Source organism: Ovis canadensis, chromosome 1, assembly GCF_042477335.2.
Source record: "Ovis canadensis isolate MfBH-ARS-UI-01 breed Bighorn chromosome 1, ARS-UI_OviCan_v2, whole genome shotgun sequence".
In the NCBI taxonomy this organism is placed as follows: Eukaryota; Metazoa; Chordata; class Mammalia; order Artiodactyla; family Bovidae; genus Ovis; species Ovis canadensis.
This window is the reverse complement of record NC_091245.1, coordinates 146,259,879-146,404,057: the sequence shown is the minus strand read 5'-3', so window position 1 is coordinate 146,404,057 and position 144,179 is coordinate 146,259,879.

The following is a 144,179-nucleotide window of genomic DNA, read 5'->3' as shown; positions in this document are numbered from 1 at the left end:
GGAAGCCCCATCAAACTGGGTAGGAAACAATGTATTCAGTGAGGGTCTTCCTTTCTGACAAATAATTTCTCTATTAATTGACTCAGTGAGAGACAGAGAGAGGGGGAGGGAGGACTGACATTCAGGTTTGGAGTAGGGTTTATCTCCTTGCCCTTTTGGATGGAGAAAAGAAAGATATTGCAAAGTGGATTTACATGAAGGGTTTTCTTAGGACATAAGATGACTTAAAGCTTTTAAGTTTTGAAAAGTGCAACATGTTTTCAAAAGGGGCTTTTCCTGTTCTGAACATCTATTCCAGGCAGTGGCATATGATTATAATGGACAGAAATAGAAAGCCCACATGTGGAATAGATTCTAAGTCTAGCTGGCTGGCATGTGATCAAGACACTCTTTCTCTATGAATGGGATGATGCTGGGTATAATAGGGGCTTCCCTGAGGGCTCAGATGGTAAAGAATCTGCCAGCAATGCAAGAGACCTGGGTTCAATCCCAGGGTTGGGAAGATTCCCTGGAGAAGGGAACGGCTACCCACTCACTGGCTAAAATAGCTTCCTCAGGCTGCCCTAACAAAGTGCCATACTTTGGATGGCTTGATATAATAGAAATGTATACTCTCACGATTCTGAAGGCTAGAGGTCCAAAACCAGGGTGTCAGCAAAGCCATGCTCCTCTGAGAGTCTGGGTAGAGTCCTTTCTCGCCTCCTCCTAGCTTCTGGTGGTGGCCATCAATGCCTGGTATCTTCGTTTACAGCTGTCTCACTGCAGTCTCGTTCTCCGTCGTCACAGCGTTCGCCCTGAGCAGTGTGTCTTCACGTTGCTGTCCGCCATCTGACTTCTCTGACTTTTCTCTCTCTCTCTCTCTTTTTTTCTTATTGTGTAATGAGATAATCACACTGGATTAAGGGCCCAGCCTATTTCAATGTGATCTCATCTTAGCCACTACATCCTCAATGACCCCGTTTCCAAATAAGGTCACATTCTGATGTGAAAGTGAAAGTCACTCAGTCATGTCCGACTCTTTGTGACCCCGTGGACTATACAGTCCATGGAATTCTCCAGGCCAGAATACTGGAGCGGATAGCCTTTCCCTTCTCCAGGGCATCTTCCCAACCCAGGAATTAAAGCCAGATCTCCCACATTACAGGTGAATTCTTTACCAGCTGAACCACAAGGGACGCCCACATTCTGATATACTAGGGGTTAAAAATATCAATATATCATTTTGGAAGGCACAGTTCAACATAACACCAGGTAAACCAAATTTTGGCAAATAAACAAAAAACGGTCTCCATGTTTAGATCAGAGTTTGCTTGGTTAGAAGACTGTATCTTATTCAGAACTGCTAAAACAGAACCATCATAGACTTGATGGCTTAAACAACAGAGCTTGTTTCCCACAATTGTGGAAGCCAGGAAGTCCAAGATCAACGAGCTGGCTGATTCAGTTCCTGATGAGGGTCCTCTTCCTGGCAAGTCCTTACATAGTGGAGAGAGAAAGGAAACAGGCTGTCTCGTATCTTTTCAAGTAAGGGTATAAACCCCATCACAAAAGCTCCACAATCTAGACACAAAGGCCCCACACCAAACATCACGACACTGGGGATTAGGGTCTCAACCTATGAATTCTGAGAAACAGAAACATTTCAGTTCATAGCAGATCAGGTTCAAAATGAAATTATTATTTAGTTAAGTATAAAAAGCCATAAAAAATGTTACTGTAGCCCACAGGCTCCTCTGTCCATGGGATTCTCCAGGCAAGAATACTGGAGTGAGTCGCCATTTCCTCCTCCAATGGATCTTCCTGATCCTGTGATGGAACCTGTGTCTCCTGCAGCTCCTGAATTGCAGGAAGATTCTTTACCTCTTGAGCCACCAGGGAAGCCTAAAACAATGTGAGTTTGTGTTATTTGGCAAAGTGGGCAAGGTTTAAATAGTATTTTTATGATTTAGACTCTTTCAAATCAGGAAAAATGATCAGTTTGTACAAATGCTAATTTTATTTAATTATTTCTTCAGTTTTCTTAAGCATGAAACATTTTGTTAGTCTCATAATTACCTTTTCCATCTATATTTTCAAAGCTTTTCTTTATCCTTTGCTGAGGATATTCTTTATCCTTCCTCATTGCTGAGATATTCAAAAAGGGCTTCAAAGTTTCCACAGTTCTTAAACAGATAACAGATAAAATTTATTTCCTTATTTGACCTGTAATTATAAGACCTCAATATCATTTTTATTTGTATTTTACATTTAATCCATAACATCTTTTTCCACACACAATCATTAGTTTCATTTCAAATCAAAAAATATGTTCAAAGCAACAACCAGATCTTGTATGATGGTTAAGAACGTGGACTCTGTAGTTGAATTGGATTGGCTCAAATCCCTGCTCTGTTCTATCCTTACTTGCAATATTGGTCATGCTATTTAATATTCTGTGTCCAATTTTCTCATCAGGAAAAAGGGAATGATAGTAGTACCTATGTGGAAATGTTATTCTTAAGACTGGGTTACTAAGAACGTTGAGAAGAATGCTTGGTAGCATGAAAGTGTTGTGTAAGTACAGTTGAGCCTTGAGCAATATAGGTTTGAATTGCATGAGTCCCCTCATAGGTGGGTTTGTTCAATAGTAAATACAATTGGACTTCCCTGGTACTCAGACAGTAAAGCATCTGCCTACAGTGTGGGAGACCTGGGTTCAATCCCTGGGTCAGGAAGATCCTCTGGAGAAGGAAATGGAAACCCACTCCAGTACTCTTGCCTGGAAAATCCCATGGATGGAGGAGCGTAGTAGTCTACAGTCCATGGGGTTGCAAAGAGTTAGACACGACTGAGCAACTTCACTTCACTTCACTTCAAGCAATCCACAGTTGTTTGAATTCATAGATGTCGTACTTCAGGCAGATATGGAGTAAACACAGATAGGGAAGGGCAAGTTGTAAATAAGTTATTCACCAAGTTTTGCCTGCCCAGAGGGCCAGTGTCCCTAATTCTTACATTACTCAAAGGTCAATATGTTAACTATTATTATTAAAGTGTACAGTGATATTGAAATATGATGAGCGCAAATCTTTAGGAAGCTTTCTCATCTATCCAATTTGGGATAGATGGAATGGGAACCTGGGAATAGACCTTGTTTCTGACCACTTAGTAGCTACATGAACTTAGACTCGCAATGGAAATTATTCAGTACTCAACTTTATACCCTGTAAATACAGTTCATTTCAGTCATTGAGTTCTGTCAGGTTCTTTGCCACCTCATGGACTGCAGCATGCCAGGCTTCCCTGTCCATCACCAACTCCCAGAGCTAGGTCAAACTCATGCCCATTGAGTTAATGATGCCATCCAACAATCTCATCCTCTGTCGTCCCCTTCTCCACCTGCCTTCAATCTTTCCCAGCATCACGGTCTTTTCTAATCAGTCATTTCTTCACATCGTGTGGCCGAAGTATTGGAGCTTCAGCTTCAGCAATCACCCTGTAAATTAGAACTAGCCTATCTAATGTGGGTTGAGCTCAGAGAAGTATTAGTATTTGGCAACTGACAAGCTTTCAATCCCAACTCCTTTCGCTCTTCAACTGTAGCTTTGGGCCCTGAGGGAAATGAACTGAAGCAACAGAAACCTGGAGGACCGGAGACCAATCAAAAAGTTATAGCACAATCAATAGCAATATGAGAAGAGGGCCAGTAACAAGGAGAAAAGGAAAACTTAAAAGAGTAGGAGGCAACACATTTCAGGTAAATGATTACACATAGTGTTAAGGAGAAATGTATGAATGGATGATTCAAAGGCCTGGGCAAAAGAAGTTCTTTAGGGATACATCATTTTGTTACGGGCTTCCCGGGTGGTTCATTGGTAAAGTCTCTGCCGGCAATGCAGGAACCACGGGAGATGTGTGTTCAACTCCTGGGTTAGGAAGCTTCCCTGGAGGAGGTCATGGAACCCCACTCCAGTATTCTTGCCTGGAGAATCCCATGGACAAAGGAGCTTGGCAGACCACAGTCCATAGGATCGCAAAAAGTTAGACATGACTGAAACGACTTAACACTCACGCACTTTGCTATGAATATTTGCCATACAAGCCACATATGGTATTATTAATAGTGCCTCAAATATTGCATTTCTCTATCCTTTTAAATCATCAGACCATACTGCTATAATTTTTCTTTATTTTCCTTCCATTACTGCCCCCACTTTTGTTCCTGCCAATCAGTCATGATTTCTCTACAACTTGAGAGAAGCATTCTAAAAGAGCTATTAAAAAAGCATTTTCATCTGGGAAGATATTATTATAAAACCCATATTTGAAGCTCTTTGCATCATAGTTTATTATACTGTGAGCTTTATTATGCTGTGAGTTTGACTATGAGTAGTATCAGAGTTCAGTTCAGTTCAGTCGCTCAGTCGTGTCTGACTCTTTGCGACCCCATGAACTGCAACACGCCAGGCCTCCCTGTCCATCACCAACTCCTGGAGTTCACTCAAACTCATGTCCATCAAGTCGGTGATGCCATCCAGTCATCTCATCCTCTGTCGTTCCCTTTTCCTCCTGCCCCCAATCCCTCCCACCATCAGAGTCTTTTCCAATGAGTCACCTCTTCTCATGAGGTGGCCAAAGTACTGGAGTTTCAGCTTTCGCATCATTCCTTCAAAAGAACACCCAGGGCTGATCTCCTTCAGAATGGACTGGTTGGATCTCCTTGCAGTCCAAGGGACTCTCAAGAGTCTTCTTCAACACCACAGTTCAAAAGCATCCATTCTTCGGCGCTCAGCCTTCTTCACAGTCCAACTTTCACATCCATACATGACCACTGGAAAAACCATAGCCTTGACTAGATGGACCTTTGTTGGCAAAGTAATGTCTCTGCTTCTGAATATGCTATCTAGGTTGGTCATAACTTTCCTTCATAACCTCTGACAATAATTTTAATATTGCTGATTATTTAAAAATCAGTATCAGAATTATTAATGGTTTTGGAAAACATTTGTGTTAGCCATTATTTATGAAAGAAGGCACAGGAAATGCTTTGAAAAATATAACACATATAAGTAGCAACAAATATTACTTTATTATCTAATATAGCTAAAATTAATAAATAAATTACATTTGTGTATATGAATTGATCAGACTTCTAACCCTAGTTCACAGACACTTACAGAACATAAATAAAAACAAAATTTCAACCTTGAAATCAGTTAAATTCTACCAGCAGAATTTGATTAGAAACACATAGTAATTTTTATCCAATGAATGGCTTATGTTTCTTTTTTTTTTTTTTTTGGTGAATATTAGTTACTTGGTGTCCCAGATGTCTCTCTCTTTTTTTAATTTTATTTTATTTAATTTTTTAATTTTTTTAATTTTAAAATCTTTAATTCTTACATGTGTTCCCAAACATGAACCCCCCTCCCACCTGCCTCCCCATAACATCTCTCTGGGTCATCCCCATGCACCAGCCCCAAGCATGCTGTATCCTGTGTCAGACAATGTTTTAATATACAAAAATCAATCATTCTGTTTATAACTATACTTATTTTTGAATAAATTAAAATCAAATATTATTTTTAAAAATTTTTATTAGGTTATAGATTATTTGCAGTGTTATTTAGTTTCAGGTGTACAGTAAAGTGAATCAGTTATACATATAACTATGATCACTCTCTTTTAGATTCTTTTCCTATCTAGGCCATTACAGAGCATTGAGTAGAGTTGCCTGTACATACAATGGGTCTTTATGAGTTATTTACTTTATATATAAAAATGTGTATAGGCTTCCCTGGTAAAGAATTCACTTGCAATGCATGATACCTGGGTTTGATCCCTGGGTTGGGAAGATACCGCTGGAGAAGGAAACAGCTACCCACTCCAGTATTCTGGCCTGGAGAATTTCACGGACAGAGGAGCCAGTCAATCCCAATCTCCCAATTCTCCGCCATCCCCCACACTTACTCCCTTGTAATCATAAATTTGTTATCTACATCTACAACTCTTCTGTTTTGTAAGTAAGCTCATTTGTATTCTTTGTTTAGATTGCACATATAAATGATATTAATATAGCTTTCTTTCTCTGACTTACTTCACTCTGAATGACAATCTCTAGGTCCATCGATGTTGCTGCAAATTGCATTATTTCATTCTTTTTTATGGCTGACTTTATTCTACTGCAAACTCTGTAGGAATAATCAGGGCTTCCCTGGTGGTCCAGTAGTAAAGAACCCACCTGACAATACAGGAAAGGTGGGTTAGACCCCTGGGTCTGGAAGATCCCCTGGAGGAGGAAATAGCAACCTGCTCCAGTATTCTTGCCTGGAAAATCCCCTCGGCAAGAGGAGCCTACTGGGCTACAGTCCATGGGGTTGCAAAGAGTCAGACATGACTTAGTGCCTAAACAACAACAAAAATATTCCATTGTATGTATGTATCACGTGCTCTTTATCCAGTCCTCTGGACATTTAGGTTGCCTGCACGCCCTGGCTGTTGTAAATAGTGCTGCAGTGGACAGTGGGGTGTGTGTATCTTTTCTAATTTTACTTTTCTCTGGATATATGCCCAGGAGTGGGATTGCTGGATTATATGGTAGCTCTGTTTTTAGTTTAGTAAGGAATCTCCTTACATAGATCAATGGAACAGCATAGAAAGTCCAGGGATAAACACATGACCTTACGGTCACCTAAATATGACAAAGGAGGCAAGAACACAATGGACAAAAGACAGTCTCTTCAATAACTGTTGCTGGGAAATCTGGACAGCTACACATAAACAAATGAAATTAGAGCATTCCCTAACACTATACACAAAGATAAACTCAAAATGGATAAAAAACCTAAATATAAGGCTTGATGCTGTAAAACTCTTAAAGGAAAATATAGGCAGAACACTCTTTGACACAAACTGCAGCGAGATCTTTTTCAATCCACCTCCAATAATAATGAAAATAAAAAACAAAAAAGAACAAATGGGACCTAATTAAACAACCCTCAGAATGAGAGAAAATATTTTAAAATGTAACCGGCAAGGGATTAATCTCCAAAATATGCAAGCAGCTCATACAGCTCAATATAAAAAACAAAAAAAAAATCCATTTAAATGAATAAGTGAAAGAACTAAATAGATATTTCTCAAAGAAGATATACAGATGGCTAAACACACATGAAAAGATGCTCAACGTCATTAATTATTAGAATAATGCAAATCAAATTTACGATGAAGTATCACATCAGTCAGAATGGCCATCATCAAAAAAATCTACAAATAATAAATGCTGGAGATGGTGTGGAGAAAAGGGAACCCTCCTACACTGTTGGTGGGAATGTAAATTGGTTACAGCAACTATGGAAAATTATATAATTGTTACTTCATTAGCCATGAAGAATTGTTGAAGATTGGGCTAATTTAAGATATTATCTCCCACTTTAACATTTTAAAAATTTTTATTGAAGTGTAGTTGATTTACAATGTTAATTTCTTCTGTATAGCAAAGTGACTCAGTTATACATATACGCATATATTCTATTTTATATCCTTCCCACTTTAAACAAGGGAAGTAACCATGGTATTGTAATTTAAAATACAGAAGAATAAGAAAACCTTGAACAAAACTTTTGAAATCTACGGTTTAAATAAAACATTTTTAAAAATTATTGATAGGAATGAAAGAATCATAGTGATGATACCCAAGGTAACTCAGTCCTGAGATTTGAAATCTTATCAGATAAAATGATAATTTATATTAAATAACAAGTAAACCAGTTTTCCATTCAATTATTTCCAATCTATAATGTAAAGAAAAGTTAAAAGTGAATGAAATCTCAATATCAAGCTGCTCCTGCTGCTGCTGGTAAGTTGCTTCAATCGTGTCCGACTCTGTGCAACCCCATAGACGGCAGCCCACCAGGCTCCGGCGTCCCTGGGATTCTCCAGGCAACAACACCGGAGTGGGTTGCCATTTCCTTCTCCAATGCAGGAAAGTGAAAAGTGAAAGTGAAGTCGCTCAGTTGTGTCCCACTCTTCGCCACCCCATGGACAGCTATCATATTCTATACTCATACAACTTAGTTTTAATTTGGTGATTAACATGACAGTTCTAAGCAGACACCGGCAGATGGCAGTAGACTGTTGTAAAGTTATCAGGCACACATTGCCAATATCACATATGTTCATGGAGAGTCTGATGAACAAGTGACACTTTTTTTTCTAATATACACAGAAACCACATCCCTCAGTTTTATGTCTGTACATATTATAGTTTATACTGTATCCTGTTTGTTTGGTAACAAGCCATACTGTCTTGATTTCTACAAACACATACTTTTCTCATATTAAGTGAGTGAGTGTTAGTTGCTCAGTTGTGTCCGACTCTTTGTGACCCCATGAACTTAACCAGCCAGACTCTTCTGTCCATATTAGATGACAACAAATACTCGAAATTCAATTTCAGTAAAATCCAATCATAATCAACAAATTTAGGGATGGTTCAACATGAGTAAAATGAATGTTAACTTAAGAGTATCTAACTCATTCAGTTGGGAAAAAAAACTAAGGAGGCAGCATTTTATAGTGGACACTGTATTGACCAGGCATTAAAGGTAGGAGTTTTATATATGCTTTCTCCACTTACAATTGTGCAATTGTGAGCCAGTCACTGAGTATTTCTGTGCACCAATTTCCTCATCTGTACAAGGGTAATCACAAAATTTTCCCAACACAGTTCAAGTTGAATATGCATAAAATAAAACCACATACATAAAGGTAACTGTGAAACAGTATGCAAATATAAGATTATTTTCCTCAAAATGGAAGCCAAGGAAAGGATGTTTTAAGAAGAAAGCTGTACAAAGACTTAAGGTGCTTTAGTAAATTAAATAAAGTGAAGCCTGAGGAGAAAAGTCACTATATTTCAGTATTTTAGAGCTATTTGTGAGTATAAGTAAATATAATTTGACTCGAATAAAGAAGTGTGCCTTCCCATTGCTCCTCTCAAACAGAGTAGTGGTTATGAACACTGGTGCTGAAGTCAGACTACTCTGGATCATAACTCACTTTCCATCTGTGTGACCTTGGGTACATCACTTAAATCTCTGAGCCTCAGCTTGTTCATCCCCATAACAGGGATAATAACTGTCAGTAGCTCAACTTGAACAAATCCATGTCAACTCCCTTCTCTGTAAAACTCCCTTCTCCCTTCTCTACTCATTTTATTGTGAGCTTTCAACAAGAGAATGTTTATAAAAACTCTACTGGTATAATGTGGTATGTGTATTAGTTGCTCAGTTGTGTCCAACTCTTTGTGACCCCATGGACTGTAGCACTCCAGGCTCCACTGTCCATGGAATTCTCCAGGCAAGAATACTTTAGAGGGTGGCCATTCCCTTCTCCAGGGGATCCTCCCACCCCAGGTATCAAGTCAGAGTTTCCTGCATTGCAGGCAGGTTCTTTACCATCTGAAACATCAGATAAGCCCATAATAATGTGGTAACTTTTCCTCTGATTGATATTTCAACTTGATTTTTTATTAGTTTCTCTATCTTATCTTATAATGATGAATACATATCCGGGTATATGTACATCTGTGTAGAACTGGAAGATTCCAAGATTCCATACCCAAGAAGAGCCTTCAATAGCATTAACAATTCAGTTTAGGATGGCAAACATGGGATGAATCATACAGGAAACACAGAAATTCCCTTGGTGTTTTCTCCATTCCACAGACAGCAAGGGATTGTCCTATTAACCTTTTACCATAAGAAGTCAAAAATCATCATAAGGCATTCAAAATTCTATTATATTCCTAATATCTGGTTTATAAACTGTGAACGCTGGTATGTTTTTCTCAAATATTTATGGATTTTTTTTTTTGGTCATCTTTCACTGTCTCATTCAATTTATATTTAGAAATAGCTTTTCAAGTTTCAGGTGTTTTTGAGGCTATGGGAGAGGGTAAGTTTCTGGTTTATTTGAAAGTAAATAAGCCATAACTCAAAACCTTTCAGCAACTCAATTAAACAAACTTTCAGTGGTGTGGAAGCAGTGGGAAAGAGAAGAGTTTTTATTCACAACTAAGCAAGTATTCAAAAGCTATGCATGTGGTGGTGGTAAGTTGGGGACATATATTTGTATACATTTTCTTATTTCGAATTAATGTGCAATCTGTGATATATATATATATATATATATATATATATATATATATATGGAGAAAGCGATGGCACCCCACTCCAGTACTCTTGCCTCAAAAATCTCATGGACGGAGGAGCCTGGTAGGCTGTAGTCCATGGAGTCACTAAGAGTTGGACACAACTGAGTGACTTCACTTTCACTTTTCACTTTTCTGCATTGGAGAAGGAAATGGCAACCCACTCCAGTGTTCTTGCCTGGACAATCCCAGGAACGGGGGAGCCTGGTGGGCTGCTGTCTATGGGGTTGCACAGAGTCGGGCATGACTGAAGCGACGCAGCAGCAGCAGCAGCAGCAGAGAGAGAGAGAGAGAGAGAGAGTAAGGGCTTCCCAGGTGGCACCTGCCAATGCAGGAGATGTGAGTTCGATCCCTGGGTAGGGAAGATCCTCTGGAGTAGGAATTGGCAACCCACTCCAGTATTGTTGCCTGGAAAACTACATGGACAGAGGAGCCTGGAGGGTTACAGTTTGCGGGGTCACAAAGAGACAGAGATGACTGAACAATTAAGTGCTCGTGCATATATATAATATATTAATTATTTTTAATTAATGTGCAAATGTGTATTTTCAAACAGATTAAGAGTATAATCTGTTTTGGTTTTAGGTCTGTGGAACTGCTTTTGTCCCAAGGAATAAATATGCTTGACTCTGAGTTATCCGGCCAGATCATGAGACACACTAAGGCAAAAACAAACATGCGGGAGAGCACTATGTGCACAGCACCACAAACGTGCCTTTTCCAAGTTCAGATTGAAGAATCTGTCGCTGCCAGTCAAACCGGGTCCACTCAGTCCACTAATCTACTCACAGAACACTATCTATCTTAAGATATCTGTCAACTTAAAATTTCCTAACGATGAGAAACAATCATTATTAAGCCTATAACCTGAAATGAAATTCTGTCTACTAGAACTTCAAGTTATATATAAATTTGTGCAATAACAAATTATTGAGTTGACCCAATATTCTGTTCAGATTTTCTGTAACACCTTATGGAAAAACCCAACAGACAAATCTAACGTTAAACACTGGGGCTATGAAATCACCTTTCCCTTCGCCTTACTGGAAGTATTGCTATCAACACTTCCAAAGGTGAAAGCCCTTGCTATGAATGAAGCAAGTTGTGACCAACCTAAACAGCATATTAAAAAGCAGAGACATTATTTTGCCAACAAAGTTTCGTCTAGTCAAAGCTATGGTTTTTCCAGTGGTCATGTATGGATGTGAGAGTTGAACTATAAAGAAAGCTGAGCATCGAAGAATTGATGCTTTTGAACTGTGGTGTTGGAGAAGACTCTTGAGAGTCCCTTGGACTGCAAGGAGACCCAACCAGTCCATCTTAAAGGAAATCAGTCCTGTTATTCATTGGAAGGACTGATGGTGAAGCTGAAACGACAATAGTTTGGCCACCTGATGCGAAGAACTGATTCATTTGAAAAGGCCCTCATGCTGGGAAAGATTGAAGGCGGGAGGGGAAGGGGATGACAGAGGATGAGATGGTTGGATGACATCACTGACTCAATGCACATGAGTTTGAGCAAATTCCAGGAGTTGGTGGTGGACAGGGAGGCCTGTGGCATGCTGCCGTCCATGGGGTCGCAAAGAGTCAGACATGACTGAGCAACTGAACTGAATGAACTGAACTGACAGATGAAGAAATTCCCTGGTGATTCCTGTGTTCAGTCCTTGGTTTCTATAGATACTCTCTTCCCCAACTCTTCCTTCTTGGGAGTTAGCTGAATTCACGGAGATGCATTTTGATCTGCTTCTATGGGCAGTAACAATCACTTTCACACAGCAAGGTGTGCAATTGTTCTCCCCTTCTAAGCAACGAGTAGGCAACTGTGGAGGTCAGGACTCAGGAGTTCATTCTGGGGGCACAACTAAGCCTCACTGTCTGCCAGATATCAAATGATCTCTATCTGCCTGACTTCTCGATCTATTAATATCTCTTAACAAATTCTAAATTCAAACAAAGACCAAACATCATTTATGAAGCTCCATCAAATCCCATCAATGAAAAAACAAGCATATGTTGTTTAAGGATTCATGAATATGCAGTAGAAGTATAAATATGTGCTTGAGAATAATATATAAGATGGTTGGATGGCATCACCGATTCAATGGACATGAGTTTGAGCAAGCTCCAGGAGTTGGTGATGGACAGGGAAGCCTGGCATGCTGCAGTCCATGGGGTCACAAAGAGTTGGACATGACTGAGCAACTCGGCTGAACTGAACTGAACTGAGAGTGATATACTCTAGCCTCGGGCATCACCAAGACCTTAATTCTGCTCTTAATATTCCACTTCTTAAGCTGGATATCAGACACACATGTATTTGTTAAATTATTCTTGAAAATACGTCTGGAGTTTTCTTTCTCTTAGCTGAGCACTCTCATTCTCTTCCCTCGGCTGTTGGCAGTTCTGTCAATCTGAGATGAAAGGAGGGTTTATATCCAACACGTTTTGGCAAAGAACAGAGCAGTTTCCTTTTTTGATGTACACAGTGAAAAATGGATTTTCCATTGCTCACTGCCATGAAATTTTCCCCATTAGAAGAGGCATAAGGCTGTTACTGTGCAGCCTTTTAATAACTGATATTGGGTATTTGTGAACTATCTAAAAGCTAGTTTCTTGCTTTTTCTCTCAACGTAACAAACATATCAAAATAACATACACCGTCAATGCCATCATTGTTTCAATGAGTTTGGAAAGTGTTCTCAGTCATGTATCAGTGTTTACTTGGTCCCTGAAAAAAAATTAATCTCTTTAAATCATTCCCATAGAACAGATTCAAATAGCAGCCAAATGTATACGCTAATTATGGCTAGGATTCAAGTGTCATTCCTTATTAAATCAATGTTCTAAAAACCCTTCCTAAGTTTCCTAAGTAGTAGACATGAACAATTAACATCTAATTTGTCATCCATCATCCTTGCTAAAAATGTTTTAAAAGGAAAATTAAAGAGATTTCTCTCATAAAAATTTTACTGCAAGTGTGAGATAGTGTCCTTTTCCACTTACATATTCATCGTTTACTATCTTGTAACCTACTTGCTAAGATGATTATTTTAAACATGAAATCTATTAATTTTCATATTCAAAGAATATTTAAGAGTTCCATCACTTTATGGCTCCAAATGACTTTATTGACGACTAGCCCAGCTGACTGACTTCACAGAGGAAGAGTCTGCAACTAATGGAGGTTTAACTTATTGATGGAGCTACAGTTGCGTAATGGGAAGGTGAGTATTTTAAAGCCAGATCTCAAAGCCATGTTTCATCTACCCACTATTCTTTCTTTTATAGTATGTAATAACATTTTATTGCCTTCAACCTATTTCATAAGATCACTAAGTCCCTGTTTTATGTGACTATAACTACTAAGAGCTTATTTCCATCTGGTTATAGCAAATCTGAAGCATTTAGTATATATAAGTTAGGGAGCTAGAGTCAGAGTTGCTGTTGTCCAGTCACCCAGTCATGTCTGACTCTTTGGGACCCCGTGGACTGCAGCACACCAAGCCCCTGTGTCCCTCACCTTCTTCTGAAGTTTGCCCAAGTTCATGTCCACTGCATTGGTGATGCCATCCACCCATCTCATCCTCTGACACCCTCTTCTCCTTCTGCCCTCAAATCTCCCCCAGCATCAGGGACTTTTCCGATGAGTCAGTTGTACCTGGGCTTAAATTCCAGGTTTAGCTCTTATTAGCTGTGTCACTTTAGATTAGCTGCTTAAAGTTTCTGTGTCTCTCCTTTCTCAATTCTGAAATGAAGATAATGATGCTGCTGCTAATGACAGTAGCGACAGTATTTACCCGCAAACTTGGTTTCAGGATGAAATCCATTATTACTTTAAAATGCTTACATGAGTTTGTGGAAATTAAGTATTAAATTTTTTTTTTCATATATACCATATCTTGAACTTTCTCATAGTTCCTCCCAATTCGGTTTCTAGAAAACGAGTATAATGATCTATAACAAACTGAGGCCACTATTCAGACAACACAGTTTCTGGACTTTGTATGCTTCCATCATGCCTAACACCCCAACAGATAAGACATATTACCAGGAGAAGTGGAACATGCAATCAAGAATGGAAAGAGAAAAATCCAATAATTAAGTCATTCCCTAACAGAAGTCTTTTTCATATTCATGTAGATTTATAGGTAGTTTGGTCCTGGCAGACAACTTTGGCACATACATGGTTTCAATAGCAGCAACTTGACTGGAAGACATTATTAAAATGGGAAGTTACAAGAAGATTTAACCTAGCTAGGACCTAAAATAAAGCCGTGCTAGATATCAAGAACCTTACCAATACCAATTGCCTAGACTTGCAGGATTGCAGAAGGAAAGCAGTTTGGGTTTTGTTCATTTCTTTTCTGTTGACTCTATGACATGACCTACCTCGGTGTGAATAGATTTCTACTAAGCTTCCTAGTTTCCATTGGTTCTAGACATTCATGGGGTCTGGAGATAGAATGCAGATATGAAAACATTATCAGTATATAAATATAAAGATGCCAATGCCCTCCTCTTCTTTCTCCCCATTGCGCATTGCAAATTCCAAGAATTATCTTCTCCTCAATAACAATCTCACTTTTAAGAATATTCATTGTAATCATAATCCACATACCAAATCTACATATATTTAATACTAGAAATTTCTTCAAGTAGTAAATATACCTTGAAGAAACAAATACATTTTGAAACACCTAGATTTCATGATAGGTGTTGAGAATTAGGGAAGAAGATACAATTTATATCTTCTTGGAGCTATAGTCTAATGACAGATAAAGATAAATAAACACATGGTTTTTAAAATGTGATGAGAGACCTTGCAGGAAGTCTGTCTTACTTTGCTTCACAGAATCTATATATTATTCATTACTTACATTTTTTGTTTTCTGCACCTGGAACTTTCCCTGCTTTCCAGGATCACTCCCTTGGGTTTTAAACATGTTCAAGTCTCTTCGTTTTAAAATGTATCTTTTCATCCCACTTCTGCTTTATGACCAAATTTCTAAGATTTCTCTGCCCTCTAATCTTGAAATGTTTATATGCTATCCATTCATGACTTCATCTCATCACTCTCCACCAAAATAAATATCACTACCTTCATAAAAATCTCTAGTCACTAAATCCAGTGAATACTTTTCCTTTTGTATCTTTCTTGACCTCTGAGCAATAACCAATAGTGAACAACATTTTCTCTCAAAAGATACTATTTTCTTTGCTTCTAGGTAAATATTATCTTTTTCTTACACTCTGATTGCTCTTTCGCAATATTTTCTTCAGGTAAGCATTCCCTACCAAGACATTAACTACATATTTGATATTTTTCAAAGCTAAGTATAGGCACTATTATTCAACAGATATTTGAATTATTATTCAACACTTTGAATTATTATTCAAAGCCAAGTATAGGCACTACTTTTCAATAGATATTTCCTGATACTGGGAAAGGCTGAGGGTGGGAGGAGAAGGGGACAACAGAGGATGAGATGGTTGGATGGCATCACCAACCTGATGGGCATGAGTTTGAGTAAGCTCCAGGAGTGCTGATGGACAGGGAAGCCTGGTGCACTGCGGTCCATGGGGGTTGCAAAGAGTTGGACACAACTGAGTGACTGAACTCACTGACTGATTCAACAGAAGTATAATAGAGTCACAAATGGCACATGCGTTGTTTTAAATGTTCTAACAGGCAACAAAAATATAAAGAGAAACTTATGAGGTTAATTTGAATGACTCAATATGTCCAAAATATTATCATCTCAGCATGCAATCAATATAAACAATTATCAGTGAGATATTCTGCATAATTTGTTTCCTGCTAAGGGTTAGAAATCTGGCATAATTTCAGGTTCATACTAACCATATGTCACATGCTAAATAGCCCCCATGCAGTTGGCAGTTTCTATATCAACTAGTACAGCTCTAGTCTTTACAGAGCAACATGATATATCACACATCTCCCTGGATTTTAATTAAGTATTCAAAACCAGGACTTCAAAATGTCTACTTGTAACCTAAGTCTCAGCTGAGTCATCTATATTTTACTGCATATTTGACATCTCTCCTATGGTGTCTCAAATTCCCCTCAAATTCAATGTGCCTACATTCAAAAGCACAATCCTCCGATCTCAACTTGAACTTGTTCTAATTTCACTTATCTCCAATTAGTACTACTAACTATATAGTTTTATAAGGTAAAAAACCTTTTGATATTTCCTTGCATATCTATGATGATGATGATATTATTGTTATATCTATATTCAATTTAATAGGAAGCCTTGATAATTTTATCTCCTTTGAGAAGCAACCTCATCATATCTTTCTTCTATACTTAATTTATTAGTCCAAATTAACATTATCTCTAGGATAATGACTCTATGGACAAGATCTGGTTCCCTCTTATACACTTACTTGATTCTGTATTCTTTTTAATACAGCACTAATCACAATTTATAATTAAAATTTGTTTGCTTATCTTGTCAATTTACTGACAAATTGCTAAATTATAAAGTTAATGAGCAAGAAGCATGCTTGTTTTGCTCATGGCTGTATCCCATAATACTTAACAGATCCACTGTGTATCAAAGACACTTCATATATACTTGTTAGATAAAAAGCACCTAACCCAGTATTAGAGGGTCAGAAAAAGTCAGAATGTGTTTTCTTTTATTCTGGGATGTATTTCTCACGAATCAATTTGTTTCTGTACATCCTAGAAATACTTGTGCTTGTATAGCATAGTAATGATTTACATTGCTGAAAATCCCATGGATGGAGGAGCCTGGTAGGCTGCAGTCCATGGGGTCTCTAGGAGTTGGACAGAACTCAGCGACTTCACTTTCACGCATTGGAGAAGGAAATGGCAACCTACTCCAGTGTACTTGCCTGGAGAATCCCAGGGACGGGGGAGCCTGGTGGGCTGCCGTCTATGGGGTCGCACAGAGTTGGACACAACTGAAGCGACTTAGCAGCAGCAGCAATGTATATTTTATGTCAGGATAACAATTTTACCTCTGTTTTACTTAATCCTGCAATGACCCTGTGAGATAGATATTATTTATCCACAAATTTTAAAAAAAAAACATGAAGTTCAAAGAGGTCAAAGAACTGATTTAGTCCACATACTAACTAAAGTACAATTTAGTTAGTATAAACAACATACAGTTGTACTCATTTCACATGTTAGCAAGGTTATGCTCAAAATTCTTCAACCTAGGCTTCAGCAGTGAATCAAGAGCTTTCAGTTGTACAAGCTGGGTTTTGAGAGGCAGAGGAACCAGAGATCAAATTGCAAACATACATTGGAATATGAAGTTCCAGAAAAACATCTACTTCTGTTCATTGACTAGGATAAAGCCTTTGACTATGTCGATCATAACAAAGTATGGAAAATTCTTCCAAAGATGAGAATAGCAGATCGCCTCCTGAGTACCTGTTTGCAGGTCAAGACGCAACAATTAGAATTGGACATAGAACAACAGACTGGTTCAAAATTTGGAAAAGAGTATGTCAAGGCTATATAGTGTTACTCTGCTTATTTAAACTTATATGCAGAGTACATGATGCGAAATGCCAGGCTGGATGAATCACAAGCTGGAATCAAGATTGCTGGGAGAAATACCAACAAGCTCAGATACGCAGACAATATCACTCTAATGGCAGAAAGTGAAGAAGAACTAAAGAGCCTCTTTTTTTTTTTTTTTTTAGTTTTTTATTTTTTAAATTTTAAAATCTTTAATTCTTACATGCATTCCCAAACATGAACCCCCCTCCCACCTCCCTCCCCATAACATCTTTCTGGGTCATCCCCATGCACCAGCCCCAAGCATGCTGCATCCTGCGTCAGACATAGACTGGGGATTCAATTCACATGATAGTATACATGTTAGAATGTCATTCTCCCAAATCATCCCACCCTCTCCCTCTCCCTCTGAGTCCAAAAGTCCGTTATACACATCTGTGTCTCTTTCCCTGTCTTGCATACAGGGTCGTCATTGCCATCTTCCTAAATTCCATATATAAAGAGCCTCTTAATGAGGATCAAAGAGGAGAGTGAAAAAGCTGGCTTAGAAATCAACATGAAAAAAGCTAAGGTCATGATACCCAGTCCCATTACTTCATGGCAAATAGAAGAGGAAAAAGCGGAAGTAGTGACAGATTTTATTTTCTTGGGTTCCAAAATCACTACAGATGGTGACCACAACTGTGAAATTAAAAGATGTTTGCTACTTGGAAGGAAAGCTATGACAAACTTAGACAGTGTATACAAAAAAGTAGAGACATCACTTTGCTGACAAAGATCCATACAGTCAAAGATATGGTTTTTCCAGTAGTCATATACGGATGTGACAATTTGTCCATAAATAAGGCTGAGCACCAAAGAATTGATGGTTTTGAATTATGGTGCCGGAGAAGACTCTTGAGAGTCCCCTGGACTTCAAGGAGATCAAACCAGTCAATCTTAAAGCAAAACACTGAATTTTCATTAGAAGGGCTGTGCTGAAGTTGAAGCTCCACCTGATGTGAAGAACTGACTCATTGGAATAGACCTTGATGCTGGGAAACACTGAAGGCAAGAGGGGAAGCAGACAGCAGAGAATTAGATGGTTATATAGCATCACCGACTCAATCGCAATGAATCTGAGCAATCTACGGAAGATAGCGGAGGACAGAGGAATCAGGCAGCTGCAGTCCATGGGGTCACAAAGAGTTGGACATGACTTGATGACTGAACAACAACAACTAAATAAATAGTGGAACCCTTAATTGATTTGGAGAAGGAAATGGCAATCCACTCTAGTACTCTTGCCTGGAGAATCCCATGGACACAGGAGCCTGGTAGGCTGCAGTCCATGGGGTTGCTAAGGGTCAGATACGACTGAGCGACTTCACTTTCACTTTCACTTAATTGACTTGGGCAATTAGATTTCAGAAATCTAAGAGTTTTTTAGACCACTAACCTATATTACTTCATAGCATATTATTACTTAAACATTTTCAAACTGAAGTTTCCACAAGTAAGAAAATGACTAAATATTGTATGCTATATCCATGCATGAAAGAAAAAGTGATGCTTTTAAAAAGAAAAATAAACAGAAATATTAGATCTACAGAAAGATTGCAAGGACATGTGGCTAATTTAAAAAAAAAAAAAAGCAAATTGCACTAAAATTTAAGTGTCCCAGTAAAATTTTGAAACCTATTATCACTTTTCTCCAGTGTTACTCCCAGAAATATGTTTCCTTGCCAAAAAAAAAAAAAAAAGACAATTTGTAGACTTAGTAACTAATGCTGCTAAACAGTTGATATAAAAAGCAAGTGATTACTCTGGATTATTCAGGTGACTCCAATGTAATTACATAAACTCTTAAAAGCAGACCTTCCTTCTGGCTGAGAACAGAAGGGAAGTTAGATATTTGAGCATAAGAAAAGTTCTGCATACCATTGCTGATGTGAAGTTAGAGGGGTCTAAGGATACCAGTAGTCTCCCAGTAGCTGAGGATAGCCCTTGGACAATAGCCAATAGGAACACAAGAATCCTAGATCGACAGCTTCAAGGAAATGGATTCTGCAAACAATCTAAGTGAGCTCCAAGATTCCATGTAAGAACTAAGTTATAGACAGTATCTTGATTCAAGCCTGTGAGACCCAAAAAATAGAACCCAGTCAAGCTATGCCAGATTTTAGATCTATGTAAGTATAATCTAATAAATTTCTATTGTTTTAAGCCATTACATTTGCAATAAGTTGTTTTGCAGCAATAGAAAATTAATATAGCATGCAATATGATCCTATATTTTTCAGAAAGCAACACTAGCTGTAGATGCATATAAATATTTATGTGTGTGTGTGCTAAGTTGTTTCAGTTGTGTCCAGCTCTGTGCAACCCTATGGACTGCAGCCCGTCAGGCTCCTCTGTCTATGGGATTCTCCAGGCAAGAATACTGGAGTGGGTTGCCATGCTCTCCTCCAGGGCATCTTCCCAACCCAGGGGATCAAATCCTTGTATCCCACATCTGCTGCACAGGCAGCCAGGTTATTTACCACCTAGCATCACCTGGGAAGCCCCATAAAGATTTATAAGTGCACAGAAATAGACCTGGAAAGATAAATAACATTATTGAAAAAATGTTAACTCTAGAGAATCTTGATGTTTCAGCAGCATACAAACAGTAGTTTTCATGTTTAATTCTACATAGGCATTTATTGATTGACTTCTTTATTGGCATAATGTATTTGTGTATTCTTTATAAATAACAAAAAGATAATGCTTTAAATTATGGTGACTCCATTGAGTTGGAAATTAATCAGGATGTTTCACTTTCAAACTGTTATTCTAAAATCAATCAAGATGCACAATATCATCAATCAGTACCCAGATACTAAACAAATCAAGCTGTAAGAATTACCAAGGCAATCATGGGTTCCAAGTAGCTGAATGATAAACAATTACAGAGGTCTATTCCAGTAGCTCTTTCTCAATACTTTCCCTGGTGGTTAAAAAAATACTCCTGACCCTATGAACTCTGTGATGTTTGCAAACTATCTGGACACTTATGAAACAAAATAAGAACCCCCATATTTAATCCTCTCATCTACAAATGAAAACTACACTGACAAGATTGCCGAAAACTTGACCTATATATCAGTGAGAGAACCCATGATTATAGAAGCAAAGCAATTCCTATACTAAGAATCAGCCAACCCTAAAACCCCTTTTTTTCTTCCCCCTCTCCCCTTTTTTCCTACTTTCTTTCCCCCCTTTCTCCCTCTTTTCCTTCCCTTCTGTTTTTGATGAGTCATTTTCCTAATCATTTGAGCAAATGCAAAAATTCATCACATTTCGTAGAATTTGAACAAGTAAAATATACCTTTCTGGTGTGAGCAGGAAATTCACAGAATCCAATAATGTGGAATTTATGAAAGTAAGATTTTTCACAGCTAGTCATTTTCTCCAGGCATTCTAACATTTCAGCTTCAACATTAAATATCCACTACTTTGCAGTCAAAATCAGCTAACTGCAATTTGAGACATTTTCTATAATTTAGCTTATTCATTTTTTTTGAAACTCTCATGAGCAGGAAATGCATAACTTAGGAAAAAAATGGACCTGCAGCAATTTGTAAATTATATTTTTTTCAGCACCAAATGCAGATCTATGCTCTTCACTTGAAATATAATGGGTGTTTAGAAGTCAAGGAGTCCACAGAGACACCACAAGAACTAAATATATTATCCTTTAAAACTAATTCTGTCATTTATGATTCATAGCCAACTCCTTAAGTAAAGATACAGATTTTCAAATTATCCCATTGAGAGCGATAGAAGAGGAGAAAAGAAAAGGCTAGACTCACATCTGTTTCTGCAGCCAGGGAGTTGCAGTAATAACCAACTTTCACAGTGGCTGGCTAAAGAAGCTATTTTCATCTGTGTTTCCTAAAAGCACCTCTTTTGGAGAAAATCCACATATCATTTTATTTTACTGGATGCTGGAATGAAAAATAGATGCCCACTGTCAAGCAGCTATATTGATTACGAGTGAAAATGTGATCATTTTGCATTGACTTGCCCCAAAGCACTGCGTTCAGTCAAAGCGGCAGAAGGAAATTAACGCCATCATACCATGCCTAAGAAAAATATGAGATGTCGTTCACTTCACCCTCTAGACAAAGTGGTATATGCAACAGCTGAAATGTAATAGCTTTCTGAATGTGAACTTGAGACTTTTATTAAAATCATTATTTAATGCACAAAAAATAATGAACCCACTGCCGTGGCATTTAAAGCAGCCATTTACAGTTATTACCTTTTCAGTTACAAGGTTTATTTGTTAAAAAACCATTATTTCTCAAATTAAAATTCTGCCTACCCTTGTTTTGTTTTGTTTTAATTAGAGGATAATTACTTTACAATATTGTGATGGTTTCTGCCATACATCAACATGAATTGACCACAGGTATATATATGTCCCTTCCCTCTTGAACCTCTCTCCCACCTCTCTCCCCATCCTGTCCCTCTAGGCTTTCACAGAACACTGACTTCCGGTACCCTGTGTCATACAGCAACCCCCCACTGGTCATCTATTTTACATATGGTAAACGTGTTTTGTTTTCTCACATCATCCCACCCTCTCCTTTCCCTGTGGTATCCAAAGTCTGCTAAGTCTGTGTCTCTTCTGTTGCCCTGTAAGGAGGATTATCAGTACTGTCTTTCCAGATTCTATAACTATGAATTGGTCATGATAGGAATTCCTACTTTTCTATGTTTCATTTGCCTTTCATTTTACTAAAATGACTAATGACAATCTTAGTCTCTGTAGGACCCTTATAGTGAGCCAAGCACAGTACTTTAAATATATATATATATATATATATATATATAGAGAGAGAGAGAGAGAGAGAGAGAAAGAGAGAGAGATCTTCTTGGCTTGTATATTGATTTTATTATCTCACTAGTGGCTAATATAACATAGGCTTTAACTTAAAATAATGCAAAGAAACTGTATTATTAATTTTAAAAACCACAAGTTCTAAATATCAAAAATCACCCATAATAGGTGAACATTTAGGAAAAAAAGAGACATTATGCATTCTGGGCAATTTGAATTTTTTTTAAAAAATTTATCTGGCTTATCAATACTATTCTCTATAGAAGCATATGTTCTATTTCTTAAAGCAGAATTCAAGATTCAATTCAAAATTTTTGCAGCAGAAATTCAATTTCAACTTAGAAAAACAATTGATGTAAAATTGGAGATTATTTCTTTTAAATTCTGATATTTTTACATTGCATATATTAAATGTGATATTAATCATCCACATGTATATGATGACACCAAAACAGACATATGTATATCACAGTAGTGAACCACATTCTTGAATATAAAAATGATGCTGAACTGAACAAGGACCTCACCTTAGCACACAAATGGGTAACTTTCAGGTTGTCAAAAGTGCTGTGCTCATCTATACACCAACAGATGCTTATTCTTACTGAACTATGGAGAGTTTTTCACTGTTATTGCTTAGATTTCCCAGGTATACTATGGGAGATAAAGATAAGTCACAATTTCCAGATCCCTAAATCCAGCTCTTCCTCTTACTAGCTATATGACTTTGAAAAATTGCCTTAATTTATTTATCAAGTGTTGAAATATATTTTCAAGATACAGTGTGGAAACAAAACAGTTGCCAACCCTCACAGTTGCATGGACTTTGTGTTTTCCATTACTTGTGCCCTGCATGTGATTGACTCTTCACCCTCCTCAGGCATTAATATTTCGTAAAAGGTCACCTTCTTCACGAGATTCTCCCTGACACCCTATTAAACGTGTTTTGTTTTCCTTTAATGTCCACTGCTACACCTCCACTCTTGAACATTTCCTCTCTTCCATTCCTAATCAAAATGCTTAACACCATTGGCCAGATTCACGCCTTGCCTGTCACAGTACTCCCTAGAGAGCCCCTTAGGTGTAAATCATATTCTGACACCCACAGGACTTACTAGGAACCCATCTATGTAGAAGGATAAGAACCATAGCTGGTCCACAGAGAAGCATCAAGAGCTCTTTCCTGTATGAGTCCTTGAAGCAGTCCCTGGACCATCCAGTGGCTGCTCAGCTACAAGTAGATGAGGTGTAAGGGCTCCCCTGACTGACAGCCTCACACTACAAAGAAGCCAGTATTTCTTTTAACGACTCTAGGACTACAGGACATAGGGCTCCCACGCGGTACATTACAAGAGCCATTACACTTAGCCAAGCCCCAAACATGGCATCTCCATGAAACAGTCATAGCCCCTTTATATTCCCTATCAGTCCAAATGCAACTGGACTCATGAGGCAATACATAATCAGTTTATGCGATATTACACTCTACATAGGTAATAGTGTTGAATTATATAGTTGACAATCTATGGTTCTCAGGTTTTCAGGGCAACAAAATTAGAGTGTGAATCAAAGGTCAGATTCTCCCATAGCAGAGAAAGAAAGCTTTGCCAGATGTCTGCCTGCAACAAATTTTCTTAATGCCTTTCTTGATAGACTGTAAATATCCCCAAAGCAGGAGGGTTGGCATATTTGTTCATGCTGAACGCTGATTAACTAGTCTCGAAAATGATACCTGAGACAGAAGTTGAACAGTCACAAAAATGAGTGTCTCAGTTTTATTTTCTATAGAATGAGGATAACAATCCGTATCTAATAGAGTTACCTTAAGGATAAAATAAGACAAAATTTGTGAAATACTTAACATAGGGCTTGGCATATTGTGAATGTTCAGTAAATGCTAAATGTTATTATTTTTATTATTTTCCAGTAATCTATAGACATTCGAATAGATAAAAATCTAAAAACAATGAACAGATAAGCCAAACCAAAAATAAGCAAATAAGATCAAATACATCAGTTGCTACTCTTGAGTCATGCTGAAAATTTTCATATGTGATATTAATCATTTTGTTGGGGCTAATTTAAAAAAGATAATATGACCTCCCTTTTAAATAATAATGTAACTTCCTCATTAACTAAATCATTTTTGAATAGTTTATTTTTTTTTTAAGATTAGCTTAACATCATTCAAAGTTTTTTTTGTTTTTTTTTTGCTAGATATGTTCTCACTTATGCTGGCTAATTTATGATCTCAAAGATATTCATGAGTCATTCAGTCTTTAAATGTGAATCAGAAGAATCTTCTTAAAACATAACTGATCATAAAGTTGGCCTAAGTAAGTAGGAATATGAAGGAAAATGGTTTGGAATCACAGGATTCTCTGAATCCTGCTGCTGCTGCTGCTAAGTCACTTCAGTCATGTCCGACTTTGTGCGACCCCCTAGACGGCAGCCCACCAGGCTCCCCCATCCCTGGGATTTTCCAGGCAAGAACACTGGAGTGGGTTGCCATTTCCTTCTCCACTGTGAACCCTAGGACTGCCTATTAATATCCAGCTTGTGTTCACTGCACATGCCAGTCAATAAATGTTCTTCTTAATTCCTTGCAGTCAGAGGTAATTTTGTTATTATATATAGGATGAAGACATTTTTAACACCTTTTAAAACTTCAGTCACATATTATGATTTGCTATTTGTTCAGTTCAGTATTCGATAAATTATTGTCTATAAAGTCATTAGTGCCATCAACATCTTCAAATTTATAGGCTTAGAATTTTTTAAGAAAAAAAGAAAAAGAATGTTTATTATGATCAATAACACAAATGGGAACTAGTTCTTGTCCACTCCCGGAGTGGTGTGTCTACAACCTCCAGAGTTGTGCAAATTTCCCTCTTCTTCCAACAGTGACCTCTGCCTTGGGACAGTCCACTAACCAGCAAAGTCTAGGAAGCAAACCTCCCTGGCTGGGCTGAGTTGGTAAAGATCTTTAGGTCAGTAGGAAGACCTCTGTGGTTCATGTATCCCTGGCTTTTCTTGTGAGTCCCCCGAAGTAGAATGGAGATGGATAACACAGTGGCCCCTAGAATGCCAAAAACATGGAAACCTTTTTTACTTTCTACATTTTTGTTTCTGCAGTTTCCATCCCTAATTGTGCTTCTTTGAGTTTTATTTTTCTTATTAAATTTACCAGATGATCACCTTTTCTGTATGTATATTTGTGGGTGTCAACCATACTGTATGTCCTGTGTATCACTCATAACCTGTGTATCATACACACAAACAGGCTATGGTGGAGACAGTACACATTACAGCGAGTACACAGACTATGGTATGTATCGTTTTGTTTTTATTCCCCACCCAATTTTATACACAGTGGATTCATTATCTGAGATGACCACATATAACTAAAATAGGTTATTGCTTCTTCCATATACAAATAAAAACTGTTTTAATTTTTCATTATTTCGGTTATAATTTGGCTCAAAATATTAGTATATTCAGTTCAACATACACTTACTTCTCTTATTTAGTGTTGCAGAGGTTTGTTCACAAAATCTTGATTTTTGTTTTGTAATCATTCTTTCATTTTTGTTCAGCGATGACAATTATTGGAAATAACAATTGCTGTTTCTCTCTAGCACTGTATTCATTAATTTGTCCTGTTACACAGTGGACCTTTTCAACTCACTACTCATCGTTTGCCTCAGCTCATTAAGATTTCTTCTATCATGTATAATCCCTGTGTATATCCATGCTTATATTCCTTGTGTTCTGATGTCAAGTAACAAAATTAATCTGTCTTCTCTGTTTACTGTATTATTTTCTCCTGGTGCATATTTTGCATTTTAGTTTTCTTTACTTCCCCTCTTCTTCTATAGAAGAGCTTCTTAAATATACCTTCTAAACTCCTTCCTATGGTTTAGTTCCACTTCTTACTGCTTCTGATACTGGCATTAATGCTGTAATTATTGTTTATACCATATAATCTTTGGTCATATTGGTGGTGGCTTAATTGCAAAGTTGTGTCCAACTCTTGCAATCCTCTGGACTATAGTCCACCAGGTTCCTCTGTTCATGAGATTTACTGAGCAAGAATACTGGATTGGGTTGGCATTACTTTCTCCAGAGGATCACTTTGACCCAGGGATCAAACCTGCATCACCTGTATTGCAGGAGGGTTCATTAGAGCTGAGCCACCAGGGAAGCCTGTATAATCTTTACTGCCACCTAACTCATAGACATGTTGGGCTGGATGAAGTACAAGCTGGAATCAAGATTGCTGGAAGAAATATAAATAATCTCAGATATGCAGATGACACCACCCTTATGGCAGAAAGTGAAGAAGAACTAAAGGGCCTCTTAATGAAAGTGAAAGAAGAGAGTAAAAAAGTTGACTTAAAGTCCAACATTCAGAAAACTAAGATCACGGTGTCTGGTCCCATCACTTCATGGGAAATAGATGGGGAAACAGTGGAAACAGTGACAGACTATTTCTTCGGGCTCCAAAATCACTGCAGGTGGTGACTTCAGCTGTCAAATTAAAAGACGCTTACTCCTTGGAAGGAAAGTTATGACCAACCTAGATAGCATATTCAAAAGCAGAGACATTACTTTGCCAACAAAGGACTGTTTAGTCAAGGCTATGATTTTTGCTGTAGTCATGTATGGGTGTGAGAGCTGGACTGTGAAGAAAGCCGAGTGCTGAAGAATTGATGCTTTTGAACTGTGGTGTTGGAGAAGACTCTTGAGAGTCCCTTGGACTGCCAGGAGATCTAACCAGTCCATCTTAAAGGAGATCATCCTGAATATTTACTGGAAGGACTGATGTTGAAGCTGAAACTCCAATACTTTGGCCACCTGATGCAAAGAGCTGACTCATTTGAAAACACCCTGATGCTGGGAAAGACTGAGGGCAAGAGAAGGGGATGACAGAGGATGAGATATTTGGATGGCATCACTGATTCAATGGACATGAGTTTGAGTAAACTCCAGGAGTTGGTGATGGACAGGAAGGCCTGGCATGGTGCAGTCAGTCATGGGGTCAGAAAGAGTCAGACATGACTGAGCGACTGATCTGAACTGAACTCATAGACAGTTCACTTTTCATACAGTCTATTGTCTTACCTATTCTGTTCACTCCAAATTAGCTGATTTTCTAGTATTTCAAAGATTCTATAATTTGCTTTTTTTTTCACATACATGAAACAAGAAAATAAACCTTATTGATATACAAATGTGTCAATTATTATATTAAATGTAAGTAGACTAATTTCTTAATCAAAATTTTGGTACTATACTCAATAAACGTTTTTTCAAGAGATACAGCCAAATAATATGATTAAACTGGAATAATAAAAAGTACAGTTTATGAAATCTTAACAAAAAACAAGGATGGCAATATGCTCTTCAGAGTAACTGAAGTGCTGCTAGTATATAACTACTAGTGTAGTTATAGCCATTTAAAATTGTTCTTATGTACAACTTTCCAATAACAAATATGTTTAATTCTATATGTATTAATATATACATACACATCGCTTCAAGAAAATAAATATACATGTTTATAGATATCTGTACATGTACTTTCTTTTCCTTGCTATGTGATCTAGTTTGTGGTAAATATTTAAGTGTTTCAAGTGAGGTGAAAATGTTGGCTTCTCTTGGGGTACAAGGTTCAATCTATATAACCATCAGGTTAAAATAAGTATTTTGCTTTTTTTAAAAAAATTTTATTTTTACTTTATTTTACTTTACAATACTGTATTGGTTTTGCCATACATTGACATGAATCCACCACGGGTGTATACGAGCTCCCAATCCTGAATCCCCCTCCTTTTAGAAATGATTTCCTTGAATATCTTGAAGGCTGTATTCTATATTTTCAGCATGTTAGTGGATTGTAGTTCCCTTTTTCTCTATTTATTTACCCTGAAATGAGCAATATTTTTTAAATCCTCTTGTTTCATGAGAGAGGGTAATGGCTATAGGCTTAATTTCACTGTGGATATGATGTGGTAGTCTAGAGAAGCTTCTCTTGCTAGATAGGAACTTGGGGCATCCTTCCCACAAATCTTTTAAATTCAGTCTTTTTTTACTATTGACTCACATCTTTGAAAACCAAACTAAATTCCCAACAGATTTCTAATATAATGACATTGTGTTGTTGGGAGTTATTCCATAGAAGTATTAAAGAGGGTTGGTCAGTAGTGAGGATTATGAGTGTTTTGCTCCATCCATCCAGTTACTGAAAAGCCTGTGACTATAAGGTAGGTACACAAAACTAAAATGTTGGAAGAATCTCCGTCAGACTTTTCTGAGAAGTCCATTTGCTTGTTTCTTTCTTTCTTGAGATAGTCTGTGGGGGTTATATTTTCCAATGCATTTCTACCATTTTTCTCCAGGCTTCACATACCTATGGTTATTGGAAATTCTCTGATGGATCTGATATCGAATAATGACTTTTAGCATTTTCACAAATCTGAGAAACCAGGTCAGAGCCCTTAGATTCCTGATATTTTAATCTGAAAGACCCACTAAAAGTTTGAAGTGTGTCACTGTAAATTCTTGTACTCCTGAAGCTGAACAAGAGAAAGAGAAAATCATCGTGAAAATTGGTAGAACAAAAATAGTATAAAATGCCATTTTTTCCAGATTTATCATTTATTTCTATTATATTTTTTTCTCTGTCACTTATGTTTCTAATGTAAACATTTATACAAATGTAAATTCATTACAAATTCATTACAGTTCAAATGTAAATACAAATGTAAATTCATATTATGGTCTTCATTAACTGTAATAGAGAAACAACCATAATAAAAAGCCTTGATTGGACATTTTAGGATATTACCTCTTAGGAAAAATATCCATCTGAATTCTTAGGTAGAATGAAGTTGGAGGACCTTTTATCTTTAAAAAAGATTGTAAGACATTTATATGTATGTATATAGCTATAAATAATCTATATCATATTATACATACACAATAATGATATGTATAACATATTGTACAAAATATATTATAAATATTATTTTTCCAGACAGCTTGTATGTGTGTTCAATAAACACGTGCCTTTTGCATGTCTGACAGAAAGGAAATCTTATAAATAACCAGTGCCAAATCGCTTCTTGTAAAGCAAAGATAATTTATTTTAAAATGCTTTTGAACATCTGTGTCTTATAAAGAAAGTCCACCAGAACACAGAACAGGTAAGTACAAGATTGATTACATATAAGAAAAAAATGAGGATGCAAGTTGATGACATTGGGGACTTTTCATATATGAAATTTTGTGATGGACAGAATCCATATAATTTACATAAAGGCAATAGAAACACAATGATGATTACACAAAGAGACAAATATAAAGGCTAGAAAACGCAAATCAACATCCTTTGTTCAAATCAAATTTACATCTCAAAAGTATCCCAAAACAGACATAATCAACCATGTTTTACTCAACAGAAAAGGGGGGATAAGATTTCTACACTTGGGCTGTAATGCAAAATACCTTCATAAGTAGCATGCTAAATAAAAAGTGATTTGAGGAAGATGTTTATATGAATGCAAAAATGAAGTCTTCAGTGATTTCTATCAAGAAAATACTTTAAATTGCTCTTTTGTCAAGGTTGCCTGAGTCACTGAATATGTTTGCATTTTTCTACTAATTTTCAAAATGAACAAAGAACCCTTAATATCAGTCTTTTAGAAAATAGTCTCATAGATTAAATACGTTCTGATAACCATTCTTAAAAAAAAAAAAAAGGATGTTTCACTAAGATGGAATTTTATGAAGTTGGCAACTAAAGAGCCTGAAACTTCTAAAAGAGAATGATCCTGATAGAAACAAGTTCAAAAAGAATTCATATGGGTAGTGTAGCTGCTAATACATCTGGGAATACCAAAAAGGCCCTAGAGGAGGGGAGATAAATGTATTAAGAAGTACAAATCACAAATTCCAGTTCTTGAATTTAGGACATAGACGTTAAGAGACTAGTCATTAGTTTTGATTTGAAACCTCAGATCACACAGCTATTAAAGACAAAAGTTTTCCTAGACTCCACAATATTGGACAGAACTTAGAATCAGTGATAGAAAGATAAGAAGTGGAATGTTTCTTCCTTACTCACCTCTATGGTGAAGTTAGCATTTAAATGAATTTAGAGTTTGAATGACTCAAAGCAAATTCTAACAGTTTTAGTGTGTGTGTGTGTGTGTGTGTGTCTGTATATATATATACACACAGGTATGTATATATTTCATTAACAATCTTTATATTTTAGAGAATCTTTAGATTCACAGTAAGAGTGATGGAAGTACAGAGCATCCACTGTATGTTTGGTCCACACACACATACTCAAGCATCCCCAATGTAAAAAAGTGGTATATTTGCTATAATTGATGAACCTGCATTGACATATCATAATCATCCAAAACCCATAGTTTACACAAAGATTCACTCTGGGTGTTATACAGTCTATGGGTTTTGAAAATGTGTAATGGCATGTATCCACAACTGTAGTGTACACAGTATAGATTCACTGGCCTAAAAATCTTGTGTTCCACCTGTTCAGCTCTTCCCACCCATTTGAGGCAACCACTTATTATTTTACGGTATCCAAAATTTTGCCTTTTGCAGAATTCATATTTGTAGTTGGAAAGCTATAGTATGTATCCTTTTCAGACTGACTTATTTGACTTAATAGTATGTATTTAAGATCCCTCCATGACTTGATAGTTCATTTCATTTCAGTGCTGAATAATATTCTTTTGTCTGGATGTGTAACAGTTTATCACTTTTTTCATCTATGAAAGGATATCTTGGTTGCTTTCAAGTTATAGCAATAGTGAATGAAGAAGTTATAAACATCCATTTGAAAGTTTTTGCATTGTTCAGTTGCTAAGTTGTGTCCAACTCTTTGTGACCCCTTGAACCGCACTACGATGGGCTTCCATATCCTTCACTATCTCCTAGAGTTTGCTCAAACTCATGTCCATTGAGATGGTAATACCATCCAACCATCTCATCCTCTGTTGTCCCTTCATCCTCTTGCCCTCAGTCTTTCCCAATGAGTCTTTTCCAGTGAGTTGACTCTTTGCATCATGTGGCCAAGCTTCAGCATCAGTCCTTCCAATGAATATTCGGGGTTGATTTCTTTTACGATTGACTTGCTTGATCTCCTTGCAGTCCAAGGGACTCTCAAGAGTCTTCTCCAACACCACAGTTCAAAAGCATCAATTCTTTAGCACTCAGCCTTCCTTTGAAGAATCTAAGCTACTCCATATTGTTAAGAAGAAAAATTCCATTTAGTAAGGTTCCGGGAAAAGAGCTTTTGGAAATCCCCTGACCTCACCCCACCACCCACGAGCCAATCGGACCCCAGACCAAAATCTCCTGACTTAACGCTCAGGAACTTGTGGTCTACCTAGACAATAGGGACCAATCAAGAACCAAGACACAACCCTTCAAAAGAAAGTGACCAATCAGACGTTCCCCTACTTAGAAATCCTTTTTTTTCCATGTATACTCCCTATATAAGCAATGTAATCCAAAACCTGCGCCTCCTCCCTATAGCCCCTGCATTGGTATCGGTGGGAGCCCCAGCTCAAGCTTGGTAATAAAAACTCTCTTGCTTTTGCATCAGATATCAGCTCCCTGGTGGTCACTGGGAGATTTCACGACTTGGGCATAACACCTTATGGACCAACTAATTCTTCTTCCACTCATGCCTAAAGTACCCATCTACTACAGGTAGGTCAATTGGTATGACTGATGATTCTTAAGAATTTTAGAAATAACCTGAAATATATGCTTTACATATACAAACATTTTCATTTATAAATAAATACACACACACATATATACATATATATATATTTCAGCTTTATATTATAGAAACATTGAAGCAGATTATAGTAGGATTCAAAAACACAAAATTGCATTTCCAAGCACACAGGTGTTATATGAGGTTTCATAACAGAAAAATAACTAAAGATCATTTAAATAATGTAGGTGGTACTAACTTGGACACATTCTGAATCTTTAAATCCTTAATTATATTGTATTAATTTAAGTAAATTAGGTTTCCATATGTTCTACAGACTAGAATGTGGACTGGGGATTAAATGAGTCCACAGAGAATATTCTAACTGCCTCTTGAACAGCGAGGTCTATTATTAATAAGATTCCTTTCTGTGGGATGGAAATCCCTCAGTCACTGTATAGAGACATATGAACCCTGTACTTTTGAACTATTCAGTAAGTTTCATAAGAAGGAAACACAGATAGAGAACCAGCATGAGGCAGAGAGCTTTGAGGGAAATTCAAACCAAAGATAGAATGGAAATGCTAATATATGGTCAAATTCTGGTCAAGACAGATGGACTAGGACTCTGTGTAATTAAACGTCAGCTTTAGAATAGGATTGGAGTTTAAATTCTGCATCTGTACCTCAATTAATTATGTGATTTGGGATAAATTCTTTAAGTTTTCTGTTCCCCAGCTTTCCCGTCTGTAAAATGTTGATCTTAACCGCATCATTAGGGCCTCCCTGGTGGCACAGCTCTAAAGAATCCGAATACAATGCAGGAGATGTGGGTTCAATCCCTGGATCGAGATGATCCTTGGAGTGTGAAGTTAAATAGGCCTTAGGAGTCATTCCTAATAACATGGCCAGTGGAAGTGATTGAATTGCAGCTGGGCTATTTCAAATCCTAAAAGATGATGCTGTGAAAGTGCTGCACTCAATACATCAGCAAATTTGGAAAACTCAGCAGGGAGCACATGACTGGAAAAGGTCAGTTTTCATTGCAATCTCAAAGAAGGACAATGCCAAAATATGTTCAACCTACTGCACATCTGTTCTCATTTCATATGCTAGCAAGTTTCCTTCAACCTAGGCTTCAACAGTAGGTGAACTGAGAACTTCCAGATGTTCAAGCTGGATTTAGAAAAAGCAGAGAAACCAGAGATCAAATTGCCAACATCTAGTGGATCATAGAAAAAAAGAATTCCAGAAAAACATCTACTTCTGTTTCAATGACTACACTGAAGCCTTTGACTGTGTGGGTCACAACAAACTTCACAAAATTCTTAAAGAGATAGGAATACCAGACCACCTTATCAGTCTCCTGAGAAACCTGTATGCAGGTTAAAGAAGCAACAGTTAAAACCAGACGTAGAACAATGGACTGGTTTCAAATTGGGAAAGGAGTATGTCAAGGCTGTATTATGTCACTCTGGTAACTTATCTTATATGAAGAGGACATCATACAAAATGACAAGTTGGATCACAAGCTGGAATCAAGATTGCCAGGAAAAATATCAACAACTTCAGATATGCAGATGATACCACTCTAATGGTAAGAAAATAGGAAATAAAGAGCTTCCTGATGAGGGTGAAAGAGGAGAGCAATAAAGCTGGATTAAAACTTCACAATCAAACAACTAAGATCATGGCATCTGGTCTCATTATTTCATCACAAATAGAAGGTGAAAAAGTGGAAGCTGCGGTATATTTTCTTTCTTTGGGCTCCAAAATCATTGTGGACCGTGACTGCAGTCATAAGATTAAAAGACACTTGCTCCTTGAAAGGAAAGCTATGACAAATCTAGACATATTAGAAAGTAGACATCACTTTATTGACAAAGGTCCATTTAGGCAAACCTGTAGTCTTTCCAGTAGTCATGAACTGATATGAGAGTTGTATCTTAAAGAAGGCTGAGCACCAAAAAATTGATGCTTTTGAATTGTGGCACTGGAGAAGACTCTTGACTGCAGACCCTTGGACTGCAACATCAAACCAGCCAATATTAAAGGACGTCAACCCTGGATAGTCATTGGAAGGACTGATGCTGAATCTGAAGCTCTAACACTTTGGCTACCCGATGTGAAGAGCTGACTCACTGGAAAAGACCCTGATGCTGGCTAAGATTGAAGGCAAAAGGAGAAGGGGGTCACAGGATGAGATGGTTAGATACAATCACCATTTCAATGGACAAGAGTTTGAGCAAACTCCGGGAGATTGTGGAGGGCAAAGGAGTCTGGTGTGCTGCAGTCCATGGACCATCATACAGGAGTTAGCAACTGAACAATAACAGCATCTGTGTCATTAAGGACTGTATGGAATAGTGGTTATAAAATCCATAGCATAATTAATGGTACAATTATGTGTATGGCTTAGGACTCTGTTACTTGTGGAGAAAAGAAAGGCCAAACAAGCTAGCTTAAGTAAAACAGCAATTTTTTAGGTTCCTATAAGCAGTTCATTTATTTCCATGAAGGGCTTATTAATAATCATTTCTTCTCCTTTTGTTTCCCTGATTTATAGTCTTCTATTTAGCCTCATACTCAGGCTGTTACCTTCCTGGTTACAAGATGGCAACAGTTGTTTCTCACATTCTCTCAGGAAGAGACACAAAAGAAACATGATTGCCTAAGTCTCAAACACTCCAACAAAAATCTTGCATATCACTGGTTCTGTATTTTTTTTTTTTTCCTATCATTGTAGCAATCACTCTCGGTCCCTTTACAAACAGGGAAACTAGTCAAGGGACAGTTTCCCAGGTGTAAGTTGGACTAAGCTTACCAATAGATGGATGACTTCCAAACTGCTTTTAATGGAATTTTCATGGCCTATTTAGAGAAGAGGAAGAAGATATGCACCTGAGAGAGGGCATGTGGTAACATGAGTTAAAGAGAAATTAAATGTTCAATGATTTCTGCTTTGTAACGTATAGAGTCAGAGATGTCTTTATGCAGAAAATAAGTACATAGAGCGCAAACCAAGTAAGTGTAGGCCTTAGAAACAAGAGACACCTCCTTCTGATGCTGGCCCTATGAGGTCACAGGTGAGTGACAGACGAGCACCTGTAAATATCACCATTGCCTTACAGTTGCCAAAGAAATTCAGCTTAGTCATTAGCCTACACACTTTTCAGCTCTATAAACTTAATAACTTATCATACTTTAAGATGTAAAAGCCCCACAAAATATACAGACAAAAAAAAAGTGCTATTTTTTTTTCTTCCCCATGCTGCTACTGTAAAAAAAAAAAAAAAAAGTGTTAAGTCCTTACGATAACTAGTGGTCAATCTCAAAGACTTCCAATGCTCCCTTTAGTTCCAAATCTACAAAAACACTCATTTGAAATGATGGCATATCTATTATTCTTAAGTCATTTAAAATGTATTTTTATTTTCTTTTCTGGTTTTGGTTCAGTTCAGTTCAGTAGCTCAGTTGTGTCTGACTCTTTGCGACCTCACGAACGTCAGACCCCTCCCTGTCTATCGCCAACTCCCGGAGTCCACCCATAACCATGTCCATTGGGTCAGTGATGCCATCCAACCATCTCATCCTCTGTGGTCCCCTTTTCCTCCTGCCCTCAATCTTTCCCAGCATCAGGGTCTTTTCCAGTGAGTCAGCTGTTCACATCAGGTGGCCAAAGTATTGGAGTTTCAGCTTCAGTATAAGTCCTTCTGATGAACACCCAGGACTGATCTCCTTTAGGACTGACTGGTTGGATCTCTTCGCAGTCCAAGGGACTCTCAAGAATCTTCTCCAACACCACAGTTTAAAAGCATCGACTCTTCGGTGTTCAGGTTTCTTTATAGTCCAACTCTTACATCCATACATGACCACTGGAAAAACCATAGCTCTGGTTTTAGTATTTTCCCCAGTACTCTAAACTTTGCACTATTTATGCTGTCTTCCTATCCTATCTACAGGATTTCCATACTGATGTCTTCTACTGCCATCAATTTTTTAAATCAATTATAAATCTCTACCTTAATGTCAGAATTTTTCTCTTGGGTTCCAGGCCTATAATTGTACCAGCCCCACAGACGACTGATGTTCAACATGTCCCACACTGAACTCATTATCTCCACTCAAAACATTCCATCTAGACGGTCATAATTCACTCTGTCTCTCATGCTTGGAATGAAGAAGTCCCTTCAGTCATCATATTTTCTCTTATCTACCATGTCACCACTATATTTTGATGATTTTAATTTTAAAAAGCTCTTTCAGGCTACTGTGTCCACTCCAAGCCCCTGATGATTGCCTTAGTTTGTGTCCTCATAAGATCATATTTGGAAAAAAAAATATTTTTTTTCCAAAAAAATGTTTTTACCGAGTAACTACCAAGTCCCAGGCAATATTCAGGTTACCAAGGCAATGGCACTGAATTCCACAAATAAAACCTAAATTCTAGTGGGAAGATCTTAATTCAGCTCTACATGGTATATTGAAAGAATAAGTAGGAAATGGGAATAAACAGTAGCAGAGCTGTTATATAGATAAGCTGATCAGGGTCTGTTTATGGAAAGTGGCAATATCTGAGTAGAAATCTGCAGGAGGTAAGGACAAAATCCTTGTCACTCCCTCCTACTGTAATTGGTCTCCATCAAATTGTCACTCCTTCCTGAAAAATCTCTTTCGTATCCCACAGTGTTATTTTTCGTTAGGGAAGTTTCAGTCAGGGAACTCTTCTAGTTAGGAAGCTCTGTCACCTGTAGCCTATAATTCATGGGCCATTAAATGACTGTTTACCTCTTGTCCCTGGTCTTCACTCCCCACCGTGCACGCTATAGGCTCATCATCTCAACTCCCCACAGTTCTCTGAACACATTATACCCTTTTATGCCTTCACACAAGCTGCTTTATTTTTTGCTTTTATTTGAAAGGAGTTTTCCACCAATCTGCCTATTAAACTTATTATTAACATTTAAGGATACATCTCACCTCCTCGAGGCATTTTTTTCTAACTTCCCTAACTACAGGCATTCCTGACCCACCTTGTCACAGCATGTAACACAGTGAATTGGGATTCTTTATATTTTATAGCAGCCTGCTTCTAGAGTAGGGGGTTTCCCTGGTGACTCAGTGGTAAAGAATCCACTTTCATCGCAGGAGACACAGGTTTGATCCCTGGGTCAGGAAGATCCCCTGGAGAAGGAAATGGAAACCCACTCCAGTATTCTTGCCTGAGAAATCCCATGGACAGAGGAACCTGACGGACTACAGTCCACGGGGTCACAAAGAGTTGGACATGACTGAGCAGCAAAGCAACAACAGCAACACCTTTTAGAGTACAGTCTGACTTTTACTTATTTGAGCATATGGTATAAAGATAGTTGAGAAATATTTGTTGCCTGAATGAAGTACCTTGGGTAAGGAAAAGAAACTAGAGGCTGTGGGCTCAGTTATATTCTTCCAGTCCCCAAAATCTATGGTTTGATTTTAATTTTATTAGGGAAAAAAACTGCATCCCTCAAGCATGTGTATTCCTCTGCAAGTTTCTTGTTCTCGAGGTTTTCTTTCATCTTTTCTTTTTGTTTTTCTGATACGTGTGTGCCTGTGTGTGTACCCGCATTCACAGCCATATCAGTTTCTATTTGTGACAGCAAAGTTGGGAGAAATGAGAATGAAACCTATGAAAAAGGAACCAAAAGCTCCAGCAGCCTCAGACTTGGGCTTTTCTTCTGATGGCAAATTTCTATGCAGGGGCTGGGTGGAGTGAGGCATAGCTGATGTGTTTATTTCTGCTTCTACACTGTAGATGAACTTCTCATTTTCATCCAGGTCTGATAGACATGCAAAGACAAGGAAGTAGTAAAACAATGAGTTACCTATTATCCCTACTACCAATTTTTATAACTTAACTTGGTGAGGCTGAACTAGGCTGACACTATCAAATATTACTCATCCCAGCACCTCTTTACTAAGGTACAATTTTTCAATTTACAAAAATATACATTGAGATAGGCTCCCGTTGCAGACTTCCATAAATGTATCAAGAAATAGAGCTGGGATAAACTTTAAGCATCCATGCTACATTTTGGAAACATTATTAATTTCCCTTAAGTAAAATCTGAGTAATAACTGCCCCCCCAAAATGTAGTTTTTCCATGTTTTAGAACACACACATATGTATATGCATATATAATTCATAAAAAATATAAAACTTAAAATTTTAACAATTCTCATAAATTTTCACTTCAAGTGGCTTTAAAGGGACCACTAATGCACTTTGTCCTCCTGACACAGAGTCCTAGAAAGATTTTCTTTTTTAAAGTAAACTATAAGTGTCAATCAATTGCTACTTTTTCCATAAACAAACCAGTATTTTCAAAAATAGAATATAATTTACTATTAATATTGAACTATAGAATTGTATACTATATTGCCAAAGCAAGGGGCTAGAAATATTCTCTAAGGATGCTTTAAATATGGCAATTCTAAGTACTCCAAAGGGGGAAAAGAATGACCTATTTTCTCTGCTTTGTTTGCATAAAGAGTTATATATTGATACCTTACCTACATATCTTTTGGAGAAGGCAATGGCACCCCACTCCAGTACTCTTGCCTGGAAAATCCCATGGACGGAGAAGCCTGGTGGGCTGCAGTCCATGGGGTCGCTAAGAGTTGGACACGACTGAGCACCTTCACTTTCATTTTTCACTTTCATGCATTGGAGAAGGAAATGGCAACCCACTCCAGTGTTCTTGCCTGGAGAATCCCAGGGACGGGGGAGCCTGGTGGGCTGCCGTCTCTGGGGCTGCACAGAGTCGGACATGACTGAAGTGACTTAGTAGCAGCAACATATCTTTGGCATATTTAGATATAGTCTAGATGGTTGAACCTGAAATTTAACAGATAATTTGCCCCTCGAATGAGTGAAAATGATGAAAATAAAGACTGACATACCATCTGTAAACATTTTCACTTATGAATGAGACATCTGGGGCTTCCCTGGTGGCTCAGTGGTAAAGAATTCGCCTGCCAGTGCAGCAGACATGGGTTTGATACCTTATCTCTAGAGATCCAACATGCTGTGGAGATAGTAAGCCTATGTGCCACAACTGTTGGCCCTGGGCTCTAGAGCCCGTGAGCCACAGCTACTGAAACCCACATGTGCTACAGCCCAAGCCCCGCACGAGAGCAGCCACCACAGTGAGAAGCCGGTGCAGCGCAACTGCAGAGTAGCTCCCACTTGTCCCAACCAGAGGAAGCCCGCACAGCAACCAAGACCCACCACAGCCCAAAATAAATAAATCAGATTATTAAAAAAGTAAAAAAACTGAATGCAACACCTGAATAAACAGAAGGTAGACAGATAATCAAAACTTCTGAGAGCAATGTGATGCTAATTTGACTAGAAAACAGGATAGATCTAAAACCCCCAAATGACAGACATCATCTGTTGCAGAAATAAGAGAATGTAATACATTTTTTAGGAAAGTAAGACCGACCACAAAGGCTAAGATCCTGGCTTTTGTGTGCAATCCAGCCTCAAGTTCTCTTCTCCTGAGGCCCTGTAGGAGCTAGTTATAGAGAGCATTAAAAACCACCACATTTGAATTTTAGATTAGGGCCGAGTGGTAAATGTTTCTGTGGTCTTGCTATGATTGGATGGCAACCGGGAATAGTAAGTTTGGATATCAAAAGTAGACTCCATTTTCTGATGGTCAGTGTGTATTGGGCATGGGCCTAATGGCTAGGAAAGGGGTATTTTAATGAGCATTCAGGCTGAGGCCTGTAAACCCCAAGAAGAATGGCTCATCCTCATTACATTGTGAGCTGACAACTGGGTCACCCTAGCTTTTATCTCATTCTAAACATAAGAAACAAAAATATGTCATGTTTCCATATCAAAGAGAAGTCATTTAAACACTATGTCTACATGAATATGAAGTTAGAATATCCACATTCCAATGCATTCCTAAGTGAAATATTTAGGGGCAACAAAGAGGAAAATATTGGCCATACTTCCCTTCTCATTTTATGATAACAGTATTTTTGGTGAAGCCAATTTTCAGAACTTTTTATAGAAATCTCTTTACAACTATTCCTTCCTTTATCATTTGAACATTCTTGATCACACTTAAAACTGGATTTAGATCAACTAATATTTTACCATAAAGGTTTCATGGTTTCACTTTATTGAACATGATACCAACTGTTGAACATGATTCCCAAAACTAAATTTCTAATTACAGTAAAACTTCACTAAATAAATATTTTAAGTTAAAAATCATTTGTAGGAGAACACTAATTTAAGTAGGAAAAATAAACCTCTAATTTGAATATAAAGTGTGATGATAAAATAGTTTCTATCTAAAATAAAACATAAAATTTATTTCAGAATATATTGTCTATTCCAATTATATATTCCAAAATCTTTGCTTTTCTAACCCTTTAATATTATATTATAAAAGCTAAGATATTAAACAAACCAATAACACTACTATTGAATGAGTCCTAGGATTGTATCCTGCAAAAGATGTGTAAAATTCTCCAAATACATCCAAATTTGTTTCTATAAAATAACTTAATGGTGCAAGTAATGGGACAACTTGAAAATAACAACTCATACTCATTAACAAAAGAAAATGACCCAAAAGAGAGAAAATGACCTAACTCATAATCAATAATGAAAACATAAAATTTTTGTACTGTATCACAGGAAAATTGTATGGATTTTTCACACTTCTCCAATCAATACTAAGGAAAAATATTTCCCAGCATTGTTTAACTTGAAAAATAAAGCAGTACTTCAGAAAAGAGGAGTGGAGATGGAGGGCAAGATTATTAGCAGTAAATCTGTACTGGCCATTCACACTAAGAAATGGAGAAATGGTGATCCTTTTTTTCATTTTGGCAGAGAAGGGATGTGGTTATCAATGGAAGTTGGTAACTAGTGTTTGTCTTTGATTTCAAATAAAATCTCTCTTTAAATATACCCTCTCTTACAAATCCACTTATTATTTCTTCCTTTATCCTGTTGCTCTTTTTAATAACACTTCAAAACCTATGATTATTTTAATGTTTATCCACTTATTCATCCTTACATCTCAAAGTATCTTTAAATTTTAGTGTTTTAACTAGATGTTTAGTTAAACAGATGAGTTTAGTTTTAGTGTTTAGTTAATCATATGGGTTTCCTAACCAGTCATTTATATAATGCTTCATTATTTTTATAACAATGACTCAGGAAGACCACTACTCAAGCCATATGAAGTGATTGGATTTAGACTTCAAGAAGTATCCTAACACTGAAAGTTCATTAAAGTTTTAAGCCATATAATTAAACTTACATAAGATTTCAAAGTACCCTAATCCCTAGTAGCATGTTTTGCTTTTATACATAATGGAAAATATTTAAAATGCAAACGCTCCATTCATGAACTTAATTAATTATTCAAGTTGCCATTCCTACTGTGTTTGTCATGTGCTACAGAAAATTATGCTTTTGAGGTAATCAACAATAGCTGAAACAAAAACAAACAAAAGTCCCTTTGCACTGCCAGCAAATAAAACATTGTCGTACCAAGGCATGGCCAGAATTAAACAGAGAAATATTAGCTAGTGGAAATATAGTCAATACTCTAACTTCCTGATAAATTCAACCTAGATGTCAAAGCTTACATAAAAGACCAAAACACCAGTGATAATTTACCAAGGCTGGTTTGACAGTACAACAGTTAAAGTCACCCAAGTTGTAAAAAGACAATGTATGGCATCTCTTTAATTAGAGTTTAAATCTGCTCATCTTGAAGCAGTAATAAACTGAGCAATGCCAGGTTATATGCTCTTTTGGAAGACAGCGATTGTACATAATACATGTGGCCCTTTTCAATTCAAGGCCTGATTTCTTGGCTCCTGCTTCTGAAACACAATGTTTCATTTTAATGAAAAATACATTACTGCAGTAAGATAAGGTCATCAGCTGTTAAGTGTAATGCAATTTCTGTAATAAAATTAATTTTATAGCGTGCATAAAAGACTTTATGTGGGTTAAATACTTTTAATTACTAGCTAAATTTTGTTCCTTAGAATGCGTAAATGAAGCACCTCCACCCTCCATAAAAAGATTGCATATAGTGTGAAATGTCAGTAGGGTTCTTTATGATTTCAATTCTTCGTATTACACTAAAATGCCAGCTATCATCAATTGCAGGCTAATATGGTCTATTTTGGTCACAGGGACAGAGGATTTATTTGCTGGTATGTCAAGACTAAAACAGTTGTGCTAGTGAAAGCCTTGAGCAAATTTCCTGATAGGGCAGTTATTTTTGGATAGCAATTTGACCAAAGAAATCTGGGAGACATGAGTACTGACTTATATAACTCAAGTTAGTTATCCAGCAAATGGACACCTTTGATCTCAGATTAGAAGCTGAATGGGAGTAGAGGGCATGCAAATTATACCTAAAACCAATGTTGGAAAAGCATCTCAATGCGGTAAAACTGAAGTCACATAAAAAGGACAACATACTCTTGGTAAAATTTACATATAAACATTAATTTGGTAACCTTCTTCCTTTGTGAAATGTTTTTAATATAAAGTATTTATTAAAAACTATTCAAGTGGTAAAGGATTTAGAACTGGCATTGAATTTAAAACTGAACTGCTCTGAATCCCTCCAACTTTCCTATCAACTAGTTATGTAAAATCCAGGGTAAGCTATTTAACCTTTCTGGTATTATTTTATCATCTGCTCTTTAAATAGTTGCCTCATAGTGTTATTATCACACTTAAACATAAACACAACACAAAGTTCCTGGCATCAAGCCTAGCCTTTATGAAAGGCATGAAATAAATGTTACATTCCCATTTGATTTCACTCCCCTTCCATGGACTCATGGGGAGCCACTGAGGACAGAGAGGTGAGCAGAACTGAGATGCTGTTTTGTTTGTTAACATTACTGTGATAATGTACAGAATCACCTCAGTGGAGGGAGAGGTACCTGGTTGTAAAATGTCATTATATTCTGCAACATGTTATATTTTATTCGTTCTTATTAAGAATTTATAAATTTGTTTTGCAAGCAGCACATCTAAGCTCTATTTTCTTGCTAGGCTTGCTATCTTAGAGACAACAAGTATTTTGATGCTATATATAAGGTAGCAAGCCTAGCAAGAAAATAGGAAGTGTCCTCAAGAGATCTGTTGGTATCCTCACTTAACTCTGCACAATAATTAAAAACAGAGGCCTTCTCTTTTCTTCACACCCTCTCTAGCATTTATTGTTTCTAGATTTTTGGATGATGGCCATTCTGATCAGTGTGTGGTGACACCTCACAGAAGTTCTGATCTATGTTTCTCTCAGGATTAGTGATGTTGAGCATCTTTTCATGTGTTTCTTGCCATCTGTATATCTTCTTCAGAGAAATGTCTATGCAGGTATTCTGCCTATATATATATATATATATATATATATATACATACATATATATATATATATATATTTTCATATTGAGCTGCAAAGGGTACTATTGGTGGAAATGTAAATTGATAGAGCCACTATGGAGAATAGTCTGAGGTTCCCTAAAAAACTAAAACTAGAACTACCATGAGTTAAGTTAAGTTAAGTCGCTTAGTCGTGTCTCTTTGCAACCCCATGGACTGTAGCCCATCAGGCTCCTCCATCCATGGGATTCTCCAGGCAAGAATACTGGAGTGGGTTGCCATTTCCTTCTCCAGGGGATCTTCCCAACCCAGGGATCGAACCCAGGTCTCCTGTATTAGAGGCAGACGCTTTAAGCTCTGAGCCACCAGGGAAGCCGAGCCAGCAATTCCACTACAGGGTCCATACACTGAGAAAAACATGATTCAAAAAGACACACGCACCCCAATGCTTACCGTAGCACTGTTTACGATAGCCAGGACATGGAAGCAACCCAAATGTTCACTGACAGAGGAATACCTAAAAAAGATGGAGCACATATATACAATGGAATATTGCTCAGTCATAAAAATGAGTGGAATCGGGTCATTTGTAGAGATGTGAATGGATGTAGAGTCTGTCAAACAGAGTAAAGTCGGAAAGATAAAAGCAAATATTGTATCTTAATATATATATATATATATGTGTGTGGAATCTAGAAAAATGGTACAGATGAACCTATTTCCACGGCAGGAATAGAGACTCAGACAAAGAGAATGGATGTGTGGGCACAGGTTGGGGGCATGAATCGGGAGACTAGGATTGACATATATACACAACTCTGAGTAAAACAGATAGCTCGTGGAAACCTGCTGCATAGCACCAGGAGCTCAGCTCAGTGCTCTGTGGTGACCTAGATGGGTGGGTTGGGGATGGGTTAGAGGGGGACCCAAGAGGAAGCGAATATATGTATACTTACAGCTGACTTACTCCACTGTACAGCAGAAACCAGCACTACAGTATAAAGCAACTATGCTGCTGCTGCTAAGTCGCTTCAGTCGTGTCTGACTCAGTGCAACCCCATAGACGGCAGCCCACCAGGCTCCCCCATCCCTGGGATTCTCCAGGCAAGAACACTGGAGTGGGTTGCCATTTCCTTCTCCAATGTATGAAAGTGAAAAGTGAAAGTGAAGTCGCTCAGTCGTGTCCGACCTCAGCAACCCCATGGACTGCAGCCTTCCAGGCTGCTCCGTCCATGGGATTTTCCAGGCAAGAGTACTGGAGTGGGGTGCCATTGCCTTCTCCAAAGCAGAGGGGCAACATGCAGTATAAATTCCTAGTTGTATAAATGATTCTGTTACTCTCTATGCCAATCTTGTGGCATCCAGTCTGCAGATATCACCACCTTCTCCTGGTTCTCTGATATTAATAATAAATTCACATTCTTCTTTCTGCCCTGGTCACTATCAGCCACAGAAGTTACTCATTTATGATACTGGATGAGCCACCAGGAAATGGCACTGGTGCAGAAAGTACTCAGGACCCAGTTCCACGCCAGCAGACCATGATTCCATCAGACTGGGGCCAAGGGAAGATACTCCATTTCAATGAAGAGTTCTGTAGCATGAACACGACCAAGCTGATAAATTACCACTGATGTCTGAAGTTCTATTTTTGGTCATATTCATGCCTTCTGGTTCAGATGTCTCCTCCTAAATATCTTTTTAATGAATATGAAAAACTTGTCATGTTAATAATTTTTACCTATTTCATTAATTTTGCTTAAAGAGCAATTTGGGGAGGGGTGGGGTGAATCTTACAGATGTTATTTTATCATTTTACTGATCTTCAACTTATTTTTGCATTTTGTTTACATATGCCTTAAAAGGCCATGCCTGAAACAGAACATTGTTTTTAAAGGAGTAAATTGAGTTTTTGATTTGTGTATTATGTTGAACGTTTTACTAGGAACTGGTATTTTACTTTACACAACGTCCACCAGATTAATAACAGGTAATTTAATGTAATACATCAGTACATATAACTTAATTAGTACTTTAACTTCATTTTATTATCTGACTTTTACTCACAATTATCTATTTTTCCTGATAATAAATTCAGAGAGAAGATATGCTTCTGCATTACTTTTCATTATTTTTCCAGTATCTTTGGTCACTTTCCTTAATGAGGGAGAGAATACTAATTTGGTGTGTTAATTCATGCCAATACGTAGGCCCTGTTAATCAGTGGTGGGCTCACTGTATATTATAAAACCATGGGCAGTGTGGGGCTCTTGGTCTCTCCTAGTCCCAGCCACCTGAAGTAAGGAGCTTTCTATGACTCATAATTTCTCAGTGCAGCAGAATTATTATAAAATGTTGAATCAGGGCCTGAATTCTCTCCACAACCCCTGCCATACTATCTAAGGACTTCGGATAAAACATGTCTCATTTACAGATCTTGAATCTCAGGTGCGTGCGTCCACCTGTCTTCATCAGAGAGACTACACTGGAGTGCCAGTTCAAGGACCCGTTTTTGCTGCTGTCTAGTTGCTAAGTTGTGTCCTACTCTTGCAACCTCATGGACTGTAGCCTGAGAGGTTCCTCTGTCCATGGGATTTCCTAGGCAAAAATACTGGAGTGGGTTGCCATTTCCTTCTAGGAATCTTCCCAACTATGCATTGACAGGCAGATTCTTTACCGCTGAGCCACAGTGGAAGCCCAGTTATTGTTCAGTCACTCATTTGTTTCTGACTCTTTGCAACGCCATGAACTGCAGCACGCCAGGTTTCCCTGTCTTTCAGCATCTCCCAGAGCTTGCTCAAACTCATGTCCATTGAGCCAGTGGTACCATCCAACTATCTCATCCCCCACTGTCCCCTTCTCCTCCTGCCTTCAATTTTTCCCAGCATGAGGTCTTTTCCAATGAGTCAGCTCTTTGTATCAGGTGGCCAAAGTATTGGAGCTTCTCAATGAATGCTTTTATAATGGAAACTTCATTCACATTTGTCAGGATATGGCTTATCTCTCTAGTTGAATCTATAGAATTTATTTTTGTAAGATAATAATCTAAAATAATCCTTTATTTTCTGATTACCAGAACTCTTGACATTAATTCAAGATTCACCTATAATAACTAATATCCCACATGCCTTCGACTACGCTGCAGTTTAATTAAGTGGTTTTTTAGTTTTTATTAGCCTGGTATAAAAGTAACTATGTTTTCCCAACCCTGAATTTTAAATCATTATAACTAGGCTCAAACACATCTTTATTAATCAAAATAGGAACCATTACAATCAACACATTTTTGCCAATGAGAAATAAGTTTGTTTATTCCTGTAGGGTAAAAGTCATACTTTGTGATTCAAAGTCTTAGAAAGTATTTTCTTCATCCTGCTGGTTGTGGAAGTGTTTTCCTTGCAAAAAGTTGTCAAGATGCGTGAAGTGGTAGACGGTTGGTGAGTGATCAGGTGAACATGGTGGATGAGGCAAAACTTCATGGTCCAATTCATTCAACTTTTGAAGCATTGGTTGTACAACGTGTGGTCAGGTATTATCATGGAAAAGAACTGGGCCTTTTCTGTTGATCAATGCTGGCTGCAGGCATTGCAATTTTTGGTGCATCTCATTAATTTGCTGAGTATATTTCTCAGATGTATTGGTTTCACTAGGATTCAGAAAGCTTCAGTGGATCAGACTGGCAGCAGACCACCAAATAGTGATCATGAGCATTTGTTTTGGTGCAAGTTTGGCTTTGGGAAGTGCTTTGGAGCTTCTCTGTCCATCCACTGAGCTGGTCATTGTCAGCTGTCATATAAATTCCAGTTTTTGTTGTGGGTCACAAAACGGGTTCATTGTTGTTGTGTAGAATAAGAGAAGGTGACATTGCAAAATGATGATTTTTCTTTAAAATTTTTGGCCAGTTCATGAGGCACCTGCTTCTAGAGCCTTTTCACCTTTCCAATCGGCTTCAAATGCCAAACAACCATAGGATGAGTGATGCTGAGCTCTTCTGCAACTTCTCGTGTTGTTGTAAGAGGACCAATTTCAATGATCCTCTCGGTTGGTTGTTTTCAATTTCTGATGGCCAGACACTGCACTTCTCATCTTCAAGGTTCTGGTCTCCTTTTCAAAATTTCTTTCTTGAACCACTGCTGCACTGTACATTTGATGGCAGTTCCTGGGTCAAATGTATTGCTGATGCTTGCAAGTTGTCTTATCTGCTTTATGAAGCATTTTGAACTCAAATAAGAAAATTGCTTGAATTTGCTTTTTGTCTAACATCATTTCCATAGTCTAAAATACATATAAAATAAACAGCAGTAATAATTCATTAGCAAAAAATATAGAGCAAGAAATGCACATTAAGATGATATATGCGTGTGTGCATGAAGACACTCAAGTCATGTATGACTCTTTGTGACCCTATGCACCATAGCCCACCAGGCTCCTCTGTCCATGGGATTCTCTAGGCAAGAACACCAGAGTGGGTTGCCACACCCTGCTACAGTGGATCTTCCCAACCCAGGGATCAAACCCACATCTCTTAAGTCTCCTGCATTGGCAGGTGCGTTCTTTACCATTAGTGCCACCTGGGAAGCAAAATGGTGTATAACATAACTAAATTAATTTAAGAATGTATTCCAATACCAAATGTCAAAGTTCAACAATGCAAAACAACAATTATTTTTGCACCAGTATGTACATTGTCCTCTTTCTATTGGGTTTAATTTTGTCAATATTTTCATGAAGAATAATATTCATGATAAAAATTTACAAATCAATTAGACTTAATCTTTTAGTGTCCCAAATATTTTGAAAATATTAAAAGCATGCATATGAAACAAAGTTGCTAGACTTTAAACTGGGGAGAACAATATCCTCTATATTTGGGCAAAGCTATGAGAGCAAATGTACATCTTCGTAGTTCAGTCAGTAAAGAATCTGCCTGCAGGGCAGGAGATTCGGATTCGATCTCTGGGTCTGGAAGACCCCCTGGAGAAGGAAATGGCAACCCACTCCAGTATCCTTGCCTAGAAAATCCCATAGACAGAAGAGCCTGGTGGGCTGCAGTCCTTGGGGTCACAAAGAGTTGAGCACGACTTGGTGACTAACAGTCACCCTGGTCCAAACATTAATTTAAGTGCTTGGGGAAAGGATAAGGAAAACAAAATAAAATACAAACATAATGATTTATTACGGAGCACTGACAATTTGTTATATCAGAGTATCAGAACGTTTTATATCATTAGTCCTAAGCCATAGATTATATTATTAATTTCACATGACAAATGAGGGAACTGAGGTCTAAATAGATGAAGAGACAATTGTCAGTCCTCTACCTCCTCATTCTGGCTGCCTGAGACCTGCCTATGCCAAGGATTCATGAAGCACTACCTGAGACCACGGACCATGTATCAGTCATCTTGTATGTTTCCTTAGATCTTTTCCATAGAGGGTCTCAATAAATACTCAGTTGAATTGTTCTGGTTTCATTTTTAAGAATTGTGTATCACACTAAAGAGCATAATTTCTGAGTTACAGCTTAAGTCATGATATAAAGTATTCTGATACTAGGGGGAGTTGGTCAGACAAAAGATCTTAAAGAAAAAACTTTATAGTCTAGAATTATATCTACATATTTTAAAGGAATTCTATAGAATTCCTAGGTTATGATCCAAGTTTCTTAGCTGTCTTTCTATCTTTGGGATACAGCATGCTTGGGGCTGGTGCACGGGGATGACCCAGAGGAATGTTATGGGGAGGGAGGTGGGAGGGGGGTTCATGTTTGGGATCGTATGTACACCTGTGGTGGATTCATGTCAATGTATGGCAAAACCAATACAGTACTATAAAGTAAAATAAAGTAAAAATTAAAATTTAATTTTAAAAAAGAAAAAACATAATAAAAAAATGATCTAGGGGTATAAGGGAAATATCTTATTGAATGAACTGGGTCAACATTTGTTTTATATTCAATCTAATATTAAAAATTTCAACTGAGAAATGCAGTATTAGCTATCCTTTGAAATATTGTTCTACAAAACAGAGAAAATGATGAAAAAGTTTCTACGTTTGAATCTGTTTTTCTTCAGGAACTAAGAATTTGATGTTCCCCAAAGGGGAAAAAAAAATCCAAAGAACTACATTCTTTTGGAAAGAAAGACTATTACCCAGCCTCAGAGATGAGATTTAAAAGTCAAGAAAAAACTTTCTTAGATTGTAGTGTTGCAGGGTAAACCAATCTTTAAATCCACTAAAACACTCCTAGAATGCTAAAACGCAATGTGTAAGAAAAATCACAAGTGATTTGAAAAATACCAATTTTTTTTAATATCCTAAATCACTGGCTTATGAAATACAAGGATGAGTTATGGCATGGATTTGAGAATATATAGTGTAAAGATAACTATTATTATTATTTATTTTTATTTATTTTTGCTGTACTTAGAAGAAAATGGATGGAGCAAGACTAAACAATGATAAACTGTCACCAGTTAGACATTAAGAACCTATAAATCTGTTTCTATTTTTAAAAATCAACTTTAACAACAAAAATTGCATTTGTATTAATGCACTTTGTTTTCTTTCCCAAACTTGTTAATCATTGCTGGTGTCTCTCTCAGTGAATTTAAATATCAACATCATCCCTTAATTTACACATGGTCTCAAAAATTTCCATTAGAAAAGGAGCAAATTGCTCACAAGGATGATATAAATCAAAGCAAGAATTTATATTTGAATAACATGAAATCTGATTAAAATAAGAAATATTTAAATGTATGGCTATGTCCTAAATGTCACAAAGCACAAAAACCCAGTGGAAATACAAATTAAAGAGGGTAATTATTAGAGTGAAACCAGATAACCTTACTAGTTCATAATATTTTATATTTAATGTAATATATTATAAATGAGATAGTTACTAATGGGATAATGGCTTTTACAGGAAACTTGGTAGTAATTCAGTAGGATGTCAAAGCACCAAAGAGGTCAAATTAATTTTTAAGTTCTTCCATTTATCTTTGAAAAGGATGAGGGGAATTCCAATTACAAAAGTGTTTGGTGAGAACCTAAAGGATAATTTTTGACAAACATGAGACCTTAAGGGAGCATTCAAAATGAAGCAACTGGAGAAAAATAGTAATAGTGACTTATTATAATTGATGTATATCTGAAGATTTTGGATAGATTACATGATCAATGCAAATAAATTATATGTCCTAAAAATGCAGTGATGAATGAAAACCAGTAAATGTTATGACCAAATTAAAACTTTTGGCAAAGTATAAGTTATGAATCTTAAGTTGTCACCTTTGACCCAGGGAATGCAACACTTAATTAGAAGAATTATAAAAACTAGATGGCTAATGAGTTACTTATAAAGTTTCTTTTATGCATAATCCACTTGGCCTTGTGACATTAAGACTCTCAAATGGTCCAAATCCCAGTAAAGCAACAGCTCTCTTCTCAGAATTTAGTCAGCTTAGACTTTTCTTAGCTAAGTCCTCTAAATTTGTCCATTATTCTTGAGCAAGAGTCTACCATTGAAAATCAACCACAAGAAGGAATTTCTCTCAAGATTTTAGTAAAGGGTATTTAGGATGTTGTAATGATCATAAAGGATGTAGTGAATTTGCACTTAACGAGGTAGCATAATTTATAATTATATAAGACACCAAGTTATAATAACCATAATTTCAGAAAGAAAGAACTAGCAACAAATTTGCTATCTAGCTTCATCTGCTGTTGACTCTGAGACTCAAATGCTAGGAAACTATGGCAGTATTCCACTGAGACCTGATGGTAGCCTGGACAAATGTAGTATCAGTGTAAAACACCTTGATTTTTCTGTTCAGTTTAAAGGTAGACTTGCAGGATCTCCTCATGGATTGAATATAGAACAAAAAGAAAGCAACAGCTAAGGATGACTTTATAAGTTTTGATTTAAATACTTGAAGAATGGGATTAATTTTCTGAGAGTGTGGAGTACCAGATTTGGAAGCAAAGATGGGTCAGTTTGGCAAATAATAATGTTGAGTTACTTATTAGATTTTAAGTTATAATATTAACTGGACAGTTGAATATACAATTCCAGAGTTCAGCAGAGCAATGAAAACTGGAGTTAAAAACTTGAATGTTAATGGTGTATATATGGAAGTTAAAACATGAGATCAACAAGAGACTGAGTTTGGATAGAAGAAATAAGTTTCAGGATTTAGGTCTGTCATGCTGGAATTTAGAAACTGGGAAGATGGGGAAATCAGTAAAGGAACCTAAGATGCAACAGCTAATTAGGTCAGTATCAATAGAACCAAGATGTTAGTGCCTTGGAAACCAAATGAAGAAAATGTTTCAAGGAGACGTGAATAATTACATATGTCAAATGCTGAGCAAAGGACTAAGTATTGAAGAATATAGAGATATAGTTCTGGGTAAAAATAAATTTTGCAAAGTAGCAAAGGAGAAAACATATTAAGGTAGAATCTCCAGAAACTATGAAGAGAAGGTTTACAGACAATGGGTACCAAATACTACTGCAGTTTTGGCTCAGACAGTAAAGAATCTGCCTGAAATGTGGGAGACCCAGGTTCGACCCCTGAATCAGGAAGATCCCCTTGAGAAGGGGATGGCCACTCACTCCAATATTCTTACCTGGAAAATCGCATGGACACAGGACCCTCGCAGGCTGCCATCCATGGGATCCCTAAGAGTCGCACACAACTGAATGACTAACACACTTTTGCTCTGCAGACCAGACAAAGGCGGCAGTAACTTGAGATGGTTATGTGATAAGAAAAGGTGTTCTGTGTTCAGAAAATAATTGTAGCATAGTTGTGTATGAAGAAAATTATTAATCAGCAAGAGGAAAACTGTGTAGGAGAAATAGGAAAGCTGGTGGAATAACGTCTCTGAAACATCTAGGGTCTAGCCCATGAGGGGAGGTCTTGACATTTCTGATGAAGACTCCACAGCCTGCACAGACTCATCTCCATAGCAGCCAGAGGGTTCCTGTATCCCACAAGCCAGATCACGATGCATGTACAGTTAGCAATTCCCCAGTGGCCTTCCATCTCATTCAAAGAAGCCTGAGATGTTACAAAGGACTACAAGGGAACTGCCTAATTTGGCCCCATCATCTCTGTCTCCCTCTGTTCTCAGCGTCCCTGTGGCTCAGTACAGCCCAATCATACAGAACCCCTTATCCTTTCTTGAACACGTCTGGCAGCTGAGCTTTTCTACCTGAGAAGCTGTGCCCATCAACACTATGTTGTGCTGAATAGCACATCCTTTCTTTCCCTTTAGGTTTTGTTTGAATGACACCTGCTTAGTGAGGCCCTACCAGGCCAGGCTATTGAAAACCACAATCTGTATCTCCCTGCCCTCCATATATATTTTTTTCCATAGCACTTATCACCATATGACGTGTGTGTTTAATTTTCTTTGTGACTGCCTTGCCACACTAGAAGGTCAGTTCTAGGAAGAAAAGCCTTTTTGTCTATTGTTCACTGCTGTACCTTCAGCACCTAAATCAGCCTGTCGAATAGTAGATGCTCATAATGATAATAAAAATAAAGAAAATGTGATAGTTTAGAGCTTAACTTCAAACACGGACTTCCCAGTCCTTTAAAAATTCTGAACTTAAATGAAAAAAATCCTAAAACACTACACTATTAGTAACAGTGCTTAAATACTATACAACTGTGTACATTTTAGAGTATTTTTCCACTTATACATTTCTTTATAAGAGTAAAAGACCAAAATAAGTTGTGGTGACTGGAACATTTGTGAAGTCCTACAAAAGAAAGATACATTTCATATCTTGTTATAGGAAGAAATCATGCCTTCCAAAAGATGCCTTTACTGTAATGCCAAGTACAATTAAACATTATAGGATAAGGAAGAATCTTTTTGTAAATTGTATGGATCTCAAGGTAAATCCAGTACTCTTGCCTGGAAAATCCCATGGACAGAGGAGCCTGGTGGGCTGTAGTCCATGGGGTCTTGAAGAGTTGGAAAACTGAGTGACTTCACTTTCACTTTTCACTTTCCTGCGTTGGAGAAGGAAATGGCACCCCACTCCAGTGTTCTTGCCTGGAGAATGCCAGGGACGGGGGAGCCTGTGGGTGGCCATCTATGGGGTCGCACAGAGTCGGACATGACTGAAGCGACTTAGCAGCAGCAGCAAGGTAAATCACAATGTTTTCAATTAAGTTCAATGGTCTGGTTTGTTCTCCTGTTAGGAAAACCTAAGAAACAAAAGCTCTGTTTCCACTGTTAGTCTCTACCATGTTTTCTAAACAATTGGTCAAAAAATTCCTCTTACTTTCTATTGCTATTATGAATGATAGCTACTATTTACTGGTGTTTATTATGCAGGTACTTTCCTCTGATTTTAAGCACTAATTAATAATTTAATCTCACAACAGTTTTATGAACTATGTTGTACTAACCATTATTCTGATATTTTTAATACTCATATATTAATTTGACTGTGGAAGTAACCTTACATGCAGCACACTGGATCTTCATTTTGTCATGTGAGTTCAGAATCTTGTTATGGCACATGGACTGTCTAGCTGTGCACAGGCTTAGTTGCCCTGTGGCATGCAGGATCTTCCCCGGCCAGGGATAGAACCCATGTCCCTTGCATTACAAGGCAAATTCTTAACCACTGGACCACCAGGGATGTCCCTATTCTGATTTTTAATAGAAGCAGACTGGTTACGAGACTACAGAACTTATATAACTTGCCTGGGATCACACATCTTATCTGTGGTAGATCTGGAGTTCAAACCAAGAAGGTTGCCTCCAGGATACATGTCCTGGACCACTGTGCTCAACTATCCCGGGAGCTTCTGGATCAGCCACAAACCTTAGGTGTCCTAGAATCACGCTGCTGCTGCTGCTGCAAGCTGGAAATATCCTTGAAAAGTTCATGGGCATTACAGTTTAGGCTACAATAATGAATTACCATCAGCTGATCAGCTTATAAAGAGCAGAAGTTGATTTCTCACAGTTCTGGAGAATGAATGATCAGGGCACATGTTCAGGTTCTGGAGAAAACTTTCTTCTGGGCTACAGATTCCTGACTTCTCACTGCATCCTCACACACCTTTGAAAGCGAGCTCTCTGGGGTCTCTCATATAAAGGCATTAATTCTTAATGGATTAGCGTGAGCTTTTACCTCAGGACCCAATTATCTCCCAAAGTCCCCATTTCCCAATATATTCACACTGGTGTGTAGAATTTCAACATACAGATTTGGGGAGAACAGGAAAATTCAGTTCATACAGGGAATGTCTTTGTTTCCAAAGAGCTTATGAAGAACACACTTGAAAACAATATGACAGTAGAAAAGAAGTTATTTCCCTCAAATACACATCCAGTATAATAGCAGTTAGATTCCAAAAGATGCCGCTACCATCTAGGCTAGCTGGTAGTGAGTGGTGTTGGTTTAGTTGCTAAGCTGTGTCCGACTCTTTTATGACACCATGGACTATAGTCCACCAGGCTCCTCTGTCCATGGGATTTTCCAGGCAAGAATACTGGAGGAGATAATCATTCTCTTACCCAGGGGATCTTCCCAACCTCGAGATTTAACTCAAGTCTCCTGCACTGCAGGCAGATTATTTACTGCTGAGCTACCAGGGAAGCCCTAGGCTAACTGGATTGACATATATGGTCAGTTAACATATATTGGTTATATATTGGTCATTAACATAGATTGACTATGACCATATAACATATATGCTCAATCCATATATATCAGCTTGATCATCTTTTGATATTTACATAAAATATTAAATACTTAAATTTATTAGATGAATTTTAAAGAGAATACAAAGAATCTGCTATAAAGCAACACTGAAACAAGCGTCTGAATATCCAGTTTTGTCAGTCTGATTACACCTCTTTACATACGCCAAGCTCTTTGTCCATAGAGTTGATATGTTAAAGCATATTTCTATATTCCTTTCTTTTCTGAGGATTAAAATAGAGTTTTCCCTCCAATTCATTCTTGCAAATGGGAGAGATGTTCACCAGACATCTCAGTCTTTGCAATTTTTTACTAGCATTTCATTAGCTGTATAATCTTAGAATAATGGCTCATTTATAAGACAGAGCTGTTTGGTTTTGGAATGCAGTGATTTCTATAGTCAATAAGTTTACTTTGGTGAACAGTTAGAAAATAATTAAATAATTTTGGCTTTTCAGATACATTAGCCATTCTAAAGTATACATTCGTGCAGGGCTGTAAATGTGATTAAAGGACTATGCTGACTCATCATTTTCATGCAAGTTTAGAAGAATAATTTCAACACTCTCTAAAATGGAGTGGTTTATTGGTATGCCATACTATTTGTTGCATGATATGATAAATATAATATGATTCATCATGCCATTCTATAAATATTGCAATGGATTATTAAAGTGATAAAATCTAGTGGCAGAAATATAATGAGATCACGTCACATTCGTATAAAAGCTAGATGATAAATTGTATCTTCTGTAGAGGCTGTTATAACCATAGAAGGATCTGCAGTAAGGATTCTTGGAGCACAAAGCAAGATAAACAACCCTAAATCAAGATGGGTTTCAACCGAAAACACTGTTTAAGAACACTGTTGAGAGCACAGACTAATACAAGAACACAGGAGGCTACTCCCTGTGCTCTAGTGTGATAGACTGTTTTTCACTATAAAGATCATTTTTTGAATAGTTAATCTAAAATATTTACAGATAACATATGGAATAGCACTGCAAATGAGTCAACACGTCTAAGTAAAATCTCAAGTATGATCATACATTTAAACATACATATATCCAAATAAAAATTAGTGTGCACATGAAAATTAATACATCATATTCATGCTTCAAAATATTACCTTATGAAATATTTTCCATTCATGCCCTCCTACTATGGAAAATATATCAGTTTGGAGGAAAGTTAATAATTTAGAGAAATTTTATTCCCTAAACAGATAGTTGTTAGGCTTCTGATGCTTTTATACACAGATTTAGCTAAAGATATTGTTTCTTATAGTAGAGAATATTGAAAAATCAGTGGCTAATAATCAGTACACAGATTGGAAATTAACAATGCTATTATTAAATAAAATATTTATGTTTTTTAAAATAATAATATTACTATACAGTATTTAAAAGTTCTTTCTGTAGCCATCTCTCCTAGAATTGTCAATTGCCTTCAAATTATTTATAATATCCCAAGAATAAACTTTAATGACTATTTTACAATTAAACAGAAATGAATATATATTTCTGAGATGAGCAAACATAGTGATCTGTTGAGAGCACTTTTCTGAAGGAAATTTAATTAACTTTGACAGTGGAGGGATACATAGCTTATGGCTGTCGGCACACTAATGAAATCTTCATTGGGACATTTATTTCTTGGTTCCCTATACGAACTGATATTATATTTAATACCCACTTTTTCTCATTTTTAAGCTGTTTCAATTTATCTATGTAATATTGATAACTAACTAATGTAATAATTTAGAATTCAAATATATCAATTAATATATAGAAAGCTTGAATATGTGTGTATATATATATATGTATACATATATATATGCATAAATATTTATAGTGTTACCCTTGTAATAAAGACATGAGACCAAGACCAACACACAAAAACCACATATTTACCTGATAATGAATAGTGTATATGACAAAAAATTTGGAAATGTTTGGCATCAAGAGAGATATATTTCTTTTAAAATATCTTAGATATATTGTAGTTTCACATTGTATTATTATTTCAGACCATAAAATTATAATTGGCATAAAAAGAAAATATGCTTTAAATAAAAGGACCTAATTCAGAAGTGTATACATATATATTTGCTAAGAGAATCAAAATGATGGTTAAATTTTTTTTCTTTTTTTTTTAAGGTTAGAAAGCTAACTATACCTTAGTACTGGTTAAATTATAAATCATCAATAATTGGCCTTTAAGATACTCAACACAATCATAGCAATTAATGTATCTTTTGTGGTCTAATTTGCGTGTGAGCTAATGGATGGTGGGGAAGTGAGTTTCAAGGATCAAGGAATGAACTCTAGTCCCACTCATGATACAAAGAGGAGCCTGGGGAACTCTCCTAACCTTTTCCTATTTCATTTTACTCATGTCTAGAATATAAAGCACAGCCTAAAAGTTACCTAAGGTCCATTCCAGGTTTACAAATCTATAATCTCAGGCCCCAAAGACAGCATTATAAGCATATGTTGCTAACCATAATCAGAAAGAAGAATGCTTGGGAAGGTTGAGCTTTGTGACCCACCCATTCTTGAATCTTCCTTCACATCAACACCACCTTTCTGGTAGAAGAAGAGAGAAGCTAGAATTTAAAGTTGTTCATTTTATGATTGACAAAATCTGGTAGTTTTTCACTAATGTTCTAACACTGTATAGTTATTGTTACACCTATTATTCTTTAGGGATAACTAATGGTTTTTCCAGTAGTCATGTACAAATGTGACAGTTGGTCTATGAAGAAGGGTGAGGACTGAAAATTGATGCTTTTGAACTGTGGGGTTGGATAAGACTCCTGAGAGTCCCTCAGACTGCAAGATCAAACCAGTCAATCCTAAAGGAAATCAACCCTGAGTATTCATTGGAAGGACTGATACTGAAGCTGAAGCTTCAATATTTTGGCCACTTGATGTGAAGAACTGACTCACTGGAAAGAACCCTGATCCTGGGAAAGACTGGAGGCAGGAGGAGAAGGGGATGGCAGAGGATGAGATGGTTGGATAGCATCACTGCCTCAATGGACATGAGTATGAGCAAACTCCAGGAGACAGTGAAGGACAGGGAAGCCTGGCATGCTGCAGTCCATGGGATCCCAAAGAGTCAGACACAACTTAGCAACTGAACAACAACATTAATGGAGTGTGATACAGTATGTTCTGCCAGAGTTTCTGATAGAAAACTAAACAGTAAGATTATACATAAATAAAAATAGAAAATTTAAGCAACTGAGTTGAAGCATAACATATTTCCTAATTATTAACTTGGCAGGATAAAGTTGTTATAAGGACATACTTTATATGAATTTACTCAGTAAAACAATTCTAGTTTCTAAAACTGGCTTTAGCAGCAATTAATAATGGCAAACTTTTTAAAGTTTGACATTAAATTGTTAATGAGGATTTTCACTGAGATGTAGTCATCTTGACACTGATTTACTATAGACAATAACATAACAAATAACTCTGGCTTTTTCTAGGCAATTGAAAACCATGCCTGGGAAAATCAAATCCTCAAATACAGTGAACGTGAAACTGTTAGTTGCTCAGCCGTGTCTGACTTCTTGCGACCCAGTGGAATGTAGCCCTCTAGACTCCTCTGAACATGGGATTTTTTAGGCAAGAATACTGGAATGCATTTCCATTCCCTCCTCCAGGAGATCTTCCCAACCTAGGGATCGAACCCTTGTCTCTTGCATGCAGACAGATTATCATCTGAGCAAATACAGAGGAGTTTTATAATAATCCTGTTCTTGGGATGAAATTGTAGCAAGAATATACTTCTATAGCTTCTAGTACCGAAGCTTTAAATGAGCTCCAAGATGAGAAGCAAAAATCAAAACCCGCAGGATACAGCATGCTTGGGGCTGGTGCACGGGGATGACCCAGAGAGATTTCTGGGGAGGAAGGTGGGAGGGGGGTTCATGTTTGGGAACGCAGGTACACCCGTGGTGGATTCATGTCAATGTATGGCAAAACCAATACAGTATTGTAAAATAAAATAAAGTAAAAATTAAAATTAAAAAAAAAATCCATAGTGGGGAGAGGAATGATCATGAGATAGCAAAGTTCAAGATTTCTTATATTCTATTTCTCTGTCCATATGTTTTCCAAACTAAGAATCACAAGATCTGTTAATTATCTTTCATAAAAGAACAAGAGATGCTTAGTCATGACTTGAAAACATTTTGGTCATACCAGTGATATGACACTCTAAGCAAAAACTGCAGTTAGTTATGGTTGGAAAGGGACCCAAATTAGCCAGTAGCGCTCGTATTTTATTTACACTTCCAGTTATTAGGGATGAAAATTTTCATTGCAAGTTGGCAGCCAGAAATAGCTGTGAGTCTTCAAAATGACCACTTTCTAAGGAAGCTAACTTTTTCCAGAAGACAAAATAATTCAAGTGTCGATCACAATAATTCACTCTAGAATAATTTCATGAACCTTAGCTGCTATAGAAGAAGAAGGTTTTATACACTGCAATGTGAGGCATCTGTTAAAGGGCTACAGCCATACTATGCTTATTCATCCTCTCACTGTGTATGTATATTAGCATAATATCCATATCACTTTTTTCTATTTCTGATATATACAAAAGTCATTTGAATCTGTCAACAAAAAATTATTCCATTTATATATAAGCTAATATTCAACATGGATATGATAGCTAGCAACCATCTCCCAGACAATTTTCAGATTGTAAGGTCATGAAAATGATTTAGTTAAGATTAGTGATAACACTCAACTTGTCAAGTGCCATGTCCTTTTAAGAAAAATTGGTTTTCTAGCTTCTTATTTTGTAAAACACAGCCAAGCATTTTGATCTGGTAATGTTTTAATTATATGCATATAATAGTAAAAAGCTGTTTTTTGATCTGGGTTATTTTATATGTAATGCTTTCCAACAAGAAGAAATTACCACTTTATCTATTGCAATAAGTAGGTTATAATAAGTTTTATAATTATAAACTAGGTGCTTTATGCAAAAAAATATTATTAGTTTATAGTAAACTATTAGAAGTTTGAAACAAATTGAGTACAGCATCTGTTTTCCTTTAAAAAATATCCTGCATAAAGATTACAATTCTAAACTCTCTAATACTGCTTTCCTAAAGCAATCTTATTGGATTTACTTTTCTACCTCACCACGTGTTTTCTTTTTAATCATATCCCTTCCCAAATGGTAAATGCAATAATTTATTATACTGGATTTTAACTACCTGTCTACACTTATGCTTTGCTGTTAAATCTATCATTCCAGACAAATATAGCTAAACAAAAACATTTGTTTAACACATGAGATTGGGAACAATAATCAAGAAAAATGATTTCAAATAAGGAATAATCTGAATTTTCAAGCAAAAAAAAATCAGATTGAATTGTTACTTCAAGAAGGAAAGACAAGACAAAGGACATTTGGTAAATCTTTGCCCCCCGCCAAAAAAAAAAAAAAAAGCTGGTCTCATTGGTCGACAGCAGTGATCTACAGCTCTGCATAATAGGCTTCCAGCTCTATAAATCTGTTCTACTCTGCAGTACTTTCCCCAGAAAGTGATATATTTCTAAAAAGTTCCATCTAAATGTCACCCTGAAAGCTTACTAGTTCAAGGATCGTTCCCAATGCAGAAGAGTGGAGCACAACCTTTTCTGGTGACCCAGCACTGACTTAAATATTAACCAAGAAAATGTTAATAGAGTGAATCTAACTAGTATTTAAGTTTTTAAGGAGAATGCTTTCTCCTTGAAAAATCTTTGAACTTTGAAAGCTTCCAAATCCTAATATCTCTAAGGGCAAGCCTCTGTTTCTCCTGAGGGATTACACAGACTGGATTACTGAAGCAAAAACCATGCTTAGGTGTAAACCTAAGGGTGGGTGGTCCTCCTGCATTTAAGGAGCTGCTAGTGTGTCCCAGGGGCTTCCCTGGTGTCTCAGCAGTAAAGGATCTGCCTGCAATGTAGGAGACCCAGGTTAGATCTCTGGGTTTGGAATGGCAACCCACTCCAGAATTCTTGCTTGTTCAGAGGAACGTGCCAGGCTATAGTCCACAGGGTCGTGCAGAGCTGAGCACGCCTGAATGACTAAGCATCAGCAGCAGTATGTCCCACGCACCCTGCTGAGTGTGTGTAACTGGTGGTGGGGGGAGGGACAATGATGATAATTAAAATCCAGATCCTCATAGCAGAAGCAAGACCATGTCTTGATTCTAATTAGTCTTTAGAAAATTAGGAGTAACCCAATCAATAACCTCAGATATGCAGATGAAACCACCATTATGGCAGAAAGTGAAGAGGAACTAATAAGCCTCTTGATGAAAGTGAAAGAGGAGAGCGAAAAAGTTGTCATAAAGCTTGACATTCAGAAAACAGATCATGGCATCTGGTCACATCACTTCATGGGAGATGGATGGGGAAACAGTGGCAGACTTTATTTTTAGGGGGCTCCAAAATCATTGCAGATGGTGACTGCAGCCATGAAATTAAAAGATGCTTACTCCTTGGAAGGAAAGTTATGACCAACCTAGATAGCATATTGAAAAGCAGAGACATTACTTTGCCAACAAAGGTCCGTCTAGCCAAGGCTGTGGTTTTTCCTGTGGTCATGTATGGATGTGAGAGTTGGACTGTGAAGAAAGCTGAGCACTGAAGAATTGATGCTTTTGAACTGTGGTGTTGGAGAAGACTCTTGAGAGTCCCTTGGACTGCAAGGAGATCCAACCAGTCCATTCTGAAGGAAATCAGCCCTGAGATTTCTTTGGAAGGAATGATGCTAAAGCTGAAACTCCAGTACTTTGGCCACCTCATGCGAAGATCTGAGTCATTGGAAAAGACTCTGATGCAGGGAGGGATTGGGGGCAGGAGGAGAAGGGGACGACAGAGGATGAGATGGCTGGATGGCATCACTGACTGGATGGACGTGAGTCTGAGTGAACTCCGGGAGTTGGTGATGGACAGGGAGGCCTGGTGTGCTGCAATTCATGGGGTCGCAAGGAGTTGGACATGACTGAGTGACTGAACTGAACTGAAATGAAAGATAAGTAGGCAGAATACTCAGGTCAATAACAATTTAAACGTACACACACACACTCACAGAAAACATAATTATAAAGACATAATTTGTATCTGTGCTTGTTTTGTTTCAAAGAGGGTAGTTGAAACTATGTATTCCTGACATATTATATGTCCAAGAACTACTATTTGCTGCATCTGATATTGTACTTCTTCTACTACAGGCCTTTCTTTAGTAAATCAATTTATAGATTTTAAACTCTTACCCATTGCCACCTTTTAATTTGTAATTTATTTATTTATGTTTAAGATTTTTGTTTCTTAAGTTATTACAGCCATCTCCCCCCTACTTAAACAGCTGGTCCCCAGAATCCTACAAAAAGCAAACTTAAGTGTATGCTAAATAACTTAAAGGCAATTACCTCAGTTCCAGAGATGCATTTAAGAATTTCTCCTTTTCTTTCTAATCAACGATATGAAGAGGTAATAAAGCTTTAATATTTGAAAAGCATGTGTGTGCTTTCTCAATTTTTTAGAGACCCCTTTAGAAAATACAGTGAAGAGAAAGTCGCTCAGTTGTGTCTGACTCTTTGAAACTCCATGGACTATACAGTCCATGGAATTCTCCAGCCACAATACTGAATGGGTAGGCTTCCCCTTCTCCAGGGGATCTTCCCAACCCAGGGATCAAACCCAGGTCTCCCACATTGCAGGCAGATTCTTTACCAGCTGAGCCATAAGGGAAACCTAAGAATACTGGAGTGGGTAGCCTATCCCTTCTCCAGCGGATCTTCCCGACCCAGGAATCGAACCAGGGTCTCCCGCATTGTAGGTGGGTTCTTTACCAACTGAACTATCAGGGTAGCCCTTAGAATATATAGTTACAGTTAAATACATCCCACTTGATTCTTCTGGAGAAGGGAATGGCAACCCATTCCAGTATTCTTGCCTGGAGAATTCCACGGACAGAGGAGCCTGGCAAGTTACAGTCCATGGGGTCACAAAGATTTGGACAGAAGTGAGCCATTAACACACAGACACACACACACACCCCATGATTCTTCCTTTAAAAATCACCAAGTTTTAAAGAAAATACCTACTATACGATTGAAAGAATATAGGATTTATATTACAGGATCAGTATTAGAAAGATAGTATATGGACAAATGACTCTCGTGTAGCAATATTTTGTCTTCACACTGTATAAATATGTGTATTTAATCCCCAAATGTTCAATGAACCATCAAAAATTGAAAGTCACTAGTAAAACAGTCAATCAAGTTTATTTTAAAAAACTAGTGGTCATCCCAGTGCACCATCCCCAAGCATCCTATATCCTGCATCAAACCTAGACTGGTGATTCATTTCTTATATGATATTACACATGTTTTATGGAGAAGGCAATGGCACCCCACTCCAGTACTCTTGCCTGGAAAATCCCATGGACGGAGGAGCCTGATGGGCTGCAGTCCATGGGGTTGCAAAGAGTCGGACATGACTGAGTCACCTCACTTTCACTTTTCACTTTCATGCATTGGAGAAGGAAATGGCAACCCACTCCAGTGTTCTTGCCTGGAGAATCCCAGGGACGGGGGAGCCTGGTGGGCTGCTGTCTATGGGGTTGCACAGAGTCGGACACAACTGAAGCGACTTAGCAGCAGCAGCAGCAGCATACATGTTTCAATGCCAGGGGGATTCAGCATTGGGAACACGTGTACACCTGTGGCGGATTCATGTTGATGTATGGCAAAACCAATACAATATTGTAAAGTAATTAGCCTCCAATTAAGATAGATAAATTTAAAATTTAAAAATAATAAAATAAAAAATAAACAACAACAACAAAAAACTAGTGGTTATAATAAATGAGGTCTGCCTTTTCAGATTGTCAATCAGGTTCACAACTTTCCTAAACTTTGCTGCAAGAAATGAAGGACACAAGATGTGTGAAGTAACAAGCTCATGCAATGAGGAAGCTTACCAAGATAACTGGTGTTTGCGTGCTAAGTTGCTTAGTCGTGTCTGCCTCTTTGCGACCCTATGGACTATAGCCTGCCAGGCTCCTCTGTCCATGGTAAGGAAATGCAAGCTACTTGCCCAAACTTTTTCATAATAAAATTTGCCAAACAAAAATGCATTTCAAGATTTCATGTTTAAGACTATTTTCCAAAAAGTGACTATGGACGGATACTCAGAGAAATTTAAAACTAAGAATAAGAGGACATTAATCTCGCAGAGAAAAAAGGAGGAGACATATGTTAGTTTTGATAGAAAAATGAAAGCTGAAATGATAACTGTGAATGACAGGGCTGTAATTAACTTTAGATGTCCGTTTCTGAATTTCGGTCTAAATTTCTGTCACTCTTGTGCCTCCTACTTTCTGGTGTTTATTCTTCGAGACAAGTGACTTGACATGTTGGTAAGTAGATTTGTCAGGTTCTGGAGGTGGGAATGGGCAGGACACTCAGAAATGAGGAGTGCCTTATGTTAACGTTCCCAGCTTTAGGAAAGCATCTATGCATGATTTTCCTGAAAGAAATCCTGTCTTTGAGGAAAACAAAAGAGCAGATCTTATACTGATGAATATGATATTCTTTTCACTGCAATCATTTGAGTGGTTTGCAGGCAAGGGTTTTGTGTTAAGTTAAAAATAAATGCAACTCTAAAAATTGTGTACTCAATGAAGACAACCTCTTGTGTGGCCATTTGGGAAACTGTAACTAATGATGATAAATCATTTGCTGTAATATGTTTCCCACATTGTTTCCTTTGGGGTGACTGGTACCATAATCAATATTTCCTTTAGAGAAAAGTTCTAGAAATGTTTCAGAGAAAATAAATGCTTCAAATAAGAGCTTGCCTTATTACCTAGCTTCAGACATGGCCTCAGCCACTATCTGCTCCTCTGGTTCAGTGACAAGGAATTGATTTTGAAGATATCTTTATGGTAACACTGATACATTGTCAGTGTACCAATTTATCAATACCCGTGGATCTTAATGTAAGCACTTGAGATTTTCTGGGCCACATTGCCTGATCTGTGAAGATAACTTTAGACATTAAGGTGAGTTGAATATATCTGAGTTGAGTGTCATATACACCTGGGCACTGCCCACTAAAAGCTTAAGAATGACCTAGAGTCACGGCCATGCCTTCTCTATACGACCTATAGAAATAAATTAAGATAAAATATCTCATATAAATTTAAATTAAACAAATACATTTCACCTTACCAAATCAGGATTCACTGACTACAAGCATTGCCCTTTTAATTAAGTATAATGTTTAAATATTCTTCGCTGGTAGCTCAGATGGTAAAATAATCTGCCTACAAGGCAAGAGACCTGGGTTCAATCCCTGGGTTGGAAAAATCCCTGGAGAAGGGAATGGCTACCCACTCCAGTATTCTTGCCTAGAGAATTCCATTGACTGGGTATTGTCCATGGCATCCTAAAGAGTCAGACACAACTGAGCGACTAACATTTCAATAGTTCAAGTGAAAACTATCAGTTACTGAAGGGAATGACTTAAAAATGACTTCCATAAAAATGTAAAACTTAAAATACAATATCATACTATTTGTTAGCAACCTTAGTCAATTTAGTTTCAAATAGACTCAATTGTTATGAAATTGATACAATATGTCAGATAAATGTTATACATTTAACAATGCTTGCATTATATTTTGGGGAAATAGGGAAATATTTGTTAAACTATAAAAAGTTCTGAACATGCATTTTGCAAGTTACGCTGTCTCTGCTGGGCCGTTCAGTCTACATCATGAAGAGTCCGTATAAGAAGACATTATCAGTGAGCCGGGGTTCCAGTCTTGTCTTTACTACTGTAATATAAAGTTAGCTTCCAAAATAGAGAAGATGTGTGAGAAAGGTTAATGAACCCATCCATCTCAATGTACAGTAAGTTCACTGCCAAATGCAGTACATTATATTTTATTTACTATTACCCTCATGCATCTTATACTATAAAATATAAATTGTTCTTTTATAGCATCCTATAACATGTCTTATGACTTCTATTTGTATGAAATGATGGTTTAATTATAAAGAACTCATTTTGTGTAGAATATATCCAAATACTAAAATATACATACATGTCATGTTTCTCCCCACAGTTGTGACACCGTCTTGCTTATTAATGAATACATATTTTCAAAATATAAAACATTTGGGTCCTGAAATGTAAGGACAGAGGACCACTACACTGCAACTTTACCCCTTTTATAGCTAGAAAATCTCTTAGACTTTCCTTTAAAGGTTTTATTTAAATTTATCTTTAGAAACAATGTACTCACTGGAGTTGTGTAAGTATAATTTGACTTATCAGAGGCAAAATTTAACTAAAGAACCAAGGCAGTAGGTTACGCTCCTACAGAGTTTATTTTTTAAAAAAACAAAAGCTAAATGGATTGTAGGGATCGATGTAAAATGTAAAACTGAATCTAAATGCCTGATGAATTGCATAACTCAAAATACTAGTTGTGATATTATACTACAATTTTGAAAAGTAGTACCATTGGAGCAAACTAGGTAAAGGGTACATGAGAGCTCTATGTATCTTCCTTTTGTAATAGTACATAAATCTATAATTATCCCAAAATTAAAGTTTAATTTTTTAAAATTAGCATCTTTCAAATATAGAGAGCACATTATTCTATTTTTGAAGTAGAATCAAAACATTAACATCTTTATTTTAAACTGCATTGACGTGTCATTGATTTACAATGTCATGTTAACTTCTGCTTATAGCAAAGTCACCCAATCTATATTAGTCCAGATCAATTTATAGATACATGTATTCTTTTTCATATTATTTTCCATTATAGTTTATCATATGATAATGAATATACTTTCCTGTGCTATACAGTAGGCTCTTACCATTTAAAACATTAACATCTTAAATATTTAAATTATCCACAGTCAGAATAATGTGAAATATGACCATTAGGTGCTTTGAAAGTGATGACATTTTGTGCACTTGTTTCCAAATACAGAATGAACTTTATAAAATATCACTTGCAAAGAGAAAGCTCAATGTATCATATCAGATTTGCTGATATGAATGTCAGATTTTGCAAGGGCAAATCCTAGTGTGAAAACCACCATCATAACAGCAAAACTGTCTATGAAAAGAAGTTAAAATTAGGTGAAAGATTAAACAGTTTTCTGGCTTATATACTCTATTTTATAATGCAGCAAGAAAACTTGTGCATCACTACAGTAACACTGAGAGGGCTACTTTAATCAGAAAATGAGATGATAACCTAAATTTTGAAAATATTGAATGCAAAATGTGTATTATACTGACAGTCTACCTAAAACATCTCCAGGACCTCAACATGAAATAACTGGGGTCTGATTTGGCATAATCACACAGTACTAATCTAGATTAATTTAGCATTGCTTCACTAGATATTAAGCCTTGGAACTGACATTATTCGATTTGACCTATTAATTTTACTATTGAACAAAAATTATCTTCATTAACATCTATATGTGTCACTCTTGGGATACAGTTTTGTTAGGTGAACTGATAAAATTTTTTGCTACATAAAGGGTAAAGTTAGGATTATTTTGCTCTGCTATCTCATTCTCCATTTAAATACAATTGCCAACTCTTTCTGGAAGGCTTCTTAACATTATAGCACCTACCATATTAAATGAGATAGTTGTTCATGCATCAGTTTTGAAAATAAATGAGGAACTTGAGTTTAGGAAGTGCTAAAAAATTGAGATCATGGCATCCGGTCCCATCACTTCATGGCAAATAGATGAGGAAACAATGGAAACAGTGACAGATTTTATTTTGGGGGGCTCCCAAATCACTGCAGATGATGACTGCAGCCATGAAATTAAAAGATGCTTGCTCCTTGGAAGAAAGGCTATGGCAAACCTAGACAGCATATTAAAAAGCAGACATTACTTTACCTACAAATGTTTGTATAGTCAAAGCTGTGGTTTTTCTAGTAGTCATTTATGGATGTGAGAGTTGGACTATAAAGAAACTGAGTGCTGAAGAATTGGTGCTTTTTTTCAATTTTTATTTATTTATTAATTTATTTACTATACAATGTTGTATTGGTTTTGGCACACATCAACATGAATCCGCCACGGGTGTACACGTGTTCCCAATCCCGAACTCCCCTCCGACATGGAAGCAACCTAGATGTCCATCAGCAGATGAATGGATAAGAACTGATGCTTTTGATCTGTGATGTGGGAGAAGACTCTTGAGAGTCCCTTGGACTGCAAGGAAATCAAATCAGTCAATCGTAAAGGAAATCAACCCTGAATATTCATTGGAAGGACTGATGCTGAAGCTGAAACTCCAATACTTTGGCCACCTGATGCAAAGAAATGACTCATTTGAAAAGACCCTGATGCTGGGAAAGATAGAAGGCAGGAGGAGAAGGGGACGACAGAGGATGAGATGGTTGGATGGCATCACTGACTCAATGGATATAAGTCTGAGCAAGCTCCAGGAGTTGGTGATGGACAGGGAAGCCTGGTGTGCCACAGTCTGTGTGGTTGCAGAGTCAGACATGACTGAGTGAACTGAACTGAACTGACAGAAGGTTTTTGCCCCACACTGCTCCCCCCAAACTCCTTAATATCCAATGTGATGGTATTTTGAGATGGAAGGTTTAGATGAAATCATGAAGTTGGGGCCCCCACAAGGAAATTACTGTCCAAGACCCTGATGCTGGGAGGGATTGGGGGCAGGAGGAGAAGGGGACAACAGAGGATGAGATGGCTGGATGGCATCACGGACTCGATGGACAAGAGTCTGAGTGAACTCCGGGAGTTGGTGATGGACAGGGAGGCCTGGCATGCTGCGATTCATGGGGTCGCAAAGAGTTGGACATGATTGAGCGACTGAACTGAACTGAACTGAATAAGAAGAGGATGAGACTAGAGTCCTCTCTCTCAGCCATGTGAGAGTACAGCAAGAAGGTTGTCATCTGTGAACCAGAAAGTGGCTCCTCACGAGACATTAGATCTCCTGGTGCTATGAGCTGGGGCTTCCCAGCCTCCAGAGATGTGAGACACCAGTATTTATTCAGCCACTCAGCCTAAGGTATTCACTATTGGGTAAGACAGGAAGTGTATGTTGTTTGAGTGATTATTTACATCTCCATTTCACATGAAAACTAAATCATATTTCACCTCTGAGATACCTTAGAGAATATTTTTATATGAACATTTTAACATTTTCATGTTTTTTATCATTTCACTTTAAATCATTCAATTGTGAAATTTCTTTACTGTAGAAATTGTTCTTCAAGACTATAATCAAATCTTTAACAATTAAATTTATAACAATAAAGGCCTTAGAAATACATACTTAATTTTATAACAATAACCCCTCTTTTAAAACTTTGTGATAGTTTGTTACAGATTTAAAGTGCATGACATCATAATGATATGAAAGGATGATATAATATGTGTAGTCTAAGTGAACCAGATCTGTTCTGAAATATTTATTCTTTTTATAGCCCCACCAAATCTGCATGAACATAGTTGTTGCATAAACTGCATATTTATTCTGTATTGCTAATTTGTAATAGTCTACAAAACTCAAAAAATATAATCCATACTTATTATAGGCATTTTACCTATAAGAAACACTGAGCTATACACTAAAAGAATTCGTGATATATTTTATAATATAGCCCGGTGCTTAACAACTATTTCGGGGGGAAAAAAAAAAAAACAGTCTTCAGAAAATAGAATTTTATTCCCTGATTAGTTGCAATTATTTCATCAGATGAATTTCTTAAGAGGTATGAGGCAGGTTGGTCCTTCAGATGGACTGTGAATTGGAATCTATTATAGTCAATATTTGTAGTAATATATACATAGGTACAAAGTATTTCATTATGAAAATGAAGAAAACAAATATAAGAAAAATATATGTTAGAGTTTCTAAGAACTGTAATTTTAATAACAGTTTCTTATTGTTAATAATAAGTTGTTATTTTTTAGTCTAAGCACTGAGTGAGTGAGTGATGTTTTGTGTTGGTTACTTTTTTAAACTATTAAGAACAAGTAAATAGAACAAACAGTACAAGATTTAGTTAGGGAGAATAAAGTTATACACATGATAAATACAAGAAGGAAACTCAACCCATGACAGAGGGCAAGCTGATCACAGGTCATCAATATACTAAGCTTCCACACTTAAATCACACGTGCATGCTCAGTGACTTCAGTCGTGTCCAACTCTTTGCAACCCTATGCACTGTAGCCTGCCAGGCCTCTCTGTCCATGGGATTCTCTAGGCAAGGATGCTGGAGTGGGTTGCCATGCCCTCCTCCAGGGGATCTTCCTGACCCAGGGATCAAACCCGCATATTTTATGTCTTCTGCACTGGAAGGTGGGTTCTTTATACCACCACCACCACCTGGGAAGCCCTTTAAAGCATGAGTCGGCTATAAGAGCTCTTTCATGGAAATTGTTGACTTTCCTCTTCTGACCCCACCACATAATGAAAATTATAAGAATGCTAAGATTTTTTTTAATTGTAGCTACATTCAATAGACAAAGCTTTGTAACTTCCCTTTTACCTACTGAACTCTGCTAGCAAAGTCAGCTGTGTGAGAAAAGGAATTATGAAGAGAAAGGTCTGGAAACAATGGCACCACTGGGCAGCTGTAGGGAAGAGAGAGAGCACAGTGTGGACACAGTCTGCACAGTGCCTGGTAGAGAAATTAAATCTCCAAGGGCTGCAGCAGTCACAAGAACCAGTCTGTGGGTGTTTATATGGTTATAGCCCTGACTATCCCTCCTACCTGGGGAATGGCAAGCATCAGCTACCACCTGCCGTCAAAAAATCATTGTGTCCATTTAATCAGTCATGTGCTATGTTTGGGTCATACTACAGAGTTGAGAAAAAGAGACACATCTTTTTATCAGTTTTTAATAGACTGAGGCAGGAAGCAAGAGTAAAGCACACTGCCAGCTGGCATGGTTTCCTGAGATGACTCTAAGCTGCCAGATGAGAAATGTCTCCAGCATGCTAGCCAGAGGGCAGAGAGACACACACATCTCCTTCATGAAACAAAAAAGTGACAAGAATCAGAGGACACTGGACAATACCTTCTATGAATTAAGTTCAGAGAAGGAGAAACCACCCAGGACTAGACGTTTAGCTATTTAAGGTAAAAATAATTTCTCATGTTCTTCCTCTTGGAGCACCAAATACCTACACACTTATGATAAATGCATGAGGCATTAATATTAAAATGAAAAATAGCCCCTGTATAAAACCATCTAGCTCAAAATAAGAAAGGCTAGAAACCATGAAGCTCTTTGAGGGGGCTCACTCTGCCTACTCCCATAGAGGTTACCATTAACTTGCATCTTGCGTTTTTTCATTCCCTTCTTATTAACAGTTAAACCGTAATATCTATTCCCCCTAACATGTTGTTGTGTAGGGTTATATGTATTTGAACCTTATGCAAACAGACTCAAGAAGTGTATGTCTTTCTGTGACGTGCTGCTTTCGCCCTGTTCAACACGCTGACATTCATAGTTATTTTCTTCATTCACACTGCTGAGTAGTATTCCGTTCTGTAAATATGGTGACTTGTTTACATGTTCTTCTGCCAGGGTTTGGTGTGCTTATTCCGGGCATAGCTGCTATCAGAACCCTTGAGCTGCTACGAGCATCTTTGTCTGTGTGTCCTCAGGCACGTGGGGTTGAGCTTCCTCACCGCTTGCCTAGGAGTCTAGTTGTTGGATCGTAGGATGTGAGCATCGTCAAACTCCTAACTGCAAACTGTTTTCCAAACCAGTCATGACAACTGACAATCTCACCAGCAGAGTATGAAGTGCTGAAGTTTTCTCATGCTCAAATTGTTGCTCACACACATTGGCTACATTCCTTACTGCTGACTACCTTAGGTGAAACTGTTTCTAGCTTATGCACAAATTCAATGTTTTGCCTATCACGGTTTGTTGCCTGTGAAAAGTGAAAGTCACTCAGTCGTGTCCAACTCTTTGCGATCCCATGGACTATACAGTCCATGGAATTCTCCAGGCCAGAATACTGGAGTGGGTAGCCATTCTCTTCTTCAGAGGATCTTCCCAACCCAGGAATCGAACCAGTGCCTTCTGCATTGCAGGTGAATTCTTTACCAGCTGAGTTACCAGGGAAACCATTTATATAAGCATTTTAAAATATAAAGTGATACTATGAAGCAGAGTGACAGGTATCCTCTGTCACTTTTAAACCGGATTAGAAGGCAGTCCCCAGAATTCCAGTAATGCAGTGGAAACATTACCATTTTAATTTACAACCAGGATAAACTGCATTCAGCTAGGAGCCAAGGGATCTAAATTCTAGTTGCCATCTTGCAACATGTGATCCTGAATACTCTCAACTTCTGAAGTCAGAACCCTCATCACATAATGAAAGGGTCATTTCATTATCAGGTCATCCTAAATACCCTTTCCAGCTCTGTACTTTGTAACTCTGTGAAATCAGAGTAACACGTACCAAGCTGTTTGGGATCCAGGATTTGAGAACCTAAATTCCATGTACAGTATTTTAATCTTCATACTTCTTTTTTGCGTTCTGTTCTTGATAAATATATTTCCCCATTCTGTGTATTTAAGTATATTTTAACAGTGTCTCCATCATTAGCAATAAAAACAGTTTCTCAAGGATGCACTTTTCATTTCATTTGTTGCCTACTCTGTAACTTAAACCTGGCTGTCAATCATAAATTTTGGCTTGTCGCAATATCTCAGGTAAGATAACCTAATAGTATTGCTAAGCCACTCTCATAAGAAAATAGTTAATTTCGAGATTTGATTATTATGTTGTGGTCAGAAAGAACATACCTCTTAGAACAAATTAATAGGGTCTAAGGGTGCACATGCCTTCCAAATATCCTGTATGCAGGCATACTGTCTCTGGTCTCAGGACTGCACTCAAGGCTAGACGGGTGCACCACTACACACATCCAACATCTTATAAAATTACGTTTACGTAAAGTTAAAGCATTTTAATGCAATTATTTCTGAAGCTCATCATCATTCGAAACCTCAGAATGATTACACTGGACAATGAATCAGACCACAGATCCAGATCCCAGTGGGTGCCAGTCTTCACCGAAGGGAAGTTCTATGTCACAAACTTGTATTGATTTCACAAACACACACTGAGTGCAGCACAGATCTTTCATTATGAGGGAGAGGCAGGGAAGGAGGACTCAGCTTGAACTAATAGATACACTGGCTCCAATGTTATCCTAAAGACAATATTTCAGCCATTTTCAATTCATCTCCTCTCGCCTTATTTAGCAATATATTTCCTTGGGGAAAATCAACACATCAATAGTCCACAAATTCAACCACTCAACACTGAGAAACAGGATTAGTCTGGTTTCTAAAATCCGCGTTATTTGAGGGGAGGCTTCAGTCCTTGTGGAATCACAGTGCACTTTATCTTTAAAGTCCTATTCGGCAAGGAAATCACTTTTATAACTAAGCATGGAATCAATATAAACCCTATGGTCATCTACATATCACTTTGGTCCCACGAGCTTTTAAGTTGCTTTTAAGTAGATGCACACAATACAGTAAGATAAATATTTAAACTCTTTAAAGAGATCCTTTGGAAAACAGAAAAGCAAAATGTGGTGGCAAGAATGTGGCTTGTGAACCAACGCATGCCTCGACAAATCACACACTCAGTCAAGGTAGAACACAAATTTGATGTTGACCTTTACAACTAATATTTAGGCTTCCCTGGTAGCTCAGATGGTAAAGGATCTGACTGCAATGTGGGAGACCCGGGTTCAATTCCTGGGTTGGGAATATCCCCTGGAGGAGGGCATGGCAACCCACTCCAGTATTCTTGCCTCATGACTGAGCAACAAAGCACACTTTATAATTAATATTTAGAAAACAGAAACTATACCCAGTAACAAGAATATACACAAAACATACCACTTATTTGAGACAAATGCCAATAAGAAGAGAAAATATTTTCCTTGGAGCCCTCCTTGGAGAGCATATTTTATCATGATAGCAAAGCACAGTTCAGAAAAAAAGCAATTGTGCAGGCCCAGCATGTGGTCCAGTTAGATAGATCTCTGATGGCCTCCCTTAATCCTGAAATAGATTTTAGATGCTATGGCAGATGGATGACCACATTTCCTCCAGACAAGCTTCCATAAATATTTTTCCTCTTAGCCAAGTGTCTAAAAGGCATTGAACGGCAGTGAATTTGAGATTATGGTCCCTGAAAAGTATCAGGAAAACTTTAATTCTATGTCTCCATTTACAAACAGAACTGCACATTCTAAAACTCATCTCAGTGGTGTGGAGTACAAGCTCCTCAAATGGAAAGAAGAAACCTGACAAGGATGAACCTTAAGAGAACACCACTCAATTTCTGAGTTTAAAATGTGGACATGCAGTACTGGCTGGAAGAGCTCAGGGTCTTCTCAGAAAATGCCTTGGTCTACTCCAGTGCAGACAGAAATGGCAGGTGAGTGCAGCAGCTGCACTCCATAAAGCACAGAGGCAATAACTTATTGAAAAACACTTGTCATGAAAATGACTGCCTGAAGAAAAAGGAGAAGAGAAAAGGAAGGAGGGAAGAAGGAAGAAATGAGTATCTACAAAGTACCTAATTTTGAGCAACAAAACTTTCTGAAACACTTTCCAAAATACACTTGTGGCAAAATGTCCAACTTGGAAATAGAATTAGACAACTTGATATATGAAATAACAAGGTATCAAATAGTCAAGCGAAGGACTAACAAATTAATCAGGTGCATGGACTGGAAGTAGAATTTGAGGAGAGAGACTAAAAAATAGAAGCGGCCCGTAAGCCTATTTATTTTGGCATTCCTTGTTTATAAAATATGTACATGTAGTTGAATGACTCTCTGTAGTCTTCCCTTTACCCTATTGCAAAGAGCTGGACACAACTTAGTAACTAAACAACAACACTGATTGAGACCCAGTCTATCTTGAGTCACTTTCTCTTAATCTGCCTGGTTCTTGAAGCTATTAAAGTTTATGCTCCCTATACATCATCTTTGGAGAAGGCAGTGGCACCCCACTCCAGTACTCTGCCTGCAAAATCCCATGGACGGAGGAGCCTGCTGGGGTGCAGTCCATGGGGTCGCTAAGAGTCAAATACGACTAAGCAACTTCACTTTCACTTTTCACTTTCATGCACTGGAGAAGGAAATGGCAACGCCCTCCAGTGTTCTTGCCTGGAGAATCCCAGGGATGCCGGAGCCTGGTGGGCTGCCATCTATCGGGTCGCACAGAGTCAGACACGACTGACGTGACTTAGCACCAGCAGCAGCAGCAGCAGCATACATCATCTTTATTCCACAGTAAAGTGTGGACGAATGGTAAAACACAAACCCAACGAATAGGGAAAAGGGTACTTTTATATATTAGAATCTGAGCAACAGCAGCTAGAAGTGATTCAGATCAGCTGAAAAATATGTGCAAGGATTTTGCTAAAATCATGGCTTCAGACTTCAACCAGAAGCAAGGCTCATGTAACTGCAGCAGTTCGCCACACGAGGGCAGCGCCTGGCCAGTTTTCTTACATGAAAATACCAATCAAATGAAAATTTATGAAAACAAGATTCTGAAGGAAACAAAATCATGTTCTCTCAAAGATTACAAAGAATCTTACTTTTTAAAAGTTTCCAGAATCACATGTAGTTTTGAATAAAACTGAAATAGCTTGTTTGAATTGTGCTGTCACACCTACTCCACCTCCAACATAGCCTCTATCAAACAGCCTAGGAATTTTCCAATGTAAAGGCCTTTGCACATACTGTTTATTGCTACCTAGGACACACTCCTGCCCCACGCTAATCTTTCAGGTCCCAATTTAAATGCAGTTTCCTTCAGTTCAGTCACTCAGTCGTGTCTGACTCTTTGCGATCCCATGAATCGCAGCACGCCAGGCCTCCCTGTCCATCACCAACTCCCGGAGTTCACTCAGACTCAACGTCCATCGAGCCAGTGATGCAATTTCCTTAGAGAGGTCTTATATAGTTACCTTTTTTATATGCAAACCCCCCATAAGCAACATGCAACATCTTATGTAGTTCCCCTGCTGCCCCATGTATTTCAGCCATGGTACTTATTCCAAATTATTTTACTTATGCATTTTCCCTATTTGAGTTTGTCTATTTCCTCCAGTATGCTCTGGGCTGATGAAGCTAAAACTCTCTGGGTTACTTTTTAATCCCTAAGTCTACAATAGTGGAGCAAAGAAGCTTCAAGAACTATAGCTGAATGAATGAATGAGTCCCTATGTCTGTGGCTTATCTCTGTGTCTACCCACATGTCTGTGCCCCACCCACATGTTCAAGTGAGCCCCACATTCCTATGGAAATCTTTACAATAATAACAGTTATAAATGTCACTAGTATTTTCCAACCAAATACACCTGAGAACTTGTTTAGCGGTTACAGTAATTAAGGGTTGTTCTGATATGCTCTTTTATTTCTTTAATTTTTTTTAATTAGAGGATAATTGCTTTACAATGTGGTGTTGGTTTCTGCTATACAACAACATGAATCAGCTATAAGCATACATATATCCTACCCCTTTTGAGCCTCCCCCCGACTCCCCATCCCACCCGTCTAGGTTACCACAAAGCCCTGATCTGAGCTCCCAGTGCCGTACAGCAGCTTCCCTACTACTGTTTTACACACGGTAGTGTTTATTAGCCAATGTTACTCTCTCAGTCCATACCACCCTTGCCTTTTCCCTTGTGTTCACAAAATTCCCGATATACTTTTGATTGAACACTGCAGCTCTTCTATTTAGAAACCTGTTCTTCTTTGGAGAGGGTAAGGGCACAGACTCAGGAAGAATACAAGGCATTAAAGAAAGAAGGCTACCCTTGCCTGCTTCATCACACTTTTGTCATGGACTTTAGCCCTTGATCCAAGACCCCATATCTTCCTTACTGCCTTGTTCTGCGTTTATCTTTTTAAGGTAGAAATGAAGATAAAAGGTTCATTTCAGTCTTTCAGTTGTGTCCGATGCTTTGCAGCCTCATAGACTGCAGCATGTCAGTCTTCCCTATCCATCACCAATTCCCAGAGCTTGCTCAGATTCATGTCCATCGAGTCGGTGATGCCATCTAACCATCTTATCTTCTGTCATCTCCTTCTTCTCCCGCCTGCAATCTTTCCCAGCATCAGGGTCTTTTCCAGTGAGTCAGTTCTTCGCGTCAGGTGGCCAAAATATTGGAGTTTCAGCTTCAGCATCAGTCCTGCCAATGAACATTCAGGGTTAATTTCCATTATGACTGACTGATTTGGTCTCCTTGCAGTCCAAGGGAATCTCAAGAGTCTTCTCCAACACCACAGTTCAAAAGCATCAATTGTTCAGCACTCAGCTTTCTTTCAGTCCAAATCTCACATCCACACATGATTATTGGGAAAACAAGAGCTTTGACTGGATGGACCTTTGTTGGCAAAGTAATGTCTCTGCTTTTTAATAAGCTTTCTAGGTCTGTCATAGCTTTTCTTCCATGGAGCAAGCATCTTTTAATTTCATGACTGCAGTCACCATCTCCAGTGACTCTGGAGCCCAAGAAAATAAAATTGTCACTGTTTCCATTATTTCCCCATCTATTTGCCATGAAGTGATGGGACCAAATGCCATGATCATAGTTTTCTGAATGTTGAGCTTTAAGCCAACTTTTTCACTCTCCTCTTTCACTTGCATCAAGCGACTCTTCAGTTCTTCTTTGCTTTCTGTCGTAAGGGTGGTGTCATCTGCATATCTGAGGTTACTCACATTTCTCCCTGCAATCTTGATTCCAGCTTGTGCTTCATCCAGTCTGGTATTTCGCATGATGTACTCTGCATACAAGTTAAATAAGCAAGGTGACAATACACAGCCTTGATGGACTCCTTTCCAGTTTGGAACTAGTCTGTTGTTCCATGGTTTTCCTTTTTCTTCCAGCTTTACAGGCACTTACTGCTACATATAAAATGTTCACATAGTTTTCACGAATAGAGGGATATTAAAAATATCTATTATAGGGTATTAGATATTATAATATCTGTTAATGGGTCAGTAGGGTGTGAAACACCAGCACTCATCATAGTGCAGGTTTATGAAGCAATAGGAAAGGAGACGGACAAAATGTATGAAGTACAGGGAAACCACTGCAGGGCTGAGTGAGTGAGTGAGAGGTCATCTTCCTAAAGTTCCATGACAATGTGGATTCCAAAAGGGAAGCAGCCATTTGCCTACTCATGTTTACCCCAAGCTTAGTATGATACCACAGCATAAATTGTTCATTAAGTAAATGGTTGCTTTGTGAATATTTGAATACAAGCCAGAGTTGACTGGAAGTGGATGTTGTGTTTCTACTACTGAACAGCTGGAGAGGACCTATGGTCTGCAATCAAGGTCCATCACCAAAGGCTGAGCGGTCCAGGTAGGCTAAAACAAATGCCAGCTCTTTCCCAACTTTGGAGAGGAGAGGATCAAGCCTGATGAGGACTAAAGGAAATTCTGTAACCTAAAGGATAACCATTGGCACTGACATCTCAGTAACTTTACAGCTGTGCTTCCTTTCCGTTTTCAACTATAGGAGGCCCTACCAGGGCCTAGCACTGGATAAAGAGCAGAGAAATGGTGGGGAAAGAGCAATCAAAACTCCAGCCCAGGATAACACACTTCCAAGTGCAAAGGGAAGGAAAATTCCAGGGACCAATAGGACAAAAGGGAAAAAGAAACTTCAAAAGCACATAGGCACCATTCCCTTACAAATAAGGGCATGAATATTAATGGACAGTCTACAAGACAATGGTTTGTAAAATGAAGCCAGCAGACTAGAATTATCTGTGGGCCTTACATATTTTTATGTGCAAGATTTTAGTATTTCTTAGAAGTCAAAGGCATTATTTTAGATATCTACATATTCCATCTTTTTTTCATTTCTAAGACTCAGAAGCTATTTATTAAGGGTAAAAATAGGATTGCAACAAACTTAAATTTTCTGAAAGTTGAATAAAAAACATTTAGGCAAGATGTGAATAATTGTATACATACAATGCAGGATTAAAATACGTCCTCAGTGGAACACAGTGTTAAATGGATAAATTTTCCATCGTAGCACTGCTTTTCTGTTCAGTTTCTATTTTAATCTCTGACATTCATACACACCTCTATACACCTGAAAACATCTGTTCCTACTTAGAAAAGAACAACTTTTATCGAAGTTTTTTTAATACACCTGCATATCACACATTAAAAATCAAGCCTTCCGCTCATTCCTTCTCTTTAAAATCATGTCACTGCACTAATCAGCTATTCAGTCTTTTCTACAACCCGGTCTTTTTAAGAAGTTTCTTAACCTAACATTTTCAAAAATACAAAATGACCGCATTTAAAGTTAAGTTGAAACTAACTCATCTTTAATTTATTTTTAGCCATTTTAGCAGTGTGTGTGCGTGCTTACTCTGTGTGTTTCCTCCAGGTTAATGAGCTTCGGAAAACATTTATCAGTTGTTGCCTGCCAAAACTTTTCTGGTTTTCTTAGGGTTTTAAAATCTCAGAATAGCCTAGGTTTTTCTTTCATATTCTTCTTAGTCTCTTTTTCTCTATTTCTTTATCTCCCATATAAACATACCTCCCCAAGTACTGAGAACTCTGAGGTTTCAGACAATCAAGAAGAACAAAAGCATCATCTGAACATCTTTTAAAGTTGAAGCACACTCATATATCAATGAATAGCAATATGCTTTTGTCATTACAAGCAAAATTACAGCATTCTCTATTTCCAACTGCTAATAATGTAGGGATCAATCCAAAGAAAATGTCAGAAGCAATAACTAAATAAATGCCAATAGAATGACTTTATAATTTTAAGCCCAAGTCATAAAATGTTATATGATAAATACATTCATCTCATTAATACCTGGAAGCATTTTGCGGTACTAAGACTATGAAAGAATACAAAAATCCATTTAGTTCCAAGTTTTTTAAACTTAGATGGAAAAAACACTTGAGATTTCAATGAACTTTTAAAATTTAGTTGGAAACATATATACGTACATTTCTTAAGAGCTAAAGTAATACATTCAATATACATGCTGTGCTGTGCTTAGTCGCTCAGTTGGGTCCAACTCTTTGTGACCCCATGGATTGTAGCCCACCAGGCTCCTCTGTCCATGGGGATTCTCCAGGCAAGAATACTAGAGTGGATTTCCATGCCCTTCTCTAGGGGATCTTCCCAACCCAGGGATCTAACCCAGGTCTCTTGCATTGCAGGCGGATTCTTGACCGTCTGAGCCAGCAGGGAAGCCCTCAATATACATACAAGGGGACAAATGGGTGGGAGGGCAGAGTTCCATTATGAGATAAGAGAATCAAGAAACCTGTGCCAACTGAGTTCCAGGGGCTGTGAGCTTTGTGACTGCCTCCTTGGGGTTTGAAATTTCTGACATCAACTCTAAATAGGTTAGGTTTCCATTAGCAGTTACCCACCTCTCCAAAAGACAGAGAAGGAAAAAGGATCGGTCAATAAATAAGCTGCTCAAAGTCTCTTATAATACACCACAGTCATGTAGTTGGTATCATCTTCCTCAGCAGAGAGATTTAGAATTAAGTACAGAGTAACCTGAGTAGCTTCAGTTACCGAGACGGTGCTTATATTCTTCGAGGGCGTATATTTGTTTTTAGTCAAGGGTGTGGTGGTGGTTTAGTCACTGAACATTTCTAATTACAGTTAGAAATGCTTATGAACTACAATTCCATGTGGCATCACTACTGAGCATGCGCTCTAGAGCCCGCGCGCTGCGACTGCTGAAGCCCGCACACCTAGAGGCGGTGCTCCGCAGCGAGAGAAGCCGCCACAATGAGGAGCCCCCACGCTGGAGAGGAGCCCCCACGCCGGAGAGGGGCCCCACGCCGGAGAGGAGCCCCACACTAGAGAGAGAGGGGCCCCCACACTAGAGAGACACCCCCACACTAGAGAGAGAGGGGCCCCCACACTAGAGAGAGAGGGGCCCCCACACTAGAGAGGGGCCGCCACACTAGAGAGAGAGGGGCCCCCACACTAGAGAGAGAGGAGCCCCACACTAGAGAGAGAGGAGCCCCACACTAGAGAGACGCCCTCACACTAGAGAGAGAGGGGCCCCCACACTAGAGAGAGAGGGGCCCCACACTAGAGAGAGAGGGGCCCCACACTAGAGAGAGAGGAGCCCCACACTAGAGAGAGAGGGGGGCCCCACACTAGAGAGAGAGGAGCCCCACACTAGAGAGAGAGGGGCCCCACACTAGAGAGAGGGGGCCCCCACACTAGAGAGAGAGGGGCCCCACACTAGAGAGAGAGGAGCCCCACACTAGAGAGAGAGGGGCCCCACACTAGAGAGAGGGGGCCCCCACACTAGAGAGAGAGGAGCCCCACACTAGAGAGAGAGGGGGGCCCCACACTAGAGAGAGAGGAGCCCCACACTAGAGAGAGAGGGGCCCCACACTAGAGAGAGAGGGGCCCCACACTAGAGAGAGGGGGCCCCCACACTAGAGAGAGAGGGGCCCCACACTAGAGAGAGAGGAGCCCCACACTAGAGAGAGGGGGCCCCACACTAGAGAGAGGGGGCCCCCACACTAGAGAGAGAGGAGCCCCACACTAGAGAGAGGGGGCCCCACACTAGAGAGGAGCCCCTACACTGGAGAGGAACCCCCACTTGCTGCAACTAGAGAAAGCCCACACACAACAGCAAAACCCAGTGCAGCCAAAAATAAGCAAATAAATAAAAATTTTAGAAAAGAAATGCTGATGAATTATTACCTCTTCATAATTTCAAATGTAAAATGTGCAATTAATTGCTTGATTTAGGCATAGTATTTTAAATTGATATCTTATTGTTTATATAATGTTTTGGAATAACCAGAAAACATTTTGATTCATTTGTTAATTAGATTTGTAATAATTATTTAGATACCCCGAATTCTACTCACAGAAAATGGAAGCATTTAAAAATGAAATATTTAAATTTATTAAAACATTTAAAGTATCTGAAGATGTTTTACATTTATTATATGAAGAAATATTATTTAAAACCCTTAAGATAACTGCTAAACATTTATAGATTTATAAATAAAATTGGTAATGAAAAGCCTAAGGAAGGATAATTTTCTACATCTGTCATTTAGTAAATTGAATAACAAGTGTTAAAAATAAGCTCCAGAAGTGTTCTCTTCACACAAAAAGACAACAAGAAGAAGTCAAAAGGGCTGTATTCATTTTAATTAAAAATAAGATTTAATAGAGGACTGATAAATCTGCTTTCATGCAATTTACAGAATTCAAAGAAATGTCAAGATGCAATATAGTTTCTTTTCTGTGGCAGATTTGGACCAACTCTTCATTTGATACTAATTAATCTAAGTCTTCCATCTACCTACACTCCCATACAAATATATTTCTCAAAGCCACTCACTGTATTGTACACATATATAGTCCTTCTCTTCTTCAGTCACATTCAAAGTACAAGGCTTATATAGGCTGAATTTAGATTGACAACATACATGCTTATTATAAATTCACAAAGAACCCCTTTTCACTTATTAGTCAAATATGTTCCTTCATGTTGCTCCATAGACAGGTGTAGAAGGATATGACTCATTAGGAAGTATTCTCCAACAGAAAAAATGCTTGTGTAAGCTTATTAGTATGCTCTTTTTACACAAAAGGTAATTGAAAGTTTCTCCGAATGGCTTTTTCTTAAGGGAATAGGATAAAAGCAGATGTTTTTATCACAAGCACCATTTACCAAGCAACCTAAAATGTATGGCTTTTATATGAAGCAAAAAAGTAAACAGAAGAATTGTACTCAAAACCACTGCTCTCATCAACTGGACTCCCAATGAATAGAAAAATTACTGTATTTCTCTTTCAACTCAATCCATCACCCTTCAGAATGACAACCTCAATCTTTATATGCACAATCCTCTGCGTCCCCTCTATCCTTACACTTTGTCTTTTTATTCCTTGGTACAAATAGAATCCATGAAGAGGAACCTGCCGCATGCTTCTCTAAACCAGTTGAAGGCCCATGTGTACTATGACCACTTCCTCTATCTGCTCAGATGTATTACAGAATCAATTGTCTTAAAATAAATAAATGAATGAATAAATAAATTTCCCTGGAATATTTCAGACTTGGTTCAGGATTTCCTGGGAGATTTCACATGGATATTGAGAAGAATATCTTACAGAATTATCTTGGGATCAATACCCAGGAAAGAAAGGGAGAACGGCATGATAAGGACACGTAATGGGAGAAACTGGACTTCATGCAATGCTACATGGAGCTGGATGAACACGCTGGGCCTTAAAACACCCACATAAAGCAGCCTGTTGTAGGTCACTCCTAGAAAAGATGCAGCATTATGTATGGCAGGTGTTTTTAGCCAAAGCAAATCCCAAAGAAGATTGTTATCATAACACCCACAATACAGTGGAACCCCACTTTCATGATGCTCTTCACACTTCTACAACCCCTGTTTCTAGACTGACCTTTACCAGATCCTACTCCACGGAATTTTTAAATGTTGGAGTACCTCATGATTCCTTTTCACCTCTCATCCTATAACATATTCTCTCAAGTCAATCTCATCTTCCATGCTTTTAATAATCACAGGCTGCCATAACTCCAGTGTGTATCTATAAGAGACGTGTCTTCTAGCCCTACACATATAAAACTGTAAAATTCTGCCCATGACTCCTTCTACCTCCTACTTTTTCCCAAACAATATACTTTTTTATTCTTGTTATACACAGAGAAGCCAGAATGCAACTTTTTAAAAATAATTAGATCATATTACTTTTCAGCTACAATCCTTCTGTGGCTTCCCATTTCCCTTCAGAAAAAGCAAAAGATTCTGAAAATTGACTCTTTCAAAGCTCTGCACATTGTGATTCACTCCCCCCCCAACTTCCTCTATTTAATTGTGTTCAATCCAATTTTCTCCCTAACCCCTTCCATAAGACTAGCTTGTATTTATACATAAAGTCTCAGTTTAAATGAGACTTTTTAAAGAAAATCCTTCATTCATTTTTTTCCAGAGTATTCTAGGGATTTTATCTAGAATCTCATTTTATCTTCGTGTTAATTGAAATGGCAATTTATACAATTTTTTTTTATTTCAATGTTTTTTTCTATTTAACTGTAAGTTCCAAGAAGGTTGGGAGAAAAGTCTATCTCAAGTGCTTAGCAGAACGTTTGATATACAGAAATAGTTATATGTATGTATATGTTGAACAAAGCTGCATGACCCCAAAAATGAATTAATTGATAGGTAGGATTTAATTAGGATTAATGTAGAGGTCTATTGGGATACAGTGGAGAGGGATAAGCACCTATTACTAGAAGGAAGAAGAAAATCTCAATGAAAAATAGGGCCTAGAAATCTGAAGACAACATAGAGGGTAACAAAATAATTTGCTTTTCTGAAGTTGTCTAAATGGCTAAGCTACAAAACAAGCATGACTAAGTTCCTCAGAGTAAAACACCTAAATACCGTGAAGCAGGAATTTTCCTCGTGGTCCAGTGGCTACGACTCTATTCTCCCAAAGCAGGGGGTGAGGGTTTGATCCCTTGTTAGGGAACTAGGTCCCACATGCCATAGCTAAGAGTTCACAGGCTGCAACTAAGAGCTGGCACAGGCAAATAAATAAACACTATGAACTAATAGGGCTGCCCTGGTGCCTCAGATAGTAAAAAATCTGCCAGCAATGCGGGAGACCTGGGTTTGATCCCTGGGTTGGGAAAATCCCCTGGAGGAGGGCATAGCAACCCATTCCAGTATTCTTGCCTGGAGAATCCTCATGGACAGGGGAGCCTGGCAGGCTACAGTCCATAGTGTCTCAAAGAGTGGGACATGGCTGAGCACCTAAGCACACAGCACATGCACTAATAGAAACAAGGTTTATCTTGACTCTCTGGGTGAATAGCAGTACACAGAGATAAAGAATATTTTGTAGATGAGAAAGCAGTTATAAAAAATGAAAGTTGCCACAAAACCATTGACTAAAAAGTAGCATATTGAACTAATTTCTTTCTGACCCCTGAATGCACCATTTATACTACACCAGTGCTATCTCCAAGAAATGCTAAGTAGTTTAGAATAGTGCATGCCAACTAATTTTTTTTTTTTTTCAGCCCCAGGAGTAACCATTCTGACTCCATCTTTAGAAACGTAAGTGAAAGGAAAAGGAAGAGGAAACTAGCTTTGAAGAATGCTAGGATAACAAAATGACTGGGGTTTTTGCATGTTTCTGTGGAAGTGGGGCATAGAAACCTGCAGCGGAGAGTAAAGGAGACACGAGCATTAGAAATGTGCCAACACTGTGCCCCGAACTGTGACTGGTAAGATCATATGAGAATTTCAATCAGGACTGTCACTTTTGGAGGAGATCAATTCCAACTGATAATGAGCACAGACCGCCAAATGCAGATGGGACTTATGTGACATATCAAGGTACAGTTCTGTGAAACATACTCTGAGCAATATGGCTTACATAGTCAACATGCATTTATTTAACTGCACTCAACTAATGTATGCCTTGAGAAGCAAATACATCAAACACTGAGCCTTAACAGACTTTTGAAAGAAAAAAAAAAGGGATTTTCTTATTGCTGTTAAACAGTCCACTGATTAGTTTATAGCATAGAAGAGAAAAGCCAGCCCAGCACACCTTTAGCTTCTAATCATGCTTTAAATCTTAATTAAAGAACAGAGCATCATCCATGAGTAACCTGTTCTAAATCATTTTGGGATAATCCATGCCGAGATAATACTGATGGGGTCTGCCTTGAGACCTGTCTAAGGGAAGTCTAATATCAAAAAGGATTTTAATATAGGTTCATTAATTCCACAAACATTGTTTTTTAAACATCAAACATATACCAGGCATTGTCTTAGGAAGAGGGGATTTAGAGAGGGAAAGGAAGGCATACTGCATGTTGCCTGGTAAGTAAGTGAGTGAAGTTGCTCAGTCGTGTCCGACTCTTTGCGACCCCATGGACTGTAGCCTACCAGGCTTCTCCGTCCATGGGATTCTCCAGGCAAGAATACTGGAGTGGGTTACCATTTCCTTCTCCAGGGGATCTTCCCAACCCAGGGATTGAACCCGGCTCTCCCACATTGGAGGCAGACGCTTTAACCTCTGAGCCACCAGGGAAGATGTTGCCTGGTAGAGGAAGACAAATAATCAAATGCAGTAAAATGCAACACATAAAAACACAGAAATGCATGGAAGTCTGAAAACTGGCACACATGAGAAAAAATCAGTTACTTCGACATAATGAAAGCAGCTCTTTTGTCCCTTTTCTGTTTGCTCATTTCTGTCCCCAACTTTAAAAGAATCTAATTATAGGAATGAGATCACTAGGCAATTTAACCTAACTCCTACCTATGCTCTCCTGAATACACACCATGCCTTGCCTAACCTGTTGATTCTTTTCCCTAGATAAAAACAAGAATGAGTGAAGAATTTAGTAGTTAAAGAATGACTAGCACACTACCCCCAACAGCCCCCTTACCAACCCTGCAGACAGATCATGCAGGCAATAAACTGTTAAGTTACCCAAAAGTTCATTCAGTTTTTGCATAAGATGCTATGGAAAAACCTGAATGAATTTTGGGGCCAACCCAATATATGATGAGAGAGCCAGCCTGCACTCAGTGGGGAACGATGCAGAACCCAACCTCCTGCCTCAGTGAGTTACTGAGACTCTTCCCCTGGATGAACAGGGTCTGCAGAACTGATGTCAGGACACAAGTTCACCTTGTCCTCAGACTGCAGGCTTTTTGCATTAAAGCATCTTTACTTTCTATTAACACTTGCCTCTGGAACTATTGGCTTTTGAGCAGTAAGCAGCCAAGCCTAAGTTCAGTAACAATATGAAAAGACAATTCTAAGGAAGATTTATTTAAGTGTTAATACTTAAGCTAAGACTGTAAAGAGTAGCAGTTTCTCTGGACATGACTTGGGGCAGAGAGGGAGAAAAGGAAGTCAGGGATCAAAACAAGATGCTTCAACAGGGAGAGCTGCAATAGCAGAGTTTGGCCCACATTGTAATTGGGAGATATACAAGCAGTTTGATTGGCTGGGGCATAGACTGTGAGATAGGGCATGATAAATTGTATCTGGAAACAAGTCAGGGTTTTCAACATCAAACCAAGAAATTCTCATGCTTTTTTATGTGCCATGGGAAGACACTGAAAGGCTTTAAGCAAAACAATGACACTACATCACATAAATACAGATTTAAGTTAGTAACACAAAACATTTCTTTATCCAATGAACTGAAAGGTAAAATTGTGCAATTTACCTGCAAATAAGTACTTTTCACCCCACCAAAATATTATATATAGCAAACAGGGTTGATGACAATTATTAAGTATTGAACATTGTTCCCTCCTGCAGCAACGGATTTCCAATTTTATTCTTTCAGTTCTGAGTGTGCCTATGTCCAAGGAAGTATAACCCAGATCCCCACATCTTAGCATCTGAAATCAGTGCAAGTGACTTGCTTATCTTGAAGAGAGACAGAGAGAACTACAATACCAACAGAAGCATGTAGTTCCCCTGAATTAACCAGCTGAGCTAAGTGAGAAGAAGGTGATTAGACTGAAATTTCAAACTATTTTTTACTTAACGTGGTAATCACAAGCAAGCAGGTACTTTTTTTATTTCTACAGGAAATCACAGAGAGAAACACTTGAAGTTCACACTTCTGAGCCCTCAAAGGAAATGCTATCAGAAGCAGTGGTCCTTTTTTCAAAGGCCACTGCAAATCATTCCTAAAAGCAGTGTGGTGAAAGGTGAAGAGCCAACTACCAATCAGCATGCCTACACCTCTTTCTACAGTGTCCATCACTCCTCCCATCAGGAACTGAAGTCTATTTCCTCCAGTCTTGAATCCAGACTGTGTAGGTCCAACAGAAGTGACAACATTCACGTGAGATTTCTGAGCTCAGGTCCTCTAGCTATTAGTTTTCATTTTGGAACCTAACTCTCACATGGAGAATCCACATTTTTTTCTGCCAGAGATAGTGGACACATGGAAAGACAGGCCCTGGAGGAGGAGAGACCCAAGTAGAGAAGAGTCTACATAGAGGAGAACCACAGCAATGAAGGCAACAGCAAGCCCACAACCCCTAGATAACTAAATTAGGTTAAGTGGAATCTACCAGCTTCAGTTCAGCTGTCCATCCAGAACCTTGTCAAGCATACATAAGCTATCTCTGCCTAGTCCTGCCCAAATCACCATCCCACAGAATTGTGGGCAATAAAATAGCTGTGGTTTCAAGCCATTAAGTTCTGGGTCATTTATTATACAGAAAACAGGTAATCAATACATATGCTAACATACCTATTACTACCTTTTCAAAGAAAATCCCCAGCACAGACCAGGCTGCCATTTAGAAGATTTCTGTGGGCTAAATAACAGTACAAAAGCATCGGTCCACATGCCTATGCCTCTTTGTACAGTATAGGACACAGAGGCAAAGCCACAGGAGCAGGTACTGCACACAACAGGATACACAGGAAATCAGTGTACAAAGAGCTGCAGGTGACCCACTGGCCTTTTCAAAACTCACACCAAGAAGCAGAAGCAAGAGTCCAGCAAATCCTAGGCAGTGATATATGTCTGCCACAGATGAATCAGGCCCGACCAAGCAGGAATCTTGGCCAAAGAAAGATATTATGAAATCCACTGAAAACCCTGAACCTGTTTTTCCTTTAGACGTATGGGCCAACTATTTAAAAAAAAAAAAAAAAGGTCTTTAATCTTTCATTGAAGAAGCAAAGAAAAAATAAAACCCCTCAATTTTATTGATGTTACATCCACTTGATGTTTTAGAAGTTTTGCTTATTCTTAGTGTGAAAACCAGTCAGAATGTGTACAATTTCTCTTATCTTTCTTTTTAAAGCTTCAGCATAGAAGTTTTACAATAATGCTTCAACACAGAAATTTTATAATATATTACACATTGTAATATTAAACCTTTACTACCCTGAAATAAGCAGGGTCATATAGTGTCACAAACTTCAACGTGTGTGATAAGAATGTTGCTTTTTGAATAACATTATGGTCTGTGTGGAGCACCCCAATATGTAATAATTTAAGCTAGCGTGACATAGCATTTAAAAAGTTTGTACATTAGAAATTTTAAAAGTGCTTAATTACAGATTTTCAAATATTTATGAGACACTAATAAGATGTAATGATTCTTTTGGACACTTAACAAACCCAGGTGAGCAAAACAAATAGAAATGACAAAGATTTATTACAGTTCCATGATAATTTCCATTTTAATTATTCTCTGGCTTCAAAGGAATGGAAAAATTTTGACAAACAAAAATGAAATATATTTGTTCCTTGTTCCTTTCTTCTAAATAAAATCCTCTTCCCCCACCTTTAGTTAAGCTAAATAAGTTCGTTTTATATGTAATTGCTTTGCATTTCAAGAATTAGATAGATACACAGAGAGATAGATACATTATACATGATGGATGATTAATTTCAACTCCTGATACTTGATTAACCAAACAGGTGGTCTCCAAACAATTTGGCAAATAAACATCAGAGCACCACTGTCAGAAATAGCCCCCAAAAGTCACAGCAGAATTCAGGTGCTAGTGATCTGATTTTAATTTCAAACACTTGACCAGACTTAAAGACCAAATTTAAACAGCACATGCTTTTTTTTTTTTTTTTTGGATGTAAAAATATTGCATCAAATTTTTGTAATCCTTGCACAGTTTGAATCTAGGCAGCTGCTTATGTTATTAAGAGACTCTAAGGTTTTGATAGAGTAGTGACCTTTGATGGGTCTTTTTTGTCTCTTTAAACAATATTCAAAATCCTGAAGGCACTTATGTTTGAACTGTTATAACCTACAATACCATTGCAATGGTATTCCTTATGATAGTTAAAAATTTTGTCTGAGTTTTATTATATTGCACTTACCTCAAGATTTTCTTAAAGCACGTCCCAGTTCTTTGGAGATTCTAAAGTCTGTTTAACAGCTTTTCTTATTCATTAGCAACTTCCTTTAGAATCTACTAATGAGTCCCTATGGCGTTCGAGTTCTGTCAGTCATGGTGCTTTTTAATGTCTTTATCACATATTTGGGAATGCTTCTGTTACTTTTCACTTCACTTATAAGCATAATGATTTTTCTTGCATATATGACTGCTAAAACTGTTATGTAACTCTTACTTGAATCTACATTTTGTCTAATTATGAGTCATTTAGGTCCTCCACAGATCAGAGAAACCTAGTGTTTTTCAGAGAACAAGGCCTAGTTTAGTTTTACCAGCTAAAAATGGGCACTTGTCATCTGCCTCTACAAGGATTAGGTCACTAGCCGCTGTAGTTCCTGACCTTCAACACACCCTCAAAGGAGATCAGGAATAAGGCACTCTGTGCTTTGGGGAAAACTGGAGGGACAGGTATTCAGAGAGTTAGATATTTTTAAGAGAAGCTGTTATAAGCCCAAACTCTTGCAGCTTCTCATATTGAGAAAAGCGCTCATTAACAGTGACGGCTTCCTGTGACTAGCAGCAAGCCTCTGCCAAAATCTGTGCTCGACTGCACACCATGTTTCCTGAAATCATATATATACTGACCTTTTCCCCTACTTATTTGGAGCATTTTCTCAGAGCTATCTGAGATGCTGTCTCCTGGGTTATGGTTCTTGTTTGGTCCCCCCAAAAAACTTAAATCACAACTCTCACATTGTGGTTTTTTGTTTGTTTGTTTTTTAGTTAATAGTTCTCTGTAATATTATCCTCTCTTACACTTGCTTTTTCAGAATATATTTGAGTATATATTTAATTATACAGAACATGCTTTATCTCCCTTACATGGTCTACTGTGCTTACTCCTCATCTGAAAAAAAGCATCAGTTTTTCTAATCCAGTATATTTTTAATAAAATCATGCCTAAGAACAGAAAATTTCTCTCCAAGTAGCTTTCCTTTCTTTTCCTTTTCTTGAAAACACTCCATCCAAACACTTTTTCAGCTGCCTAAAACACTTAGCCCTACCCATCTATCTTCTCAGCTCCTTGGCTTTGATTAATAGACTAACAAAAGTAGTCACTGGATGCTTCCAGAAAGTACATCCTATTCTCATAGCCCCAAAGTATTCCTAACATAGGCTTATTGGACTTGGCAAATCAAAGTAATGTATTCCCACTTAAAATTAAAATTCATCCAAATAAAAATAGCTCTTTAGTAAATATACCCCAAATTATCTGTGATTTTTATGAAGGTCAAATTTAAATAAATATCCTTTATCAGAAAATCCTACTCTAATGGAATAACTCTAGGTTTTATCCAAAACCTTGATTGGGAATCTTGGATTATATCACTAGTTTCATCTCCAGAAGCAAAACACTGAAAACATAGAAGGCCAGGTTTTGTTTTACTTTTATGTACTTAAATTTTATGATATGAGAACTGACATCTCAGGAATAGACTTGTGTGGCCACCAATAGGGCCTCACTGCTAGAGATTTCTCTGCAATGAGGAACAAAAGCCCTCTTTTGTTCAAAGCGGTCACTTGGAATGAACTCATTTATTCAAATTATAAGCACTGCCCACCTACTCTATGACAAGTATTGTAAAATCAAGGATTGCACAAAGAACAAGTGATATCCTGTCCACATGAAATTTTAGGTTTAGTAAATGGGGGAAAATATATATATTTATATAAAGTGATTTTTTTTTTACTGGATTTAGTACCTGTACCAATTCTTTAGTACCAATCCTTTGACTGATGCATGTTTACCTATAAATTATACTCATTATTAAAAACAGCTTATGCTATATTGGAATCTAGGGTATTCATATATAGATTTCCTTATAGTCAACAAAATGGTTAAGTATGTGTGACCCTAGGAAGAAAAAAGTGCTGACCAAATATAGAACTGAGATTCACAAAAAAATATTTCCACAGAACTATAAAAATGATCTTAATGTAATTTTCTGGAGCTTTCTTTACTCCAGATGTTGGATTGTCTTAGCTTAGTCCTAAAGCCTCTTGATGAAAGTGCAAGTGGAGAGTGAAAATGTTGGCCTAAAGCTCAACATTCAGAAAACGAAGATCATGGCATCTGGTCCCATCACTTATGGGAAATAGATGGAGAAACGGTGGAAACATTGTCAGACTTTATTTTGGGGGGCTCCAAAATCATGGCAGATGGTGACTGCAGCCATGAAATTAAAAGACGCTTACTCCTTGGAAGAAAAGTTACGACCAACCTAGATAGGATATTCAAAAGCAGAGACATTACTTTGCCGACTAAGGTCCGTCTAGTCAAGGCTATGGTTTTTCCAGTGGTCATGTATGGATGTGAGAGTTGGACTGTGAAGAAGGCTGAGCGCCGAAGAATTGATGCTTTTGAACTGTGGTGTTGGAGAAGACTCTTGAGGGTCCCTTGGACTGCAAGCAGATCCAACCAGTCCATTCTGAAGGAGATCAACCCTGGGATTTCTTTGGAAGGAATGATGCTAAAGTTGAAACTCCAGTACTTTGGCCACCTCATGCAAAGAGTTGACTCATTGGAAAAGACTCTGATGCTGGGAGGGATTGAGGGCAGGAGGAGAAGGGGACGACAGAGGATGAGATGGCTGGATGGCATCACTGACTCGATGGACGTGAGTCTGAGTGAACTCTGGGAGTTGGTGATAGACAGGGAGGCCTGGCGTGCTGCAATTTGTGGGGTCGCAGAGTCAGACACGACTGAGCGACTGAACTCAACTGAACTGAAGATATCTCTTCTCTGTTAGTTAGATATCTCTTCTCTAGTCTGTTAGTTAGAGATCCATAAAGTGTGGTCTAGAGACACTTGGGTATCCCTGAATGGATTTAAAAGTCAAAAATTTTACAGTAGTATGATATTCAGTTCAGTTGCTCAGCTGTGTCCGACTCTTTGTGGCCCCATGAATTGCAGAATGCCAGGCCTCCCTGTCCATCACCAGCTCCCAGAGTTTACCCAAACCCAACTCCATCAAGTCGGTGATGCCGTCCATCCATCTCATCCTCTGTCGTCCCCTTCTCATCCTGCCCTCAATCCCTCCCAGCATCAGAGTCTTTTCCAGTGAGTCAACCCTTTGCATCAGGTGGCCAAAGTATTGGAGTTTCAGCTTCAACATCAGTCCTTCCAACATAACACCCAGGACTGACTTCCTTTAAGATGGACTTTGGGGCTGGTGCACTGAGACAACCCAGAGGGATGATACGGGGAGGGAGGAGGGGGGGGGGCGGTTCAGGATGGGGAACACGTGTATACCTGTGGCTGATTCATGTTGATGTATGGCAAAACCAATACAATATTGTAAAGTAATTAACTTCCAATTAAAATAAATAAATTTATATTTTAAAAAAAAGATGGACTGGTTGGATCTCTTCGTAGTACAAGGGACTCTCAAGAGTCTTCTCCAACACCACAATTCAAAAGCATCAACTCTTCGGCGCTCAGCTTTCTTTATAGTCCAACTCTCACATCCATACATGACCACTGGAAAGACCATAGTTATTTCCTTTAAATTATCCTCTCACAGTCTTGGGCTTCCCTGGTGGCTCAGAGGGTAAAGCATCTGCCTGCAATGCGGGAGACCCAGGTTCGATTCCTGGGTTGGGAAGATCCCCTGGAGAAGGAAATGGCAATCCACTCCAGCACTCTTGCCTGGAAAATTCCATGGATGGAGGAGCCTGATAGGCTATAGTCCGTGGGGTCACAAAGAGTCGGACACGACTGAGCGACTTCACTTCACTTCTCTCACAGTTATAAACTTGGATTTTTCAAAGGCAACATGGCAAATGATATCTCAACAGACTGAAATTAGAAGCAGGTATGAGAATACAGTTATCTTTTGTTTTACAAAACCATAAAAGAAAGGCATGTGTTGTTGCTCAGTCACTAAGTCGTGTCCAACTCTTTGCGACCTCATTGGCTGCAGCATGTCAGACTTCCACCTCCTTCACATCTCATGCCCATTAAGTCGGAAATGCTATCTAACCATCTCATCCTCTGTCATGCCCTTCTTCTCCTGCCTCCAATCTTTCCCAGCATCTGGGTCTTTTCCAATAAGTCAGTTCTTCACATCAGGTGGCCAAAGTATTGGAGTTTCAGCTTCAGCCTCAGTTCTTCCAATGCATATTCAGTGTTGATTTCCTTTAGGACTGACTGACTTTGACCTCCTTGCAGTCCAAGAGACTCTCAAGAGTATAGATACATATCAATTTAAGTATTTCTTTTTTTCTCACTATTTTTTGTTTTGGAGAATATAATTATACTTTATAAAAATCATATTCATATGAAGAGCACATTACTGCTGCTGCTGCTGCTAAGTCACTTCAGTCATGTCTGACTCTGTGAGACTCCATAGCCAGCAGCCCACCAGGCTCCTCTGTCCCTGGGATTCTCCAGGCAAGAACACTGGAGTGGGTTGCCATTTCCTTCTCCAGTGCATGAAAGGGAAAAAGGAAAGTGAAGTCGCTCAGTCGTGTCTGACTGTTAGCGACCCCATGGACTGCAGCCCACCAGGCTCCTCTGCCCATGGGATTTTCCTGAAAAGCACATTACCCTTATTTGAAAATGAACTAGTATGTATTTTGAGAATTTCTGTTTTAATTTATCTTAAGATATAAAATCCACATAAGCAAAAGTTCTCCAGAGTACTGAATATTTCTTAATGTAAAGGGGTCTTGAGACCAAAATTTTGAGAAAAGTGATATCTATTCACACAGCTTTGAACACCAATCTTGTTATACTTGTGACATTAAAATTTATATATTCATGTGTAACCACTCTCAGTATTAAGGTCATTCAATGGCTTTCCTACAAGCATAGAATAAAATTCAACTCCTTTTGTAACCTAGCAGGTCACAGGAGAGTTGGTCTGGATCTCCCACTTTAGCGTCCTTCACTTTCTGCTGTCTCTGCTTGGTCCACACTGGACATCTAAGCTGTTCTTTATGTCAAGAATGGTCTCCTTTCAGAATAGTATTCTCGAACATGCTTCTCTAAATGACTTGCTGTTTTATTTACTCAGGTGTCTCCTCTGAAGTTTTTCTTTAGAAAAATCTTCTCTGACAACCCATTAGGAAAAGCAGTCTCCGTTACTCCACCACCTCGACCTGCTTCACATGTATTCATAGTTCTATCATAGTTTGGATTAAAATATAAATAAGACACTATCTATATTGGTACAATATCTGTAAGTACATGGCATATGGCAGGTCTATATAAACCATTCTAATATTTGGTATAGTTAATATATGTGAACTTCTAGCTTTACTTTGAGGTTGAGAGTAATACACAGCTTATTTTTATAGTTTTTCACATTGAAGGTCATTTCTTTAACTGAATTTCTTCATGCTAATAATTCAAGAAGGGCAAACATGCATACAGAAATGTGTTAATGATATTGGATAAATTATCCCTGTAAGAGGTTTAATTGAATTTTTGGTCATTATTCAAGCAGAGGAATTTCTTCCATACAATCTGAAAATAAAAGTACATTCAGTGCCTTATATTTTCAATGCCTTGTATACATCAGAAATGTAAACCTGTACTTGAGTAACAATAAAGCAAGTTAATGCTTAACATTATCCACATTAGTTCTAAGCCATGTCTTGAACTTCACAATGTTTTCTTTATTCAGTGGTTAGCTGCTTGCTTATCAAGTTCAGTCAGTCACTCAGTCATGTCCGACTCTTTGCGACCCCATGAATCTCAGCATGCCAGGCCTCCCTGTCCATCACCAACCCTTGAAGTTCACTCAAACTCATGTCCATCAAGTCAGTGATGCCATCCAGCCATCTCATCCTCGGTCGTCCCCTTTTCCTCCTGCCCCCAATCCCTCCCAGCATCAGAGTCTTTTCCAATGAGTCAACTCTTCGCATGAGCTGGAGTTTCAGCTTCAGCATCAGTCCTTCCAATGAACATCCAGGACTGATCTCCTTTAGGATAGACTGGTTGGATCTCCGTGCAGTCCAGGGACTCTCAAGAGTCTTCTCCAACACCACAGTTCAAAAGCATCAATTCTTCAGCACTCAGCCTTCTTCACAGTCCAACTCTCACATCCATACATGACTACTGGAAAAACCATAGCCTTGACTAGAAAGACCTTTGTTGGCAAAGTAATATCTCTTCTTTTGAATATGCTATCTAGGTTGGTCATAACTTTTCTTCCAAGGATTAAGCATCTTTTAATTTCATGGCTGCAATCACCATCTGCAGTGATTTTGGAGCCCCCCCCCCAAAATAAAGTCTGACACGGTTTCCCCATCTTATTACTGTGATCCAAATAACAGGAAGAAAATCATGGTCACCAATTTGGAGAACAAAGTGTACATCGACCAAGTGGATACAACATTTTGTGGGGTAAACACAGTGAGTTCAATTTGGAACAAAACAAAATTGACATGACTGAAATGTCAAGGAGGAAATATCTAAGAGAATGGGAGAGTGGAGATTCAGGACTAGTGAAATGGATTTTGTAACCTAGATGTCACTGAAGCTGCAGAGATCACTTAGAATAGTAAACTGAAAAAGATGGCTCACTTACTCAGGTTTTTGCAATCAGAAGCCAGGCTTTATGAAATATCCTAAATGGAAAAGATTTTACAGTACAGAATCACTGAAGACTGGCCTTCTTTTTGAGATCTGTTTGACACACTTACTTGGTACTCTTACACTTGCTCTACGTCAGTGTAGTAATTCCAACCACTAACATATAACATTTTTACAGTTTACAAATATAATAATGGATTGTATTAAATTTGGACCTCTCAAGAGACCTTATAATTATTTCTATTTTATGTAAAATTTAAGTAATTTAAAATGACAAGGTCACAAATAGGCCCCTGATTCCCAATCCACCAACATTTTATGATGTATAATTGACACTATGGAAGTGGAAATACTGTGATTTTCTCCCTGAATTTTACTTTTAGTTATTCCTAATTGCTTCATATGACCTAACTGAAAACTTTGCATTCAAATCAATCTTTCCCCTTCCCAAACTAGTTCCCATAACTGAGATAATTACTAGGAACTATCAACCTAACAATCTCTAACCCTGCGCTAGCTAAACTTCCTAATAATATTTGCACAATGTTAACTCTAAAAACATCTCAGATATAGAGTTTCTGTTTTATTTATAAGAAAAAGAATATTTTAGATAAGATTACATTTGAATATTTAGGATAATTTAACACTTGCTTGCTATACAAATTTCCTGAAGCAGCAAAGTGAAGAAAAATTCATTTGAGATCAAGTTGAATTGTATCCTTTTATTTCAACATATTGATTTGCTAATATTCTATGGAGAACTACAATCCAATAGCAGGCTAAATAATGAGTTCCTTTAGCTACTTTTTTTTTTTTTCCTTAAGTGATTCCTTCATACCTAGCCAGAAATATAAGGTTTCACTACTTGAAACTGCTGAAAGCAAAATGAAAGAGTTCCATCAAGTGGCCATATAAAGACATCGCAGTTCGCGTTTCACCAATACAAAGAGAAAAATAATACTTCTGAAGCCTAGTTCACAAATACATTTTCAACTAAATCCCCAAAATGCATGACACACAACATTAAAAAACACTACAGATACAATTTAAACACCATTAATGAATTTTCCCACACAATTTTTAAACTGTAAGAGAAACTAGGCCTAAGTATATTTTGTTCTCTTATTTTTATTTTCTAATACTCTGTCCATATAGCTTAGGCTTGAAGATGCGTGGTTATAATTTTAATTCCTACATTATAGTCATCTGTTTAAATTATTTGGTAGGTACACCAGAAATTAACAAAATTAAGTATTGGATTGTGCTAAAATTCAAAAACTAGCTACAAACAAATGAGCAAAAATATTTTAAAATTATACCTTAAAAATATGAAAGAAATTCAATTGAAGCTGTTTGAAAAATAAAATTAGTTATAAAGCATGTGTTGTTGTTGTTGTTGTTGTTTAGTCACTAAGTTGTGAGTTATAAAGTATAAGCATCAGTTAGTTTATTCATAAATATCCTAAATTAAGGTTCTGCAATATCTTATCAGGTTACACACCCCTTATAAAAGATGAAAAAATGGGTGCCTCTGTTTATAAATGATGGTAGGTTTAAGGGGATGCAGTTCCTTTCCTCTCTACTTTAGAAATGAGCAATGACTTATTTTAAAGCTATAAATGCTACTTCTAAATGCACACTATAGATTAAGATTTCTTTCATACTTTATCAAGGTATAGTTCATTGAGAAACCACTTCTAGTACATAATTAACCATACATTTGACTTTATGGTCCAGCTCTCACAACTGTACGTGACTACTGGAAAGAAGGCAGAGCAACAAAGAGTAGATGTTTTCAAAATGTGGTGCTGGAGAAGACTCTTGAATGTTCCTTGTACTGCAAGGAGATTAAACCAGTCACTCTTAAAGGAAATCAACCCTGAATATTCACTGGAAGACTAATGCTGAAGTTGAAGCTCCAATACTTTGGCCACCTGAAGCGAACAACCAACACACTGGAAAAGACCCTGATGCTAGCAAAGATTGAAGGCAGAAGAGGGTGACAGAGGATGAGTTTCATGGCATCACTGATGCAATGGACATGAACTGGCGCAAACTCTGGGAGATGGTGAGGGACAGGGAAGCCTGGCATGCTGCATTCCATGGGGTTCATGAAGAATGGGACACAACTTGGTGACTGAACAAAAACAATAAACATTTGACTATATGTAGCATTTCCTGCTTCGTATGAAAACAATGTCTATTATTATTGAGACAATGTTAGAGGATACATTTTTATATTAAGCCTGTGAAATCTCATCAGAGTATATATTGCAGGTGTGCTTAGTCCTGTCTGAATCTTTGTGACCCCACTGACTGTAGGCCACCAGGCTCCATTTTCCATGTAATTTTACAGGTAAGAATACTGAGGTGGATTGCCGTTTCCTCCTACAGGGAATGTTCCCAACCCAGGGATTAAACCTGCATCTCCTGTACCTCCTACATTGGCAGGTGGATCCTTTAACACTAAGCTACCTGGTTAAATATAAAATTGGAGACAGGGTGTATAATGATTTAAAAAATGGGTTTTAGCATAATAGATTGGATTTGAATCTAATCTGCCACTGTTTTGTTCTGTTACCTGGAGCAACTATGTCTTCATTTACATAAGAAAAGGAAAATATTACTACTGATATCACTACTATAGAAATTAAACCCTATATTTCATGCTGAGCAGTTAGATATGCAACTGACAACCATTTAAATAAACCATACTTTAGGGAGTAAGAATCCATTATTCTCTCTTCTCATTGCTAGAATCACAAGCTGGAATCAAGATTGACAAGAGAAATATCAACAACCTCATATATGCAGATGATACCACTGTAATGTCAAAAAGCAAAGAGGAACTAAAGAGCCTCTTGATGAAGATGAAAGAGGAGAGTGAAAAAAGCTGGCTTTAAACTCAACATTAAAACTAAGATCACGGCATCCAGTCCCATCACTTCATGGCAAATAGATGGGGAAACAGTGGAAACAGCGACAGACTTTATTTTCTTGGGCTCTAAAATCACTGCAGACAGTAACTACAGCCACAAAATTAAAAGCCATTTACTCCTGGGAAGAAAAACTATGATAAACTTAGCATATTAAAACAGCAGAAGCATCACTTTGCCAACAAAGATCAATATAGTCAAAGCTATGGTTTTTCCAGTAGTCATGTATGGATGTGATAGTTGAACCATGGCGAAGGCAAAGCATCAAAGAATTGATGCTTTTTAATTGTGGTGCTGGAGAAGACTCTTGAGTCACTTGGACAGCAAGGATATCAAACCGGTCAATCCTAAAGGAAATGAACTGTGAATATTCATTGGAAGTACTGATGCTGAAACTGAAACTCCAATACTTTGGCCACCTCATGAAAAGAGCCAACTCATTGGAAAAGATCCTGATGATGGGAAAGATTGAGGGCAAGAGGAGAAGGGGTAACAGAGGATGAGATGGGTGGATGGCATCACTGACTCAATGGACATGAGTTTGAGCAAACTCTGTGAGACAGTGAAGGACAAGGAGGCCTGGTGTGCTGCAGGCCATGGGGTTACAAAGATGGGACAGGACTGAATGACTGAACAATAGCAATCTTCTCATTAGTAAATAAACATACATGTTTATTTAGTAAACACTGGTAAATACATACTTACATCACTAAATAAGCAAACATAATAAGGTATAGCCTTTTTTATACAAGTTCATTGGATTTGAGGGTTTAAAAATGTAAATGACTAAGGAAATGAAATAATAGAATACAAATGCACTGCTTCTGTGATAGCATCATGATCACAGATTTTCTTCTGTATGAACCTCCTCCAAACTAGGAATCTCTCAAACCTGCATTTCCATTGAAACAAAAGCCACAAAGAGGTTCACACAGTCACATTTTTATTATCCTTTGGAAACCTGCGTTGCTAATAAACAAAGCTAAAGTAAAAATCTCACCTAAGAACAAATACAACTCTTCTTGTCAACATGGTATTAAAACTGAATGCTGAAAATGAAGGAAAGGGTGAGAGGAAGGTTGATAAAATACATTTAATAAAAAGTAAAGAAGTTGAATTATAGGTACAGATTATATATGAATTATTTGTACTCTTCTTACATATTTCTATGTTTGAAATCATTCTAAATAAAATATAATTGAATATAAAAGAAAAACTTATCTTATTCAGGTAACCTAAAAGTAAATGAGTGTACCTCTGATAAATATTCACTTAAAAAAAGAAAAAAAAAAACCCATCTGATGCTATTTCTGCAAGACAAAAAATAAGCAAAGAAGGAAAGCTGGGGATGCAGGAAAGTATATTCAACAATAGAAGTGGTAAGCATGCGGATAAATCTAAATACACACAGTCTGTGTGAAACAATAAAATATATAATTTAGGGAGAAAGAAAATATAGAATTAAAATACAGAATAGGAATATGTAAGATTAGACAGATGGTGATTTGATTTTTAAAATTCTAAGGTCCATTTCTTCTACAAGCAGGAGTAAGTGAAGTGAAAGTCAGCCACTCATGTCCAACTCTTTGCGACCCCAGAGACTTTACAGTCCATGAATTCTCCAGGCCAGAAGACTGGAGTGGGTAGTCACTTCCTTGTCCAGGGGAGCTTCCAAAGCCAAGGATTGAACCCAGATCTCCCACATTTTAGGTGGATTCTTAACCAGCTGAGCCACAGGAGAAGCCCAAGTAGGAAGCCACAAGGGAAGCTACAAGTAGTAGAAATAGTGATTAACACAGATTCAAAGGGAAATATAGCTTTTACAGTTGCACGGTAACAACTAAGATAGTAGAGGGGATAAATGGAATGTGGGGGAAAAACAATTTGGATGATGCAAAGAAGTTGAGTAGTGAAACAAATGAGAAATATACAAGATAAGAAACAAGATGGTAATGAATTCAAATATAAGAAGCAACCCTAATAAATATAAGTAGATTAAATTTACCAAAGCTATATTTAAAAGAAAATAAAGGATTACACTGTTTACAGGAGTCACAACTAAACATAAGATCATGAGAAAACTGATAACAAAGGACAGAAAATTAGTAGGGAAAATATTAGCCAAGGGAAATCTCATACATCTATGTTGATATGACAGAATATTCTTTATGGCACAAAAACCACCTATATAATACAGAAAAGATCACAGAACAGTGACAATAGCACCATTTATAGAAATTATTATAAACTTTGATGCTTCTAATAACTTGCCATCATAATATATAAAGAAAAATTATAGATAAGAGGAGGCAATTACGTTATTTTAAGGAATAAACAATATTCTAAGCTACATATGAAGCTTCAAACAAAACTTGACCATGTCCAAAACCATAAAAGAAATATCAGAAAATTTCAAGAAATTATCATGCAGATCCTTTTTCTTCAACCACAATGCAATTAAATTAGAAATCAGAAAAAAATTCAGTAATTAAAAAAGTGTGTATTTGAATACACATGAGGATACTTAGAACATACTGCTGCTGCACGAAATCGCGTCCGACTCTCTGCGACCCCATAGCCGGCAGCCCATCAGGCTCCCCTGTCCCTGGGATTCTCCAGGCAAGAATACTGGAGTGGGTTGCCATTTCCTTCTCCAACGCATGAAAGTGAAAAGTGAAAGTGAAGTCGCTCAGTCGTGTCCGACTCTTCGCGACCCCATGGACTGCAGCCTACCAGGCTCCTCCCTCCATGGGATTCTCCAGGCAAGAGTACTGGAGAGGGGTACCAGTCTAGAAATCAGCAAACACTGAAAATTTACTAAACCGCTAGTTTCAGACATTAGTGAGAGAATAGTCAAAAGAACCCAAACAGAGGAAAGGAACAGTGCTTTAACAATTATCAAAAGAGTAATCAAAATAAAATCAACAAACCCAAAGGTTTTCTGTATTTAAAGTATGTATTTTTACCCTACATTTATAATTAAACTTTTAATTATTTTTGCTTGAATATATACCTATAGCTATTTTTAGTAATATTTTTCCATTTTAATTTTATACAAAAGACTTTGTGACATCCATTTATTTTATGTCAATTTTTCTTAATAGTCAAGGTTATTTTTGAAATCTACTTGATTGATGTATATGGTTTATTCCTTCTAATTCTTGCACAATATTCTATAAACTAAATGTTATTTATCTATCCTCTCTTCTGTTGTCTAACAGTATTTTGATGTACATCCCAGGATCTTCATGTACAAATGTTTTAGAGGGTCCCTGAAGTGAAAATCAGCTTTTCTCAGAAAGGGGGAATACAAATCTCCCCAATGTTATCCCCAATGTTAATGTTAAAAATAATTATTTAAATAATATTCCTTAAGAAAATCTGATAATGCATCTTTTTCCTCCCCTAAACATACACACAATCCTTGGACTGCTTCTTAGTGTCCCTATAAAAGGAGGAGTTGAGAAATATTCAGAGATTTAGGTTTTATTTAAATGAAATAACCTTAATCATAAATCACTTGTATAGTGTCACTTAAAAAACCTTAAAGCTTAAATAGTGGTGGTTTAGTCGACAAGTCGTGTCTGACTCTAGTGACCGTGTTAACTGTAGGCCCCCAGGCTCCTCTGTCCATGGAATAAATCAGACAAGAATACTGGAGTGGGTTGCCTTTTCCTTCTCCTGGAGATCATCCCAATCCAGGGATTGAAACCAGGTCTCCTGTATTGCAGAGGGTTTCCTGCATTCTAGGTGGATTCTTTACCAACTGAGCCTACAGGGAAGTTTAAAGCTCAAATAAGACAATATTATACTGCTGTGCTCCACTTTACTTGAGTTTTTGAAACTTTTATTTCTAATTGTGCTGCTACAGCATTGTATAAGTGTATACATGAATATATGAATAACCTGCTGCAGACAGGTTACGCAAATACATTAAAGTATGTGGATTTGTTGCCTTAGCAAACAGCATCCTAATAAGTGCAAGGTGACAGGCGTGGTGTTAAGATATCCTTTCACACTTGCCTACATCATAAAGTTTATTCTATTTTGCTCCCAAACTGTAACACCAGCATTTCTTGTAAGGGGAACAGATGAGCGTTAGGTATGACAATGATAAAAATTTGTTTGACAAATCAGGATAATTTTTAGAGTCAAACAGACCTCAAGAATAAATCAGCACCTATCCTTTAGCAATCTGTGTCAAACTCTACTGGCTTTACCAGTAGAAATATATCATGACTTGTCATGAAGTGAGTAGTCTTCAGTACCCTGCAAGGTACTCATGCATAGCTAGAAGGAGCGTTGACCTCCTTTCTGTACGTCATGATAGTTAAAAAAGTGACATTTGTCAAAGTGAGCAAGAAACAGCTTCCAGAGAAGGTGCCCAATGCAAAACTATGAAGCGAATTGTGGTATTTAGCTAAGAACCACAGGGAAGATGAAGATCAAAAGAAATGAATGGCTTTTTTTTTTTTTCCTTAACTGATCCACATTTTTCATCACACTTCGTGTTGCTTGCCAGTGTGAAACAGGCTGGTTTTTGTTGTTGTTGTTGTTGTTCTGAAAGTTCATGTTACTGATAGAATTTTAAATAAACTTTAACACAAAGTGTCCCATCCCTTGCCATTCTGTACTGGATTTAATCCATAATTTAGTTCTCAACACATTTTGCTTTTATTTTCCCTCTTTCCCTGATTAAATTACTTTTAGTAATAGAAAAGTGAGCATATATTAAAAATCCTTGCCTTCTAGGACATATTCAAGTACTGAAGGGCTGAAGGGTTCCCAGGTAAAATTGAGATCCTAGTAGGCACAGATGGGTACCCATCGGTATCTTGGCATTTTATTTCAGTTTTGTACTACTTTTCAATATGGCCCACAGCATGAGAGTTTGTATATTCCAGTTTATTATTTTTCTAGAAAATTGAGATTATGCCAATACTAATCAAAACAATCCATTTAAACATTTCAGTTATCAGTCTTCAAGTCAACATAGAACCATAATTCTTTCCCCAGATTCCTTATTTAAAGTACCTCTACCAAAGAGACATTTATTAAATTTCAAATAAATGTCTGATGTTGGAAAATGTTGAATAATTTTCTTGTGAAAAAATACCCTAGTTAGTCACCAATATGTTAAAATATACTATAGTTTTTATGCCAAAATCTCATTCACGAATTTTTCAGAATAGATTCAGTGTTTTAGTACAAAGACTTTAAACTATCAAGTCCTACTGAGTTCTGACATCACACATCTCTAGAGAGTCTTACTGCAGGATGAAGTTGTTCATCTAAAAAAAGTACAATCTGTCCCAAGCAGATGTATGCAATAAAAAAAAACAACATTAAAAACATGATTTTTCTTAATTTTCTCACAGTATAATGCATGAATTCATGTTTACTGCAGTAATCAGCCAAACTATTAAAACGAGGGCTATTTTTATTATTATAATAGTTGCAGTGTTGCTCATTTTTAGGTACCCACTACTAGTTATTCTTATGTTTTATTTGAACCACATGCTGTAATTACCAGCTCTGCGATCTTGGGAAAATCATCAACTGCACTGAGTGATTCTCTCGCTCATCTTTGCTACCATCTAGTTAAGAGGAAAAAATAAGATTATGCATGCAAAAATCCTATAAAAACTAAAAGCGAGAAGAGAGGAGATTTATAAGCCTGAAAAGACAAAATGCTTGTGATTATTAATAGTATAATCTGAAGACTTTAAGAGTGGCTTGTTTTAGTTGGAAGCAGTTTTCTAGATCTTTCAGGTTGTATGCAACTAGAAAATGTCTTAGATAAAAGCTGCTGCCTAATTTGTCACCTAGTTTTCTTCCAATGCACAGAAGTAGGAGAGTTTCAACAAATGGATTGTGCACACCATCTGTCCATTTTGTGTTGCATAGTAAATTTTGTACTAAAAATGTCTTTTTCTTCCCACACCAGAACACCAGAAATTCTCTGTGTTTCATCAGATGTATGGCTTAATGTAGTCTTTAAATTGTTGATGGCTAGAGTTGTACAAAATGTAGTCATATACAGACTATTTAATTTAAAAATCAGCAAATAGGATTCTAGGGTGGCTCAGTGGTAAAGAACCTGCCTGTCAAGCAGGAGACACAGATTTGATTCCTGGGTCGGGAAGATCCCCTGGAGAAGGAAATGGCAACCACTCCAGGATTCTTGTCTAGGAAATCCCATGGACAGAGAAGCCTGGCAGGCTACAGTCCATGGGGTCACAAAGAGTGAGACATGACTTAGAGACTAAGCAACCAAACAGCAATAAATTTCTATAATAGATAATATATGCAAACTATTTAATTTAAAAATCAAACATCTATCACCCTATTATTGAGGGACTGGAAATAATGCTGAAGTGGATATCTATTTGCTAATTTTAACTGTGTATGTAACATAATTGCAATTTCTAAATTTCATTAGATATCTTTTAAATGAATATATTTAACATAAGAATATTTTATATTATTTCAGCATAATAATATATATATAAGTTCCTTAAAATGTTAAAAGCTAAAACACTCAGGTATATTTTTATATGTGGTCATTTATAACTTGGATCACAATAAACTATGGAAAATTCTGAAAGAGATGGGAATACCAGACCACCTGACCTCCCTCTTGAGAATCCTATATGCAGGTCAGGAAGCAACAGTTAGAACTGGGCATGGAACAACAGACTGGTTCCAAATAGGACAAGGAGTACGTCAAGGCTGTATATTGTCACCCAGCTTATTTAATTTATATGCAGAGTACATCATGAGAAACGCTGGGTTGGAGGAAGCACAAGCTGGAATCAAGATTGCCAAAGAAATATAAATAATCTCAGATATGCGGATGACACCATCCTTATGGCAGAAAGTGAAGAAGAACTAAACAGCGTCTTGATGAAAGTAAAAGTGGAGACTGAAAAAGTTGGTTTAAAGCTCGACATTCAGAAAACTAAGATCATGGCATCCCGTCACATCACTTCATGGGAAATAGATGCGGAAACAATGAAAACAGTGTCAGACTTTATTTTTGGGGGGCTCCAAAATCACTACAGATGGTGATTGCAGCCATGAAATTAAAAGACGCTTACTCCTTGGAAGGAAAGTTATGACCAACCTAGATAGCATATTAAAAAGCAGAGAGATTACTTTGCCAACACAGGTCTGTCTAGTCAAGGCTATGGTTTTCCCGTGGTCATGTATGGATGTGAGAGTTGGACTGTGAAGAAAGCTGAGCACCAAAGAATTGGTGCTTCTGAACTGTGGTGTTGGAGAAGACTCTTGAGAATTCCTTGGACTGCAAGGAGATCCAACCAGTCCATCCTAAAGGAGATCAGTCCTGGGCGTTCATTGGAAGGACTGATGCTGAAGCTGAAACCAATACCTTGGGCACCTCATGCAAAGAGTTGACTCATTGGAAAAGACCCTGATGCTGGGAGGGATTGGGGGCAGGAGGAGGATAGAGGATGAGATGACTGGTTGGCATCACCGACTAGATGGATATGAGTTTGGGTAGACTCTGGGAGTTGGTCATGGACAGGGAGGCCTGGCATGCTGTGATTCACGGGGTCACAAGGGGTCGGACACGACTGAGCGACTGAACTGAACTGAAATAATGAAAACATAAATCTGAAAATAACCATGAAACAGCTAAGGAAAAAATTTATATAATGCTAGTTTACCCTAATCAAATCTAAATATGTAAGTCTACAGAAAAGGGAGCTAAAGACCAGAATATAACAGATTTAGAAGCTGTGAGTACGTAAGATAACAGAATGCATGAGGGCATAGATTGATATCAGCTGAAGTTATTAACTACCTGCTATTTGTCAATCGTTCTTATATATCATTTAACTCTGAACTTGGTATCTTTCCAATAGAAGAAACTGGAGACTAGAGAAGGGACACAATTTTTCAAAATAATACTGCCTTTTTCTTTTAAAGCAATTTTGGCATTTATTTACTTATTTATTTGCTTACATAAAAATCTCTCCCAAATATTTAATAAATCACATCATCCAGAAACAAATCTTATAATTCATGACCTCAGAAGAAAATCAAATATACCCAGTACCAGCAAAATGCACTGTATGCAGGAGGTCATTAATAAATGCTTATTGAATTAATTAAAAACTAATCTGAAAGAAATAGATTTTGTCAAATATTTATACAAATTTCTTATTGTATTAATCTTATTGTACATGAGCCAAAGAATATTTGAATATTAAAATACCATTTGTCTTGCAGGGATTGATACAGTGCAAAATATTATGTAATAAACCATAATATATTAAACTTGAGTTAGTTTTTGTAACATTAGTTTGACATTAATGATATAGCATAATACTTTATTTGAATATAATATAGTTTGTTTTTATAAGTGCTAAAACATGCCACTTCCTAAATTATGACAAATAACTTATTACATACAAAGCCTTTACTTTAGAGTGAATGGATGTATGCCTCCTCCAAAGAGCGGTTCACTACCTCTCAAGAGATATAAAATAAGAAGTGAATCTTGATGAATTCATATTTTTTGTTTGGCAAGAACTGTATCACTCTTAATCAATTAAAACAGACATTAAAGAATCCTGGATAAACCTGCTTTCTCATTGACTGGCTAAGCTCTGAATCAGCGTTAACACTGCTTCCTCTGTAAAGAACTGATGATGCCTTAACAGGAAGTCACCCGGCTTTGGAGCTGAAAGGGAGACAGCTGGGAACCATATCACGTTCTTAAAATTTTAACTGATGAACACAATGCCCACACACTACTTTGAGATTCCTTTCAGAGTTTCTTCTACCTTTAAAATATTTTTGTTTTTTAAGAATTAGACTATAATTGCTTTACAGTATTGTGCTAGTTTCTGCTGCACAACAGTGTGAGTCAGGCTCCCTCACCCGCCACTCCTCTCCCCTCCCATCTAGGGCACCACAGAGCACTGAGCTGAGCTTCGTGAGCTTTTGTGGCCATTTCCCACTAGCCATCTATTGTACACAACGTGGTATATATGTCAGCGCTACTCTCAGTTCACACCACCCTCTCCTTCCCTCTCTGTGTCTACAAGTCTGTTCTCTTCCTCTGTGTCTCTCTTCCTGCCCTGCAAAGAGGTTCATCAGTACCATTTTTCTAGATTTCATATATATGCATTAATATACTGTACTTATTTTTCTCTTTCTTACTTACTTCACTGTCAAACCTGCTCAATTATTCAGTTCAGTTCAGTTCAGTTCAGTCGCTCAGTCATGTCTGACTCCTTGCAACCCCATGAAGCCCAGCACACCAGGCCTTCCTGTCCATCACCAACTCCCGGAGTTCACTCAGACTCACGTCCATCGAGTCAGTGATGCCATCCAGCCATCTCATCCTCCGTCGTCCCCTTCTCCTCCTGCCCCCAAATCCCTCCTAGCATCAAAACTACGATGGAGTATCACCTCACACCATTCAGAATGGCTAACATCAAAATGTCTACAAACAATAAATGCTGAAGAGAATCTGGAGGGAGGGGAACATTTTGCACTGCTGGTCAGATGTAAAGTGATATCATGATGGGGAATAGTATGGAGGTTCCTTAAGAAACTAGGGATATGTTGAAATGTTATTCTTTCAAATTATCCCATCTCCTCTCTCCCTAGTTGTGTCCAAAAGTCTGTTCTCTACATCTGCATGAGAAAGTAGCATTGAAACATATATATTACCATATGTAAAGTAGATTAGTTAAGTTGCTCAGTCCTGTCTGAGTCTTTGCAACCCCATGGACTGCAACACGTCAGGCTTCCCTGTCTATCACCAACTCCTGGAGCATGCTTAAACTCAAGTCCATCAAGTTGGTGATCCCATCCAACCATCTCATCCTCTGTCGTCCCCTTTTCCTCCTGCCTTCAGTCTTTCCCAGCATCTGGGGCTTTTCCAGTGAGTTCATTCCTCCCATCAGGTGGCCAAAGTATTGGAGATTCAGTGTCAGCATCAGTCCTTCCAATGAATATTCAGGACTGATTTCCTTTAGGATGGACTGGTTGGATTTCCTTGCAGTCCAAGGGACTTTCAAGAGTCTTCTCCAACACCACAGTTCAAAAGCATCAATTCTTCAGTGTTCAGCTTTCTTTACAGTCCAGCCCTCACATCCATACATGACTACCGGAAAAACGGTAGCTTTGACTAGATGGACCTTTGTTGGCAAAGTAATATCTCTGATTTTTAATATGCTGTCTAGGTTGGTCATTGCCTTTCTTCCAAGGAACACGCATCTTTTAATTTCATGGCTGCATTCACCATCTGCAGTGCTTTTGGAGTCCAAGAAAATAAATTATGTCACTGTTTCCATTTTTTACCCATCTATTTGCCATGAAGTGATGGGACCGGATGCCGTGATCTTCGTTTTTTGAATGTTGAATTTAAAGCCAGCTTTCACTCTCCTGTTTCACTTTCATCAAGATGAAAGGAAAGTAGACAGCCAGCGGGAATTTGCTGTATGACGCAAGGAACTAAAAGCTGGTGCTCTGTGACAACCTAGAGGGGTGGAATGGAGAGGGAGGTAGGAGGGAGATTTAAGAAGGAGGGGACATATGTACATCTATGTCTGGTTCATGTTGACGTTTGGCAGAAACCATCACAATTGTGTAATCATTCTCCAATTAAAAATAAAATAAATTAACAAAGGAAACTAGGAATAAATTTACCATATGATCCAACAATCTCACTACTAAGCATATATCCTGAGAAAATCACAATTCAAAAGATAAAAGAATCGCTATATTCATTACAACACTATTCACAATAGCCAGGACATGGATACAACCTAGATATCTATCTACCATTGTATTTAATTCTCCAAAGTTTGTTTCTCCCCAGGTATAAATTCTCCCTTGTTGAGCTCCTATATTTTCTGAATCTACTTTCTGTTATTTACAGGTTCCACCTAATAATTTGGGACTCTAGAGGGTCTTATCTTTTCTAAACAGCTCCAAACTCTAGAATGCATTTGGGTAGTATTTTGTACTAAATTTATACATTAAAAACTACATGAGTTCAAAAGTTCAAGGTGCATCATACCTGTTTTATTCTCTGCACATTCCTACCAAATTTTTACATTGCAAATTTCTCAAAACTATAATTTCAACAACCTACATGTCTGTACTTACAAGATGGCAATTACAATTAAATTTATTCAAACACTTTTCTCCAAATGGTTCCATACACTGCTCTGATTTGACAATGGAAAGATACTTTAGCCTTTTTCTTTAGCATCTTGACAGGAAAAGTTAATTATAAACATAAAACTCCTTTTTCAAATTTTTTTAAAGAAATATTTTTGTAAATATATCCAGACTCAAGGTGAGCACCCCATCATCACAGTAAATTGGTTAGGTAGATTTATTTAGAAATGGTAGCAGAACATTTGCAATTTATACCATATGACTTTCAGCCTAGTTAGGTCAAAACACTGTTGAGTGACCCTGGGGAAATCAGACTCTTTTCAGGTCATGAACGTTAATTTGAAGCCTCTGGGACAGTGACAAGAAGTTCACAGAGACGCAGAAGAAGGTCACAGCTCCAGCTGAGTGGTAAATGACCTTCATCAGTGGCGGAGGAATTGTTGATTTGGAACCTGTGCTGGGGTCTGGGGACAGACAGGCAGCACCACCATTGCTACACTCAGTACTGCCTGTTCTGTATATTCATGTCCTGTTGATTCCTTTTTGAAACAGCCCACTAGCCCTTATCATAATTACAATATTCATATCCTTTTCCATTGCTTCCCTCTCTAACCTCACCTGGTACCTCTCTCCTCTGAACTCACTCAAGTCCCAAGCATGATAGTTTTCTAAGTTTCTGCTAACTTTCAAAGACACTTTTGTAGAAGAGATCTTTGCAAATGTACCAGTGTTTACATTTGTCCAGTTCAAATAATACAATTTTAAATGCATTTTACAGAATTTCTTGAATATCAATGAAAAATTACAACATAGAACTTAGGAAACACTGACCAGCAAAAGAGAAATGCAAAAACTAAAGTTTCTTTTCTACAAATAAGTGGACCAATTTTCAATAAAGAACTCAAATGAAAAGCCAATTTATCTCATTAAAAAATAACTATAGGGTAGCATCAAAGATTAAAATGTTGGAAACAAATTTTCTTTTGTGCCAACCTTTAAAGAAAGAAATATTCACGAATGCTTCCAGAATACAAAACCTTCAGCAACTAGAATTCTTATACACTTTCATTTCCAAAATAATGTGTATATGAAGAAGAATTTCTTAAAATATTATCCACAAATAGAAGTCAGAAAAACTAATATGAAATTAGATTGTAATTTTTTGACTACTTTTTTTTTTTTTACCATCATTCTTTTTAAAATGTACTTTAACTCTAGATGTAAAAAATAAAAAGTAGGTTGTATGTTTTATGGGCTTCCCAGGTAGCTCAGATAGTAAATAATCTGCCTGCAATGCAGGAGACCTGGGTTCAATCCCTGGGTCAGAAGGATCTCCTGGAGCAGGGAATGGCTACCCACTGCAGTATCCTTCCCTGGAGAATTCCATGGACAGAGCCACCTGACAGGCTACAGTCCATGGGGCCACAAAGAGTACGTTTTAGTGTAGAATTTCCTAAGTTGATTTTCTCAAAGAAGCAGAAATAACTGTTCTCTTGATGTTTCACAAATTTCCTTTGCTCTTAGAAAAAAAAAGTAAGACAGCTTTATGTTAGACAGAAGTAGGGGGATGTTTTCAGGGCAGTAACAAATCTGTGATCAGCATCTGGGTAAGAAGCAGAATGCCTTCTGTTAAGTGAAGAGAAAATAGTAAACCATAACATTCGAGAAAACTGGGAATCAAGTCATAAACTTCCTGAATTAAATTGTTTTTCTTTCTCATTCCAGGCTAACAGAAATATCAGAATGTGCCCAGCTCCTCCAAAGTCAAGGGTGACAGAAAAAATGAGCATACCTCAAAGCTGGGCAACAACTGAGCTTCTTAAGCTTGATGTGGAAGAAAATAAGTTTAGTATCTTTCTGAATGAAATATAACTGGAAATACACTGTTTTACAAGCTGGGCTTCCCAGGTGGCATAGTTGGTAAAGAATCCACCTGCCAGTGCAGGAGATACAAGGGATGAGGGTTCAATCCTGGGTCAGGAAGATCCCCTGGAGTAGAAAATGGCAACCCACTGCAGTATTCTTGCCTAGAAAATCAACAAGTATAGCAGATAGAAAATTCTAATTCCTTACCATAAGGATTTAATGTGAATGGAGATGTGTCATCTTAGGGGAAAAAAATAGAAATTTACCATCTAAAGGAATGCTTGAAACTTGGATGTTCAGAGGATTCTGGTGGCCCAAACTGCTATTGTGTTTGCCCTCATAGAAAGAATTTCAACTTGCAAGGCACATTACAAAAATCTTTTTTTTTTTTCACATCAAGTGTGACATTGTGTTTGCAGGAAGTAGGTGGCACTGGTACTGTTAGTCCTAATCCATTGGAGTTGACCCCAAACCCCCATGAGAATTCAAACCTTCTCCTCTTCAAAGATGTGCCTTCCTGTAATAGTGTAGGCATGCTTACTCAGTGGCTTAGTCCTGTCTAACTCTACGTGACTCGATGGACTGTAGGCTGCCAGGCTCTTCTATCCATGGCATTTTCCAGGCAAGAATACTGGAGTGGTTTGCCATTTTCTACTGCAGGGGATATTCTTGACCCAGGAATTGAACCCATGTCTCCTGTGTCTCCTGCATTGGCATGTGGATTCTTTACCACTGTGCCACCTGGGAAGTCCTAGAATAGTACAGTCCTTTACTAAAAAGAGAAGCATAAATTAGACTAGTATGAAAAAAAATCAGGAATAACCAGTAGTGCAATTATAAGCAATTTTAAAGTTGTTAAACATTACATGTTTAAAATTTTCCTTAATTAATTTCATAGTTGTAAATTTTTAAAGCACTCAGGCTTCCCAGGTGGCAACTAGTGGTAAAAGAAATCGTGTGTCAATCCAGGAGACACATGTTCACTCCCTGGGTCAGGAAGATCCTCTGGAGGAGGAAATGGCAAGCCATTCCAATATTCTTGCTTGGGAAATCCCATGGAGAGAGGAGCCTAGCAGGCTATAGTACCTGAGGTAACAAGAGTCATACATGACTTAGTGACTAAACAAGTATAGGAGATACCATTCCATAATCAATAAAATTTTATAAAGTGTTTTATTTCCATGTGATCACCTCTAGTCTCTGACCACTATATTCAGATTTCTCTTCCTAGAGTTGTGCTTATTGCAGAATATCATAGTGATGGCATCATATACTATATAGTCTTCTCTGCTTTCTCTGACTTTAACACTTTGTAGATTTATATATTGTGTTATATATATTTATGAGCTATTACTTTTATTAATGAGTAGTGTTTTGTTTATCCATTTACCAGTGGAGGGACATCTAGGTTATTTTCAGTTTGGGGCTATATGAATAAAGCTTCTATGAACAGGTCACTGTACAAACACATATTTCCATTTCTCTTGAGTAAATACCTACATGTGAAATAGCAGTCACATGGTAAGTATATGTTTAAAAGAAGCTTCTCTATTGTTTTCCAAAGTAGCTACATTTTTCATTCCCACCAACAATGCATGAGGGTTTACATTTCTTCACAACCTCAACAGCACTCTGCCTTGTGTGATTTATCATTTCAGCGATGCTACTAGCCATATGGAAGTAAAAGTGAAAGTTCCTGAGTCATGTCCAACTCTTTGGGATCCCATGGACTGTAGCCTGCCAGGCTCCTCTGTGCATGGGGATTCTCGAGGTTAGAGTACCAAAGGGGATAGCCATTCCCTTCTCCAGAATCTTCCCAACCCAGGGATCAAACCCAGGTCTCCCACATTACAGGCAGATTCTTTGCTGTCTGCACCACAAGGGAAGTCCAAGAATACTGGAGTGGGTAGCCTATCCCTTCACCAGCGGATCTTCCTGACCCAGGGATCAAACCAGGGTCTCCTGCATTGCAGGAGGATCATTTACCAGCTGAGCTACCATGTAGTAGCAAGTTATTGTGGGTTTTATTTGTATATTTCCTAGTGACTAATGATTTCAAGCAAATTTTAGTGCTTATTTGCCACTGATACATATTTGGGGGAGGTCTCATTTTGAGTCTGTTTCTGTCAATTATTGGCATTCCTAACAACTAACAGATTTAGTAAATTGACTTTGTATAGAGGTTTGAAGATTCACTTGGGAAATACATTTATAAAAACCCATAGATTTTTATATGAAATATAAAACTCATAGGAACTCATAGGAACTTATAGACTTTAAGGCTGACTTCATAGTGTACCTTCTTAAACAGAAAAGTATTTTCATTGAAATTTCTGTGAGTCACTGGTGCACTTATGGTATACTTGGATACCTGCCTGGTATAAACTACAACATTAAGGAATTGCTGGTCTAGGTTCGATGCAGGATGCTTGGGGCTGGTGCACTGGGATGACCCAGGGAGATGGTATGGGGAGGGAGGTGGGAGAGGGGCTCAGGATTGGGAACTCATGTACACCTGTGGCAGATTCATGCTGATATATGGCAAAACCAATACAGTATTGTAAAATAAAGTGAAATTTAAAAAAAGACACACACACACACAAAACAGCTCTTCTTTACATGGGATATAAAGTACTAAGGATTCTAGCACATTGGTGACTATGTCCACCTGTATTTATTTACCTAGAGAGTTGGGAGCTGTCATGATTCAGAAAGGACAGAAAGGAGTGTCAACGAGCAGAAGTAAAACTCCTGCCTGGTGAGCACTGCAGGTGTCTGACAGTGGAGGACCCATGCAGGAAAGGAGTAGGGGCAATGGTGGGTTGATATGATGAGCGTCTACTAAGGTACTTCTTAATGCTTGAAGTGCCTCATAAAGGCATCAAGAAAGACAAGATAGGGTCCTTCACTGACAACAGGAAGTGCTAAGTTTTCTCTGGCTTCTATTTCTGTTGATTAAAATATCCATGTCTAGATTAATCTTTGGGGCTTCCATAGCAAATTACCAGACAATAGTACCTTAAACAACAGAAATGCCTCAGAGTTCTAGAAGCAGGAATTCCAAAATGAAAGCATTTATGGATTGGTTCATTCTGAGGGCTATGAGGGAAAATCTGCCCCATGCTTCATGGCTTGCTTCTGGTAACTTCGAGTGTTCCTCGGCTTGGAGACAAGGTTCTCCCTTTGTCTTCATATCATGTTCTCTCCGTGCATTTCTGTCACTGTGTCTAAACTTTTTCAAAAGGACACAATTATATTGGATTAGGACCCACTCTACTGACCTAACTTGATCATCTACAAAGACATTATTTCCAAACAAAATCACATTCACAAATATTGGAGTTTAGGACTGTAACATCTTCTGGAAAACACAATTCAGCCCATAACATGGCCAATCTATTAACTGTACAGTTTTACATAATTTCTCTTTTGCACTTTTAAAATTAAAAAAAAAGTATCTTAAAATTACAGGAGACAAAATAAACTCTTCAAAGTGCTGAGAGAAAATATCTATCAATCTTGAATCATTTCTTCCAGCTTTACTGAAATACAGTTGACTTACAACATTGTTTAGGCTTAAAGTGTACAGTGTGATGATCTGATACACTTATATGTTGTAAGATAATTAGCTAACACCTCTATCACATCACAGAATTATCATTTATTTTTCTGGGTTCAAAGTCACTCCTGGTGGCTCCGAGGTTAAAGTGTCTGCCTGCGATGCGGGAGACCTGGGTTCAGTCCCTAGGTTGGGAAGATCCCCTGGAGAAGGAAATGGCAACCCACTCCAGTATTCTTGCCTGGAGAATCCCATGGATGGAAGAGCCTGATGGGCTACAGTCCATGGTGTCGCAAAGAGCTGGACACGACTGAGCAACTTCACTTCACTTCACTTCACAATAGTTGACTCCTAGGCTAATATTATTCATGTGTTAGCATTAGCTAACACCTCTATCACATCACAGAATTATCATTTCCTTTTCTGGATTCAAAGTCACTCTTGGTGGCTCCGAGGTTAAAGTGTCTGCCTGCAATGCGGGAGACCTGGGTTCGGTCCCTAGGTTGGGAAGATCCCCTGGAGAAGGAAATGGCAACCCACTCCAGTATTCTTGCCTGGAGAATCCTATGGATGGAAGAGCCTGATGGGCTATAGTCCATGGTGTCGCAAAGAGCTGGACACGACTGAGCAACTTCACTTCACTTCACTTCACAATAGTTGACTCCTAGGCTAATATTATTCATGTGTTAGCATTAGCTAACACCTCTATCACATCACAGAATTATCATTTCCTTTTCTGGATTCAAAGTCACTCTTGGTGGCTCCGAGGTTAAAGTGTCTGCCTGCAATGCGGGAGACCTGGGTTCGGTCCCTAGGTTGGGAAGATCCCCTGGAGAAGGAAATGGCAACCCACTCCAGTATTCTTGCCTGGAGAATCCTATGGATGGAAGAGCCTGATGGGCTATAGTCCATGGTGTCGCAAAGAGTTGGACATGACTGAGCAAATTCACTTCACTTCATTTCACAATATTTGACTCCTAGGCTAACATTATTCACATCTCTATAACATCACAGAATTACCATTTCTTTTTCTGGGTTCAAACACTTTAGTTCCTTTTTTTTTTAATAAAGCTGCATGTTTTATTTTCTAACATTTAATAATTTATGATAAACTTTTGGACTTACCAAGATCCCTGCTTAAAACAATTGTTTTGAGAATACATTTTGTAGTGACTTCACAATAAGATTTGATTAAAGATAATTAACTGTTGTCTCAACATTTACCTGAGAAATCTAAAGTATGGAAGAAACCAATGCAGCATTGTAAAGTAATTATCTTCCAATTAAAAAATAAAGAATGCAATTTTAAAAAAGAAGGTCATAGAAAACTATGTCACTTTCAATATAGCATTTTTAATCAAAAATTACCAAGAATTATTTATACTAATTTCCCCAAAATGAAGGAAAGTATTTTTCACAGAAGATGATTTCCTGTGATCTTTCATCTAAATTTCCCTGATTTAACACTCACATTTTCATGTGTAGCAATTTTTTTTGTTTGTTTTCCCAACTATGGTGACGGCACAAGGTCAAATCACTTCTCTTGAAGCTTTATGTGTATTCCCACAAAGTGAATAATATTAGCCTAGGAGTCAAATATTGTTGTTGTCTTTTATATGTAAATTTTTAAAGGCATGCAAAGCTATCTTTCATTTCTAAGAGTTTGTATAAAATGAGCAAATGTATGAATATCTTTATTTGTCGCTTAGTCTGCTTCTTTATACTGTTCTAAAAAAGAAGGAAATGCTTAACATGCTCTTTTCCCACCTTCATTCACTGCTAAGGAGCGAAATGTCAGTTCTAAGTTTAGGGGAAATGTAAAAACCTAGAATACCTTCATTTTTACATATTCTGAGCATTTCTGGATTTATCAATTATCACTAAGTTAAGGTGAAAGTGGAGGTGAAGTCGCTCAGTCGTGTCCGACTCTTTGGGACCCCATGGACTGTAGCCTACCAGGCTTCTTCGTCAATGGGATTTTCCAGGCAAGAATACTGGAGTGGGTTACCATTTCCTTCTCCAGGGGATCTTCCTGACCCAGGGATCGAACCCGGGTCTCTCGCATTGGAGGCAGACGCTTTAACCTCTGAGCCAAGTTCAGGCATATTCCATGTGTTTCAACCTTAGCATGCATATGTGAATCACTCCTGGAATTTTCACCCTTAGCCAGTGAATAACCAAGAATTGATTTCTGAATTTGTAACCTGCTTTCTATCACTTTTCCCACGCATTGTCTAAAGTCTCCTTGAGTTGCCAAGTCCAAGCTCACTCTTCTCACCATACAATAGGCCAATGAATCCAAGAGACAAGATGTTGAGGTAAGCAATATGACTTCATTCAGAAACCTGGTTTGAGGCAGGAGGAGATGGGCCCCCCTGTAGAAAGCAATTGGAGATTCATTCCCTATGGACCAAAACTCCAAGAATAGCAGGGCAATTAAGAGAGGAGGCTGGATCCTGCACAGACCACATATTTTTTGTTCCTGAAGTCAGGAGACTTCCTCCACCACACATGTGCAAAAAAGGCTCCTTGGAGACCAAAGGGGAGTCATGTCAAGGGATGCTCTACCCAGATGCCTTTTCAGTAGGATCCATCTAGGCATGCGCACACATGGAAAGATCCTTGGATACACCAAACATGGAGTGTGAACCAGGCAAATCAAAATGATTGGCCAAAGGAAATCTCGAAGAAATGCCCCGTATAAGTGATTTAAACTGCTACGCAGGTGCAACTCGGGAACTCTCAAAGTGTGTTCCTGCGTCTATCCACATGTACTGCAGTCTTTTTCCTTCTAATGCTTTACTTGCTTCACTACTTTCTCTCTTTGTGTAAATTCTTTTCTGCAAAGCTGGCTAGGATCTGGTGCTTCCACTACTGTGACCCAGCCCAGTCCCAAGCTGGTGCAGGTCAAGGCCACCCAAGATCAGGCTGATGAGGATTGCAGACTGAAGTCTCAAAATAATCATCCTGATGCCAGGTTCTTTTATGGATCAGAGTGAGGGCAGGTGAGGAAACAAAGTAAAAAGATCATTTACTCCTGAAATAGCTCCTAGAATGGCCTCAGGCAGGGGAATGTGTTAATTTCTTCCTTCCTGCTATCTACAGGTTGACAGGCATCTGAAGAAAGGCACTTTTAGTCAGTTTTGATTCTTCCCTATTACACGTGCTCTTTCAAGAATCTAGCTTTCTTAATCATCCTGAAGCAAGAGAATTTCCATTTGATTCAAATTTTTCAAGGATCACTTGATCAAACCCTATCATTTTCATGTTCCTAAATAATAACAGCAAATATTCCTGAGGATTTGAGTATGCTTATATTTTTACCAATTGTTTAATTTCATCTGTCATATACATATATGTATATGTATGTCCAATGTCTTCAAAGCAATCTAGACAAGGAAAAATGAGGCTCAGAGTAATTACCTGGAACCAAATCGTACAGTGAGAAGACAGAAGATGTGAAATTTGAAATTAGGCATTTATGTTAAGAACCAGTAATCACTGCACTCTACCACGTTCAAGGAGTCTTGTTTCTGAATAATATCTGATGGTTTATTGATGTTCAGGATTAAGATTTAGTTAAAGGCTAAAGATATGAAGTCAATGCTAAAAGAGAAACTGTTTCTATTCTATTCAACTTCTATTAACATCTTGTTAGGTAGTTGAAATAGGAAAAAGGAGTCCAAAATGGTGGTGGCTAATCAGTACCAATACTCTTGCCTGGAAAATCCCATGGGCAGAGGAGCCTGGTAGGCTGCAGTCCATGGGGTCGCTATGAGTCGGACATGACTGAGCAACTTCACTTTCACTTTTCACTTTCCTGCATTGGAGGAGGAAATGGCAACCCACTCCAGTGTTCTTGCCTGGAGAATCCCAGGGACGGAGGAGCCTGGTGGGCTGCCGTCTATGGGGTCGCACAGAGTCGGACATGACTGAAGCGACTTAGCAGCAGCAGCAAAAGATAAAAAAGGGAAAAGCCAGCAAAATAGAACAAAGTAAGGTCCGAGGACTAGAGTGAGGACCTCAGATAAAACAAACACCACTCCTGGCTAGCCCAATTTACATAGGGCAGGCTCAGTGGGGGAGGAGACAAATGTACAAAAGGAGGAAGCCTAGAAAGATTGGTTCCCTAGAAAGAAAGCTTCCCTTCTTTCGTGTCTTCTGGATCGACCCACCCTCACACCTCGAGGATGTATTTTCTTTTACTTTCTAAATAAAACTGAGCTGTAACAGGGGGCTGTAACATTGGTTGATCCAAGGGAATTACAGGGGGCTGTAACACTGGTCTGTCCATTGCTTCAAATTATTGTTGCAATGAGACAGAAGCAAGGAAATTACAAACTCCCCCAATATCTATGGTGCCATGACTCAGATTTAACCTGGCTGAAACAACTCAGCTCAGTCTTCTCCAGGCAGAGGCCAAGTACAGCAGAAGCCCAACTCTGCAAAAGCTCCCATGGTAGAAGCAGAACGCAAAGAAAACCCAGTGCAGGGGAAGTGACAAGCCCAGAGTGCTGGAAACTGGAACAGAAAATCAAACTCAGCAGAAAGCTCATGTGGCTCAGTTTCAGATTCCAGAAGACCTCGGTTAAGGTAGGAGGTCCCTACTCCTAAGGCTAGAGGGACATATGGCTAACAAAATCTTAATTCCTTTATAATCTCTTATTTCTTGTTTCCTCAAACTTTCCACAAACAGGTGAACAGCAGTGGGTACAACTGAGGGACTCAGTCCACTCCAGTTTTCTTGCCTGGAGAATCCCAGGGACGGGGAGCCTGGTGGGCTGCCATCTATGGGGTTGCACAGAGTTGGACACGACTGAAGCGACTTTACTTTCACTTTTCACTTTCATGCATTGGGGAAGGAAATGGCAACCCACTCCAGTGTTCTTGCCTGGAGAATCCCAGGGATGGGGGAGCCTGGTGGGCTGCCATCTATGGGGTTGCACAGAGTCGGACACAACTGAAGCGACTTAGCAGCAGCAGCAGTGAGGCTACTCCCCAGCATGTCCCAAAGGCTCCATTATCCTCTGCACCCTAGTAGCTGTTACCCAAACGTGTGAGGGTTCTTCTATCCTTATTCTTTGTGCCAAGGATCAGGCCAATGAAAATTGTGAGCACAAGTCAAGTACTTAGCAGATTTTCTAGCAGGTTATGAAGGGGACTCCTTGGCACACTTTTCCCACTGCTTTTTCCTCTCATCCTTCAGCTCCTCTCTCCTCGCTGGGAACTTGAGCGCAGCCAAAACCCATGGTGCCTGCCTTCAGGACCTAATGAAGCTCAGGCTCTGATGTCTTATTGCAAAAATTCAATTAGAGACACAGTGATAGGTAAGAGATGGATTTGTTCAGATTCAGAGAGAAACACACTCCATGGGGTGTGGATCATCACAGAGGAGAGTGTAGGGGCCATGGAAAGTGGTATGGTTAGTTTTTTGTGAGCTGGGTGATTTCATATGCTAATGAGTGGGAGGACCATTCCAATAACTGGGGGAACCACCCACTCCTGCATCTTTTGACAATGCCTTGGAACTCTCCTGGCACCTCTGGGTGTGTCAGTTAGCTTGCAGATTGAGGATCAAGGTTTAGTTGAATTTGGCTTGTCATCTTGGACCCATTTGCTTTTAATTGGTTTATGTTACGCCCTTGGGCTATGTCATTCTTTTAAAAGTTGTGCCCTGCCCCCTTCCCTCCTGTTTCATGCTCTTTTCCTGAGGCCTGTCCTGGCTCACAATGTTGCGTCTACAATCTTCTAGAGGAACAACCAGAAAATAGCTGGCCTACGGGAAGGAAATTCTGTATAATATCCAATCCCTCTAGATATTCAGGCCTTCATCTTCCATGTTTCCCCCAACACGTGCAACACCAGCATCTGTGAAGCTGGTAAGGCGGGTGACAGGCACACAATGCCTGCCAGAAGCCCATCTGCTGGCATCCCTTCAAGGGCAATTGAGCTTCCAGGGATAATGTTTGCCACTTCCAGGGATAATGTTTGCCCTGCAGGCCATCTGGGCCCACTTACCACCCTTCTCCTAAAGTTACAAATACACCCCCACATCAAATCTCTACTCCACTTTTATGGAACATCTGGTCTGCTTCCTCTTATCAATTTGTTCTTAAGCTACTTACTAACTCCTACAGCCAGGACCCTGCCCCCTTGTAGGCAACATTGCTCCACCACAGTATTATTAAAATACTCTTAATATTAAGAGTTATTAAGGCCCCTGTTAGGGGCCTAACAGGACTAGATAATCTACCCCTTTCTCGTTATTTCTGCTATTACCTAGAGTGGGTCTATGACAATGAGATGTTTACCATTGGAGACACCCTAACCTGCTCTTATGGAGGACTAGGGGAGGAAATCAGTGACTTACATTCCCTCAGAGCAAAAAGAGGATAAGGCTTCTGGCTGTTCTGCCAGGTTACCAGTCTCAGGGCACAGGCTTCGATTGCTTTACATCATGATATCTATTCCCATCTGCAGTGGACAAATCAACAATGAGCTGAGATTACAACCCCTTAATCTTACCCAGCACTGGTCATGCTGGAGACCTTGGGGATGACCAACTCCAGTCCGGGAGTCCCAGGAGGTCGACCTCCCTCGACCTGCCTAAGGATCTGGTTCTCAAAAGGTTGTCATGCCTCAACCTGTCCAGGGATCCGCCAGTCCAGGGGTCCCAGGAGGCCGACATGCCTGCACTTGCCCAGGGATTTGATCTCCAGGAGGCTGTCATGCCTCAGCCTGCCTGGGGATCTGCACCCTGACCCAAGGGTGCCTAGCTCTCAGGTTGCAACAGTACTGGGTAGGATAAGCTTCAGAAAGACTCACCCCTAAGGAAGTCCACCCATGAAAATAGATGGAAGCCTCTTAGTTGTGGGACTGTCCCAGTCTCAGCAACAACTCAGGAGTCTAACGAGAACCCTGTTGCCTTTCTGGAAAGTCTAAAAGATACCATCCAAGTCCAATCTGAACTTGGACTCTTACAAGGGACAGGTGATTTTAAAGGACAAATTATTGTCCCAGTGTGAATCAGACATCAGGATAAAGTTACAACAGCTACAGTAGCAGGAGCCTGTAGCCTCTTTAGATGAGATTGTCCAGACAGCCACCAATACCTTTTATAACAGAGAACAGGAGGAGATCAAGGCCCAGGAAAGGGAGAGAAGGAAAGAGACAAGGCATGCCCAGATGCTGGCTGCCCTCCAGGGAAGCCCTATGGCGAAACTCGAGTCCTTAGAGGACAAGGCATGAGGGAAATGCCTAATCTGTAGACAGGCAGGACATTGGGTTAAAGAGTATCCAAACTGTGACAAGTCTCCTAAAATGGCTTGCTACAAATGCCATTAGTTGGGGCATTGGGTGGCACTCTGCCCTGCGGACCCAAGAGCCTCAAGGTCAAATGCCAAGCCTTCCCTCATGATAGTTCAACAGGACTGAAGCGGCCTACTCCAGCCAGCCCACCTGTCACAGATAACCATCATGGGGCTAGAGCCAAGAGTGCAACTGGATGTGGCTGGTAGTTTCAATAATTTCCTGGTTGACACAGGGGCTACCTTCTCTGTCCTGACCTCCTGCTCCAGAGCCTTATCCCCCCAGCTGCTGCTGCTGCTAAGTTGCTTCAGTTATGTCCGACTCTGTGCAACCCCAGACCTGTACCATTTTGGTTGCTACAGGAAAAACAATTACAAAAAGATTCACCTAAGCACTTCTTTGTTACTGGGATGGACGAGTATTTTCTCACCAGTTTCTGGTGGCCCCTGAGTGTCCTATTCCCATATTGGGAAGAGATCTTTCCCTGCCTTTGAAATTGTGCAGCTATTGCAATCTAGATAGAAGATGCTTTAAAACTCACTTTTAGGGGCAAATTAACTATTTTTACCAGCCACCAAGTGAAACAACTCCTAAATGGGAGAGGCCATTTATGGATGTCTGATCAAAGAATCCTCAGATATCAAGTAGTGCTGATGGAAAATCCAGGCCTCACTATATGCCCTTGTGAGGTTCTTAACCCTGCCACCCTCCTGCCTACCCCCGAGGGCTCTCTTCCCTTTCACTCTTGCCTAGAAACCTTGTACCACTTGACAAAACCTCGAGAGGGATTGTCGGAAGATCCTCTAATCAGTCTTGAGGAAATCTGGTACACTGATGGAATCAGCTTTCTCTTGGATGGAAAAAGAAAAGCCAGAAATGTGGTAGTCTCCAATTTTGATACCACAAAGGCTAAACCTTTGCCACCAGGTACTTCAGCCCAATTAGCTGAACTCATAGCCCTGACATGAACTTTAGAGCTGGGAAAAGGAAAAAGAGCAGCCATTTACACCGACTCCAAGTATGCACATGCTGTAGCATTTAGGGGAAAAGGCCCTCTGAAAGTTACTAAAGAGGTGCTTCAGAGGAACAGACCTGCAAATGACTATAAGGCAAGTGGTCTCCTCTTGTCCCACTTGCCAATTAAACAACCCCCAAGGAGCTCGAAGACCTCAGCTGACCTAGCCTGTCCAACGACTTGGGGCCTACCCAGGAGAGGACTGGCAGATGGACTTCACCCAGATGCCAGTTTCTCAAGGGTATAAATACTTATTAGTCATGATAGATACATTCACAGGATGGACTGAAGGCTTTCCCACCCAGATTGAGAAGGCTGAGGAGGTGGTAAAAATAAAACAAAACAAAACAAAACAAACAAACAAAAAAAACTGCTCCATCAAATCATTCCAAGATTTGGTCTGTCCAGGTCATTACAAAGTGATAATGGGCTATCATAAATGATATCCTTCTAAGGTCACCCAAGGGGTCTCTAAAGCATTGGGCATTACTTGTTATCTGCATTGTGCCTGGAGGTCTCAGTCTTCAGGAAAAGTAGAAAGAGCCAACCAATTCTTAAAATCAGTGATAAAAAAGTTAACCCAGGAGACCTCCCTGAGATGGAAGGAGGCTTTACCAATAGCTCTTCTCTGAGCCTTAAGGAGCAGGTTGGGCTTAGCCCTCATGAGATGCTATATGGGAAACCTTTTGCTCATGTCAATGATCTCTTCCTAGATCCAGAGGCTCAGACCCTCCAGTCTTATACCATGGCCACTGGGCAATTCCAACAGGATATATACTTGTTGGGTGTCAAACAGGACCCAAAGATTCTGAAGAGTTACCACTGTATGCTCCAGGGACTCAAGTCTTAATTAAAGTCTGGAAAGATGGTCCCCAAAGGGTCAACTCCAGCCCTCATGGAAGGGCCCCTACCCTGTAATACTTTCTACCCCCACAGCAGTCAAGGTACCAGGACATGACTCCTGGATTCACTACTCATGAGTCAAGTCATGGAAGAAAACAAAAGAGGCATTCAATACACCTGTGAGCCCCTGGGCAATCTCAGATACCTATTCAGAGCTACAAATGAGTGCCATTCTAATGAGCACCCCCAAAATTAAGTTTCTGGGAACAAGATTTCTCAGGGTAGCTCTAAAGAGCCAACACAGCTTGTCAGGGGTTGTACTCCAAAATAGACAGGAGATGGATCTCCTGATCCCTGAAAAAGGAAGGACTTCAGCCATCTTGAATGAGATGTGTTGTTTATGGGTAAATACGTCTAGCTACTGTGTGGATCACAATAAACTGTGGAAAATTATGAAAGAGATGGGAATGCCAGACCACCTGACCTGACTCTTGAGAAACCTGTATGCAGGTCAGGAAGCAACAGTTGGAACTGGACATGGAACAACAGACTGGTTCCAAATAGGAAAAGGAGTACGACAAGGCTGTATGTTGTCACCCTGCTTATTTAATTTATATGCAAAGTACATTATGAGAAATGCTGGGCTGAAGGAAACACAAGCTGGAATCAAGATTGCCAGGAGAAATTCAATAACCTCAGATATGCAGATGACACCACCCTTCTCTTGATGAAAGCAAAAAAGGAGAGTGAAAAAGTTGGCTTAAAGCTCAACATTCAGAAAACTAAGATCATGGCATCTGGTCCCATCACTTCATGGGAAATAGATGGGGAAACAGTGGAAACAATGGCTGACTTTATTCTTTTGGTCTCCAAAATCACTGCAGATGGGATTGCAGCCATGAAATTAAAAGACGCTTACTCCTTGGAAGAAAAGTTATGACCAACCTAGATAGCATATTGAAAAGCAGAGACATTACTTAGCCAAAAAAGGTCTGTCTAGTCAAGGCTATGGTTTTTCCAGTGGTTATGTATGGATGTGAGAGTTGGACTGTGAAGAAGGCTGAGCGCCGAAGAATTGATGCTTTTGAACTGTGGTGTTGGAGAAGACTCTTGAGAGTCCCTTGGACTGCAAGGAGATCCAACTAGTCCATTCCGAAGGAGATCAGCCCTGGGATTTCTTTGGAAGGAATGATGCTAAAGCTTAAGCTCCAGTACTTTGGCCACCTCATGTGAAGAGTTGATTCATTGGAAAAGACTCTGATGCTGGGAGGGATTGGGGGCAGGAGGAGAAGGGGACAACCGAGGATGAGATGGCTGGATGGCATCACCGACTCGATGGACGTGAGTCTGAGTGAACTCCAGGAGTTGGTGATGGACAGGGAGGCCTGGCGTGCTGCAATTCATGGGGTCGCAAAGAGTCGGACATGACTGAGCGACTGAACTGAACTGAATGCTCCTCCTAATCCCTGTTATCATCATATTGATGCTGCTTATGATTGCTCCATATATTATCAACTGTCTAATCCTTTTTGTATCTGTGCAGGTCAACAAGCTACACGAGGTAGTGCCAGTTTAACAAGGTTATGTAAAACTACAGCCGACCACACAAAATATCACTCACCCTGAGATGAACACCACTATAAGGACTCTGAGGCTTGAGACTAGCAAGAGAGGGATGTCCAGTTTCCTCTCTGTCCCAGTTCAGCAGGAAGTAGCCAGAGAGCCCTCGACGCCCCTATTACCAAAGAATTGGGCCTCCCATCTCTTGAGGGGGGAATGTTAGGCAGCTAGAATAGGAAAAAGGAGTCCAAAATGCCGATGGCTAAAAGACAAAGAAGGGACAAAGCCTGTGAAAATAGAACAAAGGAAGGTCTGAGGACTGGAAATAAATACCCCTCCTAGCTAACCCTATTTACATAGGGCAGGCTCAGCAGGGAGGAGACAAATGGGTAAAAGGAGGAAGCCTAAAAAGACTGGGGCTTCGCTTCTCTTCGTGTCTTTTGGGTCAGCCCACCCTCAAGCCTTGAGGATGTATTTTCCTTTACTTTCTAAATAAAACTGAGCTGTAACACAGGGCTGTAACACTTGTCCATACCAGGGCTCTAACACTGGTCTGTCATCACTTCAAATTTTTGTTGCAACAAGACAGAACCAAGGGAATTACAAACTTCCCAGACAATCTGAAATCAGAGAAAAACCTACGATGTATCTGCTGCTGCTGCTGCTAAGTCACTTCAGTCGTATCCGACTCTGTGTGACCCCAGAGACGGCAGCTCACCAGGCTCTCCCGTCCCTGGGATTCTCCAGGCAAGAACACTGGAGTGGGTTGCCATTTCCTTCTCCAATGCATGAAAGTGAAAAGTCAAATTTACAATGGTAAATGGAGAAGTTGAGGTTAAAAGAGAACAAGTTACCTGCCTTTGTCGCCTATTAAAACCTTAGAATCAAACTTTGTATTTTTTCACTCCAGGGCTTTGCCCTCTATCTATGTGTCTGATGATCTCCTCTCAGAAGTAGACCGTACTAAAGAATAAGGCAGTGTCTTTATCTTTTTATCCCCTAAAGGTAATTTACTGCTGAATTTAGTTTGTTGCTGCCAGACTGAAATCTGAACTGAATGAAAGATACTATATATATACTGTTTATGCATTCTTCTTAGGGAGTTGTGTTTTTTTGACTTAGTTTCTTTAGTCACTGAGAACATTATTCTAACTGGCATTAACTTCAGAAATTATGAACCCTCCCAAGTGACCAATAAGTGTAAAAGCATTAAATACCACTTGCTCAAGTCATGTATCTATTATATTGAGTATATTGATTGCGAATACCCTGAATTTCCAAAGTCTCATGCCATTTGAATTGAAAAGATCATAAATAATTTCATCAATTCATGAGAATCTAACTAAAGGCAGGAAAAAGTTCTGTACACAGGTTACCCAGATTATAATTATCAAGAATCAGACAGCTAAATTTTCATATTTCTGATCTACATAAAATTTATGAAATTAGATATCTCTTCCTACCTTTACTATGCATGCTACTATAGTAATATTTTCTACAGTGGCCAATACTTCCTAAGGAGTTATGTATATATTAATCTCCTGACAAATATTAACTATAATTCTTCCTAGTTCATATTATTTATATTTTAGACCTTGTTTCCAAACGTGTTTTATTAAATTTTTGAAATCCACTGTCGTAAAACAATATGTTTGTTCTTATCATAAACACAAATCATATCAACATCACTCATGTAGGTTTTATTTTCTCTCCTTAGAAAGTTGTCATTTGCCAACTTTAACAGTTGAGGTTTTAATAGAATACTGCTGCTACTGCTGCTAAGTCACGTCAGTCGTGTCCGACTCTGTGCGACCCCATAGATGGCAGCCCACCAGGTTCCTCTGTCCCTGGGATTCTCTAGGCAAGAACACTTGAGTGGGTTGCCATTTCCTTCTCCAATGCATGAAAGTGAAAAGTGAAAGTGAAGTCACCCAGTCGTGTCTGACTCCTAGCGACCCCATGGACTGCAGCCTACCAGGCTCCTCCGTCCATGGGATTTTCCAGGCAAGAGTACTGGAGTGGGGTGCCATTGCCTTCTCCGAATAGAATCCTACTAACAACTATTTCAAAGCTACTTTTTATTTTAATGTACACATCCACCCATACAGTTGAACCACCCATACAGTTGAAGCATAAGAGGTCAAAAATATGGCTTTTATAAGCAATATATATTTCTGTGTGGATGCTCTGCAAAGCAAAGATGATTTTTAAGAGGGAGAAAATATTCAATTAATTTATACATTTAATTATGCTATATTTGAAATGTCATATTTGGAGAGTAACATTAGGTATTTTAAAATATTAATGTTCATTTTTACCTGCATGAGGCACCCACAATTTCCTCTATCCATACAAGCTAGAAAAAATTAAATGCACTTGACCAACTGAATAACATGGGCTTAAACTGAGAAGGCCCATTTATATGCAGAATTTTTTCAGTAAATGCACAGTAGGTCTTCTGTATCTGCAGGCTTTGCATTCATGGATTCAAATAACTGTGGACTGAATTTCAACCAGAAATAGGTTGACTCTATGGATGCCGTGGCTTCCTGGGTGGCACCAATGGCAAAGAACCTGCCTGCCAATGCAGGAGACCCAAGAGACATAGGTTTGATCCCTTGGTGTGGAAGATCCTTTGAAGTAGGAAATGACACCCTACTCAAGAATTCTTGCTTGAAAAATTCCATGAGCAGAGGAGCCTGGAAGGCTACAGTCCATGGGGCTGCAAATTCAGACACTACATGGATGCAGACCCTGTGACTACAGATGACGGACAGTTCTATACCAATCTACATAAGGAAGTTCAGCATCCACAGATTTTGGTATCTGAGGAGGCCCCTATAACCAATCCCTCATGTATACGAGGGGCAGCTGTGCTAAATTCTATTAGCCATTATAAAGATGACACAGGTTTAAAGATGTGTGAAATAAATGGCACAGATTGTAAAGGGAGAATAAGTATTAAAAGGATAAGAAAATCTGGGCTGCAGAACAAGTAATAAAGCAGTCACTTTTCACAAGGACATAAAGATAGAAATAAATTCTCTCTGCTCAGACTAGCATACACACTATGAAGAAAAAGGAAGTCTGATGCAAAGTTCAAAGATTCAAACAGAGGCAAAGGAGGTACTTAGGTTACTAATTCAAAAAGACACATGAGGATGGAAGTACTTCGGTTTTATCAATTTGAAATACAGATGAAAGTGAGTAGTGAGAGACAGGAGGTAGGGATGGTGTGAAGGATGCAAGCATAATGATTTGGGCCTGGTGTGATCAAGACCCTGGTGAAGGTCTAGGCAGTTAGATGGAAAAAAAGCAATATATTTGGAAGTGTTTTGTTTTGTTTTTGTTTTTGTTTTTGTCAGAGACATATTTAAAGATTTCATTATATACTGAAGAAGCTTTGAGGTTATCAAAATAGAGGCATCAAAAATTGATCTACGATAGATAAATTCATAAATGAAACAGATTGTCCAGCATTGCTGATTTTACATTTGATATGCTCAAACACTACAAACATTTTTTAAGAATGTTATTGAAAAAAACTCATGCACTGGAAGTATTAACAAGGACTGTTAATTTAAGGCAACTTAAAATTGCCCATAATGAGAATTTTCTGGTTCAAGATGGTGTAGAAAGACTGAACTCTCCTCTTCCTACAGACACCTCCATGCAAAGCAATTCCTCCTAAAGAAGAAATGAGGTCTGATTGAAGAGCTTGTGTACAACAGAAGATGGATGGACCACATACAGACAGGTTGGAGAAGCAAAGATACAGTATTTTGGGGAAATTCTCCCCAATACAGTGACCTGTGTTAGGGAGGGATATCTTGAGGAATGCTGTGCTGACTTACTTCCCAGAAAGTGAAAGTCATTCAGTTGTGTCCGACTCTTTGCGACCCAATGGACTATACAGTCCATGGAACTCTCCAGGCCAGAATACTGAAGTGGGTAGCTATTGCTTTCTCCAGGGGATCTTCCTGACCCAGGGATCAAACCTAGGTCTCCTGCATTGCAGGCTGATTCTTTACCATCTGAGCTAGCAGGGAAATTTATAAAAGCAAACACAGAATGTCAAACAGAATGAAGAGACAGTAATATTTCCAAATGGAAGAAGATTAAACCACAGGGGAAATAAATGAATGAAATAAGTAATTTACCTGATAAAAAGAGTTCAAAATAACGATCATAAAAATGTTCACCAAACTTGGGAGAAGAATGGAGGAACATAGAACTTCAACTAAAAGTATTAGAAAGAACCATATAGAGCTGAAGAATATAGTAACTTTAGTGGAAAATACACTAGTGGAAATCAGCAGCAGATTAGAATGGGTTAGCAATCTGGAAAACAGAATAGTACAAATCATCTAATTAGAAGAGAAAAAAAAATAAGAATAAAAATTATACCATCATCTCATTAGATGCACATAGATCTTTTGACAAAATCCAATGACCATTTATGAAAAAAACTCTCAATCTCTCAATAAAGTTTGTATAACAGGAATATACTTCAATGCAATAAAGACTGTATAGGACAAACCCACAGCTACCATGATACTCGGTAATGAAAACCTAAAAGCTGTTACTCCAGGACAAGGAACAGAATGTAGATGTTCATACTTCCCATGTTAATTGAATAGAGTCCTATCTGCAGCAATCAGACAAGAAAAGGAAATAAAAGACATTCAAAATGAAAGCAAGAAGTACAACTATCATTATTTATAATGAGGAGACACTATATATAGAAAACCCAAATGAGGCCATCAAAAAACCATTTGAATGAATAACTGACTTCAATAAAGTCACAGGAAATAACTGATATAGAGATTACTGCATTTCCATACACTAAAGACAAACTATCAAAGAAATTAAGAAAACAATCCCATTAACAGTTGTATCAAAATGAACAAATTACATAAGAATATATTTAACCAAAGAAGTGAACGAGCTATACTCTGAAAGCTTTAAGATAGTGATGAAAGAAATTGGAAATGACACAAATAAATTAATAGATATATTGTGCTCATGTATTGGAAGAACTAACATTGTTAAAATATCCATACATTGTTGATTACAAAGCAATCTATAGATTCAAAGAAATCCCTATCAAAATTTCAGTGATTTTTTTCCCCCCACAGAACTAGAACACATAATCTTAAAATTTGTATGGAATAATGGAAGACCCTGAATGACCAAGACAATCTTAAAAAAGAAAAACGAAGCTAGAGGTGCCACACTCCCTGATTTCAAAATATACTACTAAGGTATGGTAATCAGAATAGTAACGTACTGGCACAAAAAAAGAATAGAGTGCCCAGAAATGAACCCACCCTCATATGATCAAATAATCTAAGACATAGGAGACAGGAATATGCAATGGGGAAAAGACAGCTTCTTCAATAAGTAGTACTGGGAAAACTGGGCAGCTACATGCAAAAGAGTGAGACTAGACCACTTTCTTATACCATATACAAAAGCAAACTCAAAATGTATTGAAAGTTACCTGAAACTATAAAACTCTTTGAAGAAAACATAGGCAGTAAACTTTTTGACACTGGTATTAACAACACTTTTTTAGGTATGTTTTCTCAGGCAAAGACAACAAAAGCAAAAATAAGCAAGACTACATCAAATTTACAAAGCTTTTGCACAATGAAAGAAATCATCAACAAAACTAAAGGCAACCTACTTAATAGGAAAATATACTTATAAATGATATGTCTGATAAGGGGCATAATATCCAAAATATACAAAGAACACGTAAAACTCAATATCACAAAAACAAAAAGAATCCAGTTAAAAATGGGCAGATGATCTGAATAGACATTTTTCCAAAGAAGACACATAGGTGGATCAACAGGCAATGATAAGATGCTCAATTAATAACACTAGTCATAAAGGAAAAGCTAATAAGTATAAGACATAATGCCACCATGAGATATAACATCACACATTTAAGAATGGTGATGATCAAAATGGCAACAAATAAAAAGTCTTGGAGAGGATGTGGAGAAAAGGGAACCTTCATACACTGTTGTTAGCAATATAATCTGGTACAGCCACTATGAAAAACTGTATGACGTTTCCTCAGAAAATTAAAACCTGAACTCAAAAATAAATAAATAAAACTACTCTGATAACAATCCCAATTTTGTGTATTTATCCAAAGAATATGAAAACACCACATCAAAAAATACATGCACCCCAATGTTCAGTGCAGCATTATTTACAATAGCCAGGATATGGAAGCACCCTAAGTGTCCACCAAACAGTGAATGGATAAAGAGTAAATGGCATATATATACGATGGAACATTACCCAGCCATAAAAATGTAAAATCTTGCCATTTGTAACAATACTGATGGACCTAGAGGGTATTATGCTAAATGGAATCAATCAGATAAAGGAAATATCATGATTTCACTTATATATGGAACCGAAAGAACAAATGAACAAATGTAACAAAACAGAAACAAATTCAGACACGGAGACATTGGCAAGGATCCTATGGCATGTAGAATAATGATGGAACATACCTTGCAGAATATGATATCCTGTACTTTAAGAGGACAAAGTAAAGTATTAAAACATGGTTTATAGTGCATAATGTTAGACAATCGGTAAAGTTGTAGTCAAATGAGTGTGTGTGTGTGTGTGTGTGTGTGTGTGCGTGCGCAGCTCTGTCCAACTCGTTGTGATCCTATGGACTGTAGGGATGCTCTGTCCATGGCATTTCCCAGGCAAGAATACTAGAGCAGGTTGCCATTTCCTACTCCAGGGATCTTCCCAACCCAGGGATCAAACTCGCGTCTTTGGTGTCCCCTGCATTCACAGGCAGATTCTTTAACACTGAGCCACCATACAGAAGGGCTTCCCTGGTAGCTCAACTGGTAAAGAACCTGCTTGCAATACAGGAGACCCCAGTTCAGTTCTTGGGTCAGCAAGATCCCCAGGAGAAGGGATAGGCTACCCACTCTAGTATTCTTGCCTGGAGAATCCCCATGGGGAGAAGAGCTTGGCAGACTACAGTGCCTGGTGTTGCAAAGAGTTGGACAGGACTGCACAACCAAGCACAGCAGAGCACCATACAGAAAGCGCCAAATCAGTAGATTTATGAAGACATGTCTTAGTCACTAAAGTTTATTAACAAGTTAAAACGTCAGAGTGGTGATATTCTTGAAATTACAAGAATGAAATAAGGAAAAATCAAAAGTGGAGCTTGAATAAATAGAACTAAAGGTCCAGCTCAGGAAAAATAAATAAATAAAACTACTCTGATAACAATCCAGATTTATTTTGGTGTAGATGCTTTGTATTAACTGAGTTAACTTCATGAGCAGGCATAAAGGGTCTCAGTCTTAGAAAGGTCATGGATTTGGTGAAATTTTCTGCTGTTGCTGTCTAGATATTCTTATTATCTTTAAGCAAAGGGCTCTATATTGCCATCAAAACCATTATGATGAGAAAAGTGACCTTAAAGTAAATAGTAATGAAAAACAAAGCAACACATGTACCACCAAAATTTACCTTGGTGGATGACTTGAGTTTGAGAGCAATTTGAAAAGTGGCGAAATAAAAGGGATTCACTGATAAATCAATGGACCACAGGGAACTGTGTGTTCCTGGACATGATAACTGCTTATCACTTCTCATTGCCACAAAGTAGAGTATTTTAAGAGTGCAATAAGCCAACAGTTGAAGAATCTGTTTCCAGATACATTCTGCCTATCACCATTACTTAATGACAAAACCTCCCACAGGAAGTACAGTAGCAGTGTTAACAAGCAGAGAACTCTGACCTAGAATTTTGAAAATTTGAAGAGACTTAACTAAGGGACTAGTGATATGAATTCATTATATGCCATCATGAATCTTTTATAACCATAATGACAAAAGATGAAAGATAAAAAAATGATATATATTTTATTTTGCGATTTAGTTTAAAGCATAAATAAAACTCTTTCCTTCAACCCCCTATAGTGATGTACCAGCTGAGTCCTGTTTCTCAAATTCAAAAGAATATAATTACTTATTTCCATTTTAGCAACAGACCACAGCAAAGCTCATCTATTTTATAATATGAGAAAATAAAACACTATTCAGCTACATAACCCCAAATAAAATTAAATTGAGCATTAACACACCTTATCTCCATTCAGTTTGAAGTTAAAAAAGAAAGCATCTTTAGAAGACATTTCTTTGTAAACATAGTTCGTAAGGTTTTAGTTGCTCCCAATGTTTTCCCATGTTATTCCAGAGCCAGAGCCGAACAAATCCATGGACAAAAACAAAAGACATGTGACCCAGAACAAACCCTTTAGTCTTCAAATTCTAACTAGTATAATTCTGTTATCCTTAAACAGATTTTCAGGAACTTGAATGACAGAGAGAGACCTAAGTATTAGAAACATACTTTGTAAGTTTAATTTTTTAATGGATTTAACAATAATTTTTTAGAAAAAAATGTATTTTAGAAATTCTGTAGTGATGAACTTTTGATAAAATTCTTTTATCCTGAGAAATCAGTTATTTATTAGAAAAAAAAAAGACATACCAGCTAAGCAATAAACCTGTGATCAGTATCATCATGGCAGAAATAATATCAAATTAAATCAACTCTTCACACGAAAAATTTTCACCAATATCAGCATGCATGTTCAACATTCTTAGCACACCCATCTACAATTTCTCATATGGCAATCCAATTCTTCATCCACAGTCCTTATGACATCTCTATGCATTTTGCAGTTTGCCTTCAAATTTCATTTTGATATTGACATTATTCACAATGTTAACATAGCTCTAGCAAAGCCAAAGTGGGAGCAGAGAAGTTTAAAAAAAAAATTTTCCCAAGAAGTATTCAGACTTACCTTCAACCTGATCTTTGTAAACCAGTGAACCCTGGAGAGATTGTTTGATACTGATTTAGGGAAGGCTGTAGATTATAAAGTAACTTAATATTGAAAGGAAGTTATAGCTAGGGTAGGAAATGGCAACCTACTCCAGTATCCTTACCTGGAAATTTCCATGAGCAGAGGAGCCTGGTGGGCTACAGTACACAGAGTCACTAAGGGTTGGACATGACTGAGTGAATGAGCATTCATGCACATGGGAGCTATAAGACTACTAGTTTTCATAAGCTGTATGTGAGAAGCAAAGTCACTTTATTGAAATAACCAGTTTCTAGAAATTTCCATCATATATAACTAAGGGGCCCCTGAGTTATATAATGCAATAATTCATGAAAAAATAAAGAAGAGCAAAAGAGCTTCATTAAAGTTAACAAACACATTAGTATGCAATGAAATGTCAGCCTGGGCTACAATATAAAACCAAGAAAAATCAGCCTTATACATTCAATTTATAAAAATATCTAACATAAGAATTCTAAATTGTATTAGAAATAATTTTTATAATCTTATAAGTTAAAAATATACCTGGAATAACAAAATTAAATGTCAACAGATTTAAAAAGACATATATCATATAAAATGTCTTCTCTGACCACAACAGGATAATGTTAGAAATCAGTAACACAAGGAAAACTGGAAAATTCACAAATTTGTGGAAATTAAACAACACACATTTACACAACCAATGTCTCAAGGAAGAAATCATAAGGAATTTAGAAACTATTAGAGACCAATGGTGGGGTGGGAAAATCTCTTGGAGAAGGAGAATAGCATCCCACTCTAGTATCCTTGGCCTGGGGACAGAGAAGCCAGGTGGGCTACAGTCCATGGGATCACAAAGAGTCAGACACAACTGAGCAACTAACATTTAAAACTTAAGGAACAAGCTAAACCCAAAGCTAGTAGAAAGGAGGGAATAATGAAGATCAGAGCAGAGACAAAATCGGGAATAGAAAAACAATAGAAGCAATCAATAAAACCAAAAGTGAGTTCTTCAAAAAGATCAACCAAACTGGCAAAACTTTAGCTGAGTAAGAAAAAAATAGATAGAAGCTTCAAACTACTGAAATCAGAAATGAGAATGGGAACATTATTGCCCAAACTTCAGAAATAAAAATAATTATATTAGGTAACCTAGGCAAATGGACAAATCCCTAGAAAATGGACAAAATCTGCTGAGACTTATGACTAGTAACTAGATTAAATCAAAGAAGCAAAATTTTCCCAACAACAAAAAGCCTTGGATTTGACGGTGTCACTGTGACATTTTATAAAACTTTTAAGGAACTAATAACTTTTCCAAAATAAAAATTGGAGAGGCTAGAACATTTTCTATCTCATTCTATGAGGCTAGCATTATTAGGACACAAAGGCCAAATGCACTGCATAGAAACTACAGACCAACATCCCTTCAGTTCAGTTTAGTTCAGTCGCTCAGTCGTGTCCGACTCTTTGCAACCCCATGAACTGCAGCACACCAGGCCTCCCTGTCCATCACCAACTCCTGGAGTTCACTCAGACTCAGGAACGTTAATTGAAATATCCTCAACAAAATATCAGCAAAGTAAATTTACCAGTATAATAAAATAATCAAGTTTAATTTATTCCTAAAGTATAAGATGGTTCAACATACCAAAATTGTTCATTTTGATAAAATACATTAACAGAATGAAAAAAAAATCATCTGAATTGATGCATAAAATGCAGTAGTCAAAGGTCAGTACCCTTTAGTAATAAAAATCACACGTGCTAAGAAATAGAAATAGCTAACAGAAAACAACTAATAGCTAATAGAAAATAACTGCCTTAAAATAATAAAAGTAACACATGAAAAATCCACAGCAAATGTTATGCTCAACAGAGAATGACTAAAAGCTTTACCTCCAAGGTCAGGAATAAGACAAAGATATCAGCTTCTACCATGTCTATTCAAAGAAGCTGAACAGTCAGAGAAATCAGACAAGTTGCTCTTGTTGTTTAGTTCCTAAGTTGTGTCCAACTCTTTGTGACCCCATGGACTGTAGCCCACAAGACTCCTCTGTCTATGGGATTTCCCAGGTAAGAATCCTGGAGTGGGTTGCCATTTCCATCTCCAGGGGATATTCCAGATCCAAGGATCAAACTCATGTCTCCTGCATTGGCAGGTGGATTCTTTACCATTGAGCTACCAGGAAAGCCTGAATTAGTCAAGAAAAGGAAGTAAAATATATCCAAATCAGAAAGGAAGATGAAAAATCATCCCTTTAGCAGATGATGTGATATTGCCCTAAATTCTAAAGATCTATGAGAAAATAATGTTATAACTAACAACCTGATTCAGCAAAGTCAATACACAAAAATCTGTTACCTTTGTATACACTAACAATGAACAGTCTAAAGAAGTGATTATAAAAACAATTTCATCTTGAATATCATCAAAAAGAATGAAATACTTAGGAAACTAACCAAAAAGTTGAAATACTTGTACAATGAAAACTACAAAACATTAGAGAAATCAAACAATTTTAAAGAATTTAAAGATGTAAATAGAAATAAATTAAAAACAAACAGAAAGACATTCCATGTTCAGTGTAAACACTACCAAAAGCAATATACAAATTCAATTCAATCTCTTTTAAAATTCCAATGAAACATTTTGAAAAATAGAGACTCATCCTAAAATTCATATGGAGCTTCTAAAGAACTACTAATAAACAAAATAATCTTGATAAAGAACAAAACCAATTGATTTACACTTCCTGAGTTCAAAATTTACCACAAAGCTCCAGCGTGGTGCTGGCTAAAAACAGACATATCAACCAACAGAACAGAAACAAGAGCCCACAAAGAAGCTCTCTCATAGGCAAATGATTTTTCACAAGAAGACGAAGATCATTCAACAGAGAAAGGACAGTCTTTTCAACAAGTAGTGTTGGAAAAACTGAATATCCACATGAAAAGGATTAAAGTTGAACCCTTAACTAACACCGTATATAAAAATTAACTCAAAATGAATCAAAGACATAAAACTAGAGTGAAAGAGAAATCAACTCAGTAATTGGTTTAATAACTCCTTTCAAACAGTGAGCTTCTAAACAGTGCATGTATGGTTGTTCAATAATGCGATATGTTGATTTGATCCATACACCTTGGAAGAATACATTGTGTCTATTCAACATCATAAAATTTTTGCAGGATCCTTTTCCAAAATGTGAGACGGCTATAATTTCAGCATGTAGTGGTGTGCTAACTCAGTGTTTCAGCCATTTCCATAGAAAATATTTATGTACTCCACTACTAGAAAAATTTAAAACTTACCAAAATTTAACATCTTTCAAAGAATTTATCAGACCCACCATATCAATGATCAAAGGATTAGGCAGAGTCATTGTGTCTAATCAGTGCATTAGTGCCAAAAATAAGATACATGACACTGACTATAGAGTAATTGATCGTAAGTAATTAAACATTTGTGTTTTCTGGACTTCTGGCTAGTAATTTTGAATGGTATTTAGGTTATGTTGTTGCAACTTTCTCAGTGTGCATAAAGAACAGCAGTAAACTGCTTAATGAATAATTTATCAGACTCTGAGATGTCTGCCCCGTGATGATTATAATTTTTTTTAATTGATCTCAAATTTTAGTTGGGAAATCCAGGGCATGCATTAGTGAGATTGCACTAATGGGCAAGAAAGCAGTTAATGTTGAATTGTTATACCTGATTTTTCTTGGAACCAGCACAATGAACATGATTCATGTTTTGGAGGATATGAGGTCAGAGATTAGATACTGTGAATTCAGTGCTAATTCCTCTAGGACCTTTAACTGTACAGTTAGTCTTCATCGCTATCTTTACCCTAAAGATAACCATACACTTGTACAAGTTTATCAAAACTTTACTTCAAAGCTAAAGAATATTTTTATCTATTTTTGGGATGCTTTTACACATTTAGTGATGCCAGTCTATAATGTAGAGTTTCCTTTCAGAAAATGTGTTTTAATACACTGCCAACTAGTAAAAATTACCATCTGGTCATGTTAAAAGCAGTTCTTCCCTCTTTTTTCATTTCATTTCACCCCCCAATCCACTCAGAATCAAATTCTTCACAAAGCTTTGACTCAAGGTCAGAGTGAAGTAAAATAGTGCACTGTTTTCCCCAAGTAAAAAGAGCTGAGTAGTGTATACTCTACACTACTGTACACTTAAGCTTTCTCGTTAAATTAAAAATTGGAATCTAAAACATCTAGGGCAACCTCTTCCTGATTACTGATGACAAAATGATTTTGTTTGACTCAACTGCATTTCTATTGCATTAGAAATGCACTGCATATAACCTCCCTCACATCATAAGTGCTAGTCGAATATCTGATTTTAAGCTGGAAAACACTTCAATCAAATTGCAGCTAAAATTAAACTAAGTCTATCATTTCCAGAGTAACCACTGAGTAGTGCTTATGAAGGTCACAAGACCTGCTTTTCTCTCTAATCTTAAATTCTAAGGACTTAACATAGGTACATTAAGATGCTCTTAAGCTGATTGGATTTGCTGGCAAGGCTGAAGGTGACTAGGAGGCAACTCCATAGTCAAGTGTCAAAAGTGTGATCCAACTTTCATATTCATCCTAGAAAAAAGCCAATGATAGCAGCGATTTTTTACGCAAAACACAAGATGTGGTTGAAATCATATAGGTAAGAGAGCAAAATCCTAGAACTAGTGTTATAGAGCTGAAAGACTTGGATTTTAAGATTTAAAAAATAAACATTTCATATACTAGGTTGTTGCAATATATGCTTAATATTAATGTAAACATTAATAATTTAATAATGAAAATATTGATATAAAGTGTATCTCAGCCTCTCATCCATAGTAGGCATTCAATACCTACAATCTGATGAATTATGATTGTGAATAATAATGAGAAAGAATAACACTTGTTGAATACATAACATGGAACTGATTGGTCTTTTAAGATTTATATGAGTCATATTTCAACCTTTACAACAACCCTATGGTGTGTATATATATATATACATGCATATACATATATATACACATATACATATATATATATATATATGTAGATATTCCCTTTTACAAATGAGGAAATTCAGAAACAGAAAAGTTAATCAATTTACTCCAAGTAAGACTGTGTGATTCCTTTCCTAGGTTCTTCACCACAAGATGAGATGTTGTTGACAAACCTGTGGGCCCTTGCCTTCTAGGATCTTCCATTCTATGAAGAATAAAGTTACAGTGCAAGAGCCACAATCTTTTCAATAATTTCTGACATTCAAATGGAAACTAGCTAATATTTGAACTAGTTTAATATTATTATATCAAAAGTATTAACCATCTTGTTTCTACTAGACAAAAGTAATATTTTATTTGAATACCTTAATGGTAAATGTAGTTGTAAAAGTCCTACATAAAATTAAAATATGAATCTTAATTTATTTTCAAGTTACAATATAGGTTTATAATTTTCTATCTTGTTATATTTGTCCCTATACTTTATAGCCTATTTTCTTAAAATAATGGAGAAAAGTAGAAGGGGAACAACTACTGGTAAGAAACAAAAGAGAGTCAATGACGCTATCTATACTATTCTGGAAATTTTTCTTTTCTTAAAGTGAGAAATGTACATGTTCATCACAATCAATTTGGATTTCAGTGACTAACAATGCTTTGAGTCTTACATTTTACCATTGTAAACATGTTACATATAATTCATACCAGTAGTCAGGTGTCATCCAGCTTTGTATACCTTTGAATAGAGAAGGTGAAGTCGCTCAGTTGTGTCTGACTCTTTGCGACCCTGTGGACTGTAACCTACTAGGCTTCTCCATCCATGGGATTCTCCAGGCAAGAATACTGGAGTGGATTGCCATTTCCTTCTCCAGGGGATCTTCCCGACTCAGGGATCGAACCCGGTCTCCTGCATTGGAGGCAGACGCTTTAACCTCTGAGCCACCAGGGAAGCCTTGACTAGAGAAATTCACCATATTTCATGTGAAAATAAGCTATGTCTTCTTCCATATCCAAGGGTACTTATGCTTGGAAGATGTTCAAAAATAATATAAGGAGATCTGAGACAAAACTTTTCTCATCCATTTTTATTCATTGCACCACAGTGCTTACAAGTTCAAAAGTAAGTGTGAAGATGCATACTGACCAGGAAAAATTGTAAAGACATATATATTTAGGTTGTATTAAAAATCAAATTCAAAAATTCTCATGGACACTTAATGGAATAAATAACATTTGGTTGATTTTGACAACCAAAAATATTTAAGTATTTTCTTTTTTTAAGAGGTGGCATTCTTATGAAAGCAGACAGAAGAGGGGAAGATTATGTTCCACATACTCCTACAGTTCATCTACTTCAGGATTCTGAGATTTCATTTCCTAAGAGAGATGTAAGCACTTTATCAAAACTTGAGTCCATAATGACAAAGGCCTTTGCCCTGTGTAGTCTGGAAATTTGAATAGAGAAGATTTCAATTTATGTGATCTTTCCTCTGGCCAATGATAATATAGAACTATCTATTCTAAAGGTTAGACAAGCTCATAAAACTTTAAACCTTTGTAACTTTAAAATTTTTATTAATAAGATTATTCAACATTTATAGCTTTCTCTTAATGTTTCTATGAATATGTTTAGGAAGTAGAATATCTTGAAAAACCATGTGATAAACAACACTATGTGACTCAAGACAGGATTAAATGACCCACATTGCAAATTCTGGATTAAAGGATATCAACATCAATCTGTACAAAACTTCTACTTTTGAAGCAATTAAGAATTTGACAGAAAAAAAAGTATAACTTTCAAGACTTACGAAGTAAAATGTGTGTGTTAAGGCTCTTGATTTGATTTTTAGGACTTCATGGCTCATAAGATGAAATGAACATGTAAGTTGATGTGCAGAAAGAAACACAGGAAGTACTCGCTTTACTTTAGACATCCAATAGGCAAGGCATTTTCACACAAATTCTGTCCTCAGTCTTCATTAATAACTCTTAAAACTATATATCATAAGAGAATTTTAACATGCTCTCATTAGAGTGTGTAGGACCCTGTCCTCAGAATTATTTACCATTTATAGTCACTTAACTGAATAACAGTCAATTATAAATTTCATCATCTATAGGACACCTATCTTAAGTTCCACCCTGGATCCTGATCCTTTTTTCCCTACATATTCAAAGAAATTGTCTCAGCATTTCTCCTGTCCTTCTAGTAAATAAGATAATTAGCATATAGCTAAATATGCAAGGTCATTATATATGATAATATGTTATATACCATTTATATCTACAAACTTTCCCACTTTCTCAAAAAGGTTTCAATCATCCTTTTATTCCTTGCTAGTTACTATCCCACATTTCTCCTCTCCTAATGACATTTCTTGAAAATTTTCACTGTATTCACACCTCTGTTTTCTTTGCCATGGTTCTCTTGAACCTATCTTTCTAGTCTGATTTAATTTCCCTAATTTCATTGAAACTTCTTTATCGATGTCATCAATGACAAGTGCACTGCTAAATCCACTGTCACTTTCAAGTCCTTACATTACTGGATTTACCTTCAACAAATGATCTGAATTCAGTTGATCACTTTGATCAGTTTGATCCACTTTGTCCTTCTCGAAATATCTGAATATCACCTACTTCTTTCTTCTTGGTCTCAGCTTCATGTTTTCTCTAGCAACCCTCAGCTAAAACCGTTGCTGATTTTGCGTAGTCTTACAAACTGATTTTATGTGTAAGATATCAATTTTTTTCAGAAATTGGAATATATATCACACAATGTTGTATTTCTCACTTTCTTTTATAATTTCT